Source organism: Vitis vinifera, chromosome 13, assembly GCF_030704535.1.
Source record: "Vitis vinifera cultivar Pinot Noir 40024 chromosome 13, ASM3070453v1".
Taxonomy (NCBI): domain Eukaryota; kingdom Viridiplantae; phylum Streptophyta; class Magnoliopsida; order Vitales; family Vitaceae; genus Vitis; species Vitis vinifera.
In genome coordinates, this window is record NC_081817.1 from 5,400,001 (window position 1) to 5,516,294 (window position 116,294).

A 116,294-nucleotide genomic window follows, 5' to 3' on the forward strand; every position below is an offset into this window, starting at 1 on the left:
AGGAAACAGAACGTCTCAAAGTATGAAAAATTATATCAAAGACTCCGAGGGGTGCAAGGCCTTTTATAGCCAAACTCTTACGAGACTCTCCAATAAAACCATAATAGAATAATTCTTAAAAAAGTTGATTAAAATATTTAATTTGATTTGATCAAAGCACATTCAATTGCAATTGTGAACGTATGTGTACATGCACGGGGGAGAGAGGGGCCTGGTCACCAAAAATTCTATTGAAATGAGCTTGAACCTCTTGGGTGTGTGGAACACACACACAATCTTCCAACATATCTTGGGTTACACAGTCTTCCGACATATCTTGGGTTACACAGTCTTCCAATATGTCTTGGGTTGAGCGCGCGCGCCCACACAGAGTCTTCTAACATGTCTTGGGTTACACAGTCTTCCAACATTTCTTGGGTTACACAGTCTTCCAAGGACTTTTCTCAATAGTATGGTAATTTAAAAAAATTATTCTTAAATTATTGTAATAGAAAAAGTTATTATAAATATATGATAGTTTTTGCCACCTAGGAGAGAGGGTGAATGAATAAATTTTTTTTTATAACCAAAATCATCTTTTCAAAAGACGATTTTATTTTCATTTAAAAAAAAATAAAAATTCAAAAGGGAAATCGTCTTTTCAAGAGACGATTTCCATTTAAAAAAATTAATATTTTTTTTAATATTTATTACAAATTATATATAAAAAAAAAACCCCAAGGAAAATCGTCTCTTGAAGAGACGAGTTTCCATGAAAAAAAATCCCAAGAAAAAAAAAAAAATCCTCAAGGGAACTCGTCTCTTGAAAAAAAATTAATATTTTATTTTTAAAAAATCCCAAATTATATATAAAAAAAATAAAAAATAAAAAAATAAAAATTCAACTCGTCTCTTGAAGAGACCCCTCTTGGCTGCCGACGTCGCCCGAGATAGCTGGAATCACCATGGAAAGAACGGACGGGCGGCAGCCCTCCTGGGCAAAAGGGAAGGGGCAGCAGCCACACCTGAGCACCCAGCTGCCACGTGGCGCGCTTAGGCGTGGCCAGACTGCCCCCACCCTTTTTCTTTTCTTTTGTTTTTTTTTGTTTGAATTTTGAGTGTGCTCCACGTGGCACCCCCACCAAGCCATATTTTGGGCCACAATTCGGCCCAATTTCGCGGGCCTTTATTTATTATTATTATTTTTTTAAATCTTCAAGGGAACTCGTCTCTTCAAGAGACGAGTTCCCATGAAAAAAATAATATATTTTTTTAAAAAAATCCCAAATTAAAAAAAAAAAAAATCCTCAAGGGAACTCGTCTTTTCAAGAGATGAGTTCCCATGAAAAAAAATAATATTTTTTTTTAAAAAAAATCCCAATTAAAAAAAAAAATAAAATTTTGGGAAATCGTCTCTTCCAAAGACAAAGAGACGATTTCCCATTAAAAAAAATTAATTTTTTTTAAAAAGTCCCAAATTATATATATAAAAAAAATGGGAAATTGTCTCTTCTTGAGGATTTTTTTTTTATATTTATAATTTGGGATTTTTTTTTAAAAAAATATTAATTTTTTTCAAGGGAACTCGTCTCTTGAAGAGACGAGTTCCCTTGAGGATTTTTTTTTTTTTTTTAATTTGGAATTTTCTTTTTTAAAAAAATATTCTTTTTTTCATGAGAACTCGTCTATTCAAGAGACGATTTCCCTTGGGAATTTTTTTTTTATATATAATTTGTAATAAATATTAAAAAAATATTAATTTTTTTAATGGGAAATCGTCTCTTGAAGAGACGATTTCCCTTTTGAATTTTTATTTATTTTTTAAATGGAAATAAAATCATCTTTTGAAAAGACAAAAAAAAAAATTATCTGTTCACCCTTTCTCCTAGGTGGCAAAAACTACCATATATTTGTAATAATTTTTTTTACTACAATAATTTAAGAATATTTTTTTTTAAATTATCGTACTATTAAGAAAAGTCCAGTCTTCCAATATGTCTTGGGTTGAGCACACACTCATAGTCTTCCAATATAGTTTGATTTGGAGGGAAGCATTTTGAGGGTGCTTTTTTGTTAAAAAAAAAAAAAAAAGTAAGAAACATTCAAATTAATAAATTAATATTTATTTTATTCCATATAATTTGTAAAATTTGAGACTTGGAAATAAACATTTCAACATTGAAAATCTATAGAACTTGAGGCACACATTTTCATTTTAGTTTTTCTTTTTCCTTTTAAATCAATTTATCTGTCATCACTTCAGGATTTTTTTTTTCACAAATAAAGGGAAAACTAATTTTGTAAAAATAAAGTTAAAAACATACTTATATATACACCTATTTTTTGTGCTTGAAAGGGTCAATGATTTTGGATGGCTCTACTGATATTAATATAAGATTATGTAACAGTGGTCATGGACAATACTGGTTCTTGCTTTTCTCTGAGAAAGTAAAGTTATTTTGTAGGGCATTTTTGGGACCAAAAAGTTAAGAAACATGACAATACATTACAAACTGTTTCTATATTTCCATTTCTTTCGGTTTTCCTTGAGAATGGTATAAATTCTTTTTGGATTAAAAGGCCACAGTGGCATTATGGAATATTTTCTTTTGAGCATTCATACTTATAATTTGACACTTTGTGCTAAGCCCTCCTATTTCCATCCATTTTGATGCCATTTTTTTAAACAGTTAACCAGTTTAAAAAATTAAAAATAAAGGCTATGTTTGATTCTTGAAAAATTTGAGAGAAAATATCAAAGAAGGAATATAGGAAGAAAAAGAAAAGTGAAGGAAAATAAAAAATAAATTATTTTTAAATAATTTTTCAAATTCATTTAACTTATTTCCCTTTATTATATAAAGATTAAATAATTATAAAATATATAAATTTCTAATTAATTTTAATTATATTTGACTTCTTTAATACTTTTCATAATAAATCAAATATGAGAAAACAATTTTTCTTACTTTTTTTTTTCTTTCTTAAATACTTTTCGGGAATTAAACATAGCCAAAAGAAATTCATTAAAGTTAGGTTTGACTCCCGGTAAATAATAAGAAAAGAAAAAAAAATGCAAAGGAAAATGATTTTATCATAAACCATTTATGAAAAACATCAAAGAGAATAAAATATAATTAAAACTAGTTGGAAATTTATATATTTTTAAATTATTTAATTTTTATATCAATAAATTAAAATAAATAAAATGAGTTTGAAATAACAAATAAAAATAATTTATCGATTTTTAATATATATATATATATATTTTTCTCACTTTTTCTATTATATTTTTTTTTCTTTACATTTTTTCAAGAACCAAACATAACTTAAGAGAAATTTAGGAATTAATTAATTAAGTAAAACAAAGTTAAAAAAAACCCCTTGATTAAATTTTTTACATGTAATAATATTTCAAGATTCTCAAGATATATATTAATATTAGGTCTTATCATCAAAAAAGTCTTTCAATAAAAATGAAAAAAAGAAAAAGAAAAAGAAAAAGAAAGTTTAATGTGAATATTTTTTTTATTTACATGGTTCTTTATTTAAAAAAGGACTTTCAAACTGAGGAGTGTGGAAGGCTTTAGCAAAAAAGTTGAGAAGAAAATCTGGTAAGAAGAAAGTAGTGGAGGCATAAAGAGAATCAAACAAGGCATTAACTAAAGCTTAAAAGAAGATAAGGAAGAAGCATCATATATTCCCATATCTCCATTCTGCTTCTCAGCTCTCACCTTGCTTCCTAAAGAAGCCAAATGGGCTCCATCCCCAGACTACTATATGCACCTTTTTTTTTACACCCAAAATGCCCCTTATTCTTTACTTGCCTTGCCCCTCACCTATTCCCTAAAGTCGTTTGGAATTTTTATTGGGAGCAACCCTGTCCTAAACTAGACCAACTATTTATTTCATGCTGTCATCAATTTCCCTTATAGTAACATTTTTTAAGTGCTTGTGTGAATGACTTTAAAGGTGTTTGGTGTAATATTATACAAACTTAAGAAGGGTAACCAAACAGGCCCTTACAAAGTGCAAATAAAGTTCCTAAATAAAGGCACCTTAATGGCTAAGAGCAACAACTAATTTATTCATTTCCTAATACAGGGAAAGCACTCGGATAAGCAAAGGCCACAGGCATTTTGAATTCCCGAAGCTTTGAGCAAAGAGAAAAGCAGTGTTACGCTTACAAAAGAGAAAGCTGAAGAATACACCACAAGAAGAAAAGCAGTAAAAAGAGAGAGAGAGAGAGAGGGAGCTGCAGCAGCAGTGAGTGCAACACAGAGAGGAGAGAGAAGAGAGGATCATGTATAGGTTCAGCAACACAGTGATCGGCTTCTTGAACTTGTTCACTCTCTTGGCGTCGATACCCATCATCGGGGGAGGGCTATGGATGGCAAGGAGCAGCACAACATGTGAAAGCTTTCTGCAAACACCACTTCTGGTGGTTGGTTTTGTGGTTTTGATAATATCTCTTGCAGGCTTCATTGGTGCCTGCTTTAACGTTGCATGGGCACTCTGGTTGTACTTGGTGGTCATGTTATTCCTCATTGGGACCTTACTGGGCTTAACCATATTTGGCTTCGTCGTCACCAGCCAAGGCGGCGGCGTGGAAGTTCCCGGTAGGGTTTATAAGGAGTACCAGCTGGAGAAGTATTCTTCATGGTTGAAGAGCAGAATCAAGGATCCCCATTACTGGAGCACCATCAGGAGCTGCATATTGGGTTCAAACACTTGTGCCCAGATTGCTTCTTGGACTCCTCTCGATTATCTGGAGAGGGACATGACTCCTATTCAGGTTATCTTCTTTACCTTTCTTCAAGGTTGTTTCAGTGATTTTGAAACTCATTTTATTAGGTTTTACCTCAATTACCGTGATATCCTAGCAATATATATATATATAAACTCCATTTAATCAAGTAAGCATATATTAAAGTAGAGTCTCGAGTCAGAGTCCCGAGTCCCATTAGGAGCTTGTGTTTGTTTGTCCCTACAAGGAGTATTTGCTTATTTGATCCTATAATTTCATAATCTCGTGTGAGAGACCCTTGGCCTTTGTTAAAAACTAATCCTACGCTTTATTTTGAGCTAATTTTAGGTGAATCATTTCATTAGAGTTTTTATGTGTTTGATTAACTATGTTTAAAAAGTTTAATATGAAAAATGAAGAAAATGTCGATTTCAATTTCACTTTCAATTAAAGCAAAAAATAAAAAGCTATCCCAAACCAAACATAAATGTATAAACTCTTACATGAGTCACAAAATTTTCCCCTTTTGCTCCATCTTATCTGTATTATACTCTTTTTCGCCTAATTGTCATATGTATGTTGTAACGAGTAAAATAATAAAAGTAATATTAACTATGCTACAAGCAAAGAAACAACATTATATCTGGTCTATACACATTTATAATAATATATATATATATATATATATATATATATATTTATTTATTTATTTATTATTAATCAATTATTTAATTTATAATATTTTTAATAAAATTAAAATTATTTATGTATTATAATAGAGCTAATCTTACTATGGTTTTATATAAAGTCGGGTTGTTGCAAGCCACCAACATCATGCAACTATGCCACGGCAACGATGATGACCCAAGACGCGGACTGCTACCGATGGAACAACGCCCCGAATTTGCTGTGCTACGAGTGCGATTCGTGCAAGGCCGGGGTGCTGGAACACATAAGAAGAGATTGGCACAAGCTCTCAGTTCTCAACATTGTGATGCTGGTCTTGCTCATTGGCATCTACTCAATTGGATGCTGTGCTTTCAGAAACACGAGAAGATCCGAAACCGATTACCCATACGGCGAAAACCGGATGTCCAAAGTCCGACCCAGATGGGATTTCTACTGGTATGTGACATTTATCCTTGATCCAACCCGCTATCCCCTGCTGGGCCAGCCCAGTTGACCTCATTGGATTCAGCTTAAACTATAACATTTGCATTTGTGGTAAACAGGTGGAGATGGTGGTACGACAGAAAAAACCAGCTTTACTAGGCAAGAGGCAGAAGTGCTTTTATCTGTTTGTTTGTATCTGTATGTTTTACTGCGTGTGGAGGATGGGCAATTGGGACATGGGCCTTTCTTTCTTTCTTGATGTATACACTGTAATATTCATGCCTGCTTTTTCTTTATTTCAAAGCATAAAACACTGACTTTTCCCTTTGGAAATTTACTACTGGCTTTTGACTTTAGTGGAGTCTGGAGAGAGGTTTTGATACACAAAGCCCTCGTGTTTCGGTAACTAAGCTTTATATTCAAACAAGGTTTGGTTTGAGAATTTCAAAGAGTCTAGAAAGTAAACACCCAACGTGTTTGCAAGTTTTTCTTGCGTTTTCAAATCTATTTAATGCCTCTTTTTGTATTTTCTTCTCCACCCTTTAAGTTTTTCTAATTTTGGATTAGGATGGCCAAAAATTAGGTGCAATCCTAGAAAAATTGACGTGTATTCTTTCTCACTCTTTGACTGGATTTAGTTTTCCATCTCTATTTTTTTTGTCCTATTATCCTTATATTCTTAGGCTTTTTATATCATATTTAAGGTTTCGAAAAATATGGAATCGAAAGTAGTGTCCGTTAAAAGAGACCATTTATATCAGGGTTAATTTTATTGACCTTTCAAGGTTTTGACTAAATACACTTAATCCTTATTGATTCAAAATTTCATTATATGTCTCCTCTATCATTTTCATTTGATATTTTCACTTATCTTCTCTCTAATTCAAAATAAATGAGGTATTTGACGAATTTTCATAGCAACAATGATTAATTATATTTAATTAAAATCAGAAGGAAGGTGAATGAAATTAACCCTTTATATTATATCATATATACATTTTAGGTTCCATTATTTTATGACAAAATCCATTGCATCATTTTGTACCTTGATGTCATTCGTTTTTACCATTACTCGATAATCTAATTTTATCATACACATTTAACGATTAAAATTGGAAATTCGATAGAATTTGATTTGATATTCTAACATGTTCCTATATCTAATATTTTCATCCGATTTCCTTTAGACATGTGTAAAATAAACATATAATTATAACACGAAAAATGTGATCAAAAGTTTAAAAATGTAACAAAGAGAAAAAAAAAAGGTGACTAGATATAAATGATGTGATCAAATTATGTAAAAAAGAATAATAATACAATATAGATTTATTTACTTTCATGTTTGAAATTACTTATTTTTTTTATTATATTAGAGATGAGATGTAGAGATTATTAATATTTATAAGGGGTGATAAATGATTCATCATGTGAAAAATATAAAATATTAATTTGATTGATCAATATCCTTGACTAGGTAGCAAGTCACACGCTTATACATACCAAACCTAAAATGGACCCCATTGATAAGACAAAAGGATTAATGGCAACATCTAGGATTTTAATCTAATTGGTTTCATATATAACCACATAAATCTACACAGCAACTCCCTTTCACCATCTCATTCTTATTCATTGCCATATTTTCAGGTCAACTATGATATGGTCCATAATTGAAATTTTGGTATTCATTGCCATAAGAATTTCAACTTGAGGACCATTATGATTTCTTTTGATCTTACTGGAGGCCCATGTGCATGTTTAATTAAAATATAATAATAATTTACAATTATTCTAACCAATTAACACTAAAATTCTTGAATTTACGGGTTCTTTTAAGCTATATTTGATTCACAGAAAAGTAAAAAAAAATAAAAATGATTTAAAATTAATAATTTTTTTTTATGTATTATTGTAAACTCATTTTACTTATTTAAATTTTATTTATAAAGATTAAATAATTTAAAAATATATAAATTTACTACTAATTTTAATTATATTTAACTTTTTCTTCTATTTTTCATAATAAAATCAAATATGAGAAAATAATTTTTCTTAACATTTTTTTTCTTTTATTAGCATTTTTCGGAACCAAACATAGTCTTAATATTTAAAAATGTTACTAAACCTGTCTGATTATAATTTGATTACAATTAAAATACTTTAATTTGGATAGGAATTGAAAATTGGAAAATCTTTCAATAAAATTAAACATGTGATAAGAGGTAGTGGAATTCACGCTGACTTTCTGGAAAGACAGACAAGCTCTGGAATTTTTTTGAGGATTGAGGTGAAGGATTGTCAATGGCAGTGTGGATGAGATTAGAAACACAGATGCATTTCATCTGTGTTTGGCAGCTTCTTCCTTATCCAATTATTCACAAGGTAGGTCTCAGTGACGTTAAACTCATGAAACAGCTGCCAGCACCTTCTCATTGTAGCATCCCCTACTTTACTGGCATTCATGTCTGGCAGTACATTGGCACGTAGGGTGGATTTAACCTGTTGGATCGTAGCCAACAATACCCTCTTCGGCCAGCTTTTTCATTCCTTTTGCATTGGACAGGCACGCGTTTTAGATCCCTCCTATGACTAAGTTAGTTTGGGGAGAATTTTTGACAGAGTTTCCTTAAGAATCAAATTATGTACCTGGGTGGATAATGCTTTTGAGTGATTTATATTGATCGGGTGCTACTCTGCTCACAAAGTTTGTTCGAATAGGACTATTGGGTAGCTCACTTTTCGCATACCAATGTAACATTTTATATGTTTTTATTTGAAAAACAACACATTATTAACATGAATATTCTTTATCATTTCAAACATTTATACGTGTAGTTTTATTTTTTTAAAGTTATTTTTATAAGAAAAAAATGGGGACATTTTTATAGACCAAAAAATATAAAGGAGTAAGTTTTTAAAATTGGGTTTTCAACTAGCCTTTAAATAATAACATGTAGAAAATTATGGGATGAAATTACCATGTGCTCCAAAAGAATGTGCATGAATTAGCTCTCATGTTCTTCTAGAAGCCACTTGTATTATATTTCATATAAAGAATATTGAAAAGCAGAAATGTCAACATGATCAATTTAACCAAAGCCGCAAGCAAGTGTTATGCAATGGAATGAAATCATAAGTCTAGACAAGGACGAATGAAGGTAATGGTTACATGCTCAATAGCCTCCATCTCTTACCTAGTTGGCTATGATATTCCTCCTTCAATGCCACAATTTCAAAGTGGATACTTCTTTTCGTCCATTCCCAAAGGAGAAGTGTGACATCCCACATCGGATAGGGGAGAAAGCTTCTGACGCTATATAAGTATTGACTCATCGTAACCCTATAGACATGTTTTAAAATCGTGAAAACCCCTTTGGGTTCAAAGCAAATAATATCTACACTGTTGGAAGCAGGTTGTTATAAATGGTAGTAGAGCGCATCTCCGACCTCGATGTGGGGGTTTGTTTGGCATCGAAGGAGTGTTCATCTGTTTGGCCCTACAATTCTGTGGGATACAACGAGGACGTTGTATCTGCATGAGGAGAGTGTTTATGACATTCCACATCTGATAGGAGGGAAAGTTCTTGGTGCTATATAAGTATGAACTTCTCTTAATCCTGTAGACGTGTTTTAAAGTCGTGAGAGTTCTTTTGGGTCAAAAGCGGACAATATCTACATGGTTGTGAGTGGGTCGTTACAAATGGTATTATAGCCGATCCTTGACTTCAGTGTGGGGTTTGTTTGGCCTCGTAAGGGTGTTTGTCTGTTTGACCCTACAATCTTGTGGGACACAACGAGAACGTTGTGTTTGCATGAGGGGTGTTTGTAATATTTCACATTGAATAGGGGAGAAAATTCCTGATGCTATGTAAGTATGGACTATTCTTAACCCTGTAAATACGTTTTAAAGTCGTGAGGATCCTTTTAGTTCTAAAGCGAACAATATCTACACGGTTGGGAGTGGGTCGTTACAAATGTTATCATAGTCGATCCCCAACTTCGGTGTGGAGTTTGTTTGGTCCCGTAAAGGTGTTTGTCTGTTTGGCTCCACAATCCCGTGAGACACAACGAGGACGTTGTGTCTGCATGGGGGAGTGTTTGTGACATCCCACATCGGATATGAGGGAAAGTTCCTGGTGCTATATAAGTGTGAACTTCTCTTAATCCTGTAAACGTGTTTTAAAGTTGTGAGGGTCCCTCTGGATTCAAAGTGGACAATATCTACACGGTTGAGAGCGGGTCGTTACAAATGGTATCAGAGTCGACCTCGGTGTGGGGTTTATTTGGCCCTATAAGGGTATTTGTCTGTTTGACCCCACAATCCCATGGGACACAATGAAGACGTTGTGTCTACATGGTGGGTGTTTGTGACATTCCACATCGGATACGCTATATAAGTATGGACTCCCTTTAGATGCGTTTTAAAGCTGTGAAGACCCCTTTGGGTCGAAAACAGACAATATCTACACGGTTGGGAGTGGGTCGTTACAAGAAGCCAGTCTACAATAGAACAAAACAACTCAATTCCCTAAAATATGAAGCAGAAGACAGTCTAGACTGGAACAATTCAATTCCCTAAGATATGAAGCTTCGTGGAAATGCAATTTGATGAGTTAAGGTTTTGTTTGGTTCCAAAAAATTTGAAAGAAAATGGAGAGGAAAAGATTATGTTTGATTTGTTGAACACTTGAGAGAGAATGCAAGGGAAAAAAAAGAAAGAAGGAAAATAAAAAATAAATTTAAAATTAATAAATAATTTTTATATATTATTTCAAACTCTTTTTATTTATTTTAATTATTCAATATAAATATTAAATAATTTTAAAATATATAAATTTTTATTTATTTTAATTATATTTGATTTTCTTTCATATTTTCCTCAATAATATCAAATATAAGAAAATAATTTTTCTCAATGTTTTTTTTTTCCTTAATATTTTCACATAACCAAACATAACCTAAAAGATTGGAGTATATTATATATATGAGAAAATTCTTTATAACACTTGCTTAATAGAATAATCCAATCCAAGGATTCTCAAGTGGCTCGTTTTTAGTTTCTCATTATAAGTGTTGAAAATTGTCAAATCAATCTTGTGCATGATTAGTTAGGAGTGAAGATATAAGTTCTGTTTTACAACTGTTTTTTAAAATAATTTTTTGTTCTTCAGAAAAAAGCTTGAAAAATTCATTTAATAATAAAAAAATGTTTTCTATTATTAAAAATAGAAAATAAGGTGTTTTTAAAAAACATATTTTAATTATTTTATATTGTTTTTAACTTGTTTTATGAAAATTATTTTAAAAAAATAAGTATACAAACATTTAAAATAATTAAAAATAAAACACTACAAAATAAAATTATTTTTAAAAAATATTTAAAAATACAAAAAATAGGTAAAAAAAAAATCATTTTAAGTTTTAAAACAGACTTTTGTTTTATAAAACCTCATAAAATAGTTTTCAAAAATTATTCTCAAAAATTATTTTTCACAATTATTTTTTAAAACAGTTACCAAATAAGCTCATAATTTCTTTCAAATTTTAATTGTTTTTGAGAACAATTACCAAATTGGCTCATAATCTATTTTGAATTTTAACTTTATTTATATTTTTGAAATTAAGTGCCAAGTAGGATATAGCCAACAATTAATCACACATTAAAAACTCTTATGTGGCACAAAATTATGAGCTAAAAGATAAAGTTACAACATTGACAATAAACATAAGTTATTCAATCCATCCTAGATTTTCACTTCCTCCGTTTGCATAGGAATGACAATTTCACGGGTTAATCGGGTCACCCACCCCACTCCTATTGGGACGGGTATGAGATAAATTAATCGGGTATAGGACGGGTATGGGATAGTTTTGTGAAACCCGGATCAGGTTCGGGGCGAGTATGGGTTTGTAGTTACCCACCCCGCCCCGCCCCGTCCCGAAATTATAATTACCAACAGAGTTTGGGTTTGAATATGATCTGATCTAGTGGGTAAGAAGAGAAATGAGGTTTAGGGAAAATGAAGAGTCAGTTGCTCAACCTACGTCCTCTATGCCGGCTCTTTCCTTTACTACAACCACTACCAGCACCAGGGCTTCACCATTGTCGTCGACGCCATCCTTGGAATCGAGAGAGGGACTGACGTTGGTCATGTTCTCTCGTTGTTGGTTCTGCTGCTTATCTCAATACACTGGCGCTTAACAACGCTGTTTCCCTCTGCCCTTTGTTTAACCAAGGTTAAGAGAAGAGACTGGGTCAGGGCTTTCTTCTTATTGAATGGAAGAGTCTAGAAGAGTCAAGTAGAGCCGTTGGATTTGGGGTTCAGTGGAGGCGATATGGGCCGTCTGATGGACCTGCCCCCTTGGTATTGATGATGTTCTGACGTGGAGATAAGAGACTGGCCAGTTGACGTGGTGGCGTCACAGTCTAACTGGTATTGCTGGCGAATGGCCTTCCTACCTCTTTTTCTTTTTTCTATTTTAATCATGTCATCCCTCATTTTCACAATTACCACATACCCATCCATCACTTCACTTTAATCCCGAACCAATTCTACTCAAATACCCGAATTGCCCTAAAAAAACTAGAACCTCATTGAATGCTAAAATTGATCTCTCGAATCGACCCCGCCCCACCCCGATAGGTACGGGGATGGGATCCCATTAACCCGCCCCACCCCGGGTATGGGACGGGGATGGGAAATAGTTTTATATAATTGGGACGGAAATGGGGTAGGGGTGGCCCCGCCCAAACCCGCCCCGTTGCCAATCCTATATTTGCACACTTTTATTAAACAATTCTCAATGACTCTTTTATTAAACACATTGAACTTCTTTTAAGGTATGGATATTTGACTTTCTTCAAGTTTTTAAGGGAATGTTCTTTCTCCAATGATTGAGAGTACCATGACGAATTAATTGTTGTTGAACAGTGAAGAGATATGTTTTAAGGTTTTCAAAATTCAAATGTGAAGAAAATAAAGAGTATAATTTCAATAATGCCAAAGTTCTTCAAATTTGGAAATTTGTTCTTTATATTTTTAAAATACGTTTTAAACAATTTTTTTAAAAAATAAATTAAGAATTTTAGTGAACTTTGGGATTTATTTTCCTTTTTTTAAAATAAAAAATAATAGTATTTATTATATAAAAAGTATAGATTTATTTTATAGGTTGTATTTTTTTTAATTCCACAAAATTTTTAAACAATTTTTAAAAATCACTATCTTTTAAAAGTTTTTAAAATTGTTACATTTTATAGGGATGACGATAGTGCGGACTTTTTCGGATACATGTGCCTAATTATCTATGTTTGAAATTTAAATAAATGGATTATGAACGAGGTTGGGTTTTTTTTTTTAAAACTCGGAATTCAAAGCGGGTTCAAGATAGGTTTGGGTATTACTTTGACTCGCCCTACCTAATTATATATAAAATTAGTTTTAAAAATTAATTTAATTTAATTTTTCTATTCTTATTTTTAATATATAATAATAAAATACTTTTCAATAACATAATTTATAAAAAATTATAATATTTTTAATTATTTATAAAATATATTTATTTTAATCAAATTAAAGAATTTTTAGAAAATTAATTTTTTTTTCAAAATAAAGTTAAATGAGGCAGGTATGATATGAGAAATTCGCATATCCACCATACCCAACTTAATTTTAAAATATGTGGACACTTTTTATTGTGGGAAACACCCAAATGAAGTTTTATTAGATATGCTTGATTCCTGAAAAATACTAAGGTTATATTTGGTTCTTAAAAAATATTAAGGTTATATTTGGTTTCCAAAAAATATTAAAATTCCAAAAAATATTAAGGAAAGAAAAAAATGGTAAGAAAAATAATTTTATAATATTTGATTGTCTTATGAAAAATTTCAAAGAAAATAAAATATAATTAAAATTAGTCCCAAACTTGTATATTTTACCATTATTTAATCTTTATATTGATGAATTAAAATAAATAAAATGAATTTAAAGTAATAAATAAAAATAATTTATCGATTTTAACTTTATTTTTTATTTTTTTTCACTTTTTTTTTCCTTTTATTTTTTTTTCTTTTCTTTGTATTTTCTCTCAAAAATTTTAGAACCAAACATAAGGAAATATTTAAAAAAAAAAAATAATTTTCTTATATTTGGTTTTATTATAAAAAAAATAAAATTAAATATAATTAAAATTAGTTAAAAATTTATGTATTTTTCATACATCTAAATAAACATATAAAAATAATTAATTTATTTTAAATCTATTCTTTTTTTACTTTTTCTTTCCCTTCACTTTTTTTTTTTTTCTATTTTTCCTCAAATTTACTGAACCAAACCTAACCATGAGGTTTATGTTATGAATAAAACAACTGTAACTTGCCTCGTTCTTTAAACTACTTATGATTAAGCCAATTGAAGGTTGCCTTGTCCTTTCCCGTAATATGAGGAAAGATGGAGGAAAAAAATTGAACATCAACCCAGTATTGGGCACCATTGAGGGGTCTCTCGCTCTCATGGAATGGACCAGCAGAAAGACCCAGTTGCCTTCAATGGCAAGGACGATTCCTTCCCTGATGAGATGGAGTTTCCAGGTTCATGCTCATCCACAAAGCTACAAACTGAAGGGAATCAAAGAAAACCACACATTTCTCTTCTACAGTCAAATTTGGAGGCTGCAGGCTGGCTGGCTGGCTCGCTCCTCAGCCCAAAATTTTCTCTTCATACATTATTACACGACTGTTCAGTGACTTAATTAAACTTTTAAACATATGAGTTCTGGATGCATGGGGTTGAAAATTTTATTTATAATAGTCTTGGATTTGGACATAACTAAAAATAAATACCTACCACAAATTGACTGGTTGATTTGCATTTCTAGCTCTTTGTTTTTTCTTTAATGCCGGACAAATGCTCCCACTTACCTTAAGAGAAAGACGTAAACAATCAATGTATTTATTATATACACTAACGTCCCACATCGATTACCCAAAAAGAATTTGGATATTATAAAATTTTGGATACTGCATATATAATAGACTCTTTTTAAATTATATAAATATATTTTAAAATCGTAAATATTTATTAATATTCGAATGGATGATATTTCAACATGGATATGTCTCATCAATTAATAGCTTTTTGACTCTTACTTTTCACTTACGTGGAATTTATTAATGTCAAGCGAAGGCCCACCTCCAATTGGTGCCCCATGATCTATTGTCGACGTCAAGAACAAGTCACATTGACCCTGAGGCCTAACCTGTAATTTGGGCAAACTCATGGTTCACACCAAGAACAAGTCTTTGGGCACTGTGGTAGGTCGTTTTGTCTGTTTGTTCTCTGAGGGTCACAAACTATTGGATGAGGGAAGACTTTTTCCAGCACCCAAAAGGTCGATGCTAATTAAGACTTTCAAGTCTTAACCGGTTAGGTACTACCATAGACCTTGTCATATGAAACTTCTACAATGATTGGTCAATTTTCATTAAATTTTTTTTTAGGTACCTAAAGAATATGATAAAATTTAAATCATTATAAGGAGGTATAAATAATACGATCAAGCAAAAAAAGGAAATTAAAATGCTAAGTATCATGCTTGAGATAAAAAAAAAAAAACCAAAAAATATACGAAACAACAAAATCGAATTTGGTACAAAATCATAAATTTTAAATATATATATGAGATGATTTGATTGATAATGTTTTTCAGACCAATTTAGTATAGTAATGACACCCATTAATGTTCCAATATTCTAGATCAATATATACAAAGTTATGCCTAAAACAAAATTTTCAAGTCAATATTCTAAGTATTCATCCTCCTAATGATTCCAATATTCTAGATCAATATATACAAAGTTAGGCCTAAAACAAAATTTTCAAGTCAATATTGTAAGTATTCATCCTCCTAATGATTTGGACTAACTAAAAGTATTATTTTCTTGGGTGGGTGAAAAATCAAACAAAACCCTCATTGCTAGGATGTTTCAATCAAACGAAAGTTGTAATGCAGATGATTCTAGAAACTCCACATTTCAATTTTGTTTAGACCATGCAGTTGTATAAATGGCTGGAAATTTAACATACGTATAATATGATTGGTATATGAGGAATATCTTCAAAACCAGTAACGGTCATTCTAATTGGATATGAAGAATCATGAGGCCAGTGCCGGTCATTGGTATGAGACTAAGTCTAGCTGCTATGCTGTATATTCAACGAGGAACTTCAAAGGGGTCGAAAATAGCATATAGTTCATATGAAAAATGCCCACCTGTCATTGACCACATGCAGCAATATTAGACTAGTCTGCTATTCCTTCAACACTTTCACGGGGCTTACTATTCCTTCAAAATTGGAGGTATTGATTTCATGATTACGTCACAAAAATGATCTCTTACCACTGTAGTCTATGCGTGGCTCCCCCATAACAACTAGTGATGTTGAAGAGGTCAAGTAGTTTGACATTCCTCTCCTATATATTTATTCAAACTTCCCTCTGCGGAGCAATAAAGAAAGCCTTTCTTTCTATTTCCCTCTCTTCTTTTGTGGGCATTTTGTAGAAGTGGGGGCGGTGGTGAGAGGTTTCTGCAGACACTTTGTGAGGAATTTGCAGTGAGTTTTGTTCACTAAATCATCACTCAGCATCCCTCAACTGGGCGCTAGTGTTGTAGTTCTGATTTTTTTGGCAGTATTTTGGGAGTTGGGGGCACCAGCAGAAGAGGGAGTTTGATCCATGGCTGATGAACTTGAAGAGCGTAGTTTGGAGGAAACGCCTACTTGGGCTGTTGCAGTGGTCTGCTTTGTGTTGCTTGCTGTTTCGATCTTCATCGAACATATTTTTCATCTTATTGGATCGGTAAGGCTGCTTAGTTATTTTCCTGACGGGGTTGATCAGTAGAGTGCCTTGCTGCTCATTATTCATCAACACTTTTCTTGGTGATGATATCCATGGAAGGATTTTTTTTTTTTTCCTGGAAATTTGCATTGAATTCAACTTTGGATCAACTATTATTAAATCTGCATTCCCCCCCCCCCCACCCCCCCCCCCCCCCCCCCCCCCAAAAAAAAAAGTACTTATTTTCTAAAATTAGTAGAGTAAAGTGTAGGTGTTTAATAGAGTAAAAGAAAATTTTCATATTCATGAGTTGATTTGATTATGATCAGTTCTGACTTCATTTGCAGTGGTTAAAAGGCAGACACAGGCGAGCCCTTTATGAATCTCTGGAAAAGATCAAAGCAGGTGATTCTTTTAACTTCTCATTGAGAGTAGTTCTTCCATAATATATCCAAAGGTCTAACCCTTTTCTATCTTGGCTTGTGTTGTGAAGAGCTTATGCTGTTGGGAGTCATATCCTTGCTGCTTACAATATTACAAGATTACATTTCAAAGATATGCATTTCTGAGAGTGTTGGGTCCACTTGGCACCCTTGTAAAAAGGAAACCAAAGATTTTAAGAACACATGCTCTGAGGTAATTAAGTTCATATAATTTCTATATTATATTAAGCCTTCTGACTTCCAGAAATATTATTGACTGAAAAAGGTGTTTCCCACCCTCTTTTCCTGCAGGGAAAAGTCCCATTAGTGTCTTCCTATGGGATCCATCAACTCCATATATTCATCTTTGTGTTAGCTCTCTTTCATGTGATTTACTGTGTGGCCACCTTGGCTTTGGGAAGAACCAAGGTACATAATATGGTTATTGAATGCTTGTTTCATCTTCTGATCAGTTTGTAGGTGTTTATGGTTATTGAATGCTTGTTTTTGGATTGCAGATGAGAAGATGGAAGGCTTGGGAGGATCAAACTAAGACGATTGAATATCAATACTCTCATGGTAATTAAAGTCTCTATACTGGAATCCTTACCTCTCTCATCTATGGTTATCCAACTCATGAGGGTTCCATTTGGTCTGAAAGTCATCATCACATCTCCACATTCATCAATCAAGGGTTCTAAGTCAAAAAGTAAAATAAAAATAAGCAAATATATCATATTTTATGGACACTTAATTTTTTTTTTTATAAATTTGAAGACTAATTGCAATTCTAAGTTCAAACCTATGTATATTTTTCCATTAAAGCAATTGAAAAAGTCACATCCTAAATGCATGGTTGTAGAGAAAAAAACGTCATTGACTTTTGTGATGACTTGCACATTTTTAAGATGTTACAGATAAATATTATTATGTTTTCAAATTCAGAAAACAAAAAAAATAAAACAAAATCATACACTTTTGTTTACACTTTATATATGGCCCTACATATTTGACACTTGAGAGTATATATGTGTTGTTGCAGATCCAGAGAGGTTTAGGTTTGCAAGGGATACATCCTTTGGGCGCAGGCATTTGAATTTCTGGAGCCGCTCTCCTGTTCTCCTCTGGATTGTAAGATTTTTTTACCCTCATTTTCTCGGGAAAATTAATAAGTTTTAAGTATTTCATTGAATCCTAAGTATCAATTATTATTGAAAATATAACAAACTTCTGTACAACTTTTTTTTTTTTTTTTTGTCCATATCTTCAGGTCTGCTTCTTCAGACAATTCTTCAGATCGGTTAACAACGTTGACTATCTTACATTAAGACATGGATTTATCATGGTAAGTTGAACATATGAATATCTGTACCAATTTGATCACACTCAAGAAAAAAATCCCATATCCAAATTGATCATGGATGGAGCTCTAATGTAATAGTAATCGATTTTCAGGCACATTTGTCACCTGGAAGTGAAACAAAATTTGATTTCCGAAATTACATCAAAAGATCGCTTGAAGAGGACTTCAAAGTTGTAGTGAGCATCAGGTAAACATCTAGAATTTTGAGCCGCAGATTCATTTCTTTCATTGATCTCTTATCTTACCATCCTGGGGCATATGCCCTTTTGCTTTTATGCAGCCCAGTAATATGGTTCTGTGCAGTATTGTTCCTACTCACCAACACACATGGTAAGCTTAATCCTCATACCATTCTTTGGTAGCTAGCTAGTTACAGTTGGTAACGACTTTGAGGCCACGAGACTGAGAAATTTTCTTTTGTTTTTGGGCAGGGTGGTATTCTTACTTGTGGCTTCCATTCATCCCCTTAGTTGTAAGCACAATTTCATTACAATCCTTTGTTTCTCCAGGATTGGTTTTCAGTTTTAACATATGTTCTTTTGGGTTGAGAGCAATAAGGATGACAAGTTTGGTTGAATCAATGTGAATGTTGTAGATAATACTCTTGGTGGGAACAAAGCTTCAAGTGATCATAACCAAACTGGGATTGAGGATTGCAGAGAGAGGTGATGTGGTGAAGGGTACACCAGTAGTTGAGCCAGCCAACGACCTCTTCTGGTTCAATCGCCCTCACCTCATCCTCTTTCTGATCAACTTTGTTCTCTTCCTGGTATTTCTCAGTTACATCTACTCTATTTACCTTTGTTTGATACTAAGTGGCTCACATAATACTATGGCACATTCTAACTTTGCCTATACTACTTCTGTCTTGTTTCTCAAATCACAGAATGCATTTCAGCTGGCTTTCTTCGCATGGAGCACGGTAAGCGATTGACTCAAACCTCTCTCTTTTCTTCCCCTCCTCATCTTTGGAGTGTCTCATGGCCTTTTTTTCCCGATCTTTCAGTATGAGTTTGGGCTGCAATCTTGCTATCACCAAAAGACAGAAGACATTGCCATCAGAATCTCAATGGGGTGAGCTTCATCACAACAACACAACCTGCATATACTAAGGATTAATATAATTATTGGTTTTACCAATTGCTAATTATGTGTGTTGTTGATTTGTTCAGGGTCATCACACAGGTACTATGCAGTTATGTGACACTCCCACTCTATGCCTTGGTGACACAGGTAAGAATGAAAATTCTGGCTTAATCACATAATATTTCAATTTTCGACATAGTTTCTGCGGATTAAAGAAGTGATGAGATTTTATCTGATATATGCAGATGGGCTCCACCATGAGACCGACAATTTTTAACGAGAGAGTGGCCACGGCTCTAAGAAGCTGGCACCAGGCGGCCAGGAAGCACACAAAACATGGGCGCCACTCGAATGGTGTGTCCCCACAGTCGAGTAGGCCAGCGACTCCATCATATGGGATGTCCCCTGTTCATCTATTGCAAGGCTACCACAACCACACTCCTGATATGTCTCCAAGACGATCAAACTTGGACAACGAATGGTATGGGGAAGGAGCAGGGTCTCCAGGGAAGAAGGATGATGATGAGCATGAAAAGGAGAAATTTGAATCCAGAGAGCAGGGACAAGGGATTGGAGACTCGAGCTCAACCCAACTGCCCCTTGGACCCCGCCCAATCCGAACCCAACATGAGATCAACATTACTTTATCGGATTTCTCATTTGCAAAGCGCTGAAGGACATGATTGATCAGGACAAAACTAGGCATATTGATTTGGTTTTTTGTTTTTCCTTTCTGCGGCTTGTATTTTGCATGTATATTTGTTACACTTGTGATTTCAATATACTTTTCTTTAATTCAGCATTTGTCTCAAAGGATATCCATTAAAAACAAGGATTTATTTAAAAACCTAGAAACTTTGAGATGATAACAGTAGCTGTGGAAGGGGAAAAATTTAAAATTTTATAATTTACCATATCTTCAAATTTAAGTTAATTATGAACCAATAAAAACGATATCTTTTTAATTAATTTAAATTGTGACCAATGAAAGACATAAAATTTCTATTAATAAAATAAGGACATGTGTAGCATGCGCCCCACGGAAAGACCGGACAAAGTTGTCTTTCATTTAAATAAAGAAACATATACGTTTTGACGGTTAAAATATAATTATTATAATAAATAAAATGGTGAATTTGATAATTGAAAAGATAATCATCTAGTTTTATTAAAAAATATATAGAAGAATGTCCAATATAATCTTCTAAACCTCCTTACATATTAGTTTTAATTAAATAATAATATTTTAAAGGATCAAGACTACCAAATGTTAACTTTAATTAAGGGATAATATTTTTAAGGAATAATAGAAATATTTAAATTAATTAATGTGGTGTTTCCAATCCCCTCAACATGATTATGAGATGGAAGTCCTAGAGTAAGAAGGCCTCTTAATAAACTAGCCTAATTGATCACTCATACGAGAGCTTCCCAACATTCTAGCCATGCAAAATCTTTATTTCATCCGTGATATATGACCACCCTGGTAAAAGAGTCATAAATTGTGTTATAATGATCCATCTACAAAAAGTGTTTATAAAAATTCCTGTTACTTGTGAGGTATCGAATAAATGAAGTAACTACTTGAACTGGGTAACATACAAATTCCACTAACCTATGAAAAGAGGCTTTTGTGATATTATCCTCTTTTTTACATTACGTGAGGGAGAGGGAACGTGCTCCCCTACTTGGATTGGGAATAACATGAATGTCCCGTTCAAGCCAAAGAGCTGACTCCCTCCTAAGATTCCTAACAAATGATGAGTGGGACGAGATAAAGTATGAAGAAACCATGAAACACTTAGTTGCCACCAAGGTTAGTGAGCCAACTTGTTATGAAAGACATGTTAGGGATGAATGGTTAAAAAAAGCTCTAGTATAAAGATCCTTGATTATGCATAGATGAAACCATTTGTATACCACCGCTGATAAAGATTGAAATTAAGAGGCAACATTTACTAGACATGGGACTGCTCTTGTAGGAATGAATAGGCTGAAAGATAATTCTATGCCCTGGATTATTAAGGTGCATGTAAAACTATTCTAGGAATCTTTAGATCTATGCAACAAAAGCATAAACATATAAAAACTATAGACCTAAATGCTCAAAAAATAATATCTGTGGTTTGAATGTTCTTGGATCGATTCTAGTTTGTGAAGATGGTGATTCTAACCTTGAAAACCTAGGGATTTTTCGATGACTCTTTTTCCTAGATCCTAACATGTGAGGATTATGGAATCCTCTCTATGGGGATGAAAGTTAAGGTTCCTCTCTTTAGAAGAGTAAATGAAAAGATGCAAGAGTATCTAACCTTAAACTCCTAAGGGGGTTTATATAGACTCTTTTGTGGGCTTAGGTGATCACTTAATCTAGTCTATTAAGTTTTAATTAATTAATTAGCCCTATTAAACTTCAATTAATTAATTAACATCTTCAAAAAAATCATTCATAAGCTTTTGTGCAACCTTGCATACTAAAACGCTATTATGCACATATATGAACCGAAAACCTAACTATTCCTTAAATAATGTGTCACCTAGGAATATAAGTTAGAGCGGAAACACTGAGACCCATAGGAAACTATTGGCTCCCTTAGAATCCAATTGTAAAGTTGACTTAACTTCCAATTACAAAGAGTCAATTGCACTTCAATGTTCTATAATATTAAATCGAGATACAAAGCTCACGTCTGTGACTTTACTAACGACTATATTTAAACTTTCCATGAACTAGTATTTGTAATCTAACAAGATAGATGTTATCAACCTCTCAAGATTATTTTTATGATCCTTGAGTCTCAGGTCCTTCTATTATATAATCAATTGACATACTCTAACTTTAAAAAAGTATGCCAAATCCTAATTAAGGAATTACTACAACATAGTTTTTATGATCATATTCTTAGAATAACCCAAGGGGATACATTATCTCAAACCCACGAGATATCATAGTGTCTATTTTGAGAATACATGTTACCCATCTTTCTTAAGTAATAGTGGCCCAATACAAAGGAAATGTGTGACCATCTTAGGGTCTTATTCAGAGGTCAAAGTCATTGAAAACCTTAACATTAGCTCAATATCATCTTAGGTTAAGAGCCTTTATAGTATAGTAGCTTGGTGAGATTATGACTACTTGATAGCTAATGTTATGTCTCACTATAGGTCATGCCCAATGTGTAATCATATACACTAATACACTAACTATGAGAATCTTATCCTAATGACTAAGATAAGTCATCTTTTCAATTAGAAGGTAGTGCACTACAACATCAAATAGATTGTCTAAGTTTATGAACCAGTTGTGAACAACTCTTCTATTTTCAAGGAACCCATAACATGAATTTTCCGTACAACTCCAAAATGTACTTAAGTCATGTCCAATTTAAGTGATGCAAGGCCTAAATGCTCAATATAAACAATGCATGAAAATGATAGTAAATGGAAAATTGAAATCATAATATAAAATTAATTAAAATTATTTATTGTTACATTATATTATGCTTTTAAGGGCTCTATCCTAACAATCTCTCACTAGCCCTTAAAGCATCCTTGGAATACATCTAACACCTATATTATCCCTATGACCATCAAAGACTTTGCTCGATAAAGTCTTGATGAAAGGATCCATCAAATTCTTCACATAAAGTATCTTCTCTATAGCTATATCAACTTTTTGCACTATCTCACAAATAAGGTGGTACTTTCTCTCAATATACTTACCTTTCTAGTGGTTCTTTAGTTTTTAAAAATATGTCACTACCCCATTATTATCACAAAATAATGTCATAAATTGTACAATTAAGGGAACTATCCTAAGTCCCATGAGAACTTCTTAGGCCAAATGACTTTCTTTGTAGTTTTAAAAGCCATAACATAGTTGCCTTCCATAGTGGAGTTAGCAATGCAAAATTGCTTCACATTTTTCCAACTAATAGTTGCACCACCTAGAATGAACACAAAAACAGAAATAGATCTAATTGAAAGTCTAAATTTGTGTACTCAATGGGTACCAACTCATCGCTATGGAACACAAACATAAAATCTCTCATTCTCCTAAGATACTTAAGTACATGTTTGATTGTTGTCCAATGCTCTAGTTTTAGATTATAAAGCACATGTAATTAATTACTGTAAAACATAGGTCTAATATTTATTTGGATGCCCTAATATCAAGAACAAAAATATGGGGATGTATTGATGATATATCGTCAATCAAGGATTGAAATTTCAGATTTTATCGGTGATATTTCGGATATCAGATCGATTTGAAACGATTTTGAGTACCAATTATCGAACAAGAGAAATTTCGGGAAAATATTGAAAATATTACCAAAATATCGGCGATATATCGGTTTGGAATCGATAAATTGGTGATTAAATAGGTCGTGGAGCGACGTGGGGAACAATAGGGATAAATGGAAAAAATCGATGATTTTTCAAGTTTTTTTTTGAAAAATTTGAAAATTCATCTGACGATCAGATTTGAATTTTTGATGATCCAATGGCTCAGATTTCACCCATGTTTTAAAATCATCATTTGATTTTATATTATCTTTTTATTTTTTTAACACTTTTCATATTTATCTCATTAATCCTATTTTTTAAAATTATTATCACTTCACTCTTACATTTTTTTTTTATATTTATCCTTTCAATTTTATTTAATTTTAAATGTTTTTATTTTAAAATATTTAAAATATAATTTTACCCAAAAAATTGCTATAATATAAAAAATTAAGAAAGTTCTAATATTTTATAAATTAAAATTAATTTGATAAGATAAATTATTAATAATTTTAATTATTTAAATAAATTAATGTTAATGGAAAAAGTTGTTACCACATATTTTAAATAAAATTTTAGAAATTAAATATCAAACAAAATATTTTATATAAATTAATTTATTTTTTCATTTAAAATGTAATAAATATTGTTTTCAACAAGATGGACTCCCTTTATTTAATAATATGATGAAACCACATCGATCTTCATTTTGGTACTAAAAACTATTACAATGTCATATGTATTATGTTTATGTATAAATTGTTTTTATTCAATAAAATCAAATATTTCTTAACTCAATTATAATTTTATACACTTTCAAAATTCATATTTATTATTCTTAAAATCCAAGTATTGAATCAATTGATATATCTTTGCCTACCAATGTTTTTTTTCTTGACCATATCTACGTCAATTACACTTATAAAATAACTTTAAAATGTGTATTCTGACTTGTTTTATCATTTTTTTTGGAGTTTTTCGAAGTATTCCTATGAATTTTGAATAATTTTCGCTCCACTGATATTTGTGAAAAAATATCCACCTCCGATATTTCCGATATATCCGTAAAATCAAAATATCGATATATTTGTGATTACTGATATTTTCATCCTTACTGTCAATACATCGTGTATTAAAGAAGATGAAAATGATATATTGGTAAGATATATCGATTGACGAAAATATCAGAATTTATTGTGAAAAATCAATGACAAGTGAAAAATTGGCACTAGATGCCAAAAATGGCCAAAATTTTTATGATATTTTGACAAAAAATCGTTGATTAATTCATGGATATTTCTACTGCAATACGCTTGATCTGATGGCCCAGATCATGCATGTGTTGATCCAACGACCTAGATCACGCCCGTGTTGATCTAACAACCCAAATCGTGCTTGTGTTTTTTAAACCTAATGCAACAGTCAAATGGGTGATCCAAGGGCCAAGATTAAATCTGAGAGATGATCCAATAGTTGGGAAGTGATCCCAACGAATATTTGATGATCAAACAGTCAGATTTTGCCTAAATTTCGATCCAACAACCATAAATGATTTCTAATGTTAAAATCACTTTCCAATAATTATTTTGACCAAAATTTTTCTATAAATAGCTTATTCTCAACCCATTTCATCCACAATTCATTCCAAAGTGTATTGATATCTTTTTACTCATATATATATATATATATATTTTGTGATTATTCTCACAATCTTATAAATTTGGGAATTTAGTGCTCAAGTCTGTGGATTAACTTCAAACCAAGGTTGCTTAATTATTGTAAGGTATGTTTGTTTTAATTTAAATTATTTTTATGTTAAATTTAAATTATTTAATCAATAGAATTTAAGTTATTTATTTAATTTTAATAATAGTTTAATGTTATTTTTTAATACATTAGTACATCTTCAATAGATATATGTAAATTAACTTAGGATAGTTATACATAAGTTAGTTTTAAATTTATGATTTAATTTTATTTTGATATTCAAATGTAATAATAGCCCATCAATAATAAATTAACTTAGTACATTTTTAAATTAGTATAACATTGAATTAAAATTAGTACATTTTTACAATTAATTAATATATTTTCAATAAATTTAAGTAAATTAACTTAGCATAGTCATACATTTGAATCACATAATTATTACATTTGCAATAAGTTAGTTTTAAATTAATGATTTAATTTTATTTTGATATTCAAGTGTAATAAACTTTGTACATTTTTAAATTAGTATAGCATTGAATTTAAATTAGTACATTTTTACAATTAATTATTATATTTTCAATAGATTTATATAAATTAACTTAATATATATAGTGATACATTTGAATCACATAATTAGTACATTTGTAATAATTTAGTTTTAAATTAATGATTTAATTTTATTTTGATATTTGATTCATGCCCAGTCGGTGTCTCAGCTGGTTCATGTCCAGCTGGTGCTCCTTGATTGAGGTAGTAATCAACAAAATTTATAACCTATTACACCATAATCTAGGGTAGCAAAGACAAAGCTACTATAGCATAGTGACTCTAGGATCGTTCACTGGGAAGAATTTTCAACTCACAACTGATACCAATTCAAAGCTGAGTTGGTGCTTTTTCATTTCAAGGTTAGCTTTAAAAGAAAACATAAAAATGTTTGAGTGAAAAGGGTTTGGTCTTAAACTAACCAAAAAGAAAGTAATGGAAATTACTTATGAAGAAAAACATTCCTTGGAGGTTTAGGTTCACAGGGAAGGTTGCTTATGCAAAAACAGAGCTCCGACCATTTGGTTCATTTCCTCGTATTAGAGAATTAATATATAGTCAATTCTCTAATCGGTGTTGTACAAATGTAACCTTTAAATGGATTTCAGCTCTAATTCCCTCTCACTAATGCAACTTGTAATGGCTCGTGCCTCTCACCTAGCATTTGCCATTGAAGGTGATCTTTAACCTTGGACTTCCCTTCTCAAGCTCGCAAGAGATAACTAATGGATGTCTCCTTAGAGTCCAAAAGTTTACCAAGTGTTGGCAATTCTAGAAAATCCTACCTCCAAGTCACTTCCCAAAAGCTTGCAAGAGATAAACAAGTGCATCTCCATGGACGGAGATCACTTGCCTTACCAAGTGTTGGCTCCAGTGACTTGAAGGTGTTTTAAGTTAACTAAAAACATAGAAATCATTTAAGGATCACACTTTCTCTCCATTAATGACTGAAACCATAAAACTACTAATTCTTGCACTTGGAACCTTTCCCGACAGCCTTAACTCCAAGGAACTAAAAGTCTAGCCACTCATTCTCTGAGAAAACTTCCTCAGAGCTTGTTTGACTAGTAAGAAAACTAACGAGAAAACAAATATATGAAGGAAAAACAGAGCAAGTGCTCTGTGAAATATATTTCTTTTTTCCCTGATTACATAATAGATCCCTTTGTAAAGAACATTACAAACTATATATATGAGGTTATTCACCCTTTTTACTTACTTAAAGACTAAGGAATCCTATGATAGGTGGATTACAAGGAGAGTTTGGGGATTTAGACAACAAATATCTAAAGCAAAATATCCCAAAATATCTTAAAAATGTCGGTCGAAAATATCAAGAAGCTTTAGGAGAACACCGTTGCACTGTATACTGAGAGAAAAACTCTACGGAAGAGCGTTATCAGGGGATCCAGATATGTCTATCCGGAAAAGTTGAAGCGTCCTCCTCTCCTATCCGGCTATGAAATATCAGGATGTAAAATGTCAGCGCACGGAATTTCGGATATGAAATGTCGGCGGACGGAATTCCAGATGTGAAATATCCGGAGAAGGTGGAAAGTCGGCCGGATAGAATTCTTCCCCGGCTGGAATGAGCTATGCTGCGCAACGGGGACCGTCTGCGTGTGCAAGGTGTAGGGACCCCTCTCCCGGATGACACGGAGTGCGCAAGGCTATTCGGATCAACTCCATCCGGATGATAGCATATCCTATCCGGATATGTTGTCCGGATCATTGACTTCCGCCGCCATCCTGTTCGGACGCCCTGTCTGGACATCTTTTACTCCTTGCGTTCCGAATCTGCTTATGGCAAAGGACTTCAAAGCTTCGGTTCTTCATGTTTCTGAGCTTTCCATTGCTTTGCCATGGATTCCAAAGAACTCTCCTTAATCACGAATTGCTTTGGTGATCAAAAAGCTATCAAAACACCAAAACTTAACACAATTTGATTAGAATTGATTGCAAGGGTCCTTAATATGTTAATTGGGTTAAAAGGTGATAACTACTACTCAAAAGTGTTTAAAAAAGTTTATTACAAGCTATGAAATAACACTTTTTGAGTAGTAATCAATATTCAAGTGTAATAATAACCATTGTTTTAAAAACCGGACCTTCCGACTGGTCGAACCGTTGACCGATGAACTTTCCGATTTGGTCTATCTCAATGAACCGTTTCATGGTCAAACTGACATTGAACCATTCAAACCGATTGTTGAACTGTTGAACCGGACAAATCATTCGATTTTTTACAAACCGACCAAACCTTAATTGTTACAAATATTTGTTTACTATTAAGAGGCCTATTATCCATCAAACCCATTTCATGCCCAATACTTTTAAAACTGAAACTAATTATAAGCCTATTATTTGGTCCAAGCCATTAGGCTCAATCCAATAACAAAAAGGCTTATAAAACTTATATTTGGGTCATGCCTCTAGGCCAAATTTGCTAGCATGTTTGACTTACAAGGGATGTTGAAGGTATTTATAGAGCACATAGAATTCATGTGCTTCCGATGTGGGACTGGGACTAAGACTAATTAGAGGTAAAACATTGCTTCTTGGAGGGCTGGACGGATCTCTTAAAAATTAAAGTTCGAAGTCTTTGAACCATTGAGCATTGCACCATATTTATTAAATGATGTTGTTAAAAAATATATATAATAAGAATCTAATATTAATGTTTTTATTTAAATTTTTTATCATATAAAATCTTTAAAGAAATGTAAATATTTAAATTCTTGTTTATTTTTATAATAATAATTATAAAAAATAATATAAATTAATTAATAGAATAATTTTAAAACAATAAAATACAAAGACAAAAAGATAAAATTAAATATTATAAACTTTTTCGTCTTAAATATATCTTCATTCTTAAATATTACATATTTCTATTTAATAAAATTTAAAATATTAAACTTTATCATTTAATTTAATATACCAAATATAAAAATCAAACATTATTAAAAATTGTAATTTTATATATTTTTAATTTTTTTATAATTATTTTTAATTTATATAATATATAAATAAATAATATATTTATTACATCATTGGTTCAACCGCGGTTCGACTGTCTGTCCTATTAGTGAACTGTGAACCGGTAATTTTTTTGGTTCGATGACCAGTCCGGTTCTGAAAACATTGATAATAACCTACTGAAAATAAATTAACTTAATACATTTTTAAATTAGTAGAACATTGAATTTAAATTAGTATATTTTTACAATTAATTGTTGTATTTTCAATAGATTTAAGTAAATTAACTTAGCATAGTTATATATTTGAATCACATAATTAGTACATTTATAATAATTTAGTTTTAAATTTATGATTTAATTTTATTTTGATATTTAAGTGTAATAATAGCCTATTGAGAATAAATTAACTTAGTACTTTTTTAAATTAGTATATCATTGAATTTAAATTAGTACATTTTTATAATCAATTAGTATATTTTCAATAGATTTAAGTAAATTAACTTAACATAGTTCTAAGTTTGAATCACATAATTAGTAAATTTCCAATAAGTGGATGAAATTAATGATTTAATTTTAGTATTTTGTATTATTAATAGCATTAAACTTAAATTACTTCAATTTGATGTTATGCATAGTTCACTTTCAATTGCAATTGAATTTAATATTAGTTTTATATTCAAGTTAAATTATAGTCAATTGTATGCTCAATTTCTTTTATTTTTAAATCACATAATTAGTTCATTAAATTAATGGTATAATGTTTCAAGTTGAAGAGAATGACTAGCGAAAGTGGAAATGTAGGTGAGGTAGCATAGTAGGATGAGATCTAGCTTGGAAGCATTGTACACCGGTGGAAGGAAATATAAATGAGACAATTTGTAACTACTGTGAACTGTTGATGAAGAGTGGAGGCATTACTCAATTCAAGTTCCATTTATCATATACAAGCCCATATTCGAACACCAAAAAGTGTCTTAGAGTGCCCCCCAAAGTGAAAAAAGAGATATGAGATCTTTTGCATAAAAAAAACCAAAGCAAAGAAATCTATAGATATAAAAAACATTCGTGCTCAATTATGTAACACAATGAGGGGTAGCCATAAACATGTCATAGACGAGGATGATGATAATGATGATGATGAAGATGTGTAAATGTATTTGATAGTATACACCCTGATGAACGAGATGCTTGGTGAGCTGCAATTCATGCCTTGAAAGCGACAAAATGAGATCGATAACAACATGAAACGTTTGTGGGAAGCAAACGTAAAATAAGGGAATCATCACATCCTAGTGATGTACCAAGGCCGATGTGGAAATCACATAGTATGCGACATTCGAAACCATCACCGCCTATTATCCCCTCGCTATATGAGTCTTCTACAACAAGACAAAGAAATATCAAAGATTTATTTAAATGTGGTTTCATTAAAGAGATGATGGGATACTTAATAAGCAAATTCTTCATTTATGAGAGCATCACACCCTACAAAGCAAACTCTCACCACTTTAAGAATATGATTATCGGTGCACAACAAGCAGGTAATTGTTAATTACTCTATTTTTATATCATTTAAGTGTACTATTTTGTGACATGTTTTAAATATTTCTTACATATGAATTGCAAGAATATGAATCAAACCTTCATTTCCATATGAAATAAAGAACAAGTACTTCAAAATGGAGTATAGCGAAATGGAAGCTTATGTGAACCAACAAAGAGAAAAATGGAAAACTTATGGGTGCACAATAATGTTCGATAGATGGATAGAGTCAACAAAATTAAGTATAATTAATTTCATGATGTATTCAAAAGGGACTAAAGTCTTTTTTAAATTAGTCGATGCATCCAACATATATATATATATATATATATATATATATATATATATATATATATATATATATATATATATATATATATATATGAGTTGTTGAAGAGTGTTATCAAATATGTTGGGGAAGAAAACATAGTCCAACTTGTCACAGATAATGGGTTGATGTTCGTGAAAGCAGGGAAGCTGTTTATAAAAAAGTTTTACATATACTAAACTTCATATGCAACACACTGCATTGACTTAATGTTTGAAGACATCGACAAAAGACCAAATGTTGTAAAAGTGATAAGCAATGCCTGTAAGATAACCAACTTCATTTACAATTATAATTGGTTACTTGCATAAATGAGAAAGTTTTGTGGTAGAGGCATTTTTCGACCTGGAGCTATGAGGTTTGCCACCAATTATATTGCTCTTGACAACCTTATGAAAAAAAAGGTTAATTTGAAAAAATTGTTTATGAGTGATGAATAAACACAACACAAGCTTAGTTAGAAAAAAATCAGACAAGAAATGAAGAAATTAATGTTCGACCATCCATATTGGGACAAAATGGCAAAAGTAGTTTCATTATATGAGCCATTGTATGTGGTACTTTGACTCGTAGATTTAAAAGTTGTTTCCACCATGCCTTTTATGTATGAGCTTATGCAAGTGATGAAATAAAATCTCATTTGTCTACATGTTAGAGAATGGATGTTCTAAATAATCAAAGGTCGTTGGAAAAAAACACTCAAACATCCACTTGATGCAGCAAGTAATTAAGTACTATTTATCTTCATAAGTTATTAGTTTTGATTTATATAATTTTCTCTTACAAAATACTAACTCTACTTAATTTTGTTGTAGTATTCTTCTTAAATTCAAGGTTTTAATACAGGAGTGGAGTTGGCAGCGATCCCGAGCTACTTTAAGAGGTCAATGAAGTTTTTGCTAAATTAGTCCCAATAGTTGAAACGTTTGGTCAATTTGGAAATGAGGTAAACTAAAAACTGTTATATTACCCAATTTAATTAAACAATAATTTTATTCATCAATCCATTTCAATATTTACTAAAAATATGATATTGATATATTGAATATTGAATACATAACTTATGCTTTTTCAAGATGCAAAGAGAGGATTCAATGATTGAGCGACGATTGCAGCAAGGTCAACTATAGTCCCCGGTGAGTACTATTTCTTAACAGAAAACTAAATTGATTATTATTATCATAAATTTACAACACAAGTATTTATATAATTATGGATTTGGTTATAGCTGAATGGTGGTTTATATATGGAAACAATACGCCTATATTGAGGAAGTTAGTCATCAAAGTTCTTTTCACAAACTACATCATCTTCTGCTTGTGAGAGAAATTGGAGCACATTTGCTCTCATCCACATGATTGCAACAATTAGTTTTTTTTTATTATTATAACATAAAAATAAAGCTACGCGATATGGAGATAGAAAATGATAAAGTTGTTAAGAAAGATTACCTTGAACTTCTTCACATTTCAGTCAAGGTAAGTGAAGAAGAGGATAATCAACTATTCCAATGAATCAAATCTCTATACTTAGATTATGACGATGAAAATCTTGAACCACGAATTGCCACTTATGCTTGAGAATTTGGTGTTAATGTTGAATGAGTGTTTTTTTGAAGAAGTTTATAGTGAGAGTTTAGTAAAGACATTAAGGATTCATTTGAGGCAACATTGAATTCCCAACGTTCGATTGACTCCATAAGTGTTGGGGAAAGTAGTAGACTTAGCGTTGCTGGTATTTATGCTTTTGACTACAATGGTTCAAGAGGTGAAACTGATGATGAAAGTGATAATGTGAGAAATGATGGAGGAGATTTTGTGAAACAACAACAAAGTCAATATCCAATGAGCCAATTCACTTGTGAAAATGATTTCATGTACTACACACAAGATGAAGACCATGACTCTAGAAGAATTGGACTAGACATATAAGCTATTGCGAAGTTGTACATAGGAAGAGAATGAATGATGACACCATTTAACAAGGAGTCATTTTCAGCCCATTTTGAGTCTATGAGTATAGAGACTCAATTTAGTGACTCATCAAATGAGGCTAACGTTTACCTTCCTTATGTGAAGGGTTATGGTCAATCTTCTCAAAATTATGTGATGGGCTCAAGTTCAACCGATGAAAAGTATGGTATGTTTAGCTATTCTCCTTTCTACACAAATGTCATACCACATTCCATATCAGATACAAGAACGATTTGACACGAGCACATGGATGAACCTTGAATATCCTATCCATGTAGAGGCAGTGGGTAGGACTTAAGATATCTATGCGTGGTATGTTTGGATTTTTAATCAATAATATTGAGGTTCAGTGAGTTAGTACAATATTGTCTCCAACAACAAGATGATATTCCTTCATCTACCAATTCCATTGAACCACATCGATTATCATTTTGGTACTAAAAGGGAGATTACAATGTAATATGTACAAATTATCGATATTTAATGAAATCAAATCTTTCATGTAGCTTCATAACGAGTGTATACTTACAAAATTCACATTTCTTATTAATCGATACGATATAATTAAATTTAATATCACAAATCATATCATACATATATTAATTTCTCCAACAAAACAACTTTAAAATGTCAATTATACTTCTAATTTCATTTCTAAAAGTTTTTTTTTTACATTACCATGAGTTTTGATCAATTTTTAGCCCACCAATATTTTGTTTCAAAATATCCATCGATATGACCAAGTCCATTAAGCTTGGGGCCAAACCTATAATTTGGGCAACCTCATTATTGACATCAAGAATAAGTGATTGGGCACTATGGTAGGCCATTGGTTCTGTTTTTTTTTTTTTTTTGAAAGGTCACAAACTATTGGATGAAGGAAGTTTTTTCCTTGCATCCAAAAGATGCTAATTAAGTCTCTCAAGTCTTAATAGTTAGGTATGACCATAGACCTTATTATATGAAACTTCTACAATGATTGATTAGTTCTCACATGAATAAACTTTTAAGGTATCAAATTAGTATTTACCAAACATTTAATTTGGATCATTTAAAGCGTATGGTAAGATCTAAGTCACTAAATGAAGGCACCAATAATATGACCAAATAAAAAATAATAAAAAATCAAAATACAAAACAATAGGATCAAAATACAAAAAAAAAAAAAAAAAAAAAACAAAAAATAATAGAACCGAACTTAATAGAAAATAATGAGATCTAAAGGCACAAATGACATGACTTGATTGATCAGACATTTTATATAGGTGTGTGTCTAGAAAGGTGGGAAAAGTTTGGGGTAGAGTTGAATCTAAGTGTTGGTTAGGTAAACATCTTATAATAGGAGTAGTTATGAACTTTATGAAGCATCCCCATGGGGATGGTGAGGAGAGAGTATATATAAAATATCATAGATTATCCTACACTTGGAAGATGAAGTATAAAAATGAATAAATATAGCTATAATTTGATTCTTCGTCAATAATACTTTAAAGTTACATAATCTATTTAATTTTTTTGTTAAAAAAAAAACCCACAACGGGTATACTACACACTTGGAACATGAAGTAGAAAAATGAATAAATATAAATATAATTTGATCCTTCGTCAATAATACTTTAAAGTTACATAATCTATTTAATTTTTTTTAATGATTAATTAATAAGGAAACAATTTTTTATTTGATCTTTAGGTTTTTTATTATTTAATATTATTGATAATCTTGTTTAGTAATAATTTGACAATCAATTTAGGTCTCTTCGCGATCGGCTCCCCCGTTACCTGGTAATAAGGATCGTTATTCTTTATCTCTTGAGTGTGATTCTTGCAAACTTGGTAAAAGTAAAACTCTTCCCTTCCCTTTGCATGCAAGTAGAGCATCTCACTGCTTTGATCTTATCCATAGTGATGTTTGGGGACCTTCCCCGGTTAGTTCACATGAGAAATTTAAATATTATGTGACTTTCATTGATGACCATAGCAGATTTACTTGGGTCTACTTTCTTTGCTCTAAATCTGAGGTCTTTCGTACTTTCACTGAGTTTTTAGCGTATGTTGACAATCAATTTTCTACTTCTATTAAGACATTACACACAGATTCTGATGGTGAGTATTTGTCTACTGAGTTTCAAGCATTCTTGGCTTCTAAGGGTATTATTCGGCCATTCACACAATATTTTGACGTGAAGAGTGGGCAAACATGAGATATTTTGGGAACCCAATAATTGTATTTGGTTATGTCCTTTGTAATGTTTTGGTTCTGTCATTTGTAATGTTCTCTATTGTATAGTGAAATAATTCTCTTTCATTCGTGGACGTAAGTATGATTGGCCGAATCACGTTAAAACCTTGTATACCATTTGTGTTGATTAATTTATCTTTGTGTTCTTGATTAACGATGATTGCATCAAAGCTTCTGCCATCACAACAATTAATCTCTATTGTTTGAAAGCACACAAATCAACTTATTCTTTAAAAAATGTCTAGATATTTTATTATTAAGGAATATGATATTTGCTCTATATTATTGTTTTCTATGTTGTATTATTTAATTATCTTAATTATAATAATTTAAATTTAAAAGTCTATTTAAATATTTTTTTATTATGATTAATTAGAAAATAATTTTTATTTCATTTCCTGGTTTATTCTTATTTAATATTAATTGGTAATCTTTTTTAGTAATAAGTTGAACTAAATAATAAAAATTAATTAGAATAAATTACTAAATGACTTTTTATTCTATATTTATGTTTTATATTATTATTATTTTTATTTTAATTAACAATAATCTAAAGTCACATAAACTATTTAAAATTTAAACAGTAACTTTGTTATAACAATAATAATAATAAGCAATCTGAAAACAAATTAGTTTCTTTGGAGGATTAAAGAACTTATTAATTTTTATTAAAAATAAATAAATCTATACCTTTTTAAAAAAAAAAAACTATTTTAAATAATATTATATATATATATAAATTCCTTTTCTAAATATTCTTTTTAATCTTATCTTCTATTTAGTCAACCCCAGAGGTAAGGAAGATTCCCTCCTCATTTTTTTTTTGTTTATTATTTTATTCTATCATATTCTAAAACCCTAAGAAGATCAATCTCCCTTTTTTATTTGATTCTTTCATAATGTTTGACCCCGACAGATAGAGATAAGACAATTCCATGATTTAAAAGTAAATGATAAACTAGCAAATTTAGCTTTAAATTCTATAAGAATGATAAAATTTATTGTTCAAATCAAATTATTTTCAATTTTAATAAATTATATATATAAATATAATGTGACTTTTTACTTAACATTTATCCCAACTATTTTCTTCAATAAATTTCAATAAACCGAAAAAATCTAAATAAAATTTAGAAAATTCATAATATTTTAATTTATGCATACAATTTATAAGATAAAATATAAACATAATAAATACACAACTTAAGTAAATTATAAACTATAAAGTTTAGCTTTAAATTTCTATAAGAAGTATAAAATTATTCTTCAAATAATTTTTTTTTTGAATTTAATAAATTATAAATATGATATGCATTCTTACTTAATATTTCTCCTAAGCATTTCATGAAATAAATTTGAAAGACCCAAAAAATCTAAATAAGATTTATTATATTTGACTTTGTACTTACAATTTATGTCATAAATATTTAAAAGAATATAAACACAATATAAATTCTTTATTGACCACTATTTTTTATTCTACTTTTAAAATTAATTTTTATTTTTCTAAATTTAATATTGATACTATTAGAAAATAAAAATATGATACATGTTATAGTTTCAATTTTGGTGTTATTTTTTAGAGTATCAATAGATTATAAAATTTTTGATAAATCAAAATTATAAGGATCGTTACTAAAACATGTTGACTATCGTGATTATGTTTTAAAAGCAAAGGTAGTTAGATTTTTATGATATCGATTTCCTAATTTAGAAAGTAGTAGCTACCTAGCATCGAATAAAATTAAAGTAAATAACAAATAACATAGAGAAAAATAATTTTGTCTACCTCAATCACACTAATAGTTTATTTTTGTCTAAGATAATAGACTATTATACATAAGTATAAAATTAATTTAGGTATATTTGTATTATATAACATGAGTAAATTCTTTAAGACATAAATAAATGAATAATATACATTATTAAGCTTATTTAGTAAAAATATAATAAATAAATAAAATAAAATAAAATTTTCTTTTTAAAATACAAGCATCATATTTAAGAGTGCATTTTACGATACTTTTATTTAAAGTGTTTTTAGTAAAAATATTTTAAAAGAAAATATTTAAAAAAAATCACGTATTAATTATTTATCTAGAAAAAAATATTATAAATAATTTTTTAATTTTTAAAAGTATTTTTTAAAATTTGTTAAATACATAACTTATTTTAAAAAATATATTTTTTAAATTAAAAACTCTTTCTAAAATTACTTTGAAACGAGATATAATTCACATATAAACTACCTTTTTCCTTTCTGTGCGTGCAACTATCCTAGTACTCCTTCAAAATTGGTGGTCTTTCGTGACTCCGTTGAGAAAATTCTCTCTTCCGCTGTAGTCAAGATGTAGCCCCCCCAACACGCGTCGATTTTGCCTTTTCTGATAGGCTACACAGTCCCACAAGAAAGCTGTGTGGTGGCATTGAAGAGGTCAACTTGCTTGATATTCGTCTCCTTCATATATTCAACCTTCCCCCTTGGGGAAAATAAAGAAAGCCTCTCTCTCTCTATTTCCCTTTCTCCTTTTGTCGACATCTTGTTTAAGTCGAGGCAGTGGCGAGAGGTTTCTGCAGACACTCTGGTGAATTTGCGGTGAGTTGTGTTCATTGATCAACACTCAGCATCCCTCAACTGGACGCTAGTGTTGTAATTCGGAGTTTTTTTGGAGGTATTTTGAGAGCTGAGCACCAGCAGAAAAGGGACTTTGATCCATGGCTGAAGAACTTAAAGATCGTAGTTTGACGGAAACGCCTACTTGGGCTGTTGCAGTGGTCTGTTTTGTGTTGCTTGCTGTTTCGATCTTCATCGAACATATTATTCATCATATTGGATCGGTAAGGCTGCTTAAATAGTAGTTTGCTTTGTTGGAGAACTCCATGGATGCTGCTCATCATTCATCAAATACTTTTCTTGGTGATGATATCCATGGAAACATTGTCTCTTTCTTTCTTTTTTCCTGGAAATTTGCATTGAATTCACCTGTGGCCCAGCTATTGATTTCTCTACTGCAAGAAAGGAAAACAATAAATGATGGCGTGTATTTCCTTCCTAACTTTGGGTTTTGGATATTTCTTGCTTTTAATGTTCCAATATATTTTCAATAGAACAGGTGAAGTCCTGAAAACAGTAAAAATTGGCAGCTAGTGTCAAAATATGCATTAAAAAAACTCAAAAAATAAGCACTTAATTTTCAAAAAAATTAGTATAGATAAAAGAGTAGGTGGATAGAGTAAGAGAAATTAAAATTTCATATTCACGAGTGGATTTGATTCTGATCAGTTCTGAGTTCAATTGCAGTGGTTAGCAAGAAGAAACAAGCGAGCCCTTTATGAAGCTCTGGAAAAGATCAAAGCAGGTGACTCTTTTGGCTTCTTCTCATTGAGAATAGTTCTTTCATAATATCACTGCTATATATATATATCCAAGGTCTAACCATTTTCTATCTTGGTTTGTGGTGTGAAGAGCTTATGCTGTTGGGATTCATGTCCTTGCTGCTTACAGTATTACAAACTCCCATTTCAAAGATATGCATTTCTAAGAGTGTTGGATCCACTTGGTACCCTTGTGATGTTGATGAGAAAGAATTTAAAAACACATGCGGCACTGAAGTAAGTTCATAAAATTTCTATCTTACATATATGAATCCTTCTGAATTCCAGAAATATTGACTGAAAAGGTGTTTCCCACCCTCTTTTTCAGTCAGGAAAAGTCCCATTTGTGTCTTACTATGGGATCCATCAGCTCCATATATTTATCTTTGTGCTAGCTCTCTTTCATGTGATCTACTGCGTGGCCACCTTGGCTTTGGGAACATACAAGGTATACATCAATATACACACACAATATCAGCATATATAGTTTGTCAATTTCTCAGTTTGTTTGTGTCTATGGTTATTGGATGCTTGTTTCTTGGATTGCAGATGAGAAGATGGAAGACTTGGGAGGATGAAACTAGGACAGCTGAATATCAATACTCTCATGGTAATTAAAGTCTCTAGCTATCCTGGGACCCTTATCTTATCTATGGTTGGCCAACTCGTATGGTTCCCACTTGGTCTGAAAGTCATCATCACTTATCCACATCCTTAAATATAACATATTTTAGAGACACTTGGAAGTCTTTTATTGAAAAAAATGGACCGACTTTTGTGCTAACGTACACATTTTGAAGAGGTTATATAGAAAATTATTATGTTTTCAAATAAAGAAAAACATCACATACTTTTTTTTTGTACTTTATTTTATGGCCCATGTGACACTTTGATTACGTTGTGTTGTTGCAGATCCAGAGAGGTTTAGGTATGCAAGGGAAACATCCTTTGGGCGCAGGCATTTGAATTTCTGGAGCAGCTCTCCTGTTCTCCTATGGATTGTAAGATTTTTTCTCCATTTTCTCGGGAAAATGAAAATCACAATTGGCAATTGTTATTGAAAATATAACAACCTTCTATATAACCCTCTTTTTTTCTTTTCTTTTTCCATTCCATCAGGTGTGCTTCTTTAGACAATTCTACGGATCGGTTCACAGAGATGATTATCTTGCTTTAAGACATGGATTTATCGTGGTAAGTTGAACATATGAATATATAAACCAAGTTGAGCACACTCAAGAAAGAATCCCAAACCCAAATTGATCTACCAATTGATTCTCAGGCACATTTGCCACCCGAAAGCGAAAGAAAATTTGACTTCCGGAAGTACATCCACAGATCACTTGAAGAGGACTTCAAAGCTGTAGTGGGCATCAGGTTGGTCCTCTCTATATACACTTGGAATTTTAAGTCCCGTTTGCTAACTATTTTTTAAAACACTCCTTATTTCTTTAGGAGAAAAAAAATTGAAAACCACTTTCCCAACTAGAAAACAAAAGAAGATTTTGTTCTTAAAAAAAAAAAAAAAAAAAAAAGAGTATTTAGAAAAAACATTTTTTTTACAATTATTTTCATGATTTGTTTTGTAAGTATTATTAAAAATTATTTTTAAAATATAGAAAATAAGTTAGAAATATTTTAGGCTTTCAAAAGTTCTTGTCTAATAAAACATAAAATAGCTTTCAAAAACTATTTTTTAGAACCATTTTTCAGAACACTTTTCAAAGAGAGCCTTGTTTCCTTGTTTATATCTCTTATCTTACCACCATGGGGCATATGCCCTTTATCTTTTGTGCAGCCCAGTAATATGGTTCTGTGCAATATTGTTCCTACTCACCAACACACATGGTAAGCTTAATCCTCGTACCATTCTTTGGTAGCTAGTTACAGTTGGTCGTGACTTTAAGGCCATGAGACCGAGAAATTTTCTGTTGTTTTTGGGCAGGGTGGTATTCTTACTTTTGGCTTCCATTCATCCCCTTAATTGTAAGCACAATTTCATTACAATACTTCATTTCTCCAGAATTGGTTTTCAGTTTTCACATATATGATTTTGGGTTGAGGGCAATAAGGATGACAAGTTTGGTTGAATCAATGTGAATGTTGCAGATACTGCTCTTGGTGGGAACAAAGCTACAAGTGATAATAACTGAATTGGGATTGAGGATTGCAGAGAGAGGTGTTGTGGTGAAGGGTACACCAATAGTTGAGCCAGGCGACCACCTCTTTTGGTTCAATCGCCCCAGCCTCATGCTCTTTCTGATCAACTTCGTTCTCTTTCTGGTATTTCTCAGTTATATCCACTCTATTTACCTTTCTTTGATCCCATGGTGGCTCATATAATACTATGGTACATTCTAACTATTTCTATGCTACTTGTGTCTTGTTTCTTAAATCACAGAATGCATTTCAGCTGGCTTTCTTTGCATGGAGCACGGTGAGCAAAGCAATCGACTCAAACCTCACTCTTTTCTTCCCCCTCCTCTTTGCAGTGTCTCATGGCTTTTGTTTTTCTTTTCTGATCTTTCAGTATGGGTTGAAATCTTGCTATCATGACACTACTGAAGATTATGTCATCAGAATCACAATGGGGTGAGTTTCATCAGAACGATACAACCTGCATATACTAAGGAGCAATTTCTGATTCTGTGTGTTGTTGATTTGTTCAGGGTCATGACACAGGTACTGTGCAGTTATGTGACACTCCCACTCTATGCCTTAGTGACACAGGTAAGAAATGATTCAAATGAAAATTCTGGCTTAATCACATATAGTTTTTGAAGATTAAATAAGAAGTAATGAGATTTTTCTTGATATATACAGATGGGCACCACCATGAGATCGACTGTTTTTAATGACAAAGTAGCCGTGGCTCTAAGAGACTGGCACGATACGGCCAGAAAGCACACAAGACACGGGCACTCGGATGGTGTGTCCCCACAGTCAAGTAGGCCATCGACCCCATCAAATGGGATGTCCCCAGTTCATCTGTTGCAAAGCTACGACAACAACACTCCTGATATGTCTCCAGTGGCATCAAACTACGACAACGAACGGTGGTATGGAGAAGGATCAGGGTCTCTAGGGAAGAAGGATGATGATGAGCAAAGGCCAGAGAATTTTGAATCGAGAGAGCCGGGACGAGGGACTCAAGACTCAAGCTCAGCCCAATTGGCCCTGGGACCCCTCCCCATTCAAACTCAACATGAGGTCAACATCACTTCATCAGAGTTCTCATTTCGTAGGAGCCCAAGGAGCCCAAGGCCATGACTTCGATGATGCGAAGGATGATTAATTGAGGACAAAACTCCGCGTATTGATTTGGTATTTTGTTTTTCGTTTCTGCAGTTTGTATTTTGCATGTACATTTGTTACACTTGTAATTCAATTTATGTTTCTTCAATTCAGCGTTTGTCTAAGGTGGTATTTGTTTTCTTACTTAATTCTAAATAGAACCTTAATGCTTAATAGTGTTAAATATTAAGTTGTTCGTTTTTGTAGTATTAAGCATTAAAAAGTAAAAAAAAACTAATATGTTATTTTTACTATTTAGAAAAAAATTATATATTTTAGTTTTTTCTATTTAGTAAAAAATTTATAAGAAATCATAAAAAAAAATAGAAAAACAAACAACTTAAATTCTAAAAACAAATTGCTTTAAGCAAAAAGTCAAAAAAACAAACACCACATAAAAGGATGGATATCCATTAAAAGCAAGGTTTTGCTTAAAAACCTAGTCCTTCAAATGCTTAAAGTTGTATAATAAACACTCTTTAAATAAAGCTTTAGGATGCCTAACTTATAAATTTGATGTAATTGAGTTCAAATATACAACTTCATTGTAAATTTAAGACATATCAAATCAACCATGAAACTTGTTAAACTATTTTTCTTTTACCGTATAATATTGGGATATTTGATTAAAATGGACGAAATAATTTTTAAATTGCAAATCTAACACTAGAATTCTTTTAATTTAAAAAATAACCCATTCTTGACAAAAATATTCTTCTACCCATTTCTAACCCTTTAGCCCATTGTAGATAAAAGGTTTTTCATTTCAAAGGTTGTGAAAGAGAGCACGAAACCAACATCAGAGAAAACACAAAGCAAGGTTTCATGGTATCCTTCATTTTAGATAACTTTTATGAGCTTTAGCCTATTTCTTTTTGTTCTATAAAGGTTTCAAAATACTTTTCCATTTTACTAATATTGTGAGTTGGCTCAGTTTATGAAAATGGGGCAAGAATGAGATTCTTTGATGAAGATCAAAGCGGTATAAAACACAAGCAAGAAAACCAAGTGAGAGGAAACAAGGCTTAATTTGAAAACCTTTTATCATCATCAAAAGATGATAACAAATCAATTGGAACAATCAACATCAATTTGAAAATTGAAATTTCTTTTTTATGAATTTATTTATTATGAATTAATAATATAATTGAATAAAAAATTTATGGATTTATTTTATCTAAATTTTTGGAATTTTGATTTAAATACATTAAATACTCGATATTTGATTAGGGCTAAGTTTCCTACTTGACATGCAAAAAGTTTTAGAATTAGAGATTTTTTATGTCGTAAGATTATCAAATTTATTTGGATTGGTATATCGTTAGAACTTTGAAGATTTAGTTGAATTAAAATTTTGTTGGAGTACTTTATCATTGTTAGGTTTACTAATTGCCTTTTATTTAAATATGTAAAGAATTTAGGGATTAAAATATGTTGACTTATATATAATTATATTTCATTAAATTAAATGATAAACAATATTAGTTATGATAATTTGTCTAAATTTTTTATGCTTATAAAATTATAATAAGTAACAAATAATTTATATATGAAGGTACACTTTAGGAATATAAAATCATGGGTTATAATTGCTAATTTCTAACATGAGATAATGGATTCAACATAGTTGGACAAGTTTGTTAATATACTATTACACAATTCATACTGATATTTTTATGAATTTCTATTCTCTTGCATATTAACATTCATCCTCCCATCACCATCTTGTTCTACTATAACACAAAAGAGGAGTACTTTCCGTGAAAAAATGCGTACTTATCCCACTTAGTAGTCGTTGAGAGGAAGTGGATGGACCAAGATAGACATGAGAGGGTGGAGATGGAGATGAAGTAGAAGAAAGGGTGGAAGAAGGAAAGGAAGTTGGATATATAAGGAAGACAGGAGCATGGAAGGGAAAATGTAGAGGGAGCGGTAGAATCAGAAAATAGAAGTAGTTTTAAGTGGCAAAGTAGATTTATTGAAAACCACATGCCTATGTACAGGTGACCAGTAAGTGGATGGACTCGGATAGACATGTGAGAGGGTGGAGGTGGAGATGAAGTAAAAGAAAGGGTGGAGGAAGGAAAGGAAGTTGGATAAGGAAAAAAAAGTATGGAAGGGAATATATATATATAGTAGATCTAGGGAGCAGTAGAATTAGAAATAGAAGTTTTAAATGGCAAAGCAAATTCATTGAAAACCACATGCCTTTATATATATATATCAAGGCATTATTACTTAGAAAGGGAAAATAGGCACAACAAGATACTCATAGAGAGGAATATGAAGGAGGCCTTTGATAGAGGGTTAAGGTCATTTATGATCAAGGACAAAAGTAGGAAGATTGTTTATAATGTAAGTGGTGATATAAATGGTAATATGGCTAATAAGAAAATGACATAACAACATGTGTGAGCATGGTTCACCTAACATCAACCACATTGCGATTTTTACGGTCCATATCCTTGCCATTTTGTTGTGGTGTGTAAGGACATAAGAATTTGTGATGAATAGCATGAGATGAGAGAAAAGTAGAAAAAGGATGAAACTCACCACGCCACTTTGTTTGAAGGGATTTGGTTTTAGTTTCAAATTAAGTATCAACAACACTTCTAAATTTTAAGAAGGTCAGATAAATAACATTTTTAGTCTTGAGAAGATAGAGCCAAGTAAAACAAGGAAAATCATTAATAAATGACAAGAAATAACACATTCTATTCACGACGGGAATAGGTGTTGGACCTCATAAATCAAAGTGAACTAATTCAAAAGGTTTCATTAATTTAGATTCTAAAAGAACAAAAGGTGATCTAAGACTTTGGCTATTTGGCATGAAGAACAAAATTTTGAAACTGATTATAGTGCTTTTAACACATCAAAATAAGTTAAGACACCATTCGCTATGTGGGAGGCTAGATAGCCAAGGTGATTGTGCCAAAAATTATTCTTGTTAGAGGAGATAAAAAGAGTTGAGGTTAGAGTTGATGCAATAGTAAGAGATTAAGGTGTTGTTGAGATAAGAGAGAATGAAATAGGTTGAACGCGATTGAGGCCATGATCAAGTTGACCTTGAAGAGGGACTTTCTTTATGACTTCTTTAACAAGGAAATAATTAGGATAAAATTCAACAAATACTCTATTATCATAATAGAGTTTGGTAACACTAAGTAAGTTGTTAGAGAGAGTAAGAGTATGAAAAATGTGTTTCAATGTGAATGGGGAGCTAAAGAAAGGCAATAGGACATTACCAACATGAGATATGAAAATTTTCTCACCAATACCAACCATCACTTGGTCTTTGCATTGGAACAATATTGGATTCTATAGCATAGTAAGATTAGGAGTGAAATGGTGGGTTACTCCTAAGTTCATGTACCAAGGACCAATTCTAGCATAATATGTCGAATGTTGAGAAGATGCCACAATGTTGAGGGCTTGTTGAGATGGTGTTGGGTCATGGTAAGGGGTGTTATCATGGTATTAAGGTTTTTAGGTAGCATGTGAGGTTGATAATTGAGGTTGGCACAATGGTAGCACACCAGGGTAATATGTCCAATCTTCCTACAAATTTGGCATTATAGTTTGGCGCCATTGCCTTGAAAATTTTCTTTTGGCTTTTGTTGAATGTTGACCATGAAATGGAGGTACTTGAGGCTTACCTAGAATGTCATGTTGTGAGTTTATGTGGACTAAAGGAAGAATGAGATTGGTTGTTGTGCAAAAATGGAGACTAAGGAAAAGACTTATTATGGTAAGATTGAAGGATGGGAGGCTTATGAAATTCCTATTATGATTAAATGTTACAACATTTGCCTACAAGGGAATGTGTTGAGTTGTAGAACGTGGTTACTCCAAACGAAACTCATAATTCAAGAACAAACTATGCACTTCTTCTATGGTGGCTAGACAAGTATGATGATCTATAGTTGATGGATGTAACAAAAGCATAATATTCTTAGACCGCCAACCATATGGATCAATCAAATGATCATTTTGTGAAACAAGCTCACCAATGGCTACCAAACTATTGCATAGTCCTAATTTAAGCTTTAGGATATAATCCATACTAGATATTCCATTTTTAGATGTGTGCAATTAAGTTTTTAGTTCTATCAATCTTGTCATCAAAATAGTCGAGTAAATCTAGCCCAATGCACATCAGATCTCAAGTATAGTAGTGTATCCTATAATTTGGGATATAACTCGCTTCGTCAATAAAGTATAGAATTAGTTCATAATCAAATGATTATATTTATGCCACATAGTATATTTTGAATTGAGAGTGAGTTGTTAAAAATTTAGACTTTTTTGAGGTGAATGATGCGCTAATTTTAAACCGAGAACATTAAAGTGAAATTTCTTAAATAACTTCGAAATATGATTCCAACCAGTTTTGAATTTTTATTTTAAAAAGATAAAATTAAATTAAGTTTAAATATATTTTATTTTTTATTATTGCAAAGTCACATATAAAAATAAATTATTAAATTTAAATTCATTTTAAGTTTTTTAATTTTTTTTTCCTTTTTAAGTTTTTCGTAACCACACTCAGCCTTGCAAAATATTGAGATGGTTGAAAATGAAATTTGGAAGTAAAGAGGATCATTCAATTCTATTCCAGAAATAGGCTGAAAACCGGTGAAAGAGCCGTTATAAAACCTTCACGGTAGCCTGAAATTCCGTTAGTGTGACGTGGCGCTCCCACGTAGCCTGTCAGAACTACAATATCATCGCTTCTTGTCGGCCGGCCGCTTTAAATCACAGTAGGGGACACAAACTCCCTGTGCAAACCCAAATCGTCGTCTCTGTCTCTATAATGGTGAGAGGTTCGTCGCAGTCTCAGGCCTCATCGTCCGTTACCTCCCGTCCGTCCACCGTCGGCATGGCGCCGCGCGGCTCTGCTGCAGCTACCGCTGGCATGCGTCGCCGCCGCCTCGGAACGGGGAGCGCTGGTGGTGGCTCCGGCGGGTTCGGCAGTGGCAGTAGCGGAAGCAACATGCTCCGGTTCTACACCGATGACGCTCCGGGCTTGAAGATTACTCCGACGGTGGTTCTCGTGATGAGCCTTTGCTTTATCGGCTTCGTCACCGCTCTTCATGTCTTCGGTAAGATCTATCGCCATAGATCTGGTGGAGTGGCTTGATCAAGGATCTCTTCAACATCTTCTCTAACACTGTGACACGTCTTAGTGTTTTGATTCTGTTCTCCTACCGTGGTCTATAGGCTTGTATTGATTTTTGCGCCTCTAGTGTTTCTCATTTCTCCAAATCGCACTGTATGGAAAATTTTGGAAGGTTTTATGATCGATTACGTTTCGGATGTCAAAGCGGAAAATTGCTCCAATTTCGGGTTCTGCATTCTACAATACTTGGATATATCATTCTTGAATCAGAAACTCATGACTGGTTTTTTGGTTTTGCACACATGGCCTCCGTCAGATGGATAGCTAGAGTACAATTTAGGAATAACATGCACCTCCCTGCTAAATTGTTGGGAGATTTGTTCAATAAACTCATTAGAAATCTAAGATAAAGCTTCTCTTCAGCCAGTTATGTAGTGGAATCTCGTTAATAGCTTAAACCATAGCAATTAATTTGCTATAAACATATATGCAATTTGGCAGACACATATGTACACAACATAGAAGCAATTTAATAAACATATGCAGCGGCACATATATATATATGCTTCGTTGTTTGATTTTTGAATTGCCAAGGCTCTGCCATAGTTTTTGCCTACAAATGAAACTTTTTTTTCCCCTGTTGCTGACATTGTTTGAAAACTAAAATTCTCCTGCAAGTGATCATCTTGGTTTTTTGGGTGCCAATCTATCTTTGGTGTTTTTGGGTGGGGAGGAGTCATCATGCTGTTAGTACTTGAGACCACAAGTGAGAGTGTTCTCTCCTTATTCTTCCTCTTCATTAGCTCATGGAGCTGCCATAACTTAGAAAACAAAGCAACAAAGCTTTAGGAGGAAACAAAATGACATAAGCATGGAGTGAAAGATTTGTAATCCCTACACTTTATGCTGCTATTTGTTTTTTCCCCCCGTCTTTTCTTATTGAGTGTTCGCTGAGGTACTTTTCAAGTAATGGGCTCCATCCTGTTGGACCTTTGCGCACAGGTCGGTGGATAATACAAACCCTCTTTCTCATGATTGTTCTTTGGATTTACCCGAGCTGTTCCTTTCGTTATGAATTTTAACCCACTTAACTATTGTGAATAGCATATACACTTCTGCTGTTTTTTTATTTCCCACATCATTTATCATAGAAAAAAAATATGAGAAAAATAGTGGTGTGAAATGTGGGCATAGCAATGGGTTTTGCAGTCTACATTGATTCAAAGTAGTTTTAGTGGGAACAAGATGAAATGTTAAATTTTGGAAGCATATGTGGTGTAAAGATGTCCTATTTTTCATTAGATTTTTCCCCTTGCAGTTAATTTGGATGCTGGATGGATAGTTGAAATTTGCTTAGGGAATCCTTTATGAATATATGTGTGGCATTTGTTTCTCATGGATACTGAGCAATAAATTGAAGTTTTGACAGATGAGCAGTGGTTCTGCTGGCAGCTCAGTTGATGGAACAGGTCTTGAATGCTATGGGGTATCTTCTAAGTTATTTGGTATTATGAATAACCATGCATCTTACACGGATTATATTAATTGAATGAACTTGAGATACAAATTGACAACTTGAAAAAGAGATCTACGGGATATTTTGAAAAGATTTGTTGCTCTTCAGAGTGGTTGATTTCTAGGACCAGAACAATCTCATACAGGTGCACATCATCTCTGCATTCATTATTAGACCCCCCACTCCCTTCCTCCCTCTCTAATATGTCTTTAGAAAAATCATAAATGTGTCTTTAGAAAGATGATAAATGTTGGATATCATATACTGTGTAGAAAGATAATCAGGCTCTCTCCCTCAGACCAATGTCCTCAAACATTCCTGTTATTCCTGTTCCAGCACCTTTGACTATCATCATCTGGCATTTTACATCCCACTGTTGCCATTAATTGCATTTCCCTGTTTCCCCAAGTTGGGTTGCTAGATTTCCTAATTCTCTTAGTCTTTGACATTTGCCTTCCTTAATCATTCTACTCATCTATGATTATTTCATCTCAATTTTCATGACCATGTTTCTTGGTTGTCCAACATCCCACCTTGAAAACAGTGCTACTTTCAGCTCCCCAGTTAAATTTTCTAGTGCCTTATCTATCTGGAAAGCACACATTCTTTTGCCACTAAGCATTAAACTATGGTCAATTTTTTCTCTAGTGCCTCTCAGGCATCAATCTTTCCCATCTTCCCACCTTGATGTTGGGTCTTGCTTTCAAAAAAGTTACTGCTGTTCTGTTACTTGAGGCAAGACTATGACTACTGTAATTTTTTTCTTTAGTTTTAATTTAATGCAGGGTGGTCTCAAGCTAGTATGCTTTATTCTCTGCCTTTTCTATTCCTGATAATGATAATCCTTCTGTGTATATCTTTTTCTGGCTGTGCTCCACTTTCTTGTGGCTTTCATTCCACACTGAGTAATAATTCATTTTTTAAACGTTAATCAAGCTGCTGAGCTTGCTTAGGGGCTTGGGCCACAAAGTTTGATGAAGAAATGATTTGATGTGTGGTTTCCCTTCGAGATTCCATAATTATCTTTTTGATATTTATTGTCATGGAAATATCAGCAGCTTCTTAAGATTTAATGTGACATCCTACATCGGGTAGTGGGAAAGTTTCTGGCGTTATATAAGTATGAACTTGTTTTAGCCCTGTAGATGTGTTTTAAAACCGTGAGGGCCTCTTTGAGTTCAAAATAGACAATATCTACACTATTAGGAGCAGGTCATTATAAATGGTATTAGAGCCGATCTCCGACTTCTGTGGGGGTTTGTTTGGCCTCGTAAGGATGTTTGTCTATTTGGTCCTACAATCTCGTGGGACTGCATGGGGGTGTTTATGACATCTCATATTGGATAGGGAGATCTCTTAACCCTGTAGACGACTTTTAAAGTCGTGAGGATCCTTTTGGGTCCAAAATGGACAATATCTACACGGTTGGGAGCGGAGTCGTTACATTTACAGTTTTTGATTGAAGGTATTCCTTGATGCGAGTGAGGGCAATAAAGAAGTGGCTCCAAAGTGGATACCCCCACACGGATTTGTATTATTGTATAGACTAAGATAATGAATATTTATTTACATAATATTTAGATATTCAATGAATACAATCTGGAAAACAAGGGAATTTTGTTGACTAGGCACTTGATTCATCCACCATAGTAGTGGACTCGTTACTTTAATTTCGATTATTGCAGGGGCCCAGTTTGAACTGCGATGCAGAGAGGCTGAAAGGGTTCTTATCACTTATCGGTTATCACCCACCCACCATCAATCTTGATTAAGAAACCTTACCTGCAAGAGCTTTCCAAACTCCAATCAAGTAAGGAAAGGTTTTTGCCCATCATCACCACCTTACCCATGGGACAGTATCATTGGGAATGAGTGGAAACACGCGTTGTAGAGGCTTTGGGTTGGCAATTGACATGGAGGGAATCTGGTGGTGGCGGTTATAACAAACCATGGTGGGGTTTAGTTTCAAACCTTTAATTTACTCCTACCTGTTGTTGAATCATGATTAAAATCTTGTGTTATACGAGTGCTTAGGAAACATTTGACACAAATACAGATGGTTGCTGATTCCACCTCTTGTACTAAAAGAAATTAAAGAAACATTAAGAAGGTGATGAAAATTTCAAATTATTTTATAATATTTTTAAAAAAATTTATTTTGGTAAAAAATAAATTAAATTATTTTAATTATAGGTGTAGGAAACGGGCAACTGGATAATGGGTGATGATCATTAAAACTTGCTTAGATAACATTATCTCAAATTCATTCGCTGTCGACAGTGACTGCTCAGAATCACTTTATTATTTATTTATTTATTTATATGTTAGGAGGATAGTTTGGTAATTAAAACCGATGCCCATCTACGAAGTCTCTCGTTCAACAAACCTCCGCTGTCGAGAGTCGAGAGAGAATAAAAATAAAGAATAAGCAGAGAGAGAGGAGAAACAGATAGGAGTTACAGGATTTGTGAATTTGCTTTTCAAAAACACTTTATCAAAACGTTTCCTACTTTTCGCTTCTCGGATTTTGTTTCGTTTCCGCAAAATCACGCTGAGATCAGTTCATCGCTTAATCCATTTTGATTGCTTGATCGTTCTTTTGATCCAACGGATTCAATCTTCATCTTGTGAAAACCATGGAGGTCCGGCCCAATCCGGTGGATGACAACTCCTCAATTCCGCAGCAGCATCAGCACCATGCGCACGCAGCTCCATCCAAGCAGCTCAAAGCTGCGCCTAACCCCGTCGACACCAGTTCCGTTTCTCAGAGGTCCATTTCGTATTCATTCTCCCCTTTTCTTCTACTTTCTGTTTGGTTGTCGAGAAAGTTAAGGGAAGTCCAAGATTTTGAATCTGATGCTTTATATTTTGGTTTTACCACTTTCTTTTTCTTGAATTTTCTATTCGGTTGTGGAGAAAACTGGGGGTCAATAGAAGAAAGAGGAAAAGGACGGAAATTTTGAATATGATGTTTTGTATTCCTTTCTCGGATTTTTCTTTTTCTTTCCTTTTCTTTTTCTTTTTATTTCAGTTGCGGAAAAGGTAGAGAAGAAAATTTTGGATGAGCGCGTTTTACTTTATGTCAATTTTCGGGAAAGTGAACGACTATCTAAGTTTATTAGCTGGGCCAAATAGTTGGATTAGGGTTAGGGTGGTTTTTAGTTTTCTTGGGATCAAAAATGAGAATTCTGGGACTGGTATTTGAGTTTTTTGTCTTTTCTTTCGTCCACTTTCTGAGCGACCAAACAGAAAGTTTAGTACCTGTTTGGAACCAAATCTTTGAGAAAAAGGATTGACTTAATGATTATGAAGACAAGGAAAGGAATTTCCATCGCAAAAAATTGGAACATGAACGCATGTTTTATTGGACACTTTTGGCCCTTACTATTGAAAAGCTAAGTGCTAAAATCAACCTCCAAATTCCACCATCTCTGGGTGGAATTTAAAAATGTATGCAAAATTCATCTTAATCCCCTTCTAATTAATTTCAATTCAAAAAGCATTGGTTCCAGAATTAAAATTTTTTTAAGCCAATTCTTTACCTTCTCCTCAAGTCCCACACTCCAAGGTTTGTTCGGTTAATTTCTATGTTATCTGGTCATGTTTTATGTCCTTTTCATGGCCTGTTCTTATGTTATCTATTTTTAATTTCAGGCTTCAAAAAGAGTTGATGGCCCTCATGGTATATTCATCTTTTCCTTTTTTCTTTCTCCTTTACCATATTTGATTTCTTATATAGTATTCTATTTCTTATTCGAATCTGGTTCTTGTTGATTTCTGGTATTGCATTGATCTTGATATCAAGGATCTTTCTTTTCAAATTTCTTGTCCTTGAGTTCTTTGATGTTTAAGCTAGTGATGTTGGTTTAGGTAATTCTATATATTTTGGTGTCATGGGCTAGTCATTTTTGTTGTACTGTCTTTTCTGGGTGTCAATGTAGTGAATTGGTTGAGATAAAGATAGAAAAGATGATAAAAAAATGGCTCCTAAGTAATGTTTCCCCAACTGTAGATGATTTCACCTTTTTTCCTCTCAAAAAAAGCGATGTTCATTTATGCAATTGGCTATTTCATTGTATTTGGTGAATAGTGTAACTTATTGGAAACTCTTAAAATAAAAGTAGATAGCTAAAAAAAAAACTTAATCCTTCTGGTTATGTGATTTTTTTAGGTCTTAGATCCTTACTTTCATACATATATACATATATATATTTATATATTGGGGAAATGCTTTTCATTCAAGTGATGTCTTCCCTGCTTAGTAGCCATCTTCTGTATGTGCTTTTGTTCTCTTTGTCTTTTGTTGTAGTCAGGTTTTAGTGATGGTCACACTTCAAATATAGGCAGGTTTCAGGCAAATCTTAATGAGCAAAACATTTTAAAAATCTTTGTGGAACTAAGTGGAGTTTTGAACTAACTGATGTTGAATAATTAGTTGATAAGCTGTGGTTTGGTGCAAAATGTCACTGGAACCTGTGGTTTTCTTGTTCTCCTCAAAATACATTGAGAGTGGTTGACAAGACATTTAGGGGTAAAGCATTGTGTGGGTTGTGAAAGCTGCATTGGACTCAGGCTAACCATGAATACTAGTTTTAGCCTGAAAATAATAGGGTTAAATGATTGTCTGGCCATGTGTTGAGGTTGTTGGCCATGGGTGGGACTAGGGAGGACTAGGGAGAGTGGGAGTGGAAGAAAACTTCAAAGGAACTTTTCTAAAATATTCAATAATTTATTGTCAAAATATATTTAGTGTCAGAAGTTTTCGTCAAGGAGACAAAAACTTGAGAGCCTGATTGGCTGTGTTTTCAATAATAGTTATCAAAAAACAGTTTTAAGAATAGTTCATAAAAACAATTCTCAATTGTTTTCATGAACAAAATTTTGTTGGGGAACACAAATAGGAAAAACTATTTTCTTAGCTTATTTGCCTTCAAGGTACTATGTATTTATGCACAATTTTAAGAGTTCTAAATTATTCTCCATATTTTCAATTATTTCTCAGACAACTCTAAAAAACACTTGAAAACTCCTTAACTTTGTTTAAAAAACATATTTTTCAGAACAAATTGTCAAGCAAATCTCAAACAACTTTTAAAAAAATATGTATCTCTTCTTTCTCTTGTATCTTTTCTTCTATTAATATATTTTTCTTCGTTTCTGATAAAAAAAAAAAAAACCAATTGTTTTAATAAAAAGTTTACTAAATGGTTTTTTAAGTTAGAGAACTTTTTTTTGTTCTAAAGACCATGAAACTGTTTTACAGAGTTCCTAAACAAGCCCTAAAATGTTCAACTTGTGTTCAGATTTTTTGTTAAGCTCAATGATGCTCATGCATTTACTTGATTTCATTTACCAGTTTTGACTGATCCCTCACCAATAGCTGAGCTGATGAGGCCAGATGGGGCATGACCTGTGACAGAAATTTCATTTTGAGGTAGGGGTGGGGTGTGGGTGTTATTCTTGAGTAAGAACCAATTAGGCACAGCAAAACTGTCTACCCTTGAAGGGTGGATTGTGGAGTTTAGAGGTCAGGCTCGTATTACCATTCAGAGTTCAATAATTTGGTAAACGCATAATTCCCAACTTTTAGAGCCGTCTCCACTTATGGAACAACATACTAGAAAACTTTGTAATGAAGAGGACAATATTTACCCAAATGCTATGGAGGTTAAGTTTGGGAGAGGGAAATGTATCCAAACGGAGTTATTTGTTGATGATGTGAACCTCTTGAAACTTGAAAGATTGTTCTTCTCATCCTTCTCATGATTTTTTTACAGTAATTAATAAATCTTCTGTTTCTGATATATATATATATATATATATATAAAACACCAGGCTGTGCAAGAGGGTATACATTTTTGAGCCTTTTTTCGTGATGATAACTTATACCAATAATGAGAAAAGGCTCTCTTTTCCATGAAGATGTATCATGATTTGAAATTCTTCTCATTGTCAAAACTCAAATTTAAGTAAATGATACATGGGGGACCTCATACAGGGTAGAGTCTGGACTGTGACTTTAATAAACATTTCAATGAATAGGTTCAATTTTCTAGAGTGACAGTATAAAATTCTAGGAAGAAGCTGTGATGCTGCGAACCCTCCATAACTAGAACTGGAGGTGACATTGAAGAAGTGCTCTATTGTTGCACGCGCCATTTATAAACTTCAATAGCTGCAACTTAAGTGGGAGGTTCATAGGAGCTTCTAAAAGAAACATCAATGCTATGATGTTATTCATTCCATGTTCTCTTGTTCTTTTCTTCCTCCCCTCCCCTTCCCCCAACCCTCTCTCTCTCTCTCTCTCTCTCTCTCCCCTTTATTTATTTATTTATTTACATTTTCTTAAATGAAACTAGTAATAAAATCTTTTGTTTAGGGTAGTATTGCAAACATTGGTATGGGAATTGTAATTGTGGGGAGGATTCCTCATCCTTGTTATGTTTTCTTTAACATTAATATATACATCTCTTGTTTCTGATAAAAATAAAATAAAAAACACTAGTATGGAATGGCTTTAATTATTTTGTTTAGAAACATGTGTCATGTTCAGTGTCAAGTTAAACATCACAATTGTTAAAAGGAAGTTTTTTGAGGATGTTTGCAGTAGCTCTAAGAGTCTAGGGACTAGATCTTCTATTTTGGCTGTAGCTCTGGCCTGTAAAAATACTTGGATTCATGGTGCATTGAGAGTCTTGCTTTGATCCCAGCTATTAAATAAGAGTCTTGTTGTCACCTATTCAATAAGAAACTGAGAAATTGTTTGTAGAATTTTCTTTCTTCCTAAAAATCGTTAAATTCTTTACAATTTTCTGTGCCTATCAATAAAAGTGAACAAAAAACATGTAACAATTTTCTTCATTTGTTTATTAAGATCTAATATTTGTCTGTTTGCACAGATGAGTGGAGGAGATCTTGGGGTATCTGCTTTCCCTGAAAGCGAGAGCATTTTTACCTGGATTGGCACAATCATGGGTGGAAATGGAACTGTGTATGAGGGTTTATCTTATAAACTTTCATTACGTTTCCCCCTTGACTACCCTTTCAAGCCACCCCAAGTTAAGTTTGAAACAATGTGCTTCCATCCAAATATTGATCAGTTTGGCAACATTTGTCTTGACATCCTTCAGGTATAACTCAACTTGCTAGAAGTTTTTGAATTGCAAATTTCTGGTGACTAACAATCTAATGGTCCTATATTTATGATAACCTCTGCTTTGAAAATTGAATTAATTGGATGAGTCATGAAAGTAGCTATTCAGCTGCAGATCACTGGGATATAATAGTTGGGAGTAAAGATGGATCCTTTTAATCCTTTTTCCTTTGAGATTGAAGTCAGTCCTTATCCAAGTTTGATGTTTAAAATCTTTAAATTCGAAATGACCCTTGAATTCTAGAATTTTATTGAAGTTTAAAACCTTTGAAGTGATGATTTTCTTTATTTTCATGTCTAAAATTTTCTCACGGAACTGATGCAACCCTCTATATTTTGGTATAGGACAAGTGGTCTTCTGCCTATGATTGCAAAACCGTTCTTTTATCCATTCAAAGTCTATTGGGAGGTATGCCAACTTTCCCATACATGTTTTAGCTTTTTGTCCTTTTTTTCTTGTTCGTTGTTATCACTGTGCCTTGCTGTTTGTTTCTGACATACAGAGCCCAACATAGAGAGTCCTCTCAACAGCTATGCTGCATCATTATGGAACAACCAAGAAGGTTGGGTTCATTTTTTTTATCTTCATCTTTCTCCCATCCATTTTATCTTTCTTCTTTGTAGAATTTTAATGAATGTTAAACCTCGGGCTTCTATATTTTAGAATTATTTATGCTAGGTTTTGTTGAAGACTGAACAAATCATTGAATGCAGGGCTCAGAGCTAGATGATTTGTATATACTATTGTTTTATTCCAGTCAACTGAAGAGAGCCATTTGGGTTTTGCAGATTACAGAAAGATGGTCCACAAGCAATATTTTGCAGGAGAAGCATTTGAGAGCTAAGTGCTGAACCTCAAATTAAAAGAACCATTTGAGGGCTGATGTAGATTTCTCATCAAAGATGCCAAAATGGAATTTATGTTATCACACGGTTTCGTATATCTGTAAAGCTCTTTCAAAAGTGTTGGGAACTTTAAAATATAGTTTTGTTCCTCCATGAATATGGGAACAGACTTTTTCAATCTGATCGCCCAAAAACCTGGGGAAGTTACATCTCTCTCTTCGATAAAATAATTTGACCATCATCTGTTGTAAATTTGTTTCAATTGAAGTTGGCTTCTCATATGTGACCTGCACTGATGATAAATATTGGCATTCTGTATATTTCCTCCCGATTTTGGATGTTTTTCCTGTAAATTATTAAAATACGCTTGATTGCACTGCCTTCCCATGAATATGAGCAAGTTCAGGTGACCCCACACCCCCCCTCCCTCCCTCTCCAAATAAATAATTGATTGGCATTGAAAGTATATACCACTAAGTGGCATTGTGATATTTTGAAGTTAATTTAGGGATGAAAGTTTGTCAAAATAAGTAGTGAAACCTTAATGGCGTAGTACGACCAGCTGGAAGCGGAATTCAGAGTGTTCCTACAGGGATTGGTCATTCGTGAACCTTCCTTTCTTTATGAGATGAGGCCAAAATAATAAAGGCAGGCTTCCCCAGTCAACATAGAGAAGGACAGCCGACAGAAGCAATCATATCATTTCCATCAATTATGGAAGTTATATGGACTAAATGTTAATTTTTGGGCTCAGCTGTGTCCAAAACACAATTCTCCCATAACATAGAGGACAGTCGACAGAAGCAATCATTCATCTGAGGAACCTTCCTTCACTGTTGGTGTCCCATATTCAAACAAATTAATAGCTATATGCTTTTCACGCGTAAGTCGTGGATTTGATCCCTTCGGTTTTTTAACCTTTGAAAGAGGACCCTCACTGTGGGTGCACTGCTTTTTCAACTCTTCAAGCTAATTCCTAATTAGTCCTACGACTGACTCTTGAATCCATATGTTTTTTGTCGGCTGCATTTCCTTTGCAGCAGACGAGAGGATATCACTTGTCTCAGCCATGGACTCTCCATGCTCTTACCTAGATTTGCTATTTTTATATTTTATTTCGTCGTTTGGCTTGGTGGTGGGTTAGAAGAATGGAGGCATTTTCTTTTTTTTGTTTGGGTAAGAACAGAACCGGAGTGGAGACGCAATAACTAAATGATGACAATGAAGGAATTTCCAGCTATGCAATAACCTCTCATATTTGCTCCAACCACCCTACTAGGGGAGAAAGCAAGCATAGGAAATGCATTCAAGATCGTTCGTGACATTTCCTTCAAGAAGCAGGGTATTAAATTTTGGATCCCTGATATTTATATTCCCTTTTTTCAGACTATTATCCACAACTGTTCAAAAGCCTAATATGTATTGAATAGAAACAATGAAAGAAAAAATGGATTGAGATCATCAAACCATGTTTTTCCTAAGATATGTCCAGTATTTTCCTAATTGAGAAACAAGTCTCCCATATGTACATTAACAATTGAGTTAAGAAATCCCATGGAGATTAAATATGAATCATTCCTCCTTCAAACCATCTGCAAGAGCTGGTGCTTTGCAAATGGCGCAGAAATTCTTCAGTGACAACCATTTCCTGATGCAGCCCACATGGTAATCATGACCACAGTTCTTCATTCTCCCTACTTCTTCCTTGCTTTTGTATTCCTCCTGTCATTGCAAAGCAACAGTTATGAGACAGGCTTCCTAAAAGCTAAAAAGAAATAATGCAACATTCGTGAGAGCATGATCCAACACCTCCCAAGTTCTATTTACCTCTTGAGTTCCACTGTTCAAGTTCATGCCCTACAGGTTATCATATGGAACTCCAAACAGGTCCATAAAATCTAAATGATTTTTAGTTGTGAAAATTTTGAACCCAAATAAACAGCCTTCTGCTGGTTCAACAAATATTTTAAATGAGGCGGCTCTTAAGTATGAAATTAGGACCCAATATCTTACTGAACCCACATAAGACTAGAACTGCTTATCCAATCCAACCAGCAAAAGGACATCGGATCTACGAGTTTCTTAAGCAACACCTTTCTCAAATCAAAGCTGTTATATAATGTTTAAGAGCACTGGAGGAAATATTCAGATTGGGACATTCAAAATCATGGACCATGATGATTTTAATCATAATCTTCTATATGAAGCTATCCAGACGTGGGTGTTTCACCATTTAACTTGTATGGTTGCTACCAATGTTTTGGGTCTAAAATGAAAGTCAATCCCTGTCTAATTGAAATAGGTAAGGTGCAACAGTTCTTACAAGGCATATTGTGCACATTGCTTCCTCCTGGTTTTGATCTGATGAATGGTATGTTGTTTTTGTCAAACACTTTGAGACCATATCTTCAGACAAGCCTGTGCTGACATTTCCAATGCTTTCTCCTAGAGCAAGAAGTTCCTGCCCCAAATGCAGTACTTTAAAATTAAAGGGAGCTAGAAACAATAAGAATGGAAGTAAAGGGATCAATGTGAACATAGTAACCTCATAACTCATGTCATCAATGTCCAGCCTCATGTCCCCATACTGATCAAACAAATTTCTGGAACCATACAAGGATGAGCTGTCCACCATTATGACAGCCTGCATGGAAATAACAGATATATGCGACATATAATTAACAAAATGAAAACTGCTATACATCCACTTTGCAGTAGTACTATAATCAAGGAGAATCCAGAATCTAAATTGCATAGACTGGGGTGCTTCACCAAGTGTTCTGTATGTCTAGAGGAAGACATCAGATACAACTGGCTAAGGCTCAACCCCACAAGTTACTGCCAATGAGAAGGGTCAGAAGACATAAAAAATGAAGTGCATAAATGAGTTCAGGGAACTCAGAGGACCATGATGTGCTTGGATCAAATATATGGTGAAAGCCCAGGCTCCATTTTGATGTCAGAAACTAGGAAGAAAAGGATACAGAAAAGAAAAAGAGTGAAGAAAGAAAAAATGAAGGAAAATGAAGAGTAAGTTTGAACTCAATAAAATTTTTCTTCATTCTTTGTCCTACTTTATTCACTTTTTGAATAGAGATTAAGAGTAAAAATGTACAAGCTTTCAAATAATTTATAATATATTTCATTTTCCTTAATAATTTTCAATTTTCATAGCAACCAGATAAGAGAAACCGAGATTCCTCCTGTCTTTTCCTTCCCATCCTAGTCGTGTTGAAGGTCCAGACTAAGCATAGAGTTTAGGAATGAATATAACCAACTCATTATTCTAGTTTCTAAGAAAAAAATCTGAGTTCTTTTCATTAATATAACCAACTCATTCACGATCTGAAAATAAAGAGATCTATCATATCCCCCTAAAGTGTATATTGTATATGATTTTATGGTTTCCATCACTGCAAATACAATCACCTAAATTTAAGATCATAAGCAACTCCCCATTGGCAAAGGGTATTCATCAAGTGGGGAAAATCAGCAGAAATATTAAGTTCCCACTCTTGCAAGAATGGACTAAACAGGGTCCAGTACCTAGCTAACATTCATAATTAAATACTGTTACTATATAGGTAGAGCTCATTGTAAAATACCTATTATTCTATAATTCATGGGTAGAGCCAAAGAGTTCATTACAAGTTGTAAATAACATTTATTAAATGAAGAAAGGAGCTCCAGCGTGTAGAAAGAACCTCACTGTTTAAGGAGTAACCATAGAAACGATCCACATTCAGAATAGAGCATATTTAATCCAATTAAATTAAAGAGTAATTTATTGAATTATTAAGTGATTACTACTCAAAATGTGCTATTTTATAGCTTGTAATTAACTCTTTTAAACACTTTTGACTAGTAGTTATTACCTTTTAACTTAATTGGCATGTTAAGGACCCTTGCAATCGTTTCTAATAAAATTGTGTTAAGTTTTGGTGTTTTTCATAGCTTTTTTATCACCAAAGCAATCCAAGAATGAGGGAGATCTTTGTATAGTTCATGGCAAAGCAAGTTGAAGCTCAAATTCATGAAGAAACTAAGCTTTGGAGCTTCATAACCCTTTGCCAAAGCCAAACGAGGATGCAAGGAAGAAAATCACATAAGAAATCAACCATCCAGCAATTTCGCAAGTTGTGGAATCCAACTTGCGAAATTTTCGCAACTTGCGAAATAGGAAGAGGAAAGGAATTGCTGCAGGACAGAGAGCTGATTAGTTGCAGGACAATTTCGCAACTTGCAAAACCACAATTTCAACTTGCGAAATGGACAATTTCAACTTGCGAAATTTTCGCAAGTTGCGTTTGAACTTGCGAAATCCACCTGTAATCTGAGATATTTGCGCACTGACTCCGCTTGATATTTATCTTCAGATATTTGTGTGTAAATCCCTATTTTCTCCTTGTAACCCACTAATGACAAGTTTTCTTGGTTGGGAAGTTAGCAGGAGGGGTGAATAGCTTCTCTATATAATATCTATTGTAATTTTCTTTTAAAAAAAGATCGCTGGGGAGTTTTTCTCAGAGACGAACTTTTGTATAGTTTTTCAGAAAGTAATACACAAAGCTCTGCTCTGCCTTACCTTCTCATTTTGTTTTCTCTTTTATTTTTATTTCTAGCAAATCAAACTCTGAGGATGTTTTCCTAGAGGATGAGTGGCTAGGCTTTTTGTTTCTCGGAGTGAAGGAAGCTAGGTAAGGTTCCGGATACAAAAGTGAAAGTTTCGTTGTTTCAGTTTTTAATGAAGAGAAAGTGTGACCCGTTAATGGTTTTTATCTTTTTAGTTAACTTAATATCCCTTAAAATCAGCTGGGCCAACACTTGGTAAGGCAAGTGGACTTCGTTCATTGAGATCCACTAGTTTATCTCTTGCGAGCCTCTGGGAGGTGGTTTATAGGTAGATTTATCTAGAATAGCCAACACTTGGTAAGCTTTTGGACTCCCAGGAGACATCCATTAGTTATCTCTTGCGAGCTTTTGACGGGTAATCCAAGGTTAAGGATCACCTTGAATGGCCAATACCGGGTGAGAGGTATGAACCATTGCAAGATGATCCAGTGACAGGGATTTAGTGTTTGAAACCATTAAGGGGAAGCATCTGTACCACACCGGTTCGAGAAATAACTATTTGTTAAATCCCTAATGCAAAGAAAAGATCCAAGTGACCAGAATCTTTCTTTTTGTATAAGGAACCTGAGCCTAGTGATCTAAAACTCCAAGAAGCATTTTTTTTTTAAAGTAATTTCAGTTACTTTATTTTTTGTTTCACTTAAAACCAACCTTTCACACATACTTATGTTTTCTTTTAAAGCTAATCTTGAAAAGAAAAAACATCAATTCAGTTTTTGAACTAATATCAGTTGTAATTTGAAAACTCATCCTTGTGGACGATCCTAGAGCCACTATGCTATGCTAACTAATGCTACCTTAGTATATGGTGAAATAGGTTTATAAATTTTGTTGATTACTCCCATCTGAGGACTGAAATCAAAGCACACCAGTTGATTGAACACCAATCAACAGGGCATACACCAGCTGGGCATGAATCATTAAGCACACCAAAAAGGCAATCCAAGGGTCTCATGCGAATCCATGTCCTAATATAGATCCAATATAGGAAATTACAGATCTGGGAGATATAAAATCTAATAGATAGGTCTTGCTGATTTATTACCTAGACTTTATTTCAGTTCTGAACTAGGACATGTATATTATATTCTTTCTTCTGCCTCATTGACAAATGGCAGCAAGTGCGCAAATCAAACACTTCTCAACATGATCATATTATCACATAACAGCTAACACTGAGTTAACTATCTCATACTGTTGAAAGAGAGAGAGAGAAAACCTTAATTCTCATTCATATGATTAACTTCTTACAATAGAGAAATATATATACAAGGCTAGGTTGAACTAACTACAATATATGTGACCTATATTAAGAAAGGAAAGAAAGATTGTACACTATAAATACAATATATTCAACGCTCCCCCTCAAGCTAGAGCATATATGTTATATGCACCAAGCTTGTTACAAATGTATTTAATCCTAGGACCTCTGAGAGATTTAGTGAAGATGGTTGCTAGTTGATCCATTGAATTAAGAAAACTTGTAGCAACACACCCTAATGCGATCTTCTCTCTAATGAAGTGACAATCAACTTCAATATGTTTGGTCCTTTCATGAAAGACTGGATTTGATGCAATATGTAATGCGGCCTGATTGTCACATACTAGCTTTATTTGTTCATCTTTTCCAAATCTCAATTCCTGAAGGAGTTGCCTCAACCGTATGAGTTCACATGTTGCCAAAGCCATAGCTCGATACTCAGCTTCGGCGCTTGATCTGACCACTACATCTTGTTTCTTACTCTTTCAAGATATTAAGTTACCTCCAATAAAAACACAATACCCTAAGGTGGAACGCCTATCTGAGGGTGAACCAGCCCAGTTTGCATTTGTGTAACCAACAATTTGGGTATGGCCCCTGTCTTCATACAACATACCTTGGCCTGGTGTTCCTTTAATATATCGAAGAATGCGGATCACAGCATCCCAATGGTTGTCACATGGTGACTGTAAAATTGACTAACCACACTCACAGGAAAAGAGATGTTTGGCCGAGTGATGGTGAGGTAATTCAATTTGCCTACAAGTCGTCGATATCTCCCAAGATCTCTTAGAGGCTCCCCCTGTCCTGGTACAAGTTTGACATTTGGATTCATAGGAGTGTCAACAGGTTTACATTCTAACATACCTGTTTCTTCCAAGATGTCTAAGGCATACTTCCTTTATGACATAACCACACCTGAACTGGATTGAGCTATTTCAAGTCCCAGAAAGTACTTGAGTTTGCCCAAGTCTTTGGTTTGAAAGTGGTTGAAAAGGTGTTGCTTTAGTCTTTGGATACCCTCCTGATCACTACCTGTAATGACAATGTCATCCACATAAACTACCAAATAGATGTACTGGCTCGAAGAGTTATGATGATAGAAAACTGAATGATCTGCTTCACTCCAAAGCATTCCAAACTCTTGAACAACAAAACTAAAACGTCCAAACCATGCTCGAGGAGACTGTTTCAAGCCATATAGAGAGCGGCGTAACTTGCACACTAAACCAGACTCCCCCTGAGCAACAAAACCAGGTGGTTGCTCCATATACACTTCCTCGAGAAGTTCACCATGAAGGAAAGCATTCTTAATATCCAACTGATAAAGAGGCCAATGACACATAGCTGCCATGGAGAGAAATAAGCGAACAGAAGCAATCTTGGCAACAGGAGAGAAGGTGTCATCATAGTCACAACCATAAATCTGAGTATAACCTTTAGCAACCAAGTGGGCCTTAAGGCGATCAACCTGACCATCAGGACCAACTTTAACAGTGTAGACCCAACGACATCCAACTGTAGATTTATCAGGAGGTAAAGAAACAAGATCCCATGTGCCATTAGAGTGCAGAGCAGCCATTTCATCAACTATTGCATGTCGCCACCCAAGATGAGAAAGTGTCGCACTACTGCTCTTAGGAAGAGAAACAGAGGATAAAGTAGAGACAAAGGCAGAATAGGATGAAGACAATCGATGGTGGCTCAAAAAATTATAAATAGGATGAGGATTACGAGTAGATCGATTACCTTTCCGAAGAGTAATAGGCAAATGGTCAGTAGATGACAGGGTCGAGGTAGGAGAAATCGGTGGGACAGGAGGTGAGTCATTAGGTACCTCAGCTGAAGAGAGGGGAGGAGCAACAGCACGATGTCGACGATGATAAACCTGAAGAAGACGAGAGAGCGCATCTGAAGGGGGGGATATATAGGGAAGTGGCAATACTTCAGAAATGGGAAGAGATTTAGAGGATGAGAAGAATGGAGAGTCCTCAAAGAAGGTGACATTAGCGGAGAGAAAATAACGATGAGTGTCAGGGAATAACAACGATAGTCCTTCTGAAGTCGAGAGTATCCTAAGAAGATGCATTTCGTAGCCTTGGCAGAGAGCTTGTCCTGTCCAGGTGTGAGAGTATGAACAAAACAAGTACAACCAAAGACACGAGGAGGAAGAAAATAAAGAGGTTGGGTAGGAAAAGGAAGGGAATGAGGGATTTGGTTATGTAATATAGATGAGGGCATACGATTAATCAAGTAACAAGCTGTAAGAAGATCCCCCCAAAAACGAAAATGAACATGACTATGGAGAAGGAGGGTACGAGTTGTCTCAACAAGATGTCGATTTTTACGTTTAGCAACCCCATTTTGTTAAGGAGTATGAGCACAAGATGACTGATGGAGGATCCCATGTTGGGACATAAAAGAAGTAAAGGGTGTAGAAAAATATTCTCGAGCATTGTCACTGCGTAACACTCGAATATAAACATTGAATTGTGTTTGGATTTCAGCATAAAATTTCTGGAAAATAGAGAACAACTCAGCTCGATTTTTCATTAAAAATAACCAAGTACATCTTGAATAGTCATCAATGAAAGTGACAAAATACTGAAATCCTAAAGTAGACGCGGTCCGACACGGACCCCAAACATCAGTGTGGACAAGTTCAAAATGAGACTTTGCTCGATTATTCAAACGCTTTGGGAACGAGACACGAGTATGTTTTCCAAGCCGACACGACTCACATGCAAGCGACGACAAAGTGGAAAAACGAGGGACCATCTTCTGGAATATGAAGAGACTAGGATGACCCAGACGACTGTGAATGAGAAGAGGAGCATCAATGGAAATGCAAGTTGCAGGAGATGAAGATGATGTGAGGTGATAGAGGCCGTAAGACTCACGCCCTATGCCAATCGTCTTCCCCGTACTCCAGTCCTGCAAGATCACAGATTTATCAGAAAAAGTGATAGAACAGTTAAGAGTGCGAGTTATTTTGCTGATGGAAATAAGATTAAAAGGATACTCAGGGGCATAAAAGACAGAATGATGAGATACGGAAGGGAGAGGATGAGCCAAACCAATACCTTTAGTCATAGTTTGGGAACCATTAGCTAAAGTAACAGTAGGTAAGGCAGAGGTAGTAGTAATAGAGAAGAAAATGTATCTATTACCAGAGATATGATCAGATGCTCCAGAATCTGAAATCCATGGGCCAAGAGAAGGAGACTAAGTAAAGCAGATAGAGACATTACCGGTCTGGGCAACAGAAGCAACATAAGTTGATGTGGCTGCCTGATATCGGAGATAGGCATCATAATCACTACCAGCAAGGGTGATACTCTGAGATGTGAAGCTCGCAGCGGAGTCAGGTCGAGATAGCAGAGGATCAGATGACTGAGCAATGTGGGCAGTGCAAGGAGGCCGTCCATGCAACTGATAGCAACGATCTCGAGTGTGACCAAGCTTATTACAATAGGTGCACTGAAGACGTTGTCCTCGACCCCGATTGCCACTACGTCCTCCTCGAGAGTTAGTTTGAGAGGCTAACACAGATGAATCTGAAGGACCATCAATCGACAAGGTCTGAGTAGAGGAGAGGCGTAAGAGACGAGCGAACACATCATCCAATGATGGTACTGATGGACTAGCAAGAATCTGATCTCGGACAGACTCAAGATCTAGACGGAGGCCAATGAGGGTTAACACCATAAAGAACTTGTCAATCTGTATTTGTTGAGCTTTAGCACTAGTGAAGGACATCAAAGTTAAGAACTCCTCCTTAAGAGACGCAATCCGGCCAATATAAGTAGACAGATCCATGTCCTGCTGTCTCACATGAACAATATAAAAAACCACCTTATAAAATCGTTGAATATCATTCGTGTATAATCCTTTAGCCTGAGTCCAAAATTTAAAGCAGGTTTTGTAGACACGAAGATGATGTAAAATTTTGGGATCAACAGATTGTCATAATACGCTGCATAATTGTGCATCGATTTTCTTCCATTGGACTTTGTCAACATCAGGTATAGCATCCTCAGGTGTAACAAGATGATCCTCATAACCTTGTCCCATAAACCAGAGTTCCACGGACGCTGACCAGGAGAGATAATTCTCACTACCAATCAATTTTTCCGATGTGATAGTAGGAGATCTAGAGATGACGGATGTAAAAATAGGATTTCTAGTCGCCATATCCACTTCACCTGAGATTGAATCATGTTTGGATCGAAAAGAGCCCTAAAGAGAGGTCGGATGACAGCTGTGGAGAAGAACCTGGTATGTCGGGACCCAAACAAAGGAGAAAAGTGACTAGAGATGAAGAAGAGGCCTTCCCAAGGCACACACAGGTCTCGGCCAAGGAAAGGAGCTGCCGTTGAAGGCCGTTGGAGGCTGAAATACCAAAAAAATGGAGAAGTAGGGTTCGGAGAGGACTGATAGAGGCTTAGAAGTGCAAGACAGCGCCGGACGAGCCTGTTGGTAGAAGCTCGGCACCAGAAAGTGGGCCACGCGCCCTCGCACGCCGGCGCGTGGGATTCAGGCTGCCAGATAAAAACGGCGCGTGGGAGGCGCGTGAATTAGTTTTTGGCTTCAGTGCTTTCAGAAAAGTTGCAGATCTCCTCTTTGCGCTCCTGATGATGTGGTCGGTGTCGGAAAATATCGCCAGAAAAAAAGTCTCCGGAAAATATCGCCAGAAAAATGTTGACGGTGATGAGGGTTTTCTGACCACGATATGGCTGACCGGAAAGCTTTGGGAGATGGAAAAGGTGACCGGAATGAAACACGGTCACTGGACAGATTCCCGGAATTAATTACACGGGTAAACCAGAAAGAATAAAGTTCTCTCCCTTGGCTTTGATACCATGTTGAAAGAGAGAGAGAGGAAACCTTAATTCTCATTCATATGATTAACTTCTTACAATAGAGAAATATATATACAAGGCTAGGTTGAACTAACTACCATATATGTGACCTATATTAAGAAAGGAAAAAAAGATTGTACACTATAAATACATTATATTCAACACATACATTTTGTATCTACTCTGCATGCCTACCTATAAGAAGTTGTGAATTAGGTTTTGACTCAATAGCATCTTATCCGATAATCAGGAGTTATAAAGATATAAAATGGTGAAACGTCTTGCCCTTGTGATCCAATTATATCAGTTCTAGGTTTGTAAGTATCCAAACTAGGACTCATGAATCTAGTTACTTCAACCCTGCAGCCATGAGTAACAAATGGGTTAACTAAATTTTGCCTCACAATAAGTTGGTACCTCAGACTCCATTTGAGCATGGGTGTCTGCTGCATTAGAAAGTGATTGGTATCTCTCACTAGCAATCCTTGATCTTTCATTCCTGTAACTGTTACGCCATCCACTGGCAGCTGATGGCCTTGGATATCTGGAAGAAAAAGTTTCTGAGGGGAACTGCAAACCATTTTCAGAGTGAGCTGCTTCATGTCCCAAGTGGGGATAGCTAAGACCACTCCTGTATGAAGGTATAAATCTTTGAGAATAGCTACTGTGGCCTTCCCTCACAGACTGACCAGACAGACCGTGAAGATATTGTGGAAGGGAAATGGGGAATCTGCTTGAAACAGAGCCATGATGGTACCCACTGATATCCACAGTACTTCTTCCCACAACAAACCTATCTGTCTCATGGCTCAAGCCATTTGTTTCTGCAAGATTTTACCAAACATTCTTTTAGAGACAATGGAAGAGTTAAACAGGAAAAGTAATATATGGAAAACAAACCTGAATTTAAAAATCTTCCATAACCAGCTGGAGGCACAGCAGTATGGCTCCTTTCATAAGTGGTGGAATTGGCTGTTAAATTTGCAAGGTCTACTCTACTAGAATGGTTTATCAGATTGGTTGTTGGACAGTAATAATGAGAAGAATAGCTCGATAAATGACCAGTTGTTCTGTTGGGTTCCCACTCAAATCTAGATCGTCTTCTCACATTCCTTAGAGATGCTTCACCAGAAATTGAGAGACTACTGGCCCCATAATGAGATAACCCAGGACCATAAAAGTAGTTTTGATAATCTAAAGTTGGTTTGTCCAGATGAAATTCAGAAAAACCAGAGGAACTTCCTGCATCATAAAATCTGCTTGGAATGCCCCTCTCATAGGCTATAGAAATGCTGGGGCTTTTTCTTTTGAATGGTCCTCTGCTGTTTTGCACTGCAGGATCTTGTGAACCACCTTCAACTTCATGAATAGTGCTTCTGTTGTAGTAAGTAGAATGAGCATGGCTAGCATTATTCTCCTGAGTCCGATAAAAGGTTCCAGCAGCTGACAAGTGTGAGAATGGATCATGAGATGGACCTGGGACAGCTGCTTGAAAACACGGCCTTTGCATGCTGAAACTTGATAAAGAATGTTCATTGGTTCCGCAATTCAGATTCCGCGGAAAGGCACTGCTTACCCCACTTGTGAGTGCATTCTCCATTTGATGAACATAAGATCCATACACAGGATCAACAGCCCTTCCTGTATACAAATATCAGAATCAGCAATTACCTGTGGTAAAAGTTAGCAATCTAAGGGTTGGATCTTTTAGGCTACACAATGGTGTTCAACCTTGCCTTAGTTGTCTCCAGAAATTTTAGAATCAAGGATATAAAATTTCAATTAAAAATGTTGAAAATTTCAAAGTAGACCAAAATTGAAATGCCGTCACAAATACTTTTCATAATCATGTCTTCACCCTGAATATGTGCAACATATTTAGAATAATTTGTTGGTCTTCATCATCGGTAGAGGTGGAGGCACATGGGACATGTGTACACATTATCAAAAAAAAAGAAAAAAAAAAAAAGAAAAAAAAAAAGTTCAGAACTATTGAGGAGTATTAGATGCATACTTGAGAAGTGAGAAAGAGTGAGGAACAATGAAAAAATTAGAAACATGGTTAAGAAACATGGAGATAGGAGAAACTTTTAGGAGCTTCATGTGCCTATTTCAAATCAATTTACACAATCAACCTTATCACAAAACTTATTTATAATTAAACCATTATAAGCTTAGAGACGTTATGGTATTTGTTTTTTGGATGAATAGAAAAGGCCAAAATATTTGACTTTTTCTATTAAGTTAAAAGTAACTTATTGATATCAACTAACACAATTAAAGTGAACTTGTTATCTATAAGTTCAATTTAGTTTTTTTTTTTTTTGTTGATATCAATAGGTTACTTTTAGCTAAATAGAAAAAGTCAAATATTGTCTTTTTCTATTTAGCCAAAAAAACAAACACCACCAAGTTTCTAGAAGATCAAAGCTCTTCACTACATGCTAGGATACAACCCAAAGTCCATGGGGATTAAAAGAACGGCATGGAAAAAAAGAAAAGAAAAAATCATCCAGGAAGTGAATGGACATGCAAAAAGGTTTCCAGCTGTGCACCTGAATGAATATAAGACTGATATGCATCCATATGATATTGGTTCTGATCTTGGTCTGCCACAGACATTTGGAATGAGTTTGTAAAGTATCGATGCCCCATGGCTTCAAAAGTTAGAAGAAAAGGAAGGTGAAACACCAACCTGCACATCAGAAAAAATGTATTTTGGAACCTCAGAACCTGCGGGAAGTTCCCAATGGAACAATACAAGAAATAATTTGAGTGCATATGTAAAGTTCTAGAAAATAAATATACAAGCATGACAAGATTAGCTAAGGCTTAATATAGAAGTATATATATTTATAAATTTTTCAGGCCTACCTCATCTGGAGAGGACCAATCATCTAACTGTTGCCTCATGCCTTAAATACATTAGTGTGGAGCCTAAGTTTGAGACAACTGTGTAATTTCTTGAAATCAGGAAACGACTTTTTTTTTATTGTTGTTGTTGTTGGGGGACCAATTGATGGTTGGGGGTTTAAATTGGGAGATACCAAAGAGTGATTGGAAAGTTAATCAACCTTTATCACACAAGGCCTGATATAGCCTACGTTGTGAGCTTGGTAAATCAATTCATGCATTCACCCTTAGGGTGTCACATGGAGGTTGTTCAAAGCATTCTAAGATACCTTAAGTTTACACTAGGAAAGGGTTTATTGCAAATTGAAGCTTACAAAGATGCAAATTGAGCAGGTCCATCACAAATGATAGGTCAATCTCAGGTTATTGCAAATTTGTGGGAGGAAATTTAGTCCCTTGAAGAATTAAAAAACAACCTATAGTGGCAAGATCAAGTGCAGAAATTGAATTTTGTACAACTCAAGGAATATGTGAATTATCATGGCTCAAGAATCTTATGAAGGAGTTAAGGATGGATCCTATTAAACCTATGAGAATATATAGTGAAAATAAAGCAACAACCTTTTTTTTTTTTGATAGGCAAATAAGAGTAAATATAAAAATAAATTAAAAACACAATTAAAAAAAAAGGTGATTACAATAGACTCGAAGAATACATTTGAGAAAACCAAAAAAAGCAAGCTATAATCACAAGCCCAATCTAGCACTTAAAGCTCAATCACTCGATAAAATCTATCACGGATAATGGACTAGCTTGACCATCAACTATAAGATAGCCCTAAGACCACATGTATGGATTAGATATACGGGAGTTCTTAAGAGATTGACTAGTGCATTGCACCCCTTCAAAAGTTCTTGGGTCGCATTCCTTCCAGATTGTCTAGAAGAGGCAAAAAGGAGTTACTCTCCAAGCCTTTCTTCTCTTCTTGCCTACAAAGCTCCCATACCAACCCTATAACAAATTCCTCACCAAATATGGGAGAACAAAATGCCAACTAAGAAGAACAATAAGTGTCAAAGTCCTTTGCTTTCCCACAATGGATGAGTAAATGGTCTTCTTATTCTTTTGCATCTTTAAACATAACAATAACCTTCTAAAAACATCCTCTCCTTCTAAGCTGGTCTATGGTGAGAATCCTTGCCCAAGCCGCTTCCCATGGTGAGAATCCTTCCCTAAGCTGCTTCCCATGAAAAAAAATCCCACTTTGGAAGGAGCCCAAGAGCCCCAAACTAACTTTGAGGGGGCTAACACTTCATTCTCCAATTCCAAGGTGGAGTAAAAAGACTTCATCGAGAATTCCCCACTTTTGCTAGCCTTCCAAACCATCTTGTCCTCCTCTCAACTACTTCTTCCTAATACACATAGCTTCCCAAGAAACTCTTTGACATTATCCATCTCCCAATCTTTAAAATGTCTTAAGATGCACAAGTTCCACATGAATAAGGCAACAATAAGCATTGCACATAATCCACTACAACATAAAAAGACCAAGCACATTGAAGTTGACCAACATTTATTTAGGAAAAACATTTAGAGTGGACAAATTTGCACTCTTTATTCCAACAAAGAAGAAATCGGTTGATATCTTCACAAAGTGAGCAAGTTGGGAATGAAAATTATCTTCAAACCAACTTGAGTGAGAGTCAGAATATTATTTTCAGCTCGAGTGATTTGTTTTTTTTTTTTTGATAAGTAAAGGATATGCATTAAAAAGGCAAAACGCCACAAAGCATACAGGGAGTATACAAGGCGGCTAAGGCCTCAAAAAACAAAGACAAAAAGAATCACCTCCCTTTAGGTGGATGCTATCCAATCCAGGAAGCCTATAAGGGAGAACGTCTCCTCACCTACATACAATTTGGCCCAACTCTACAAATTACAGACAAAAAAATTCTTTAACTTCTGAATGTTCAACACACCCCCCATAAAAGCTAATCTATTCCTCTCCTTCCATACCGTCCAAAAAATACACAATGGAATGGCGTCCCAAATCTTTTTCCTTTTCTTCCCCACAAACGAGCCCCTCTAGCTAGCTAAGGCCTCCTTTACAATTTCTGGAAAAACCCATTTCACATCAACTAAACCAAAAACAATATCCCACAAAGCTCTAACCACTGTACAATGTATAAGGATATGATTTACACTTTCTTCTTCACATCCACACAGGAAGCAACAATTTGGAAGTTGCACCCCTCTTCTTTGAAATCTATCCAACGTAAGCACCTTCCCCCACGTCGCCTCCCACGTGAAGAATGCAACTTTAGTTGGCACCCTTGCCACCCAAATGCTTCTTAAAGGAAAATCTGTGTCATTAGACTTAGTCAACAATCTATAAGCTTCCTTGACCCTGAACTGACCACTTCTTCCTTGCCTCCACAGGACTGAATCTTCCTCCAAAGAGGGCTTATGACCCCTCAGCATATGGAGAAATTCCCCAACCGTATCCAACTCCCAATCATTGAAATCCCTCAAAAAAATTAGGTTCCAATTTCCTTGACCCGAACTTTTTTTTCGATCCCACATTTCCTCAACCGTTAAGTTCCTTTGAGCAGCTATGCCAAAGAGATGAGGAAAACAGTGGGACAGCACTGAATCAGAACACCACACATCTATCCAAAATCTGATCGTATTGCCCTTCCCTACTCGGAACATCATGTTATCCCAACACCACTCTGATTCTTTCCAAATCTCCTTCCAAATCCCTACTCCAACCGCCCCATTAGCCTTCTTTGGCCTCCAACCAAGACCCTCTTGCCCATACTTCACCTTGATAACTTGTTTCCAAAGGTTATCTTTGTCACAAGCATACCTCCATATCCACTTGCCAAGTAAAGCTTTGTTCAACATGGCTAACTTCCTAAGGCCTAGCCCACCTTTATCCTTGTCTTTACAAACCACCTCCCATTTAACAAGATGAATTGCCCCCTCCATATTTCCCCCTCCCCACAGAAAATCCCTTTGCACTTTCTCAAGCCTTCTAGCAACAACCTTGGGCATTCTGAAAATAGACATTTGATAGATTGGCATGCTAGCCAAAGTACTTTTTATTAAAGTGACTCTTCCCCCTTTAGAGATATATTGCCGTTTCCAAAGCGCTAGTCTCCTCCTTACTCTCTCTTCCACCCCATCCCACATATAAGGCGCTCTATTGGGAGCCCCAAGAGGGAGACCCAAGTACTGAGATGGTAAGGAACCCACCCTGCAGCCTAGCTCAACAGCCAACTCCTCCATATTGATTTATTTCATTGAATTCTTCTTTCCATTTATATATGGCAATTGTTGAATAATTTGTTTAGGAAGCATAGATTAGGTAGCATTCTTAGGAAGAGATTAACTTTGATAGTCTTGTTTCTTATTTCTTGTTTATATAACTGAGTGTATATAATACCAAATATAATTGCTGAAAATAATAAGTATAAGTATTCCAATATTTACTCTCTCCAACACCCTTATCTCCTTCTATTCTCAAAACTGCTAGCATTCCCGCATCTAACATATACCCCAAAATCCCTAACAGGGATGATTATCAGAAAATTATCACCAGTAGAAAAAGGAATATTCTAGTGTTGTTTTGCCACAGTTCTGATGGAACCATTTGAGAATAGAACAATTCATAAAACATCCAATGAAATGTTGAAAGAACTCTAAAAAGAATACATAAATTGGAGATCTTTATCAGAATACAGTGGATCTAAAGGCAAATGGCATTAAACCAGCCACAGAGAGAGAGAAAAAAAGCAAAGGAAGTTTTTAAAACCAGTCAAAGAAGGCAAATGTCTCCTGTCAAAGAGAACATATTAATTCATTGTATTCCTCCATCCACCTAACTCCTACCGTAAGCAGCAGGCTTTCAATAGGTGATTTAGATTCATTCTACTCATTTTACACCAGAATATTAGTAGGAATTTTTCATAACACAGGTTTAGGATCAATGACTTTGTCATAATTGCTTCATTGGATAAGAAATAGAGGTTTATTGCCATTGTTCAAGCAACTGATTTCAGTAATAAGAGCATAAGGTCACACCAAATGTCAACATAATAAGAACATTCAAAGAGCTAACAATTGCAGAATCCTCTAGTCTCCATCAAATAGCATATAGAGATTCAGTCAGCATATTACTGTACCTCACTTCAGAATTGCCACTAGCTGCAACAATAATTTGAGGCCTTCTCAATTCCAAAAAATAAATGACTCAAGCAATTGATTGCCTTGAATACATAGAAGCACACGAGATGCTTTTGGGAAAAAGATGTACAAGGCCTTAAATAAACTTTATTTGGAAGAAAAAAATATCATCTAGGCCTTACCACTAGAACCATGATATGATTGTATCCTCATTGCATTCTCTCAATAGTGGAAGGCTAGAGTACTTGGTGTACTAGATAGTACACATCTATTTACCTTGATTATTTCAGAGGATGTAACATCCTTGGAATAAAAGGCACCTTGCAAGATAAACACAGTGGTAACAAAAAAAAATCTCCATTTTCATTATGAATTTCAATGTAAACAACAAATTCTATGACTTTTCTTCAGTTTCAATAAAGAAACTTCTAGGAGTCACTACAATTTTCTCTTTCAACACAAAGGCTGATTACTAAAATAGAATTGCATCTGTTTGTATACAATGAATCTTGATAATTACACAGGTTTTTGGAAATGGAAACCCTTTCTTCTGTCGCTCAGAGAGACCAAAGTGCCTGCAATGCAATATCATTTTGTAATTCAGATGAACACTGAAATGAAGGCATAGCTATCTGCCAAATCATGGGTGTCCTATAAATGGCTAGTGACTAACTCGTACCTTCTAGAAATAAAAAAATGAATTCCTACACAAAAAAAAAAAAAAAAAAAAAAAAGAATAAAAAGGAAAGAACCTGCTAAGGTTAAAAAAACAAGTAACTGCTTAAACCTCAATGATTCAGCCTGATTTGAAAGCTCTGTAGCAACTTCAGAGGAAGAAATTAGGATCTATGAAATAAATGAATTTTTTTTTTTTTTTTGATAGGTAAAGCTAATGAGAATTTTCTTTCGGTGGTGAAGTAAATGAAGAAAAATCTTATAGTAAGTTACTTGATAAGGATAACAAAAGGCAGTTAGAAAAAGGAGAAATGGAATTAGTAAATGAATCTCCAAGGAAACTTGTCAAAGGAACAAGATGATTGGCAAACAAATTCTCGCTCACCTTACTTGCTGGGGGAACTACAGGACTTTCAAACCAAATGATGTTTGAATATATCTCTCAAAGAGAAGATATTTGTAGGCCAGAAAAGATATTCCATCAACATCCCTGAACCTGCATTAAGGAAACCAGCTAAACCTATACTAGCCACTCACCAGTACTTTTTGAAAACTATAAATGAACCATATATGATGCTGGTAATAAATCTCAAGCAGAAATACATAGGCCGGAAAGACATACCATCAACCTGAGCCTGCATTTTGGAAACCAGCTAAATCTACAAGAGAACAAGGAAATCCATGTCTTTGTAGACATTGAAAAGATACTAGGCATGACATTGAGACACCATGATTTAAAGAAATCCGTGAACCATTAAATTAAAAAAGGTCTCAACCCCACAGAAAATATATTAAGTTTTTGGATGCTCACATATGTCAACCAGATCACTTGACATGGAGACTTTAAGCAAGTTTTTTCTTTTCCAATGTTCTCTGGTGTGGTGCTTGTATACATTGTGTGTGCTTGGTTATGCTCCCTTTTTGCTAGGCATTTTTAATTTATCTTTATTTGACCTATCCAAAAAAGGAAAAAAAATTGCTTTTCCAATATTGCAAATACACAGAATTATAAGAAACTACAGAAGACCCTGCTGGCTGTAAATGACCAGTTTCAATTACTAAACCAGTCCTGCAGAGTCATCAGTATGTAGGTTACTAGTTGTGAAAATTATTAATTGGTTTTTTTTTTTTTTTTTTCTGATGTTAGTTCATCAAGAAATAATGTCCATTAAGCAACCAGCCATTTGCAGCTTCAGGAGGAATACACCAATAAGAGTAAAAAAATCTAAGGGCTGTTCAGTCCAGGTGAAAAACACGTAATCCACAGATGCTTTTCCTAGATTGCTATCCTCAAAATAACGTCTTGCTGCAAGGAAACAAGGAGAAACCCCAGCAAACCATTCAGCCAACCTCAACTCCATGGAGTATAAAAGATAACGTGGACACAATAAATTGTATGTGAAAAGAATGAGACAAATAATTCAGTCAGAAAGAAGAGAAATACTTCACTATCTAAATTTTTTGCCTTCCAAGGCTGAGATGGTATAACCTGGTGATCTGAGGCAGTAAGCTTAAAGGGGATTCAGAATCCTGAAAGAAAAATCACATGTATTGTGGACCAGGAAGTTCAACATAGTGCCTGCAATACCATTAATACCTTACCTAAGGACTACAAAAAGGAAATCAGAAATTAGAGTGATTGATCAGTAATTAGAAAATCAAGATTTTCCCATGTAGATGTCAAAATACTTGCTCAAAATGAAAAGGATGCTCTTACCAAGAAAAATGAATTTGAACTGTGAACTGTCTAAGTGGTGCTATGAAAAAGCAAAAGGAGTCAAAACTATGAAACATATGAGGATAAACTGTGGGGAACTTAGTGAACAGGGACTGCCTGGGCACTAAGCAAGCAGTCTAAACTGCATGTTATATGGATATAAAAAGTCTTTAAGAGAGAGGGAAAGAGAGAGGACTAAATGGGCTAAGGGAACCAGATATTCTACCAGCTTCTCTCACTTGAAAGAAAAAAGGGATCCCCCATTTTTTTTTCAGTTACAACATGACAACAATAGTGAGGCCATAACACAGAGAAGAAACATCTTCACTGCTGAACCTGCATACTCACTGAAAGGAACAAAGCCTAATAACATCTAACTAGATCCTGTGAGTCTTAGTTACTTCAAGTGTCCAGCATGCCGTAGACAGTTTTTCTTTTTATAAGATTCAATATTCATACTGGAAAACAAAAAAGGTTAGGAGAAGGGGGGTGGGATGGAAAGAAAGAAATAGGATAGTGTTCAACAATGAAGAGTTTTCAATACATAGGTTGAAGTGTTCTTTTGTGTGTAGTTTATGGTCTTGGACAAAGTTGTATATAGATGCTGGCCCTTTATCTTTAATCGACTTTTTTGATTGGTTGGGCAATAGGTGAGGGCGGGTGAGGCTTTTGTTTTCCCTCCTGTTTTGCTCTTCTTAGCCTTTTTTGCACTTACTATATACTTCTTGTATGCCTTGGGTTGCCCTCGCTTCCTTTTTCTAATTAATATATTCTCTTCTGTGTTTACCCATCAAAAAAAGAGAGTGGGGTGGGGGGGGTGTGTTGTGGAGAGAGAGAGAGAGTACACAGAAATTATTAAACGGGTCAAAGCACAATATTTTGCAAGGAATTCGATCTCTGAATAAGAAACTTCAGATCCCCAAGAAAAAAAAAAAAAAAAAGCAAAAACTAAGGCTATTTAAGAGATCAATTACTTCATTCCAAAGATTGGAGAACTTCCAAGCACGAACTGTGCATTCTCTAACTTGCTTACCCATTCAGTGACACTGCCTTAATAACAATTAAAAAAAGAGAAAAAATAAACAAGTAGAGAAATAAAGAAATCTGACCTTCCAGCTTTTCTCAAACCAATACAAGAGTTCAATCTTTACACGATCAGCTTGTCCCACACTAAGGCTTCGAAGGGGGTGAAACTGATCTTTCTTCCCGGATCTCTCAGGAAAACTCTTATGCCCAAATGCCTGAGTTCCCCCCATGAACCCAGCGCACACAACATAAAACCCTCCTATGAAGAATGATTGAGAAGGTCCTTAAGAGGAGGCAGCCAAGATCAAATAGAAGGACAATAATGAGGGTTAGGCAAAGCAGCAGCCTTTCAATCTCTTAAGATAAAGGACAACTATATTTCAGGTAAGACTTATGAAATCAGATATCAAATGATGACAACAAAGTCAACTCTTTCTTTGTAGAACCAGCACTCTCATTCTCATCCTCAAAGATCCTTGTATGCCTATCTTGTTCCTATATCCCCCAATTCACCAAAGGGAGGCTAACCAAGTTCATGTTATAACAATCTTCCCTGCAAGGCTCTGTAATCTGATAGCGATAAGACCCCACATAAGAAAACCTCCAAAAGAAAAACTAGATAATACTTAGAAGAATTTGAAAAATGAACATGGAAAATGCCAACCCATAATAAGAAATAGGGTGATGGACTCATTCACATGCCTCTGATGAACATTACATAAACATGAAAATATTGTCCATACATTTTCATTTTTTATACAAAACACTGCAACAGCTTCCAAGATTAAATTATTGTGTCAATAGATTGCTTCATAGAAAACGCCCACCAGCTATGATCATCTATAACAATCATCCCCTCCACTCTAGCTCAATAAAAAATAATTTATAGTAACAAACTGCTTTATTGAAAATTTATCCACATAAATTAATGTACAAGAAATATGTTTCACAAATAATAATATCAATCAATAACAATTTTAAAATATTCAAGGATATCCTGAAAAACAGCCTGTGTGGTCCATTAAATTAGTAAATTTGTCTAGAAAATGGATAGGAAGTGCAATTTGAGAACCCAAACTAGAACTCTCCACCAGAAGTTTAGTAACTTGCTGTCAGAGTGCAAATTTCATTCAAGGAAAACCAAGCTTTCAGAGTGTAAAGTTTACTGAAGAAAAATTCCATCAAACCTCAATTAACTGCCCCTCCAAGGCCCCATTCCAGTGCTGGAAGCTCCAGTTTTAAGAGTCATCAAAACCGACAGGCCTAGGGAAAGCAAAAACAAGGGAACCCATTGCTTCTTTATACAGACCACCAAAACCAACATCCCCCAGGATTACCAAGGAAGCACCCAAAGAACAGAAAATAAGACAATAGCTTGACAGTAATTAAATAGGCCTCCTCATGCATGTTTAAGCATATTCTCCCATCTCTTTATCTAATACAAAGCTTCTTTCACAATACATATAGCTTTCAAATGTTAACAACAAAAAGAAAATTCAACCCTCTATCTCAAATTACTGAATAGTATCACTTGCTTTTGAATTGTTTCCTCAGGCTTCATCCTCATACCCTTTTTTTTTCTGCAATGGTTGAATCCCTTTATTTTTCATTAGAGTTCCAATAATAACTCAACCCAAAAAGATATTACTTGCCAAATGCATTAGGAAAGGTGGAAATTAAAAATCGATCATGAGTCCATAACTTAGATTAAGTGCTGTAATCCGATAGCTATTGTGAATTTGAAAATTTTGGACTGATTTACAGGATAGTCAAGTTAGATAATACACAAAATAAAATAAATTTATAGAATGCTTTAAATTCCAGAGTACAGCATCTTCTGTATCTTTTTTTTTTTATCAGTTACATAAGATACTTAAGAAAATGCATCAAAATTTCTTAATTAAACTCATTAAATTTAAAGAAAATGCAATCAAACTATGAGACAAGTAATATCACTCCTAAAAGCCACTATTTTGCTATCACAACCAAAAGGAAAACAAAAATAAAAATCATAACCACGCTCATAACAAAAATAATAATAATAATAATAATATTAAGAAGAATGATCATAACAATAAGTTAAACAAATAATAATTATAACAACAAGATCAACCAAAGTATTTCCAAATATACCTCTTCCAAAAAAAAAGAACACTTTTTGTAAATAAATAACAGATAAATATGCAAAACAATTAAAAACTAGTTAATCCGACTTTGTGCAACACACAACCACATTATCCAAATCAAATTATTGATAAATCCCTTGCCAACACAAATTTTAGAAGAATACAGACTGATAATGAAATTCAAACAGAAACGCAAATAATTAAAGATTAATCAGTAATAATAATTTAATAAAATTAAGAAAAAGAAAAAAACTGAACCGATTAAATTAAGAAAAAGAGAAAAACTGAACCGATTAAATTAAGAAAAAAGAGAAAAGTATGAAAGATCATGTGAATATAGTACATTGATTAACATATAATGATATGAGGAAGGCAGATTATAGCGGAAACCATACCTTGGCCGTGGCCGTCGAGGACACGTTGACTCCGGCCGGCCTGACGATCTACGGGGAGTAGAGAGCGATCGCAATTTCGCAAAGAGGATTGCAAATGCCTCATGTGGAGAAAGAACAAAGAATTACCCCAATTTATATAGGGATTCGTGAAAATAAAATTACATAAAATTGTGCACCTCAAGGCCGCTTTTACTATTCTACCCATACCATTGGGCCAGATCAGGTCGATGCTAGTATGCCAAATGAAGGGTATTTTGGGTATTTTGGCTTGTGCACTTTTGCCTCGAGACTGCCTGGTGTACCATGAGGAGGTGGCTAAGCTTTACACGGCATAGGCGAAAATAGAACGCTATCGTTTTAGCGAACGCTGCTCCTCGGCTGGGAACGAGATGCCCAAAATTTTTTGATTCATCATAACAGCCAATTCATTGTTCGTTGAATTGAATAAAGACATCAATGGAGGAATCATTATAATGCAGCAACTTCTAGGGAAATCAAGGAAAAGAGAAAAAAAAAGGTTTCAAACATTACTTCTTTTCCTTTTTCACTCTTCTCTGAGGAACCAAACCCTGTTGTTTTGTCAGTTTGGTTAATGAATTCACATAGGGCACAACAAAAACAGCAGTTGAAATAAATCATGCAGTTTTGCCTTTGGAATAGGAAAGAGTAAGCCATAAGCCAATGCACCCCTCAACAATTCCATTTCGAAGAACCACGTCTTTTTTAGCTTACTTGAGGATGTGCCCATCTTGGTATTCGATTATGATGGTACTTGGCCGCGGCAAAGTTGCTACGCCTCCTTTTCATGGAATATAGCCTGGAAGTTTCACAACGAGGCAAATACCTACAGCCTGCCAGCCTGTTTGGGCACCTGGAAATTCATTTCAGTTTGGGATTGAGATTTTCACTCATGAGTACCTGACTAGATAAGAATGGAAATGTGTCATTAAGTATGTTTTAAATCCCTTTAGGCTTTCTAGGGATATGTTCATCACATACATGTAAGACAAATGGTCCCTTAACATTCGAGGAGAACAAGGTGCTGTTCTGACTGTTGACACATTTGTGGGGCACTTCCGGATGAGTTTCTATATTTTTTAATGGAAAAAAAGGCAATATGTTGTACCAAGAGGATCATAATAGCAGGCTAATTGCATGACAAAACCATATTCCGTAACCCAAAAAAGAAGCATCTCCAGCTATTACACAACCTCTCTGAGTAGCTAAGGCATACACTTTTGAAAGTAAAGTTTCCAAAGATTCTAAACATCCTCTACAGCATCTCTTCCTGATTCTTTTGCGCTCTCTCCAGCAGTCAACCTCTCAACTGCTAACCTTTCTTCCAGTGCTCGAGCACCTCTTTCTCTGCAATTCGACAAAATGTACCATATATTATACACAGTTAATAACCTCATCACTACCACATGAAATATTGGCTTTTCATTTTTCCTCCTACTAAAACTAAGACCCATTGCATTCTTTTGCATGAAAGTTTAGATAAAAATTGTCTTACATGAATAGAAGCATTAGCACCACCATGTGAGAATGGTTAAAAAGCAGCTTTCATTTTCCCTTTTTCTTTTTCTTTTTTTTTTTTCATACTACTTCAAGAATTTTATGTGGAAGAAAAAAGGTAGATGATCAAGCTTGTCTTCTACAGATTAAACAAAATGTGTTCTAAGTTCTAACATGAAAATTTTGATGATATTTGCATCCTATATTAGAAAAAAAAAATAAAATTGCATTGCTTTTTACATGCAATATGACTTGTAAATATAGAAGTGGAAAACTACGAACTAATACCTTCTTCTAGATGCTTCAATGGGATCAGAGCCAGGCAATGGGGCACCTCCCAAGGTGTGACCCCTATCCTCATCAGAAATTTCAAATCTTCCACAACATAATCGTCCAAATACTGATCCAATGGGATCAATCACTGGTCTGCATGTCAACCATCAAGAAACAGCGTCAGAAGAAGAGAAAGCAACAGCAGCATCACTTTTCAAAATTATTATTTCACAAGAAACACTAGATTACCTTAGAAATTCAGGGAAAAATGTAGAGAATGCAAACTCATCACTTGGGTCACCCTTAAGTCTTGTTTCTGGTTTTCTCTGTAGGTATCTGAGGTAAATCCAGCCCATGTATGTCCCAAATATTAAGGCTGGAAGGTATGCTGCTGACTCTGTTGTAAAGAAACTTATTGCAATGGATAGCAATAGCATAAGAGACGGCAACCACTACATGGCATCAGAAATGGTGGAAGAGGGGGCATCAGAAATATATCCATACTTCACTGAAATTTATAACAGATGTTATTATCTGAAAGCATGATATACAATCAAGCAGATTATTTCTAATAGCTTCTTACCCTTGCTCTTATTTTCAAGAGGGAAAATAAGGAAAGCTCTTGATCAGGGATGATTTGCTTTATGCCAACTAGGAAACCTGAAAGGACTCCGTGGAAGCCAGAAAGAGGCATATAACTACCAAAAAGGAATGAATAAAGGTTAGGCATCCCAGTTGATGCTCATCTATTGCAGGGTCAAAAACTATTGAACAAGATACAAGAAGTAGACACAACATAAACATCCAAATAGGAAAATATGCAGATTGATGGGAGGGTCTGGCATCATGACAGTTCAATCTAAACTATAGGAAAATGCTAGCATTCATGACAAAATATTTCTAGATGCATAACTTGAATTACTTGATTATCTTGCCACATGGTGCGCATGACCTGAAAATGGTCCATTAGGCCTAACCAGCTTTCAGACAATTGCAAAGTGTATGTTCCCTCATTTGTGCACTTGAATCATCAAACACAATGGCTAAAATCTAAATGCATAAATGAAGGGGGCCCACACATTGAAATGGAATGAAACACAGCAAAATCCTAGTCAAGTGAGCTACATTTCAATCCAGTGCTGCCATGGAGAGGTGATTACAGGATGGTTTCTGCCAACTAATTCAAATCATGTATCTTGAATTTTTTTTCCTTTATCTAGATGCATAGAATTTCCCTTAAATGTTTTTCTTTTATTTCTACTTTTCTTTTATTTTAACAGACAATGTTTTTCTTTTATGCATCATTGGTTGCCAATAACTATGTAAAAGAAAAGAAAAGATACAAGACTCTCACTCTTCTCTTTTTTCCTCCTCAACCACCAAATGGGACTCTAAACTATAGGAAAGTTGTTGGGGGAAAATTAATCACAAAAGTAGGAAACAATTGTAGCAAAATAGTATAAGCATTAAAAAAAATAAAGCAATTGTTTCCAGGATACATAAGCTACCAGGAATACTTACAGGTAATTTTCCTGCCTTGTTATATAGTACAAGGCGATAGCTGTGATGAAAACGCACACAGAAGTTAGAAAGTTAACTACAAAGATGAACTTCAAGAATTCTCTAGTGCCCCATATGGGTTCAAGCAGCTTTCCCAAAAAAAGAAGACCAACTGTGCTGACCACCGTCTGGAAAACAAGTTTGACCATCAGAACAACTTTATGAAGTAGAAGCAAAAGCATTTCAGGAAAAATAACAAGGGTAAAAATAGAGTTGCAAAGTTTACAGTAGAAGTTGTTGTACCCCATATATGGTTTGTTCAATGTAACCGGATGTTATTAGATTCCAAGCGAAAGGTATTGTCCTACAAACAAATTTAAGGGACATTTTAGGTCATTATATAAACCTTGCATATCCAAAGCATCGTGCATGACACTCAATTTGCCTTTCCTGAAAGAGATAGAAATAGATCAAATATTATTGCATCCAAAAACCAATCCAGGTCTTTGACCATATATGGCAAATCATCTGGTAATGTCTCACTTTGCAGTTAGAGAGCTGTTTCTTCATTACATAATCAAGATACACACACAGTTGGGGTGAAGAAAGAAAGGAAAATGCCCAAGCCTGCCATGCAAGACAAGTAGTAAACAGCTGCATCACACATGAAAATGGAATGCTACCCATCACTTATGAGTTTCAGTTGACAAGTAAGCTTTTTTATTAAAAGAAAAAGAAATAAAAAATAACAAAATAGGGAGTAAAAAAAAACCTTGATCCTATATGTCAATTGATCTAAGGATTCACAAATCAATCTATTATTCACTAGTGATATTTTCAAGAGAACTCTAGAGAATCTATCATAAATCAAAGGTGATCATTTTCATTATACTATGAGAAGGAGACAAGGTACTTGCATCAGGAGAGGAACCAAACAGGCAAAATCACTGATCAGCCCCAAGAAATATGAGAGAATCTTCCCAGCCACGTGAAGACACGTGTGTTGTTGAAAAATTATCCTATTACCAATAAATATTGACAAATCTGCTTCATGTATGTTGTTGAAACATAACGATGTTAACAACAAACTGTGATAGGCCAGTTATAATGGCCTTGCAAGTTGTGTGATCAAGTCCAAAATCATCAATAAACAAACCAAACATCTAAGAGGGGAGTCCAACTGTATTCTGTGATTTCTGAGGACAGCATAGTTCTATCAGTCAGGAGCCATGCTGAGGATCTCCCTGATTGCCTGTGTGCTAGATCAGTTCCTTTATTTGCACCGGATGTCTCATCTAGCCAATTTGAATCCAAAACCCCTTTTTTCTCTTTTTCCAGAAGGAGATTTATATTACAGCGCCAAGATATCATTTTCATGGTCACCAATTAAAGTACTAAAGGTTATTCCACAACCATACAGTAACTCTTTCCTCAGATCTCAGTTTCAGTCGAACGACGGACTCTTTTCCCTTCACATCTTCTTCTTAAAGGACTTATCTTATTCATAAAGTAATATCTTCCCAGATTTTCTTTGTGGATTTGAGGCCTAGGGCATGTATATACAATTCCAAAATCCAATGGTACACAGAACAGTCAAACTGTCCAATCCTTGCATTTAAATAGGAATAGATAATTTAACATAACAAAGGAAACAAGTTTCACTGAGATATAGAGCAACCCAACACAGCCAATATAGTCTGCATTAATTGTCAATATAAGATAATTACAAAACTGTTCTACACTTGAAGCTTGTGAAAGCAAATCCATTGACACATTGGGTAGGGACTGCATAGTTATTCACATTAAGACACATTCAAGCTTTTCTTTCTATATAATGCCAACACAATCAGCGCAAGAAATTTAAATTGCACAAGCTATATCTGATGAAAAGAGCTATAATTAATTGAGAGAGTACGATTTATAATGTGATTTGAAGATAAAAATACCTAGCAGGAATAAGGGCTAGATAAGCAACGGCTGAAGGGAAAAATTGCACCACAACATGGCCACCAACAATTACCACAGCAAGGCCCTTGCACAGCCGCGTAAATCCGGAAAAATTGCCTGTGCCCTACCAATTACAAGCTTCAAATCAAGCTAAATCCAAATCATTCGAGTTACATATCTACAGAAAGAGATCGGAAAAAGAGATCTAAACTAATTTATCCAAATCAAGCTAAATTTCAACCAATATGATCTGAGATATCTTAACCACACCCCTAAGCATCCATCAATCCTTTCGAGCACTCTCTCGCTGATAGATCAAATAAAATTTGTTCTCTTTGCCAAGACAGATTCATCGATCTGCTTTGCCCTCTCTTCGTTGCAAATTTCACTTAAAATGTATAAAAAATTGTTCGCGAATTAAACAGATAAAAATAAAACCAAAAACAGAAGAACAACTAGACATTGTTTCGGAATCGAAAAGCCTGAGCTAAATTAATCCAAAAATCAGTACAATTAGAATTCAGAATTGCTGATTTCCATTTCTTTTTCCCATGCTTTCATGGAAAACAAACGGAGAAGTGAGAATTAGATATGTGTGCGTGTGAGAGAGAGAGAGGAAGAGAGAGAGAAGACTCACTCCTGAAAGCGCCGAAGAACTCATGACGGAAAATTTGAAATGGTGGCGGTGGATTTGGCTTGGAAAGATCTGATTCCAAGGCTGGATTCTGATTTTCACCGAGTCTTGCCAATGAACGAGTGATTCGGTACCTCGCGAGCCACCGCGTTATATTGTAGACCATGTAGGATTTGACGCCAGCCGCCTAGGGAAAATATTTTTATCTATTTATCATTATTACCGTTTTTGGTGGCACCGTCGAATGCTTGGGCAAGCGAGTGAAAACTGATTGAAGGAAAATCAAACTTCTTTTTCAATTTCGTCATTTTCAGTACCGGATTTTGCTATGGTGAGGAAAATTGACTTCATTTTCGTTTTATGTCATTTTCAGCACACCAAATGGAGGGTAGAGGTTTAATCAATTTTTACCTTCAAATGTCATGTCATTTGCTTGCATGATTCCATTCTCATTTTGTCTTGTATTTGGGAATTTTCAAATGCCATATAAATAATCACTAACTATAAAAATAAGAGTTTGTTTTATAGAGATTTTAAAAAGTTTTTTTTTTTTTTAATATTTAAAAAAAAATCAAATATTATAAAATTTATAAACACTTTTTTTAAATCACAATCAAACGAATTTTAAGATTTCATATAAATAATGAAATCAAAATATAAAAAAATGAGACAAAGATATTAAATAACAGGACTAGACTAAACACACAGTAAGATAAGCTAAACATACATGTGACATGATTGATCGCGTTTTTGTTTTAATCTATTAACATTATAATTGAAAAGGGTGGAAAGAGTGGAACAATTAGAGTTTGCCTTAGGAAGAAGGGGTTTTTTTTTTTTTAATCTAAAAGGGTGACAATTTAAAGTGGGTGTGTAAATGTCATTTACATTTTAATTTTTTTTTAAAAAAATATTTAAAAATAAACTTAACTTAAAAACCAATCTATAGACATGACAAAAAACAACAAAGGGTCCAAGTGTCTGTTTTATTGATAAAGGATCCTATACGGAAAGGTCACTTATCCATTCTTTGATTTCATTGATGGGTTTGAGTGGGGTCTTTACCTATTTTGTTTTATTTAGAGGGTGTAGTGGGGTTGTCTTGGGGCTGTTGGTTTGGCCTGATAGTTTGCTTCTTACCCTTTTCCTTTTCCTTTCTGGCAGTAGGGATGATCTGTGTATGCCAATCGAGCAGTAGGATTGATTCCTCTGACGTCTTCTGCATTCCCTATTTGCTTATGAAGAGAGGAGAAAGACAGGTTCTCCTTCTATAGTTTCTCTTCTTTTAAGCCTTGTTGAGGAAAATGCAAGCAACGCTAATTTGGTCGAGGGCGTTTGGACTTGGTTTCTTTCCCAGTGAATTGTGGGATGGGCTGTTATACAAATAAACCATTCTTACCTGCAAAGCAATGCCAAAACGTGCTAAATACTTGGTTAATTCGGATGATCAACACAAAGGAATCCAGTCATAAACAACTGGACAAATATATTACTAACATGACGTATTGGAGTATAACAACAGCTATTTCTATAACCGTGACTTTGTACAGATCTCAATATTTATGTCTTTTTTATGGTTATCCCTCACAATTCGCAATATCACAGTTAACATGGCCTAAAGTTTGCAGCCTTGAAAGAATGTACACAAGCAAAGGATTAACAGTGACTTTGGATCCGGGCCATCATGGAAGTACAAAGGTGGATATTACCAGCCATGAGACCTAATAATCCAACTGAACTCTGGATTGTCATTTCTCATGTCAGTCTTCTCTGCCAAGGTTAGCTCTAAAACAAGGGATTCTTGGGAGGGTGTCGATAAAACATCAAGCACTAATTGCAACTCGCTTGGAAGGAAGTGATACTGGGCCCAAGTAGATTTCAGACAGTGAGACTAAAATCCGATGGCATGCCAAAGCAGAAGCTGTCATGAACATGATAAAAGAAGCCCAGCAGAACCTCAGGGTCAACACAGGGTCTCTCCTTACTGAGTTGAGTATCTTGAAGAAAATCACTTTGAGCCGTCGATCTCTGAGGACAGACTGATAATCATAAGTAAGTGCGGATGATCTGGAGAGTGAACTTAGATCTCTGTTGTTGGGTCCACTTCTCAATCTCCATTGGGAACTATGTTGTGTTATGGCAATGCCTTGTCCAATAACTTCAAGCATCCGTTGGTATAGTACATCAGCAATAGCTTTGCAAAGTTGTTGGCGGAAGAAAATTGCCTCCTTGGAAATCATCATTCGGATCAACGAAGCCCCATCCTGTTCATTTGAATGCATAATCAGTTTCATGTTCCAAAATTTGCAAAATATCACACAGGTTCTTTCTTTTATTAATGCTCATTCACTTGCCATTTATAATCCCTTTGGTTATCATGGAGTTGCATACCGTTTGCAAACTAGGCCAAAATCATCATAGCCAGGGAACTAAGCCCCAAAATGAAGTTATTTCTATAAAAGGAAAACACTCCACAGCTGATAGACTGGTCAATTTTCCTCAGGACCTAATCCATGGTGACACATGTAACAAGAACACAGGCCACCTCAAAGTCCAATCAATCATTTATATGCAAATGAAATGGAATACAAACTACTGCCTACTCACTAATTAGAATACCCTCTTAAATCAGCACTTTGTTTTTTAATTGATCTCTCACAGCTTCACTGAACATTAATAAGACCAACCATCTTGTCATGGGCAGACTTGAGCATGATATATCATCATACAGTGCAGTAGAACTTCTAATACCCAAAAGGGACTACGGCCAATAACAGCAATAAATTTGAGGAAAGAAGGTCCATCTCAGAGGCACTTACTGCAGTCATTAAGAGTCTTCTCAGCACAACACCATCCTTGGATGGTAAAAGCCTCAAGACCAAGTTTGCAACATCAACTGTACCATTGACCCCACCCGGTGAATAATTGAGTGGAGCTTCACCATTGGGTGCTACCAGCTGTTGCAAGCCTTTCCTGAAGATAAATATCAGAAGTAATAAATATGAATACAGACAAATGCAAAATTTACAAGCCATCAGAAAGAATAACTGAGGCTACTAAAAGGACGAGCCAAACCATGCATCAATGAAAAGAGAATTGATGCTAGCTCAACAAGCAATTGTATTTAGCAGATTAAATACTTCTGGTTTCTGGAGCTTATGCATAAGACAATATTTATATTTAGCCAAACTATGGTCCTCATAATTTACAAAAAAATCTTTAAGTGTTCTTGTGCATGTCCTATGTAAGTGGGGCTACCATCCCTCCAAGAATACTTATCTTCTACCATCTCCTTTAGCACAACAATTCTCATTGAAACCCTATATCACAGAAAAATCTGCAAAAGATTGCCTAGAAAAATGAAAAGAGCTTCTATGAGATCAAATAAAGGTAAACACAAGGTTTCCATAGGAAATGAGTTTTCTAGGGGTCTCTTTATTCGTCTAAAGACTTGGTAACTGGCACATCGTGAAAAATGAGAAGCCAGGTATGTTAAGAGTTGGCTGAGAAACATTATGTACGTCACATAAAAATAGTCAATTAAAGTGCATATTAATTCAGAACATGTATCACTTATTATTTTTATCTTTTTTTTAAAAAAAAAAAACCACCTTCAGCCTTCAGGGCATAATAACTAATAAGTATGGATATCCAAATCAGTTAAAAAATAAAAAATTGCAAGTATTTTGCAAAACACAATTTAGCATACCTAGTTGCACCCACTCTTAAGAAGAGAGAAAGCTTCTGCCACTGGAATTCTTTCCTTCTGTTTAGAACCACCTGTATGGGTGCAAATGAAGTGAATAAACAACAAAGAACTGCTAATAAATAAATTCAAGAATGTTCCTGAAATATTTTTAGAAATTAAGAGTATTAAAGTATGGCACTGTAGCAGTATTAGCTGACAAACAAGCACAAAGAAGATCAAGAATGTTACTTCTCTTTTCCCCACGTGTAATTATCAGTAAGTCATGTTGACGGAGATCAAAAGCAAATACATCATAACATGATACAACCCAGTAAAAATCACCAAAAGATCCTACAATTCTTAAACATTGATACCGAATGTAAAATTCTCCTTGTGGCAGGTGAGTTATCAGTGAGAAGCTTCTGAACAACATAAGGATATGCAGCTTCAAATGTCTTAAAATTTTTGTCTGCAGCTATTGCCAATCCTGAGAATAAATGACAAAACATTGAATGTAAATTGAAGTACATAGAAAATCATTAGGTCAATTGAACATGAAAGAAAAATGAGTGTATACACATATATACACAAACATACACATATATGAGATGGCAAGGTTGGAGTGCATAAACCAAAAGAAACATGTGGGCTAGCCTACAGACGCTGATTAGACAACCCATTGGCCAAAGATTATGTGATTGCTCAGTAGTCTTTGGCAATCCCACATTTTTCATTGCTGATGATTTTATCTATCATCCAATGGTTTGGGTAAGCTAGACAAATCCATCAGGCAATTCAGAGAAAAGAAAAAATTTATCATTCTCAATTACAGCTTTGCAATTTCAGATTTTCAAAATTAAAAATAAATAGAACTGTGACGATTTGAAGACTGTAGCATATTATACCTTCCAAGGAAGCAAGAGAACGCAGGACTAGAGTATAATATGGTGGCATCCGAAAATGATATTTAAGGGCTATGGACCAGATTTTACCCAGTACCTTCAGAAAAAATTATTATAATAATCAGCAACACACCAAGCTGAAAGCAGTCAGATGCATCAGACTAGAAAAGACAATAGCTAAAGGAAGTTCACACAAATAACTATGGAGTGTCCATATACAATATTGGTTCAAGCCTCACGTCACATGACAAGAAATACGAATAAAAACTAGTAGCCTCATCTAGATAAGATTCTTACCTTACTGAACTTGACATCAGGAATTCCATCTTTGAATTCTACCTCTCCCAAGGCATCCTCCAGATCCTGAAATTTTAACTCAACTTTTAGCTTCAAACAATGTGAGTTCTAACAATTGCAGTCCGTGAGGAGACAATAGTCTCTACCCTATAAATCTAACAGAACATATAATAGTATACCATAAGTAGCGCATAAATTCATACCCTTCTGCTAAAAATCCAATGCTCAGTAACAGAAAAATACTAATGTAACATATATATCAAAAACTAGAGAGCCGATAGAGTACCATGGTAACACGCTGAATATTAGTTCCAGCTCTTATAATGTCCATTTCGGTCAGCGCATGAACAAGGGACGGCCAATCCCCATTTACAATATGCACTATGGATGCAAGCATGGCAAATTGATGCTTCTTTTCCATCCGACAAAGCAAACCGAAATCCAAAAACCTAGAACAAAATCACTAGCAAAGGTGAGAGTGTCATAAACAGATTTTCCAATATATTTTGACAACAAACAATAACCACATTTAGCATAGAGAAACATAGTTTTGTACAATAAAGAAAAAGAATCAAATGATTTACCCAATTTGCCCTGAAGGCATGTAACGCAAATTTCCAGGATGCGGATCAGCATGCAATAAGCCTGTATCAAGGAGTTGAACTAGGGATGCCTCCACTCCTTTGTTCACCTAGAATAATTAAGCACAAGCATATGCAAGTATGTCAGGCACGTCTAATATTTGGCTAGATCACAGATTCACAATTTCACAGCACTGAATCACAGTAGTCTTCAGGAAAAAATAACGTAAAAGCAAATTTTATAGAACCATTAAACAATATAGCCTCCCTGTATGCTTTAGGTTGCCTTTTAGGTGCCTTTTTCTCTTAATATATTTTTTCTGTGTTTATCTATCAAATATATATATATATATATATATATATATATATATATATATATATATATATATATATAGCCTCATCCTAAATTTTTGGGTTGACTCTTGAACTCCTGTTTCACTGTCCCATTCTACCTAGGCCCATCTTCTGTTAGACATCATTCATTAGGTCTTTTCTCACTACAAAACTGCCATCTCTTTTTGACCATCTCTCTCCCTTTGTAGACCCTTCAGCTTGCTATATTTTTTGCCAATCCAAGGATCTCAAATTCATTAACTTGTCAAATCTAAATTGCAGTTTAAGCAACCTGAGCCCTTCTTAGTAGGATTCACATCAGGACTAACAAGAAAATTTTAGCAAAGTGAAAACACAGTACAAGAGTAATTCTGTCATTCATTATTGCTCACCAAATCAAGAAGCTGTCGTTTGGCATCAGTTTGCTGCCTCTCTGAATATCCAGAGACATGAGCAATTGAGTTTCCAGCAGATGCAGAAATTAAATCACTTGGATTCTCACCCACCATCCACTCCATAGTTAGCACTCTCTTTCGACTTAGATGTCGAAGAACTTTTGGAACACGAATAAATGAAAAGGAGGAATGAGTTTCCTGTACAGAAACAAACAGTTAAGGAGGAGCAGGAACATTTAATCTTGGAAATTGACTATGCAGTAAGAATAAACAGGTATCAGCCTGTCTCTTTGCATATGAAGAGAGCCCCAGATTCCACTTCATTAACTGAAAACCATTATCACCTCCGCTACTCACTTTTGTAGAAAATTTTACATCAACTAAAACAATCAATTTATATTAGCTGATATTGAGCTACACCTTGAAGATGACCCATAAACTACAGTAGGTTAGGAGCAAGTGTCACATAGTAAATAAAAATAGATAATATTTACATCTTAATTCTTAAAATTACTTCAAGATGTTTATGCTATTTACAAAAATAATTTAAGGTGAAACTGTCACAAAATATTGAATGGTAATGAGAAGGCCAATCCATGATCTCTTCATCAGTAGCCAATGTTCATGGAAAAGATAATATTCTAAGCTTTCATGATCTTCCATGTGTTGTTTGCAATCAGAATAACCAAAGTTTAAAAGAAAATGAAGCTCAAAAGTTAAATCTGGCATGACTCAATTCAATGATTTTAGTTTCTAACTCCATAAACTTCTGCAATTTAATCCAACCTCCAGAGTGACGGAAATGTTATCTGAAGTGGAAATTTGAGCCCTCAGGAAAAGTTTCTAGTAGCTCTTCATGAGGCCTTTTCAGTTATCCACTTGACATTAAAAAGGCAATGGAACTCAAATGGAAAACATAACAAGTACCAGGAACTCAGAGGCATTTGCAGCCTCTAAAGTGTAATCCAACTCTCCAGACAAGCCCTTCCCAAGTTCATCGGCATAAAGACGAGGATCACTTTTTCTCTTTGCAATCTTTTGCACTAGCCCCAGCTGAAACAGTTAATTGCCAAGTTAAAAGAAAGCAAACAACTAATTATGGAAAGACAAAGAATAGGTTGAGGCCAGTACAAACCCCAATGCGAAGAATATATATATCCCGCACTACCACATGATGCAAATTGGGACGTTGAACTTTCACAGCAACATTAGAACCATCGAGAGTAATCCCCCAGTAGACCTAAAATGTGAGGCATACAAAACACCAGGAACAACCTCCAAATCAGTAAAAGCATGTAATAAATATATATATAGATGCATAGATAGATAGCAACAAATCCTACTTTTTAGTCATAACTTAATTGTAAAGAAAAGATCCACCTGACCAAATGACGCTGCAGCCACAGGTTCCTCAGAGATGTAGCGAAAGAATGCTTCTACAGGAGAACCTAATTCTTCTTCAATGATCTTCATAGCCACATCTCTGGGAAAAGGAGGGATTTGATCATGCAGCCCAGACAACGCCTGCAATCATAACTCAAAATAAAATAAAATATACAAACTTATCATAGCATTTCATTATGTGATAATCTTTAGAGAGTGCAACAGTTAGATTCTCCATAATTCAAGTCCAGGGGGATATAAAATACATTTTGTATCTAAGGAGTGCATTAACATAATTGTATTTTTAGAGTCCATGCCATTTAAACAAAAATACACACATGCATAACTACAAGAAAAAGTACTTGAGCATGTTAAAGTTCCATTCATGCCCAGTTGAAAATCATCTTGTAGTTGCAGAGTTGTACCTGCTTAGAAGGAAGAAATTTTAACATAGCAGACAGTAAATGCATTAATGCAAAATAGAATAGAAAAATATCCACCATCTAACCTTGGAAATTTCTGGACCAATGATATCTGGTCTTGTGGAAATGGACTGACCAACTGCATCAGCAAGCAAAGGCATGTAACTAGCATATTTGTAATCTTGTGACTGCAGAAAAGGGTAAACGGCCCAGACAGATAATTCAAAGAATAATATTGGATGCAAGAAAAATAAAAAGATGCAACTACAAAAGCAAAAGCCAAAAATTGAATGTTTGAATGCAAATTTCAACTACATCATATTGCTAACCTTTGATAAAAGTGGGACCAAGGTTAAGCATAGTTTCTTTTAGCACCATTCCAAAATTGTATGGAGAAATGTTGCCATTGATATCCCTATCCATATTTGATCCGTAGAACATTGTAATCCCAGAGGTTCGAATTCTGATCGCAGCAAAAGCAAAGGAGGAAAACACCTTCCAACACATAACATTATTAAATTAATAAGAATGTACTTCTACAAAAGAAGCCTAGACAACAACTTCATATTAATAATATGGCATCAAAAGACCATAAGAACAGGGAAAGTCCATGGCAAAACATGCACAAAGCAGGCAGCTCTGTCCCCATCAAATAGACTGTCTCTCATTCTAAAATCAGTTCATCATACAATTTAACATACTCCATTGTCATTTATCTCAAATTGGCTCAACAACCCAAGAGAATGTTTTAAACAGAAAAACAGTCTTCCATTTAGTTAAAAGAAAGCATAAGATTCCTCCCAAGTGTGGCTATCAAGAGTTGATGCTATCAACCAGAAGAATGCCTTGTGTATCCTATGTGCACATACATGCCATGACATTACAATTACAAACACTCAGTTATTTATGCGAGCATAAAGCTAAGGAAGACAACTTTCTTGAAAGGGTAACTAATGTGGCATTTAGTTAGGTTATCCACACTCCAAATCAAAGTCAAAGAACATAAAATACTGCCATTTGAGCTAAGGTATAACGTTCCAAACATTACCAGGTTTTGGAATTAAAATTATCTGGAAAAGAAAATTTCCATACAATCTTTATTACCAGGTAGTGATACGTTTTGTCAAAAAGCTTCCTACAAGGTTCATATGATCTCTTTTTCCTGAGTGCTCATCTTGTATGAGTTTCTAGCTTAATGTTTCTATTCAGCAGAGATGATTATTGGCAAGAGATTATTAACCCATCCTTTGGGATCACAACAAATTGTAAGTTGCTCCTGCAAGGTTGCTAGTTATGCTAGATACGTTGTATACGGCAGTGCTGTAGGAGTAACCTGTACCTTCCAGATGGAATTGTGATAAGGTAAGAAGTCATTTTAGTTGGAATTATTACAAGAATAATGGCTACAAGGTTATGAAAGGCATTCTGGCACTTAAGATTTCCTAGGTTTAGCTCAAGACCCAACTACTCATCGTCAGTTTTAGAGCAAATATATTCAAATAACATTTATTCCAAGAAAAAATAAATTTATGGCATAAAGAAATTCTTTTCTCAAACCTCACTAAAGAAACATGGTAACCTTTTCCTGAGCTACAGCATAAATTATCCATCAAAAACAAATGGAGCTTTAAAGGAACTTTTTTACCAGAAAATTTTGGAAAAAATCCTAGGGACTATTACCCAAGAAAAAATAAATTTATGGCATAAAGAAATTCTTTTCCCAAACCTCACTAGAGAAACATGGTAACCTTTTCCTGAGCTACAGCGTAAATTATCCATCAAAAACAAATGGAGCTTTAAAGAAATTTTTTTCCCAGAAAATTTTGGAAAAATTCGACTATTACCTAAAGTAAGGGATTGTATATTTGACAGAAGCTGGATCCTCACTCAAAACAAGGAGAAATGAGATTGGATCTTTGGAACTCATAGATTTTACTAGGGACAAGCAAACAAATACACCATTATGTTCATGCCCGTTATTGAATTTTTACTACCTCAAGAAGCCGAAGGGCCACTATGTGAGGCCTGCGATTGAAGTAGTCAGCAACTTCTAGTGGATCATAGACTTCAGGAAGTGGCTTAGACCATAGCTTAGACAGATGATAGAAATAACTAGCATATGTCTCCAAGGCTTTGAGATCAGCCATGAACAAGTCAACACCAGACAGTCCTGTCAGAAATGAAATATTGCAATATCAGTACAAGAAAAGGAAGATGACAGAAACAAGTCAAGATGATTTGGTCTGCATTCCCCAACCTTAGAAAAAGATACATGTGTGAGCTTGTGTGGCACCATAAGTTTATTTGGGCATGGTCCTAAATAGTAAATTGGTATTATATATTCCATCACAGGACTGAAATGCCTAAAAAGGCAATTTAACTTGGCCCGGACATAATTTTCACTCAAATCCTGTCCTAGGTTCATTATCTCTAGTCATAACACTCTCAGTATTTTTAATCACATCCAAATCAAATGTCATTACTTCAAATCTTACACTTTATTGAAGTTGTGGTATACATAAAACATCCATTCACTGTCTGCAAGAGCACATACAGATCTCTCTCTCTCTCCCCCCCGCCCCCCACCAACACATCCAGGGAACCAATTTCCCACTCGTTGCAAGAAATGGAACCTTCATTTACTATTTTCAAGAGCACACACAAAGAGCTAACTTTGTAAGTGTAAACTTCTCTATCTCCCTCCCTCCCTCCTTGGAGCCCCTCCCTCCCCATCCATCCAGGGAGCCAATTTCCCTCGATCCCTCCCTCCCTCCCAATCCCTCTCCATCCATCCAGGGATCCAATTTCCCTCCCTCCCTGCTCCCCTCCCCATCCATCCAAGGAGCCAATTTCCCTCTAGTTGTGAGAAATGAAACCTTCATTCACTATTCACAAAAGCGCACACAAAGAACTAACTTTCTAATTGTAAAACCTCTCTCTCTCTCTCTCTCTCTAAGTGTAAACCTTCACACACACTCTCTCTCACACACACATGCACCCACTTACACAACTTTGTTCGTGTCTGATTCCCTTAGGCTACCAGAAAATATTTACTGTCAACTTAGGTTTGTTTCCATCCTTTAAAGCCTCCACATTGTTGAAGATGTACATAAGTGTAAAACCTTTTGTAGGGGGCAAACTAATTTTGGATGTGATGCTTATTGCAAATGAGGCCATAGATTCAGGGTTGAAGATCCCTAACAGCATTCTGATTTACAAGCCAGACATCAAGAAGGCATACGACCATATTAATTAGGGGTTTCCTCTTAACAGTTCTTGACAAAAGAGGTTTTGGCCAGAAGTAGCTTGGCTTAATCAATTAGTGGATCTTTACTACAACGTTTGGAATTTTTAGAGCTCAAAGGATTTTAAGGTAGGAGATCAATGTAAAATTTTTGTAGAGGATAAATTTTGAATGTGATGCTTATTACAAATAAAGCCATAGATTCAAGGTTGAAGAGCCTTAATAGCATTTTGATTTACAAACTAGACATTGAGAAGGTGTATAACCATGTTAATTAGCATGACATGATGTAACACATTGAGACTCATTTATAAATTTATTTATCTATGTTTCTTAGTTTCCCTTTTTTTGTCTCATATGCATTAATTGATTATTTGAGCATATATGACTACATTACTTGCATTGTACATAACTTGGGCGCATTGGTTATTTAAGCGGTTAAAAGCATGCAAAATAGGAAAAATAGTTTGGATGACATCTACCAAGAGGATGTTCAAGCACTACCCTGAAGGGTACATAAGTGCCTCAAGCATTTTCTCTAGAAAATTGAAAAAAAAAAATTGTTAAAAATTTTCTAATTTTCCAAAATATTTTTTTCCTAATTAGATACAACTAAAGACTTAGGGTTTACATATAAGAAGGTTTTAAAAAGAAGTATTTGTGCCAAAGGGATATAATAATCTGCCTATTTGGAAAAATAAACTCATTTTATTGAAAATTGTAAGTATAACTTCAATTTGACATTTTTACCCCCACATTTTTCTTCTTCAAAGAAGTGCTTAGATGTGAGATAGGGATAAAAAATTTGATAAAGGATATTTTTTTTCAAAAAAGGTTATTTTTCATGTTTTTAAAAGATAAAGGTCATTCTTCCAAATACATGATTATGTTATCTCTTTTAATCAATAGCCCTTTTAAAAACTCTTTTTGAGTGTGTGAAATAGAAAACCCTTAAAATCAAAAGACACCATTGTTCTGCCCTACTTTTGAAAACCCTCAAAACTATAGATCATGTTTGAAGAATCTTGAAAGCCCTTTCAAAAAGGAAAAGCAAAGATCATGGATTCTAGTTGTCGAGCATCGATATAGTTTTGAGGTAATCAACTAAAGAACACAAGGGTGTGTAGTGTCACAAATGTGAAGAATTTGTGTAGATAGCATTCGATATAAAACTTGTAGGTAGAAGCATCTGGACCAATAAAATGTGTACGATTATTTCCGATTTAGTAGATTTTTTCTATGATCAATGAACTCATGGTTTCTACATCTACAAAGATTGTGACAATCTCTATAGGTGATTTTCCACGTATATATGATGTTCATGTGTGATTGGATATTTCTTGGATTATTAGGACAAGTATCAATTCTCACTAGGTTAATCTAAAAGGCATAATTGATTTGCCACGTATATATGATGTTAATGTGTCATTGGATATTTCTTGGATTATTAGGACAATTATCAATTCTCACTAGGTTAATCTAAAAGGCATAATTGAAACTCATTAATCAATTTCAGATAAACCTAAAAGTTATTTATTTAAAACATTCCATTTGAACATCAAATTTTCACCATTCACAAGAGCATACACAGAGAAGCACAAGGCAACACCCACATAAAGATGCATAAAGGTAGCTCCCTCTCTCTCACTCCCAATTTCCCACTTCCATTGGCATATGCTAATTTCCTACTTCTATTAGTATATGACTCACTTAGGGAACCACCAAAAATTTATTTCCTACCAAAGTTTGTTTCAATACTTTAAACGTTACACTCTGTTTAGGATGTGGTTTATATATGTATGAATGCACACACACTCTTGAAACACACAAAGGTATCTTTTTTGCACTAACTTTCCAAATCCATGAAGCCAATTTCCCAGTTCTGCTGGCATCTCATTCCCTTAGGCAACCACCAAAATTTGCCTCAATTGCTCAATCATTTTAAAAAAATAACACAAGAGTCATATCTATGTGTGCATAAGATACAATTGAAGAAAGGACTACTAATGAACAATGATAAGCTATAAAGTATTGTCACTATATCTTTCTTTGCTGTAGGAACGTCACATGGATTCCCCTCCCCTAAATAAATAATGTGATTCTATTTGGTCCTTGGAAATAAGGGGGAAAGGAAAATAAAAGAAAGCACCTATAAATGATTTCTCCAAATTAAAATCCAATAAATGAGAAATGGAACTAAAAGTCTGATAGAGTTCGTCCATAATTGGCCACTCATAGTTAAAACTATATAGCAATTTCAACTATGCAAGTTACAGGTCTATTGAAGTGGTGATGCCCATTCCACCTTTAAAATTGTTCCGAGGGGTAAGACATAATGTCTCTGAGTGCTTTTCAGATAAATTCAATCTTTACTTACTACTTCAAATTTTAGGATTTGTCGAGTAGGTTACTTTCTATTTGGACGCTTAAGTTATAGGGAAAAAAAAAATTGTGTTTATGCATTCAGCTCATCTCATTCCAAGTTTTACTTTCTTGCATTGCAAATAAAGCCGAAGTCCAATATTTCTTGCTTTTCCACACTTTCCCTCCAACCAAAGGAATACCAACCAACACCATGATAATTTTCACAAATTCTCACGCGAGCTTCTCTGATATTGCATAATCGCCCTCAAAAGCAACAAATGGAGCATAAACTATGTAAGTGATTGAATCCCCCCTTCTGCAGCTAGAAAATAAAAGACCACATACAAGAAAACAAAACCTCCATTTAATTAACCCGAAATTCCTACAATTCGCTCAGTTGAAATTAGCATTTCCCTTTCCGGAAAGCAAACAACATCAGACACAAAGATTTTCAAGAATCATTTCTTTCTGTTTCCCTAGTTTTCTCGACCATTAAACCCGCCAAGAACCCTCAAGCAATCCATCTCCAAAACAAGCAAATAACACATACAAAAAGAGAGATGAAGAGAATCCAGCACAGACCTGGATAAGAAGGTTGGGGCCAAGAAGGAGGAGGCAAGGAAGCGGCAAGAGGATCTTCGGTCATTCGAAGCCAGAGAAGACGGTCTAGGGATTTGGAAAGCTGAGGAATGCGAAGAGCTCCGTTGGCCCACTGAACGCCTCTGCCAATTCGCTTCTTGAGGAACTCCATGTCCTTGCCGACCACCTCGCCGAAGCTGGCCACAACACGCGGCGGTTTTGGCTTACTTGAGGAGCCTCGAGCGGAGTAGAGTACGGACAAGGGCATCGACGAAGACGATGCTGATAGCGTCGCCATTGAAGGATAGCGAAGAAAGAAGCCCCCGGAACGCAATGGCGTCTATGGTGTGTGGCTCTTCTTTGGGCACTTCACTCTTTTGATGCGTTGTCAAGGTCGGTCACTCTCCTTGTGGCTTAGAGATGGAGACGGCCTTACAAGAGTGGCGGTTGGGCATTAATATAGCAATATAATGCTTCCTTTTGATGATTGGGAATGGAAAATGGTCTGTTTTATTATTATAAGCCAAAACCACCTTCCGTGGTTTTTTTTAAAAATAAAATATAAAAAGCAGGAATAAAATTATGTTGGGAGTGCTCTTATGATCATATTTAGATTTGCAACATATTTCTTTATAACCTTCTTATCTTATGTCGAACACTTTGATGTTTGACATTTTGCAACACATTTCTTTATAACATTATCTTATATCAAAGACTTTTTTAATGTTTACTTTTTGGCACAAGGTTGGATAGGTGTTTATAATTAAGTGGTTGATGGTTTTTCCCCCTTTGGTACATTAAAGTCCGTTTTACAATAATTTTAGGAAGTCTTTCAAACTTTTTAACATTTTAAAATTTATATCATTTGCATGTTAGAAATACTAAAAACGTTTTCTAAAATCACTATTAAATGCACTCATAGTTTAGTTTCCATATTATGAGTATTAAAATATAAGTCATATTTAGTAACTATTTTTAAAACAATTTTTGATAAAAGTTTTCAAGTTTTTTCAAATTGTTCTTTAATGTTTTATAAAACAAAAGTTTGTTTGAAAACTTGAAAATATTTTAACCTATTTTTAATATTTTAAAAATAATTTTTATATCCAATGTTTTATTTTTAATCATTTTACATGCTTATATATCCAATGCTTTATTTTTGTTCTTAAAAACAAATAACAAAAAACAGGTTTTGGTTACCAAACGTGTTTTTTTTGTTTTAAGAGAACAAAAAATTATTTTTGAAAACAGTTGTCATAAAGGACCATACTTTTTTTATACTTATGAAAACAAGTTATATTTCATATATTGTCACTTGGATATTTCAAGTTTTATTATTTTGTACTTTAATTTAAACTCATTGTACATTAGAGTTTATTTGGCAATGAAGTGTCTTTTTTTTTCAAGCATTTTATAGAAAATTATAAATCTAGTGTTTCTTCGAAAAGTAATATAAGTTATTTTTCAAAATTTTAAAAGTATTTTCTAAATTTGGTCAAATATTTAATTTTTCTTCAAAAATACTTTCTAAATTAGAAGTAATTTTTAGAAACATTGCAAAAAATAATAATAATAATCTTAATCTTATTTATTTGTATGTTAGTTTTATTCATTAAATTTATTTTTTATACATTTGTATCTTTATTCAATAACTCAAATATCATCCTTTACCTCTCATAGTCAAAATTCGAAGTTTGATAATTTTCCTTGATTTTTATCTTCACTATTACAAGAAAGGGACAATAATAATAGTTAATATGGCTTTTAATCTTTCAAAGCTCCTCTAAACAAAACTTTAATGATAGTTAAAATTAATATTTAAACATCATGTTTAGTTCTCGGAAAATTTGAGGGAAAATGTAAGGGAAAGAAAATAGAGAAGAAAAGTAGAAGAAAATAATAAGTGAAAGAAAATAAAAAAAATAAGTGTTAAATTCAATAAATTATTTTTATTTACTATTTCAAACTTATTTTATTTATTTCAATTCATCAATATAAAGATTAAATAATTAAAAAATACATAAGTTTCTAACTAATTTTAATTATATTTAATTTTCTTTGAATTTTTTTATAGGACAATTAAACATAAGAAAATCGAATTTTAAAAGAATATGTATTTTCAAAAAGATAAAAGATTTTATACAAATTTTTTTTAAAAAAAAATAGGCAATTTTATGCATTATATATATAGAATTACTTTTAAGAAGGGATATGCATTTATATAATGCACTGGTGTGTCAACTTGTGACGTCTGTTATGAGTGATCCAATGGATGATGGAGATTGCTTTGAAACTTTGGTAGAAATATTATGAAAAGAAAAGTAGAAAAAAAAATTAAAAATAGGTTTAAAGTTAATAAATTATTTTTATATGTTTTTTCAAACTCATTCTATTTATTTATTTTTATTATATAAAAATTAAATAATTTTAAAATACATCATTTTTAACAAATTTTAATTATATTTAATTTTCCTTCATTATTTTTTACAATGAAAATGAACATGAGAAAACTATTTTTTTAATATTTTTTATTTTTTAGTACTTTTCGTGAATCTAATATAGTTTAAGTGTTTGTTAAATTTTAGGATATATGGGAGGTTCATGTGAGAAAAGAGAGACAAATTATTGCACACTAAAGAGTAAATTGAGAAAAGAAAGGCCTCCATTGAAGTAATCTTTATATTTAGGTTGAGCTCAAGAGTAAAACCCCAAATTGAAATTAAAAATCACATTTTTTTTTTAAAATAATGATATAGTAAAGTTTCTTTAGTTATAAAATTTTCTTGCTTTTTTAATATTAAATTATTTTTTCAAAGGTTAGTTTGGTTTCAATAAAATTACTTTTGGGGAAATTAAACTATTTGATAAATTATAATAATTAAAGTACTATGAGCTTGTTGTGTAATGAGAGTGTTGAGGTGTTTTTTTATTTTATTTAATTTTTTTTGTAATCACGTTTTTTTTAATGGATTTAAGAAACACTCATGCTGGAAATGTGATTGTGGGTATATAAAATGTCTATACAACAAAGTAGCAACAAAAAACAGAATAAAAAAATTCAACTATTTTTTTCTGTTCATAGTATTAGAGCATTTTTCCATCAATGGTAAACATTTATGCTACTGATTCCACTCCAATATCATTGTAGTGGGCCCATTGGAGTAGTATAAAAGAAGTTTTTACTCGTTGCAACTGACTACTTCAACAAGTGGGTGGAGGCAGAAGCCTATGCTAGTATCAAAGATGAAGATATCGCCAAGTACATTTGGAAAAATATCGTATATTGGTTCGGAATTCCACAAGCAATTGTTACGGATAATGGGCCTTAGTTTGACAACGTCGTCTTTTGAACATTATGCTCAGAGCTAAACATTAAGAATTTGTACTCAACACCCCACTATCCACAAAGCAACGAACAAGTAGATGCGACAAATAAAACCCTGTTGAATGCATTGAAGAAAATGTTGGAAGGAGCAAAAGGAAAATTGGTAGACGAGTTGTCCGAAGTCTTATGGGCCTACCGGACAACATCCAAATGGTCAATGGGAGCCACTCCCTTTGCCCTTGCTTATGAGATGAAAGCTATCATACCAACCAAAATTGGCATGCCTACTATCAAAACAACCGTGCAAGATCAAAGGGACAACGATGAAAAACTCATAAGGCAATTGGATTGGGCTGATAAAAAGTGAGAAGATGCAACTATCTAGATAGCTTCTTACCATCAGAGGGCAATCACTTAATACAACAAAAGGGCACGACCATGGTTTTCTGGCCAGGATCTTTGGTCCTCAGAAGAGTTTTCGAAAACACAATTGAAGTGAGAGTCGGAAAGCTACAAGCTAATTGGGAAAGACCTTATGTTGTAATTAAGGCAAGAGACTCAGGAACATACTATCTCCAGACACTAGACAATGTGCCCATGCTCCACCCATGGAATGTAACCAACTTAAGCAATATTATCAATAAAAGTTGCTTATGAAAATAGTGTAGCAAGAACAAATGGTTAAAGAAAGCACACTTGAAGAAAAATTAATAAGTGCAGTCATATTGAAGAAAAAAGCTCAAAAGAGCATGCATTGTATGTCCAAATATGAAAGTCCAGGCCACAGACAACCAAAGTAAAGAAATGAAAGAGAAGTCAAGTTTGCTCACCATGGGAGCCGTCTTCAGTGGAAATACTGCCTCTTAGAGCATGTCTGTCTCCTGACATAGACCCGTCTCCTTGGGCAGGGGCACCAAAAAACTCATCTTCCTCATCATTAGAAGGGAAGCTGAGAGTATCATTGGCAATGTCATGCTTCTTCATACAACATCGTTAGCCATAAAAGAACATGTCATCCGCCTGCTTCTGGTAGTCCGCTTCCAGATCCTCTTTTTGAGCGACAAACCCTGCCCGGAGGTCTTGTAACTCCCGCCTTAACCGGGCAATTTCTTTTTTAGCATTCTCTTTCTTTGCCACCATAGTTGCCTTCTTCTCAGCCAACCGACGAGCCTCAACCTGAGACTTTTCCTTCTTCTCATCGACCTTCCTCAATAGACAAGCACCTTTCTTAGTCAACTTTCGGGTAGTAGCAACCTTGCTCTTTATCGTCTCTAAGTCGGCTAGGAGCTCCTTGTTTCCATCCATGTTGTGGGCAATGTATGCCCTCATGGTTTCGGCTGCTTCCAATCATTGAAAGAGGTGTGCTAGTTGCCACATGAGGTTACGAACTCTGACTATCACTTGGGGACAGCAAAGATCATTATGAAACAAGAGACTAAAGGAAAAACGAGAAAAGTCACTAGTGAAAAAGAGGGAAATGGCTTACCACTTCCATTGTCTCAAAAGTAGTGTAGTCCTTCATATGAATTATGCGGGTAATGACAGTGTCTGTAGTACCATAAGGAAGTCGTGTCATGAAAGACTGGTTAGGGTCTTCATCCACCTCAATCAGAATTCATTGCATAGCCAGAAAGAGCACCCTCATATCTTGCACTAGAGGCTCATTTTCGGTGAAAGAGGGGATACGACTCAGAAGCTTTGACACTTCCTTCTTGCTAGGGAGATAGGTTGGCTTCGGGTGGAGAAGAAAAGAATTTGAATACTCGAATAAGTCCTCATTGATGTTCCCCAATAATATGAAGGGTTTCCTTGTCACGTGATAGGAAATGTCGTCAATAGAGAAAGATTTTTCATTTGGGCCCGAAGCGACGGTTGTAGCAGAAGTCGACGGTGTTAGCTTGGATAGAGAGTCTGAACCGAGTGTCGAACAGGCTTTCTTTAAAGGAGAGGGGTCGATAACAAATTAACAATAGATTTAGACAAGTGCTTACATTGCCTCTCATGGAATCCGACTCTTAAGTTGGAGGTCATTTACTCTTCTTCTTCCTTCTCACAAATAATAGGGGGCACCAGCCAGTTCACCCCTATTTCTACTTTGTTGTTGGAAGACAAAGAGGACGGAGAAGATGAAGACGATGAAGACAGGGTGGCAAGAGGCGGAGTTCTTGCTTCTAGACGGGATGAGTCGCAGAGTTCTTATTCTTCTAGGCAGGAGGATGGACAACGGAGTTGGAAGTCAAATGGCTAGCAGGTGGAGCTTGCCTAAATGTTTTCTTTTGGAACTTCTTCTCCCGTTCTTCTAGATGATCGTGACATGCTTCAAAATCTGCCAAACGATCAATCTCATAGAAAGACAAATCCTTTAGCACAAAATGTTCGTTAGGTACCAAAGACAGAGGAGCTAGTGGGGGAAACACCGAAATGATAAACGGCTTGATATTTTCAATCAGCGCTTGTAAGTTCTTGTCCGATAGGAGAAGGTTGTGAGCTAGTTCAGTAGTGCCTATTTCGAACAACTTGTTAAGATGGGCGAATGAAGCCTTCTCCATTTACTTTACAAAGTGTCCTCGTTTCTCCTTACATGCATTAGATGAACATAAAGATCGTGAGTAGATTAGCAACAAGGAGGAAATAATAGTAAAACGAAATGAAAGTGATAAAAGTATGGTCTACTTGGAACCTCCAATGAGTGTTACCGAGAAAAAACTCTGTTTGGACCCTCAGACGAACCACTCCAAGGGTCGAACACCAAAACATGCCCCATGGCCTAGCCTTTGCTCGGGTCTGGAAGATTGGTCACCAACTGGAGAGAAGGAATGTGGGCATACAAGTTGACCTTCTCATTATGGCTTATCTTGATAGTATAGATGAACAAGACTTCCAGTAAGGAAATATCTAATTGGAAAAACATGTCCAACACATTGCACCCCATAAGTATTTGAATGATGTTCGAATGAAGAAAGACTAGAGGGATTTGTGTGAAGTGAAAAAATTGTTTAAAGAGGGAAGGAAGGGGGAGACGGAGCCCTATAACAAATTGCTTCTTAGTAAAATATATCATGTTATTCGGAAGGTCGACGGAGGATAGAGCCTTGCCATTTGTTAATTGAATTAGGATGGTGTTTGGAATACGCAAATGAGCCTAGAATTCCCGCTTGGATAGGACACCAATTGAACGGTCCAATCTAAGACGCCCGACTCTAGTATTTTTTTCGTCCACCTCGCTGAGGTATTCCACTGGTAGAAGTAACTCTTCTTCTGTCCATTAAACTAGATGGATCCGGGCTGTGTGGAAACCTACGAGGATCAATGCAATTTTTAGAACCAATCACCCAGTCCATCCATCGTTCAACGTTTTCTTAGCGACAGATAAATAAACCTAAACAGACTATAGTCCGAGTTTAGACAGATTTGGCTGCTCAAACTTGCAAAACAAGCTTGTTCGCCGAAGATAGGGAAAAACATGAGACAACTACACAAATACAAGGACGACATAGAAATGAGCAGGGAGATCGAAAAACCTTAAATTTGGACATCAATACGTCCATTTCTTCCCCAAACAAACAACATGAGTGAGCAGGGAGACTGAAAAGCCCAAAATATGGACATCGATGTGTCCATTTTCTCTCCAAACAAACAAGACCAACACAATCCGATAAATAATAACAAGCACAACAAAGGAACAAATGGGCGGTAGAAAACTTATCAAAGTTAAGAATGAAACACTCTCTAGCGGAGAAAAGATCATCTGGTAGCAAACCAGTTATTGACGATGATAAATGCAAAGGGGAGCAACTGGTGGTAAGCATAGTGATAGTGAAAGAGCAACGTAGGTGAGAGAACACTAAGCGGGAGAACCAAATGGGTGGAACCTCGCTATTTATAGGGAACGAAAACTTGAGCAACCCAAGAGACACGTTACCTGACAACCAGCCTCGGTTGATGTGACCCATCATTAAAGCACCAAATGACACACATCCCTTGGCATCCAAAAACTTGAAAAAACAGATAATTTGTCATTCATCAGCCCGTCAGATACCTGATCGGACAGAGGTAGACGAATTAAGGGGCATTGTGGGAAGCTTCCCACCACGTGTCATTCCCAAGCTCAAGACCCTTTGATCGTCCAAGGTAAGTAGATAATCTATCTAGGATCAATCCATTTGGACTAAGATAAGTTTCATCTGGCACAAGAGGAAAGATAGATTTCCTTCTTCCCCAATGTCAGACGAAATGGACAGACCAAGTCAACTAAGACTTCCAGACAGATAAACCAACTCAATAAAAAATTCCAAACATTGAATAGATGATTAATCACACTCAATGCTTGAGCTACAATCTAGATGACATTTACACCCAAAAATTAATGTTAATCAATCGTTATACATAATCAGCAACATTAACAAACATAAATGCACAGTCAATGATATGGTCTGAGATTCTTGCACAACAGCCAACAAATGGTACCAATCAACAACTCTTATTTGGTATGATTACCTAGTTTGCGCTGAGATGATTGCGTTGACTACCTTATTAAGGCTTAGTATTCGCCATGAAGGCGATCATCAACGCAAGAAAAGCATGAATGCACAATCAATGATGTGACGATGGCGCCATATATTCTATAAAAACCCCTCGAGAAGCATGAAAAAAGTACGAGTGCATATAACCATTCAAAAAGTTGGACTCACTTTTGCTAGATTCTAACTTAAGTTTCGGAGGGGTATGTTCGGACCACCTATTCGAATATCCTTTTGTGCAAGGAAGAAATCTATCTAACTCTAGTGAAGCTAGACGAACCTGCATCCAGTTGGCACAACACCAACAATTCCCATTAGGGACGGATGGATACTTTGATTATCATTCTTTGTAGGTCCTCATGTAGGATGAATAAACACTTTACCTATGCCTTATTTCATAAGGGTGCACACGCAAATTAAGATGTTGTCAACTTATGAGGATCATAAGCAAATATCTGGTTATGGCTTCCATACCTCAAGGAATGTGAACCCATATGTTAATGGCTCATGGGTTTCTTCAATATCATATAAAGGTAATTAGCTTGAAGTAACACATTATACAAAGTATTCTTTTTTCTTCTTCATCTTTCCCTTCCATATTTCTTTACAACAAGCTTGCTAACTCAATCATCAAAGACTGATCTATTGCACCCACCACATCTAATACTTCATTTTGTTTTAACTTGCAAGAAGTATATACTTCGACGGTGGACAAGATTGCTACACTAGACAATAGAGTTGTAGAGAGATATTTTAAGAGAAAGCTAGTTGAAAAATTGTTGCTCCAACATCTTTAAGGGTTTGCGGGACTTCTTGAAAGAGATTAGGCATTTTGCAATAGATTTGAACTCATAGACTTTTCAACAAAAAATTCACTTTTCAAAGCCTTGGTAGATTTTGCTCATCAGCTTACAACAATGACCTTATGATTCAATTCAAAGTTAAGGTGGTGTTTGTTTTTTTGACTTTTTGTTTAAAGCAATTTGTTTTTAGAATTTAGGTTGTTTATTTTTTTATTTTTTCATAACTTATTATAAGCATTTTAATAAATAGAAAAAAACCAAAATATGTGACTTTTTCTAAATAAAAAAAAATAACTTATTAATTTTTCTTTACTTTTTAATAGTTAATAAAAATAAAATATTACAAAAACAAATAACGTAATATTTAATACTATTAAACATTAATGTTCTATTTAAAATTAAATAAAAAACAAACACACCTTAGACTATACCTCTTTTATCCCGTGGTTTCTAAAAATGTGAAAATGTTGAAATTGAAGTTAATAAATGCACATTTGTATGCAATTTTAACTCAATGACTGCATGCTCTATATTATTTTATTCCAAGAATAATGTCCTCCACCATAAAAAATAAAAAATAAAATAAATAAATAAATAAATAAAAGGGGACAATTTTCTTATAAATTTGCAACAACTTGGCTGATTTTTTTCTGTCCTATAGTGAACCACCACCATACAAAAAAACAGATAGATAACGTATCCACGTATTCACATGATATTCTATGTGGACTGCTAACCAGATTGAGAGAAGCCACTTGGCCCAATAACAAGCAAGTAAGCATCCACCTTTAGCCAATGAGAATCTACATTTGGATTTTCCCATATCTCTCCTCCTCATACTTCTGCTACTTATCTTCCCTCTTCTTCCATCACTGCCAATTCTTCTCTCTCACTCGCTCATCAAACACATCTCTCCATTTTCTTGAAGATGGCATCCACTGTGCTGAGAAGCTGCGGCGTCGCCGCTGTTGCCCCATCGCTGCTATCTTCTTCCAAGTCTAAATTCGCCACCTCGCTGCCACTCCCCAATGCTGCCGCCGGCTCTGCCCGGGTCACCATGTCTGCCGACTGGATGCCCGGCCAGCCCCGCCCACCCTACCTTGATGGCTCCGCCCCTGGGTAAGAATAATGGATCAAGTGTTTGATATTTATCTTTGAAGCAGTAGATCATGTTTGATGAAAATTTTGGTGGATGTGTGTGGTGTTTATGTGTTTCAGTGACTTTGGATTTGACCCACTTCGGCTTGGTGAAGTCCCAGAGAATCTGGAGAGATATAAGGAATCCGAACTTATCCACTGCAGATGGGCTATGCTCGCTGTTGTAAGTTTCATGCGAAAACCCAAACTTGGGTGGTTGCTACACTTTTGACGCGATAACTTCAATTACTTCCTGCTTGGTTGTTGAGAAAATGGACGCAAGAAAAGAAAATTGAGTTTCAGCTCTACTTATTTTTGTTTTTCATAAAGCTTAAACCTCAACTGAAATGAGATGGTTTCTGTAATTTTGCAGCCGGGAGTCCTAGTGCCAGAAGCCTTGGGCTTAGGCAACTGGGTACAGGCTCAAGAGTGGGCAGCAATTCCAGGAGGCCAAGCCACCTACTTGGGCAACCCAGTCCCATGGGGCAACCTCCCGACAATTTTGGCGATCGAATTCCTGGCCATTGCCTTTGTTGAGCACCAACGCAGCATGGAGAAGGACACCGAGAAGAAGAAGTACCCTGGTGGCGCTTTCGACCCATTAGGCTACTCCAAGGACCCTGTCAAGTTCGAGGAATACAAAGTGAAAGAGATCAAAAATGGTGAACACTCATTCTCCTTACACTCTAACTCCCATGTCAGTTCCCCTAAATGCCTATACGATTAGCTCATCTCATTCACCTTGCTTTTTCCTCAATGTGCAGGCCGCCTTGCAATTTTGGCGTTCGTCGGGTTCTGCGTCCAACAGTCGGCTTATCCCGGAACAGGACCATTGGAGAATCTGGCTTCTCACTTGGCAGACCCATGGCACAACAACATTGGCGATGTCATCATCCCCAGATCAATTATGCCTTGAGGATGGAATTTTAATTTGATCCATACCCCACCGTAAAACTCCATTTTATCATCTGTAATGAATCTGAGTTGCATATCTTTGATCTATGTATGATAATTCCTATTACTCATCTTCATCCTAGTGACTAGCACTCATCTTAGATCCAAAAACTATTGTGAAAACTGTGAATCTCAGTATATCAGTTGCTGCAATACCAGTGTGACTTCATCTCAATATATTGGGAAAGAATGCTAGTGGCAGTAGTTCAACCAGGATCAAGAGGAATGTATGCTAGAGAAAACAGTATACACCATGTCTGTATATGTACATTCGGCAAGGACTTCTGCGTTTGATTGAACTATGGTTGATCATCAACTGGGTATTAAACACTACATTCCCGATCATGATCATAATCATAATCTAGACTATATTATAGTTTAAGTTTCATTAATAGAGAATTTGAATAAAGTTAATATTTCATTTATAGAAGATACTTTATTATAGTAACTTAAACTTGATTGTGATTAAGTTTCATTTTAGAAAAACTTAACTGATATTAAGTTTTTGTTTATTTATGTTGATCCTAAGACTTTTTTAAGATTTAGATTTAAGTATGTCACAATTGCAAAAAACCCAACTACAAAAAAGCCCTAATAAAGAACCTCAAGAAACTTCAACCAAAAAAAGTAAAAGAACTCTAACTAAAAAACAATTATAAAAAATTGAAATTAACCCTGAGGGGTAGCTTAATTGGTCTGACCTTGAGTTTGCTCTCCAATGGTCACCAATTCGAGTCCCCTCAAGATCACTAAAGGCTTACCTGATTGTCAACTTCAAGACCCTGTGGGATTAATCGAGATGCACGTAAGCTGATACGAACATCCACGATTATTAGAAAAGAAAAAATTATACAAAGTTGACATTTAAAAAAACTACAAAAAATAATACCAAAAAACATATAAAATAACCAAAAACTGAAAATTGAAAAAAAGATAAATATAAAAAACCCTAACAAAAAACCAAAAACTAAAAAAAAAAAGAAAAGAAAAGAAAACAACAACAACAATTGCAAAAATCTCTAAAAAGAAAAAACCTCTAACAAAAAATATTAGAAATCCTAAAAATATAATAAAAAATAAATAAATAAAAACACTTACAAACCCCTACAAAAAACAGGTACAAAAAATCTCAACTAAAAATAATAATGAAAAAACCACCTTAAAAGGAAATCATAAAAATTGCAAAGAATTTTGAAAATAAAAAAATAAAAAAAATAAAAGAAAAAAGAAAAAAACTATTTGAAATCTAAAAGCAAATTACTTTAAAATGAAATTAAAAAAATAAACTGAGCATAACATATGAAAACAGAAATTGATGAAGTCAAAGTAATGTTTTTTTTTTTTTTTAAGTATTCTGAAAAAGAGAAAGGGGTTATTATAATAATGAAATAAAAGTTATAAATTTAGTTTTAATTGTTTGGTTAAGAGACAAAACAATGTCGGCTAAGTAGATGCTTTGTGTCTCTACGGAGTCTAGCGCAAAGTAGATTCTTAATTCATTAATCACCATAACAGCTTTCTTCAAGATTCAGCCACATGACTCACATCTTGTCACGTGAGAGTTCCACACAATGTATGATGGATCCATCTCATTATTTTATTATTATTCTTTCTGTTGATCAATGATTGATTTTTTTTGGATGATCATGAAAAAGGTCATTGGCCGTATTTTGTGCGGATCCAATATTATGTTTTAATACTTGAAAATATTTCTGTTTTTTATATAAATATGAATCTTTTTTTAACTCTAGAATAATAGTTTTTTTGAATTTAAAACGAATAATATTTACACGTAGGCACAGTTATAAATGCAATTTTTACTTAAAAATATTTTGAAAAAAAAAATTTAAAATATATTTTTTTATTATTCATATTCAAATATTAAGTGATTTTCCTTAAATGGAAAAAAAAACTTAAAAAAGGAAAGAACACTTGGAACTCTCCCCAAGATCTGCCGCAGCAATTACGCTCTCCTTCACTTTGTGAAGAGGAGAAAAAAAAATCTAAAACCAGGAAAAAAAATAGTACAAAAAGACTTGAACTAATTTACATTACAGGAGGGAAGCAGCTACAAAAAGCAGTCCCCCATTAAAAGATCAATCCAGTCTTCAGAATCTGATCCAACAAGACCACCACCTCAGGCATGGTAGGACGTTCATTAGGATTTTCCTTCAATGCAAGCTCTGCTATGTCCGCAAGCTTCAGAAGGGGTTCTACATTTCTTGGCAGAGGAACATTGTGGTCTACAATGGCAGCTGCCTTGCCCTGCCTTATCAAAGGAACTGCCCATTCAACAATTCCTGGAGGTGTATAATCCCTGTCATAAGCTTTTCTTCCACTCAAAATCTCTAACAGAACAATTCCAAAATTGTAGACATCACTCTCCATACCTCCATTTAAGTACCTGTCATTAACACTCAAAAGCCCGAAGTCTGCTATTCTTGCTCCCCACTCAGAGTCCAAAAGAATGTTTGAGGTCTTCACATCCCTGTGAACAATTGGAGGTGTGGCTTCCTTGTGGAGGTACTCGAGCCCTCTAGCCGCCTGCGATGAAATCTTCAACCTCAGGTTCCAATTCAGGGGAGAGAGCTCCTCGTGGAGATGGTCGTGCAGCGTTCCATGAGGCATGAATTCGTAGACTAATAGCCTCTCCCCCATTTCAGCGCAATAACCCAACAAGTTCACAATATTGTTATGCCTAACATTGCATAGAATTTCCAGTTCTGCTTCGAAGTCTCGGCTGTTGGTATGAATTATGGTAGCAGCATTAGCCCTCTTGACTGCTACTTGCCTACCATCTGCAAGAACCGCTTTGTAGACAAAGCCGTAGCTTCCTCGACCAAGCTCATTGAACTCCTTGAAACCATTTGTAGCGTCTTTTAGCTCCGAGAGCCTGAACACCTGTGTTGTTCCAACACATGGGGTCACAGGGAGAGGGGTTTGTGGATCAGGGCTGGGGTCAGCCTCCACCCCTGGCTTGCTTACACAAGAGATGCACCATTTTTTCTCCTTCTCTTCATTCTTAGACTCAATCATCCTGGGAAGAAGACAACACAGAGACAAAACTAGTATGGAACCCAATGCAGATGATCCAATAATGAGGATTAGTTTCTTCATTTCATGCCGCTCCTGAGGCGAAATATCCGATGAAGGAGGAAGACCACAAACATCCCAACAAGAGCTGTTCTGGCAGAGAGAACAAGCAATGCACATCCTATCTGCATTCTCAGTACACACACTAGAAGGGAAAAAGCCTTCAGAACAATTTGAACCACAAGGCAAGCAGATTTTCAAATCCTTTCTAACGCACAAGCTCATCAAGTCCGGCTCATTGAGTATGCTTGCGTTAAATGCAAATTTGCCATCGCCACATCCACCCGATGAACAAACTCCTGGACTGCATAACTGCAAAGGAGGATTATAATCCTGAGTAGACTGCAAATGAACACCCCAGCAATCAAGAATCAGATCAACTTCTCTAACACCACATATGGTGAAATCAGAGGATGCAATTGCAATAAACCCAGATCCCTTTGGGACCACTGCACCATCAATGTTCCCCCAACATTGGACTTCATGATCATCCTTTAGAACCCCGCAGAAGTGACTGGCGCCGGCTGATAAACCCACAAAATTAGTCCCCACCGGTGGAGCTCCAAATTCATCAGCATCACCCCAGCATTCTACTTCACCAGACACAGTAGAAATCCCACAAACTGAACCCCTCCCTGAAGCTAAGGTTTCAAAATCCTCAGAAACAGCTGACACGCCTAAAGTCCCAGATTTGGGACCCCAGCAAGCAACCCCACCATCACTAACTGCACCACAGCTAAATCCTTCACCAGACACAATCTTCTTAAACCCAAAGCTCTCAATGTGCGGATCATGAAACGAAGAATTATTAACAAAACCCGTAGTTTTGTTACCATTCATCAATGTTTGATCAAATTCCCAACAATCAACATTGCCGTGATCAGTATTCGAATAATAGGATCCTCTAATGGCACACACATGATTGGATCCAGCCGCAATTTGCATATAGGAAGTATACCGGAAACCCCGAGGAACGAGATCTCTACCTGAATTTGACAAGTCCCAGCAATAGGCCTGAGAAGTGTTCGATGTAATACCGCACATGAACCCCTCGCCACCCGAGAGAGACGCCATTGGAGGAAGAGAACTAATATACGGCGATGACAAAGACGAGGACTCGTTTTTGTTCCTTTGCCAACATATGACCTCTTGCTTGCCACCCGCATCAATGGCGCAAAAGAAACCATTGTCACCGAATGCAGCTGCAATTGGGGCCATAGATCCATACCCAGAAGCAGGAACGAAGAACAAAGAAAAAAGAAGAGAGAAACGTGTTAGAAATAGGATCGGCATTGTGGGTTTGAAGTGAGGAGCTTGTATTAGGCATTGGGAGGCATCTGGTGATGTTCTCTTGGTTGAAGTTGAAGCAGTGAATTGTGATGAATATGGAGTTTCGCCTTTGTTGTTAGTTCACAGTTTGCTTGGAGTTTCAGAGGTCAAACCCAAGTCCCTTTGCGGCCTCAGGAGCAGTTAATACAAGTTGGGGAGAGTGGAGTGATGGACAAGTTGAGATTCAGTTTCCATTTGTTGTTTTTTATTGACTAGCAAACTTGTTATATTATCAACCCCCATGAATCTCACTCCAAGTTAAAGCAAATAAGTTCTTGATTTTGATCATCCAAATCAAGCATATTCAAGTTGAATGATTTTCTTATTTTCTTAAGCTGACATAAAGGGGAATTGAGAAGATCTCCAGACGATAAATGGCATGAACATGAATGGAGAAAGGAGGACAAGAAGCGTAAGGTGGAACAGAGTGCTGGCCAATTTGATTATGATCCTTGTGCCTTTTTGGCTCCCTAATCAAATTGCATTTTCAACTATTATTAAACTATTTGGTGCTAAGCTTATTGCTATCTTTGTAAAATCTTCAATTTTTTTTTTAACCATGTATGAGGAATGATTTCAAATATGATGTATTGTTTTTTTAATTTATATCTAGAAGCAAATTACGCAAGATGAACAATATTACTCTAATGATTTTATGGGAAAACTTGATTCAGTTTTGAACCCTTATGTGGTGTTTGTTTTTTTTACTTAAGGCTTAATAATCTTAAGTATTAAGTTATTTATTTTTTTAATATTTTATTTATATTAAATATTAAAAAGTAAATAAAAATTAACATGTTACTTTTTTTATTTAAAAAAAATTAAATATTTTGATTTTTTTTATTTAATAAAAAATTTATAATAAATCATAAAAT

At 34.7% G+C, this 116,294-nt stretch overlaps 11 protein-coding genes across 13 annotated transcripts; 6 read left to right on the forward strand and 5 right to left on the reverse strand.

The window, feature by feature from the left end:
* The first annotated feature begins 4,052 nt into the window (after positions 1-4,052).
* Positions 4,053-6,195, forward strand: LOC100242744 (tetraspanin-6). Its single transcript, XM_002276181.4, has 3 exons — positions 4,053-4,774; positions 5,535-5,851; positions 5,959-6,195. Exons 1-3 carry the CDS (start codon positions 4,283-4,285, stop codon positions 5,996-5,998), a joined length of 849 nt encoding a protein of 282 aa, XP_002276217.1. The 5' UTR covers positions 4,053-4,282; the 3' UTR covers positions 5,999-6,195.
* Positions 6,196-16,578: 10,383 nt separating this feature from the next.
* MLO7 (protein) lies at positions 16,579-20,351 on the forward strand. The gene is given in 15 exon segments (NM_001281079.1): positions 16,579-16,702; positions 17,029-17,086; positions 17,175-17,317; positions 17,416-17,532; positions 17,622-17,682; positions 18,146-18,234; positions 18,374-18,448; positions 18,559-18,653; positions 18,747-18,796; positions 18,898-18,938; positions 19,062-19,235; positions 19,353-19,388; positions 19,473-19,540; positions 19,639-19,699; positions 19,798-20,351. Coding segments are annotated over 15 exon segments (1,620 nt in total). The 5' UTR covers position 16,579; the 3' UTR covers positions 20,227-20,351.
* A 17,521-nt stretch (positions 20,352-37,872) lies between these two features.
* Positions 37,873-41,937, forward strand: MLO6 (protein). Its single transcript, NM_001281076.1, is given in 15 exon segments — positions 37,873-37,997; positions 38,461-38,518; positions 38,626-38,771; positions 38,863-38,982; positions 39,084-39,144; positions 39,447-39,535; positions 39,654-39,728; positions 39,817-39,911; positions 40,333-40,382; positions 40,480-40,520; positions 40,644-40,817; positions 40,936-40,971; positions 41,065-41,126; positions 41,204-41,264; positions 41,358-41,937. Coding segments are annotated over 15 exon segments (1,638 nt in total). The 5' UTR covers positions 37,873-37,874; the 3' UTR covers positions 41,805-41,937.
* Positions 41,938-46,426: 4,489 nt separating this feature from the next.
* LOC100247887 (protein transport protein Sec61 subunit beta-like) lies at positions 46,427-47,171 on the forward strand. The gene has a single exon (XM_002275993.5). It carries the CDS (start codon positions 46,645-46,647, stop codon positions 46,969-46,971), a length of 327 nt encoding a protein of 108 aa, XP_002276029.1. The 5' UTR covers positions 46,427-46,644; the 3' UTR covers positions 46,972-47,171.
* A 3,627-nt stretch (positions 47,172-50,798) lies between these two features.
* Positions 50,799-56,783, forward strand: LOC100253010 (uncharacterized). Of its 2 annotated transcripts, XM_002275879.5 has the most exons (6): positions 50,799-51,236; positions 52,121-52,148; positions 55,366-55,596; positions 55,965-56,028; positions 56,123-56,182; positions 56,409-56,783. In XM_002275879.5, the coding sequence occupies exons 1-6, from the start codon at positions 51,103-51,105 to the stop codon at positions 56,462-56,464; spliced, it is 573 nt and encodes a 190-aa protein (XP_002275915.1). In that variant the 5' UTR covers positions 50,799-51,102; the 3' UTR covers positions 56,465-56,783. The 2 variants fall into 2 exon arrangements, with proteins under 2 accessions (XP_002275915.1, XP_059597540.1); XM_059741557.1 differs by having other exon boundaries at positions 56,123-56,783.
* A 1,083-nt stretch (positions 56,784-57,866) lies between these two features.
* LOC100249661 (uncharacterized) lies at positions 57,867-75,108 on the reverse strand. The gene is made up of 8 exons (XM_059741558.1): positions 75,015-75,108; positions 74,783-74,837; positions 69,776-69,915; positions 68,121-68,861; positions 67,638-68,044; positions 59,011-59,109; positions 58,789-58,926; positions 57,867-58,187 (listed from the first exon to the last, which is right to left on the reverse strand). Exons 3-8 carry the CDS (start codon positions 69,873-69,875, stop codon positions 58,038-58,040), a joined length of 1,635 nt encoding a protein of 544 aa, XP_059597541.1. The 5' UTR covers positions 69,876-69,915; positions 74,783-74,837; positions 75,015-75,108; the 3' UTR covers positions 57,867-58,037.
* On the reverse strand, positions 64,884-66,177 carry LOC109123722 (uncharacterized). Its single transcript, XM_019224238.2, has 2 exons — positions 65,610-66,177; positions 64,884-65,292 (listed from the first exon to the last, which is right to left on the reverse strand). Exons 1-2 carry the CDS (start codon positions 66,175-66,177, stop codon positions 65,255-65,257), a joined length of 606 nt encoding a protein of 201 aa, XP_019079783.1. The 3' UTR covers positions 64,884-65,254.
* A 6,213-nt stretch (positions 75,109-81,321) lies between the features above and the next one.
* On the reverse strand, positions 81,322-86,250 carry LOC100258140 (rhomboid-like protein 19). Of its 2 annotated transcripts, XM_002275673.4 has the most exons (8): positions 86,074-86,250; positions 85,436-85,560; positions 83,793-83,853; positions 83,511-83,677; positions 82,573-82,687; positions 82,239-82,441; positions 82,005-82,142; positions 81,322-81,566 (listed from the first exon to the last, which is right to left on the reverse strand). In XM_002275673.4, exons 1-8 carry the CDS (start codon positions 86,095-86,097, stop codon positions 81,464-81,466), a joined length of 936 nt encoding a protein of 311 aa, XP_002275709.1. In that variant the 5' UTR covers positions 86,098-86,250; the 3' UTR covers positions 81,322-81,463. The 2 variants fall into 2 exon arrangements, with proteins under 2 accessions (XP_002275709.1, XP_059597542.1); XM_059741559.1 differs by lacking the exons at positions 85,436-85,560; positions 86,074-86,250 and adding an exon at positions 84,033-84,163 and having other exon boundaries at positions 83,793-83,939.
* A 1,264-nt stretch (positions 86,251-87,514) lies between these two features.
* Positions 87,515-100,735, reverse strand: LOC100254781 (uncharacterized). The gene is made up of 16 exons (XM_002274520.4): positions 100,262-100,735; positions 96,066-96,241; positions 94,401-94,566; positions 94,158-94,210; positions 93,647-93,790; positions 93,402-93,506; positions 93,194-93,319; positions 92,264-92,464; positions 91,542-91,648; positions 91,244-91,406; positions 90,958-91,023; positions 90,664-90,757; positions 90,133-90,245; positions 89,780-89,850; positions 88,890-89,043; positions 87,515-88,334 (listed from the first exon to the last, which is right to left on the reverse strand). Exons 1-16 carry the CDS (start codon positions 100,554-100,556, stop codon positions 87,894-87,896), a joined length of 2,475 nt encoding a protein of 824 aa, XP_002274556.1. The 5' UTR covers positions 100,557-100,735; the 3' UTR covers positions 87,515-87,893.
* An 8,970-nt stretch (positions 100,736-109,705) lies between these two features.
* LOC100263275 (chlorophyll a-b binding protein 6A, chloroplastic-like) lies at positions 109,706-111,172 on the forward strand. The gene is made up of 4 exons (XM_002275516.3): positions 109,706-110,025; positions 110,125-110,227; positions 110,417-110,705; positions 110,808-111,172. The coding sequence occupies exons 1-4, from the start codon at positions 109,835-109,837 to the stop codon at positions 110,957-110,959; spliced, it is 735 nt and encodes a 244-aa protein (XP_002275552.1). The 5' UTR covers positions 109,706-109,834; the 3' UTR covers positions 110,960-111,172.
* A 1,764-nt stretch (positions 111,173-112,936) lies between these two features.
* Positions 112,937-115,681, reverse strand: LOC100242791 (serine/threonine-protein kinase-like protein CCR2). Its single transcript, XM_002274435.5, has one exon. The coding sequence runs from the start codon at positions 115,381-115,383 to the stop codon at positions 113,086-113,088; it is 2,298 nt and encodes a 765-aa protein (XP_002274471.2). The 5' UTR covers positions 115,384-115,681; the 3' UTR covers positions 112,937-113,085.
* Between the last annotated feature and the right edge of the window lie 613 nt (positions 115,682-116,294).

Bases quoted from the DNA above. Each gene is read 5' to 3' on its own strand.
- LOC100253010 (XM_059741557.1), top strand. From the start codon at position 51,103: ATGGAGGTCCGGCCCAATCCGGTGGATGACAACTCCTCAATTCCGCAG. The intron at 51,237-52,120 runs GTCCATTTCGTA...TTTTAATTTCAG, and splicing joins ACCAGTTCCGTTTCTCAGAG to GCTTCAAAAAGAGTTGATGG. The intron at 55,597-55,964 runs GTATAACTCAAC...ATTTTGGTATAG, and splicing joins TTTGTCTTGACATCCTTCAG to GACAAGTGGTCTTCTGCCTA.
- LOC100247887 (XM_002275993.5), top strand. From the start codon at position 46,645: ATGGTGAGAGGTTCGTCGCAGTCTCAGGCCTCATCGTCCGTTACCTCC.
- LOC109123722 (XM_019224238.2), bottom strand. From the start codon at position 66,177: ATGGATCTGTCTACTTATATTGGCCGGATTGCGTCTCTTAAGGAGGAG. The intron at 65,293-65,609 runs GTAATGTCTCTA...GTGATCTTGCAG, and splicing joins TGCTTCTGTTGCCCAGACCG to GACTGGAGTACGGGGAAGAC.
- LOC100249661 (XM_059741558.1), bottom strand. From the start codon at position 69,875: ATGGGGCATCGATACTTTACAAACTCATTCCAAATGTCTGTGGCAGAC. The intron at 68,045-68,120 runs GTTTGTTTTCCA...AAAATCTTGCAG, and splicing joins TGGAAGATTTTTAAATTCAG to AAACAAATGGCTTGAGCCAT. The intron at 58,188-58,788 runs GTAAGAACTGTT...TTGCAATGACAG, and splicing joins CAATGTGCACAATATGCCTT to GAGGAATACAAAAGCAAGGA.
- LOC100254781 (XM_002274520.4), bottom strand. From the start codon at position 100,556: ATGGCGACGCTATCAGCATCGTCTTCGTCGATGCCCTTGTCCGTACTC. The intron at 92,465-93,193 runs GTACTTGTTATG...GTTTCTGTACAG, and splicing joins CAAATGCCTCTGAGTTCCTG to GAAACTCATTCCTCCTTTTC. The intron at 91,024-91,243 runs GTACTCTATCGG...TTAAAATTTCAG, and splicing joins ATATTCAGCGTGTTACCATG to GATCTGGAGGATGCCTTGGG.
- LOC100258140 (XM_002275673.4), bottom strand. From the start codon at position 86,097: ATGAGTTCTTCGGCGCTTTCAGGA. The intron at 85,561-86,073 runs GTGAGTCTTCTC...TGTAATTGGTAG, and splicing joins GTTCTTCGGCGCTTTCAGGA to GGCACAGGCAATTTTTCCGG. The intron at 83,678-83,792 runs GTACAACAACTT...CTTGTTTTCCAG, and splicing joins TTGAACAAACCATATATGGG to ACGGTGGTCAGCACAGTTGG.
- LOC100263275 (XM_002275516.3), top strand. From the start codon at position 109,835: ATGGCATCCACTGTGCTGAGAAGCTGCGGCGTCGCCGCTGTTGCCCCA. The intron at 110,026-110,124 runs GTAAGAATAATG...TATGTGTTTCAG, and splicing joins CTTGATGGCTCCGCCCCTGG to TGACTTTGGATTTGACCCAC. The intron at 110,706-110,807 runs GTGAACACTCAT...CTCAATGTGCAG, and splicing joins AGTGAAAGAGATCAAAAATG to GCCGCCTTGCAATTTTGGCG.
- LOC100242791 (XM_002274435.5), bottom strand. From the start codon at position 115,383: ATGCCGATCCTATTTCTAACACGTTTCTCTCTTCTTTTTTCTTTGTTC.
- LOC100242744 (XM_002276181.4), top strand. From the start codon at position 4,283: ATGTATAGGTTCAGCAACACAGTGATCGGCTTCTTGAACTTGTTCACT. The intron at 4,775-5,534 runs GTTATCTTCTTT...TTTTATATAAAG, and splicing joins GGGACATGACTCCTATTCAG to TCGGGTTGTTGCAAGCCACC. The intron at 5,852-5,958 runs GTATGTGACATT...TGTGGTAAACAG, and splicing joins CCCAGATGGGATTTCTACTG to GTGGAGATGGTGGTACGACA.